This window comes from Acomys russatus, chromosome 3, assembly GCF_903995435.1.
Source record: "Acomys russatus chromosome 3, mAcoRus1.1, whole genome shotgun sequence".
Taxonomy (NCBI): Eukaryota; Metazoa; Chordata; class Mammalia; order Rodentia; family Muridae; genus Acomys; species Acomys russatus.
Window position 1 is genome coordinate 75,463,935 of NC_067139.1, and position 121,896 is coordinate 75,585,830.

Here is a 121,896-nt window from a genome sequence, read left to right on the forward strand (position 1 = left end):
CAACAGTCCAGTGGCTTACTACGACAGACAGCGTCACAGAAAACAGCCTTGCATTTGCTCTTGCACACTTCTCTAGATAGTTTCTTACAAGTTCCGTCAAGTGGAGCAGGGTGACCTGGACTTGACTCTCCATCATGCACTGTTGCATAGTGCCGATGTCCTCCACAGGTCCTTAAATCTTTTCTGTTAATTTGTGTTTCATTAAATGCATAACTGGGCTGAATTCTCCCCAGGTGTTACTGACCACTGGTACCTCTCCTGCCGTGACTAACTTATGTCCCGTGACCCTTTTAGTTTTGATTTCTCATCTCCTGACTCTTTAGCTCTTTAGGTAGCAGGACATTAACTCTTCATCTGTCATATACATGACAAATATTTTCCTCGCTGTTTTCCAGCTTTTTGTGTTTGAATTAATTTTATGATTTTTTGTAGTATATGAAAACACTTAAAATTTTTAAACAAATATAATCAAATATGACAATATTTTATGATTTTTGTCATTGCCTAGTATTCCTATAAAATTTCTCCCACATTAATGAAAAATTGATCATCTTTATTTTCTTATAGCTTTTAAATAGTTATCTATATAACTATGTGTATGCTACATGTAGCTATTTTATTGTGTGTATTTTATTTCTTTATTTACATGTGTGAAGAATTAAACATAAAATAGCATCTTTCAGGCTTTGTTTCATGAACGTTCTTAGAGGAAAATATAAAATGAGGCTTTGGACTATGAGCCTTCAGATTGAGTACATTTGGATAGGCTTGCATTTTATAATGCATATTTTAAGAATTAATAAAAACAATTAATGATATTTTAAGGAATAAGTAATTCTAAATAACTTTAACTCAAGGTACTATATATTTTCAGACCATGGAACATAACTTTGAAACTCAAGAAACAAACTCAAATGTTTATTGCACGTCTGCTATTTTTATAAAGATACAGAATTTAAAAGTTCTAAAGACAAGAGACACCATATCTACAAAAGCTTGCGACAAGCTAGGCCCGATGGACACATCCTTGTTCCCACAGTGCAGGAGGCAAAGGCAGGTGGGTCTCCGCGCGAGTTCAAGGCGAGAGTGGTCTACATCCCAAATTCTAGGCCAGTCGGGGCTCCACAGTCTGACCCTGTCTTAAAAAACAAAAACAAAAAACAAAAAAAAAAAATCAAGCTTGCAACCATTACTCCTAAAAGAACTGTGCTAGAGACAAAATGACAGCTCCCACTAGACATGGGTAAAATCATGAGTGTTCGTCCTCAGTGTAGATGACGGCAAAGAATCATGGGAAGCACAGGCTGGCAGCCGTGGCAGGTAGCTGTGACAGCCATGGCTGGAAGCTGAGGCACACTGAACCTGGACACGCCCAGCTTGGGCTGATAGCACAACAGCTGAAATGAGGCAACAGCAGATGCAGAATTAAGGCCAGATGAAACCAGAACAGAGGAGGAAAATCTTGAGAAGAGATTAGTAGCCTAAGAGTTTAGACTGCTGTATCAAAATACCACAGAGAGGGCGGCTTAGGCAGCAAGCACTGATTTCTCACAGTTGTAGACGCTGCAAAGTATGTTGCCAAAAATGTTAAGGTGTTCCCTTGAAGAGGGCTCTGGCTGCTCCTGGCTTGCAGGTGGCAGCTACCCCACTGTGTGTTCAGATGGCCTCTTCTGTGTGCTCCTGTCTCTTCTTGTGGTGGCACTAAAGCCACCTTCAGGACCCCCACCATGACTTCATCTAACCCCGTGACTTCGTGAACGCCTGTTCCCTCCCACCTGTGCACTAGAGTTCGACATGTGAACGTGGGTGAGAGGCACAAGCACTGGGTGTTTGGCCAGAGGAGTTTGCAGAGAGGCACAGCTTGAGCCCTGCCTAGGGTGTGGCTGGCTTTGGAAAATACTAGAGGAGTCAGAGGGAGAGAGAGGGAGAGAGAGAGAGAGAGAGAGGGGGGTGATGCATTGGGCAGGAAAGAGCCTTGAATAGATTCAGAAATATCCTGGGTGGGTTTGTTTTTGCAGAATAATTCTGATATATGTTATTAAAAATTAATTGGCAATTTCCTGGATGAAAAGCTTGGAACAGAGGGTCAAGTCACTTGCTTGGGGACCTATCATGAGTCAGACACTGCACATGAAATACAGCTGGAAGTGAAGGCCGAGGAAAGGAAAAAAAATTCTATAAACTACACTCAAGGCAAATGGTTTTAAAATGCAAAGAGCTTAAAATATATAGGTCTAACCCCAAAACCCTCATGGCGTCACACAGAACTGCACTTTGTGCATTGAGAGAGCAGAAGAAACCGGGGAAGAGGCTGAAAGAATGACGATGGCGAGCGCTTTCTGAATTGGGGCTGAGGTTCATGCGCAGATCTCTGCTCTGAGGGCAGGAGAGCACGCTAATAATGATGGTTAAAGCCATAATACCTTCTCTGGCAGAGGAACAGAAACCAAAATGTTCATGGGGAAAAAAATTGTTTGGGACAATTTTCATTTCAAGAAATGAAAATTCCAGGCGGGCGTGGTGGTGCACACGCCTTTAACCCCAGTACTCGGGAGGCAGAGGCAGGCAGATCATTGTGAGTTCGAGGCCAGCCTGGTCTACAAAGTGAGTCCAGGATGGCCAAGGCTACACAGAGAAACCCTGTCTCGAAAAAACAAAAAAACAAAACAAAAAAACCAACCAACAAACAAAAAGAAATGAAAATTCCTCTTGCCTCTTGTTCTTCCATATAAACACCGAATCCAGTCGGCCCCCTTCACCTTTGATTGCCCGATCTTTCATCCTTCCCGTCTCTTACACCACACGTTCATTACAAACCCGAGACTAAAGGGAATTCCATACTTTACCATCCCCAATATTGTCAGTCCAGACAGTAGCTCTATCTCTACCTTCCTCAGCGATTCCCTGTATTAACTATTTCTAACCAAAATGCTTTCCTCCTTAATGGAGAAAGGGGCTGTTTTGGTTTTAAGGGCTTGGTCCATCTTGGTGGTGGTGGGGTGACACAGCGGAGCAGTTCAGGTCACTTCACACAAGGCCTGGGAACAGGGAAAGACACTGTCAGTAGTCAGCGTCTCCATCCAAGCTTCCAGCCATCTGCAGTCAGACTGGGCTGCTCCTCTCAGTTAATACTTTCTGGAAATACCCTTGAAGACTCATCAGAGGCGTGACCATCCCTTGGGTAAGCTCAACCCAGTTGTGTTGACAATGAAGACTAGCAGCATGTTTCCCAAGGGGTTTCATTCTTTTTCCTCAACTTCCCTTCCAAAAAATACGTGCTGGGATGGCACGTTCTGCTGGTTTTTCTTATACAGCCCGTAAGGAGCACACGGCAGGGTTCGAGCCATCTGACTTCACCCGGGAACGTCTGCATTTTCCTCTGTAAGCTATTTGTGACTTCACTCTCATGACTTTAGTTCACAAAATTAAGATTCCATGGAGCGCACAGACGGCCCTGTTGCCCTGCAGTTAAGGAGCTGGGGTGAGCATAGTCTAACAGGTAGCTCAGGTTGCAGAGAGAAAGAATGAAGGAGGAAATGGCAGCAGAAAGAGAATTCCTGGGGTGCCTGACTGCTTCCCAAGCCTGACTCTAATTTCCTTTCCATACTGAGCTGTATGTCTGCCTGTAAAGTTCCTGACACAGCTGAATTCCTGTAGTAATTTCCCATCAGAGTCTTTAGAGCAGTGAGTGGTTCTCAGCCCTACCAGGGCTGTGACCTTTAGTACGGTTCCTCATGTTGTGGTGAGCACCCCTCCCCAACTATAAAGTTATTTTTTTCTTTGCTACTTCATGGCTGTAATTTTGCTACTCTTATAAATCATAATGTAAATATGTGATATGCCAATGTAAATATGTTTAATCCCAAGAACCTGCATGAAGGTGGAAGGAGAAAACTGACTCTACAAAGCAGCCCTGTAGGCTGAACAGACACACTGTGGCACGCGGGCCGTGTGCATGGGGCACATTAAGTTCCGTACTCACAGACGTGTCTCCCTCGTTCCTAACCCCACCACCTCCACCTGAAGAGTCAGTTGCTTGAGCTATTTCAGATGACTTCCTTGTTTGTGTCTCTTCTTTCCCCACACACAAGCCAACCTCCCTGACCTCCACTCCAGTTCAAGATTTGCTCCCAGACGTTACTGAAGAGCAGAATGAGGCGAGGCCCTAGAGGGGCTGCTGTGCTCTCCAAGATGCGGTGAGGCTGACACTGAGGCTCAGCTGCCCTGTCCAGAGCACTTCGTCTCTTTGCACTAGTGTGCGCTCTCACTTGATCTTAGCCCACGGACTGAGACTGTGGCCGTCTTCCCTTCACCGTAGCTTGTTTTACAACGAGTGGGGAGCTGTGCTGGGGATCAGTTCACGCTAGGCACACACTCCGCCTCCGAGAGACACCCTCAAACCCACCCGGCTTCTAATGAAACACACGAGGAGTCAGACAGCTTGGGTTGAACCCCCGACTCCTCCACTTAGCCTTCTCATCTTCAAAGGGGCCATGACGCATATGAAGACTTGAAAAGCAGTCATCAGCCCATAGCAGTGTGTCAGTAAATGTTGACCTGGACCTGCGTCGAGGCTCTAAATTCAAAAAGATCATTCTGGGGACCTAGGGTGACATCTTAGAGACAATAATAACAACTCATTGTTTGGAAAAGAGAGGCTCAGGATAAACCCTGGACAAGGCGGCTGAGCTGCAGTGTCAGCCTCATCCAGTCTTTCAGAGTACAGGGAGGAAGGACAGCAAAGTAGGTAAGAGACTAAGAAATGAAGATGGTTTCTGCTCATTAGAAAGTAAGCCTGTTCCCTCCCTCCGTCTCCAACACGCTTCCTTCCTGCTGCTGCCCAACCACGTCCTGGAATGCCCTTTCTGTTTCCCCTCCGCACACTCTGTCTACCCAGGGAGCCTCCTGCAGCGCTCACCCAGTTCACTTTCCCCGACCACATACATCCAGCTGCCTCACTACTCACTGAGCTGCTTAACCTCAACACTGCTGGAGACTTTCACTTAGTGCTCTGAGGTGTTTGGTGTACTTCCTGCTTGTCCCTTCTAATCAGTGGACCCCAGATGCCCTGGCCCTGTGTTAAGAGTACTTCAATAGTTCCACTTCCTGTCTGCAACCATTCCTCAGAAAAGTAATCAAATGCTGGGCACTCATAGAACACCTGTTGTGGAAACTTCTAAGATGCCTTTGCAAGAGTCAAGTCTTAATCTTTAACTTTCTGTTTGCATGTGGCATTCTAGGGAGAACCATTGTTTGAGACTGTTTCCTGGCTTTCTGTTTAGTAAGCATGATTTCAGTTATTTCACGCAGACCAAAAAAAACCAAAAAGCAATCATTTGCTTCTGGAAAACATTCTTTATAACATTATTATTGGCAACTCGCGCTGACATATTTTCCCTGAACTTTGATCACAGATTCCCACTCTCCAAGTCCCCTTTGGAGCCAACTTTATTCTCATGCGACTTCCAAGACTGGCCACTGAATCTTCTTGTGAAGTGGAAACAGTCACATGTACATTTCCCACTTGTGATTGGCTGATAATGTGGTCTATTTTCTGTCTTACTATCAAATGTTTGATATAAGCACTGAGAGACAAATGCCATTTTTCACAAGGCAGCATAAGGACCTTCAGGCCAGAGTCACCCCAGAATTCACAGCATGTGGCTCTCAGAACTCCACCCATGCCAAGAGCACTTTGGTGCCCTGAGATCTTTGAAACACCCATCATAGAGTTTCTTAATGTTGATGAACTCTCATAGTGCAATTTTGTAAAATTATCCAGATTTTTATATGAATTTGAATTCTGTCTTTGCAACTATGTTTCAAGCATAAGTAAAAAAAAAATACAACACTTTTATATTTCTTTGTGTGTTTTATAACACTTATTCCCGGTACTTTAAAGCCATAACTCAGCAAATGTAATTGACTAATGATCAAGCCAACAGATTTTTAAATAACATCCATCAAGCATTAAAAATATTTGTTTGCTCTGGAATTCTGCATTCAGAGGATGTTATCACCTTTTACTGTATTTTACTTTTAAATAAATATGCTGTAGTTGACCAGAAGAATGCTAGACTAAAAGGGGTAGTTCAGAGAACCCTAAAAGGTATTACTTTTCTACTGATTAAAGGTGGGTCCCATCCTGGATGTCTTTCCTCCTTGAACTAATGCTAGGTAGACATTCCATAGAGAGCCCTTACCGAAAAGGTGTAGGCTCCTGTCTTAGTTATTTTTCTTGTTGTTACAAATACCTGGCAAATCTCTAATTGACACCTACTCACAAAGGAAACTTAAGGCCAGGCTCCACACCCAAGAGTAGCTGGCCAACACAAAATGAACTTACTGCTATATTTGGATTCTCTCTCTCTCTCTCTCTCTCTCTCTCTCTCTCTCTCTCCTCTCTCTCCTCTCGCTCTCCTCTCCTCTCTCTCTCCTCCTCCTCATCTCTCGGTCTCTCTCTCTCTCTCTCTCTCTCTCTCTCTCTGTGTGTGTGTGTGTGTGTGTGTGTGTGTGTGTGTGTGTGCTCTTTCTTTGTTTTTTAATTTGCCTGTCTGTGTTCTAAAGAGAGAGAGAGAAAGAAGGTGTGGAGTCAGATGGATGGGGAAATATGGGGAGGATCTAGGAGGACATGAGGGAGGGAAACTGTGATCAGAATATACTATATGGGGGAAAAACTGACAAAAGCAATATAAGGGAAGGAGGGCTCGTTTTGGCTCACAGTTTAAGGAGATACAGTCTGTTGTAAGGAAGGCACAGCAGTTGGGGTGGGAGGCTGCTGGTCATGTTGTATCATCAGCCAGGAAGCAGAGAGAGATCTGCTGGCTCCCCACCTTACCCTACCCCATCCCACCCTGTCTTATTCAGTCTGTTACATCAGCCTATGGGACAGTGCCAGCCGTACTCAGGGTCAGTCTTCCCTCCGTGATCAAGCGTCTTTGAAAATGCCGTCAGAGACATTCCCAGAGGCTTGTCTGGTAGGGGCTTCCAAATCCAGTCAGGTTGATGGTGAAGATCACCACAGCAGCTTACATATGTGACAGCTCTTCCACATTGTGTCTGCTAGCATCTCTCTCTCTTAATAACATGCACAGTTGTTATAAAACTTGTGGCCCCAGAGGAAAGCCCACAGACACAATCCGGATTAGAATTAGTTAAATGTATTGGTACTGCCAGCAAAACAACCATCTCTGGGCCACACTTGAGACTACCTTGAGAAGGAGGCCGAGGGAAGGAGTTTTAAAGATGAAAAAACTCAAGAAGACCTTTAATATCTGTGCAAGCAAGCCTGTTTTGTCTGTCAAGATTAGGTAGTTAAGGTAACCTCAAAATGGTCCTTGAATGTCTGCATAAGCTGAAGTCAAAAGGCAGTTAATGCCATCATACAAGCAAACGGTGTCACAGATGTACATTTCTGGGTGAGGTCATTGAGTTAGGGTTACTGGGACTAGAGTCCAATAACTTTCAGGGACTAGACTCAGAGACTAATGCCTCATGGGTACCAAGGTGGACGCCTAGCATGAAATGGAGTTTCTTTAGCCATCACACAGTAATTTCTGAGACAGCACACATATGGCAGCTGGTCCTCTCAATACTCCCCGACCCAGATCTTAGGGTTCCCTAGGTATCTCCATTTCCCCAGCGACTGATGACCAGTGCTATCCACTGCACGTCCTAACATGCCTGCCAACTGGCTCCATCTTCTCTGCCTTCCCCCTCTTCTATCCTTTCTCTTCTGTGCTCTGCAACAGTCTTTCCTCAAGAAACACCACCAGGAGAGCATGTTCCAAGGTCCTCCGTGTGCTAGCCCCGGGGAAAGCATGTTCTGAGACCCTCTGTGTGCTGACCCTGAGGAGAGTGTGTTCTGAGATGCTCCGTGTGCTGACCCTGAGGAGAGTGTGTTCTGAGATGCTCCGCGTGCTAACCCGGGGAAAGCGTGATCTGAGATGCTCCACGTGCTGACCTGGGGCACCACTGGAGCTCTGCTCTCTCTTCCTTCCTATCAGTTCCACAGATGCTTCCTGGAGCCCCTGCTCTCATCCCCTTTGCTTCCTTCTCTTCCTGCCCAACCCATACTAGGAAGCCCCGTGCTCCATCCTTCTGCCATTTTCACCAGAGCGTGTGGGAACGTCAGGCCAGTGTTAAGTGAGGGGCTGGGAGTGAGAGGAAGGTAGGAGGAACTTTTATTTCTGAGATTGTAAGAAAATAAATATTTGGACTATCCACTTGGTGGCCAAAGCAGACAGAAAGAAAACAGAAGGGAGTGAACTGGTTTCTCCCATGCTTCAGCACGTTGTCACACCTCGGACATAGTGAGGGACACTGTGAGGATGAGCCTAAAAAATGAACAGCTCTTGGCTAGAAGAGACATTTGCTGTGTGAGAGCACAATTGATTTCTAAACCTCCTTCTTCCTCTCTAACTGATCTCCCACATCGCTGTCTTGGCTGCTCTTCTATTGCTCTGAAGATACCATGACGTAGGTGGTTTAGAGACGAAAGAGTTTATTGGGGACTTGGAGCTACAGAGGGAGAGTCCATAACCACTGTGGAGGGGAGCACTGGGGCAGGCAGGCAGGCAGGCAGGCAGGTAGGGAGCAGGCATGGCAGGCAGGCAGCAGGCAGACAAGCAGGCAGCAGGCATGGCAGGTAGCAGGCAGGCAGCAGGCAGGCAGGCAGGCAGGCAGGCAGGTAGGCAGGCAGGCAGCAGGCAGGCAGGCAGGCAGGCAGGCAGGCAGCAGGCAGGCAGGCAGGCAGGCAGGTAGGGAGCAGGCATGGCAGGCAGGCAGCAGGCAGACAAGCAGGCAGCAGGCATGGCAGGTAGCAGGCAGGCAGCAGGCAGGCAGGCAGGCAGGCAGGTAGGCAGGCAGGCAGCAGGCAGGCAGGCAGGCAGGCAGGCAGCAGGCAGGCAGGCAGGCAGGCAGGCAGCAGGCAGGCAGGCAGGCAGGCAGGCAGGTAGGGAGCAGGCATGGCAGGCAGGTAGCAGGCAGACAAGCAGGCAGCAGGCATGGCAGGTAGCAGGCAGGCAGCAGGCAGGCAGGCAGCAGGCATGGCAGGCAGGCAGCAGGCAGGCAGGCAGGCAGGGAGCAGGCATGGCAGGCAGGCAGCAGGCAGACAGGCAGGCAGCAGGCAGGCAGGCAGCAGGCATGGCAGGCAGCAGGCAGGCAGGCAGCAGGCATGGCAGGCAGGCAGCAGGCAGGCAGGCAGCAGGCATGGCAGGCAGCAGGCAGGCAGGCAGGCAGCAGGCATGGCAGGCAGGCAGCAGGCAGACAGGCAGGCAGCAGGCATGGCAGGCAGCAGGCAGGCAGGCAGGCAGGCAGGCAGGCATGGCAGGCAGCAGGCATGGCAGGCAGGCAGACAGGCAGGCAGCAGGCATGGCAGGCAGCAGGCAGACAGGCAGGCAGCAGGCATGGCAGGCAGCAGCAGGCAGGCAGGCAGGCGGCAGCAGGCATGGCAGGCAGGCAGCAGGCAGGCAGGCAGCAGGCACGGCAGGCAGGCAGCAGGCAGGCAGGCAGCAGACAGGCAGGCAGCAGGCATGGCAGGCAGGCAGCAGGCAGGCAGCAGGCAGGCAGGCAGCAGGCATAGCAGGCAGCAGGCAGGCAGGCAGCAGGCAGACAGGCAGGCAGGCGGCAGGCATGGCAGGCAGGCAGGCAGGCAGCAGGCATGGCAGGCAGCAGGCATGGCAGGCAGGCAGCAGGCAGGCAGGCAGCAGATATGGCAGGCAGGCAGCAGGCATGGCAGGCAGGCAGCAGGCATGGCAGGCAGGCAGCAGGCAGACAGGCAGGCAGCAGGCAGGCAGGCAGCAGGCAGACAGGCAGGCAGCAGGCAGACAGGCAGGCAGCAGGCAGGCAGGCAGCAGGCATGGCAGGCAGGCAGCAGACATGGCAGGCAGCACGCAGGCAAGCAGTAGGCAGGCAGCAGGCATGGCAGGCAGGCAGCAGGCAGGCAGACAGGAAGACATGGCAACACTGGGGCAGTAGCTGAGAGCTCACATGTTGAGACAACAACCACAAGAGAGGTGACCAGGCTTTTGAAACCTCAGAACCAGCTACCAGTGACTCATCTCTTCCAACAAGGTCACATCTCCTACTCCTTTCAAAAAGTTGTGCCAACTGGGGACCAAATGTTCAAATACATGAGCCTACGGGGGGGGGGGGCCTTCTCTTTCAAACCCCCACAAGTTCGTGGAGTCTTAGAGTTACAATTCATACCTCTATACACGGGAGGCAAAACCTACACCTAGTGGAACACGTGTGTGTGTGTGTGTGTGTGTGTGTGTGTGTGTGTGTGTGTGTGTGTGTGTGTGTGTATGCCAGGAATGCATCTCAACAGGTGTGGTCCAGATTTACCTCCTCAACAACTTGCCCATAGGGATCCACACCCGCCTTCCTCCTTCATACCAGCCCAGGGCCAGGGCAAAGAGTCTTAAACCCACTTCACTACAAGGCCACACCAGAGGCACTCAACATGTCAGATTTTATTTTGGCTCACCATTTGGAGGGCCTAGTCTGTGATTGGTTGGCCCTGCTTACTTTTACCTGTGGCCAGGGAGCAGAGGCCTGCCAATCACCTTAAAAGCGAGGGAACAAGGAGGGGCTAATGCTCTAATGACCTCCCATGAGGCTCCTCCTCTTAAAGGGTCCATCACCTCCCACTAGCGACGCCTTGAAGCCAAGCCTTTAACCCCTAAGTCTTTGTAGGGCGAGGGGAGGAATCACACCACAGCACATGGGAAGTGCCCAGCCTTCTGTAGGGGACTGAAAATAACATCACAGGTTCAGCTCAGCTGCCAGGACACAGGTTAAATTTCAAGCTAAAGTTGTTTCTGAGTAGAGGTTCTTCCCCCAAATTGCCCTTCCGGTTGCTATTTTCTCAGTCACCAAATCTTTTCATCAGTTCTCCCAGCAAGTGCTTCTTGGCCCGCAGAGTGAGGTTGCCTGCCCCTCAGTATCCCAGGCTTCCTCCTTTCTACGTGCAATGCCCCCACCTGGCAATGTTCTATTACAGCGCTGCTTCTCGCACTGGACCAGAGAGAGCTGGATGACTAACGAAACCGGCCACCGTGTTTATCTGCCGCAATGACGTTAACCCTTTTTATGTTTAAGCTTGGGCAAATGTGTAAGAAATGCCATTGCTTTCCCCCCCCCCCCTTTTACCATTTCGTTTTTTACTTTGAACTCCGCCCCACAGTGCATTGCAGCTTCCTGTGGGAGGTCCCTATGTTTTGGAGTTACTGGTGCGGGGGTGGGGGTGGGGGTGACCTCTGGAATGGTGGTAAAGCGGGGTGAAGCTTTCTCTGGTCTAAGCCCCACCAGTTCTCTGAGCACTTCTAGGAGTAGCCCCTCCTCGTACCCCAAAGCTAGGAGAGGCCGCCCCCTCCATCTTCCAATTTAGGACGCCCCACACAACTTCTTATGTACTCATAACGTAGAAGGGGAAGTCGTTTGCCAGCAACTTCTGCTTTCTGCCCCTCTGAAGCAAGGGCAGAGTGTGGCACTCTGCTTAAATGAGAGAAGAAGAAGTGAGGGTTTTTTTTTCGGGGGCGGGGTCATAAATTGTTATCTCCGAAAATTTTACAGCCATTTATTATGCACCCACTCTGTCCCGCCAAAGTGCTCACACCCTCTTCCTGAACAGCCTGTATTGCAGATGGGATTAAGTTGAGGACCCTGATAAGGGATAAGACTGAATCATGTGGGTGAACTAGGTTCTTAAGAGAGACAGCGGGGGGGGGGGGGGTTGGGCAAGGGGAGGCAAAGAGTCATCAAGATAGAAGACCACAGAAGACCACAGAAGGGAGGTGCCACTTGGCTCATTTTGAAGAGAACGGAGAGGCCACAGGGTATGGGCTGGGGGCAAGGAAGCTCCAGAGCGTCCAGGGAGAACACGGGTCTGGGACTTGAGGTTAGCCCAGTGGGTCTGAATTTGGAACTCTGTCCTCCAGAACTGTTAAGAAAATACATCTGTGTCGTTTTAGCCACAAGTTTGTGGTAACTGACCATAGGTAACTGTTAACTAAAGGTCATGTGCACATTAATAATAATAGGTCACACCCTGTAGGAAGATTTTTCTATTTTTCTTTTATAGAAATGTTTGTACAATTGAATTCCCTGCCTCTTGTACGTAGAAACTGAAAAGTAGTTGTTAGCGTGCTGGGCCTAAAATAAATGTGGTGTGTTTAACCAGAAAGGAATTTGGAGGCTGGTGTTTTGGCTTCTAAGTGTATTTTCCCTTCAGCCTCCAAGCAATTTCTAGAACTTTCCTTGTACACTGCGTCCCGGGTATGGACGATGCCTGCCAGTGAGAGGAATGCTTCTCAACGCTGAGCTTCTGTACACTTAGGGAGACCCTTAATTAGTTATAAGACCCGGGAAAATTCTCTTTAAATATCAGCATCACAACCTGTCCGAGCGCAGGGCATAGCGTTTATAGCACAGATGGTGGAGCAGAACTAACGCGCCATTCTGCAACAGCAAGTCCCACCAGAAAGAAAGACGTGGCCGACAGGAAGACAGTAGGAACGCCTGGGTTCATGGCAGCTCTCACCTGCGGTGGGGACGAAACGTGCTTTTTGCTTCAGGAATTAATCACAAAGAGCTGGCTTAATCAAGTCCACAACCTAAGTCAGTACTGCAAGTGAAATAATCTCCACTAGGGATAGATACAGATAATTACATTTCCTTATATCAAAAAAGAAAATCTGTAGCCTGGTAAAATGTATGTGGAAACCACATATCTGTTATCCAAGACTTGCATTCTTCCATACAGTTCAAAGAAGAAATTTCTACTTCACAGGATTCAAAGTGCTGGGTTGTTTTTGTTTTTTTATAAACAAAAAGAAACTGTCATTGTATAGTATAACTTTCTCTCCTAAGCCAATGTAAAATTAGATTTTACAGAAGAATTCTTGGGGTTTTTTAAAATTACATTTAATGTGTTTGTGAGTGTGTGTGTGTGTACATGTGCCAAATGAAAGCTCAAGGACAACCTGGTGAAATGGCTCCTGCCTTCCACCACGTGGGACCCAGGAATCAAACTCAAGTCAAAAGAAGCTTCCCCACTTAGCCACCTCAGCAGCCCCAATTCTGTCTTAAATATCATTAATCTTCACCCCTTCATCAAACACAAGCCTTTGATTAAATCCTTATGTTCCGTTACATAAGTTCTTAAAGATATATTTATTATTTTATGCTTATTTGTGTGTTCCTGTGTGCGTATGTACACCACATGTGTGCAGGTGCCTGTGGGTGGGGGTGCAAAAGAGACCGTTGGATCTCCTAAAACTGGAGTTACACGTGGTTGCGAGCCACCCTCTGTGGGTGCTGGGAACTGAACTCAGGTCCTCTGGAAGAGCAACAGGGGCTCCTGACCACTGTGCCATCTGTACAGCACTTTTGGGATAACTTTTGATACAGGAAAAAACGTGGCTTTAATTCACAGAAACAGAGACCTGCAGTGATTGATAAGTCCCAGGCCTTGGCCTGGTCTCCTGGCTCCATGTAGCTGATCTTAGGATTACAAAAAAATCCATACTCTTTCTAATATGGCGTTTTTTTCTCTGACCATTCTAAAACCACAAAGGGGCAGAAGACTCTGCAGGCTACTGCTTCTCAACTTGAATGTGTTTATTTGTTTTGGTTTTTTAGAGACAGGGTTTCTCTGTGTAACCCTGGCTGTGTCCACATGTTCGAAGCGCAGCTGGCCCACTCTCTCATCCACAGAAATGAACAACTGTGGGTTGAAAATAATTTTAAAAATTTGGGCGTACATCAAACACGTACAAACTTTTGTTCCTGTCTTTAGTCCCTAGATAATATTGTATAACAACTACTTACTTTGCATTATACATGGTAAGGAATCTAGAGATGACTTAAAGTATGTGACAAGATTACTTAGGATATGTGGGGGGGGGGGGGGGAGTGTGCTTGCTGGTTTATACAAGGGACCTGAGATCTGAATCTGTGGCTGTCTTGGAACCAGCAACCAAAAGACAGCTTCGGTGTGCATATGCTGTTCATATTTTAAAAACACATTTGAGATGATTTTTTTTAAAGGACTTATTAAGTTTGGACCTTAAATGCCCCCCAAAAGCCAGTGCATTTAAGGCTCAGTCCTTGGCTTCCAGCGCTGGTAGCAGGCGGCACACACGCTAAGAGGCAGGACCTTACCGCAGCATGCCGCTGCGGACTGTGTTAGGACCCGTGGTCCTCTCTCCTCACTCCCTCTGCTGTGTGGCTGCTGGGAGATGAGCAGCTTGCTGCTGCCACGGTTGTTCTGCCTTTCCTCAAGCCTAAAAGCAACTGGGCTTAACGATGCCAGCTGAATCCTCTCTTTTGGCTACTCTCTGTATGACAGAAAGCTAACAAACTGCTAAGATTTAAGTTCACGGAGCCTGAGGTCGCTGTTAGTGAGGGTGGATCGCCACAGGCACATGAGCACGTGTGGTTTTGCTGTAGCCCAGAGCTTCTTAAGCCTCACAAGACACTAGAATCCCTGAACATGTTTTTAAAATCTGCCGGTGCCTGCTCGCTCCCCACTTCCACGCACATTAGAGAGCTTAACTGGGTTAGGGAGGGGTACCACGTATTTCTCAGAAACGCGGGGACTCTGAGAGGCAGCGGCCAAGGGGAAGCACTGCAGGCCAGCCCCCCAGAGGAGGAAAGCACTCCAGGTATGCCGCTGCCTTCGGGTAGCGCTCCAGGTGTTACCCATTACCCAGTGCTTCTGTGCAATCACGTGGAAAGCTGAGTTAAATTATACAACTCACATAAATGCCACTCTACAGCCTTGTAACTCAGTGGGGCCCCTCAGCAAGGGAGAGGATGCAGGGGACCCACCATCCTTTCTTTGGTCCATGTAAGGAAAGTTGGGAGATTATCAAGTTTAGGAGCACAGTGTGGTAGGGAGAGTACCTACTTTAAGAAGGCTCTGTCCATTTCGTCTCAGAAGCTTCAGCTTTTTACCAGCTAAACCTTGTAAAGCTGGCAGAGGCCCAGGGAGGTGGCAAACATCTCTGGAACTGAAATGTCAGCCAAGACATCCCTCTGTAGGGAGCAAGCCTTTTCAGTGTATCACACTGGCTACAAAGCTGGCCTGTAACAGTTAGACCATAGGACCTTGGGCAGCATTCCTGATGGATTCCTATACTGTTAAAATTGGTAGTGGTGCTGATGATGGGGCTATGAATGTTTAAATGAGCTCATGTCTGTAAGAGTGCTATATACAGCGGGATGGGCCTTGCTTCCCTGATTTATTTATTTGTTTGTTTGTTTGTTTGTTTGTGTACATGCTTGGGCAGCAGGGCCCATCCACCACTGAGAAGTGTATTGCGATTGAACCCATGAAGACTGTATCTTAGCTAAAGCAAGGCTTGAAGGATATGGGTACTCACTTAGACAATAATGCCGTGTGAGGTATGGGTGGGGCAAGGCCAGACTGATCATAACCTCAGAAGTGCAAGCCGAGGCTGGCTTGTGGTATGGCTCTCAGGCAGGTGGGGTAACATCTACACTGAGGCTGTGCACAGTGGAGACCGTTTTGCATTTTTAAATAACAGGATGACACACTCACTTTTCCGCTTTAAAGAAGAGTGCAGGGCCTAAGGAGATGGCTCCATGGTGTAAACGACTTGCTGTGCAAGCAGGAGGGGCTGAGGTTGTGTGCCCAGCACCCACGTAAAAGCTGAGCAGAGTGTTATGTATTCACAGCACGTGGGAGGCAAAGGCAGGAGCAGCACTGAGGCTTACTGGCCAGGCAGTGTAACCAACACAGCAAGCTCCAGGTTCAGTGAAAGACACTGTCTCAAAAGATAAGAAGGAGAGCAATACAGGGTAGGCACCTGAAGTTCATCTCAGGCCTCCATGCACTCGTGCACACACACACACACACACACACACACACACAACACACATGCGTGCACACACACACACATACACGCGCACACACACACACACTAAAAATTTTTAAAGAAAAGTAGAGTACAGAGGTCAAACAGGGTTTGTAAGTATCCCACCTCTTCTTGAGTTCCAGGACTTCTCTGCTCCCTCTGCAAGCAAAAACCACCACAGAATTTACATCTGCCATTTGCGGTTTTCCTGACGTGAAGAATTCAAGCCACCCATGTTTCCATCTCTGCTCCTAAGAGGACGACAGTTGACAAGACGCTAGGTCTTTGTCTTCTGACAACTCCCAGCTTGCCCTTCGGTGATGTCCCTTTTTAAACCTTATAACAGATAATTCTACCATCTCTGTCAGTTTGGAGATTTTACATTCTAGGCCTCCAGCAGGTCACAGCAGGAGAGAGGTGACTGGGGATCATGTCACAGACCTCCCTGGAACGGCACAGGTCCTGTTGATTACTGAGGGAGTTTCTTGTAACAGAAGGGAACTGTTGGCCTACCCAATGTGTCTTGTAAGCTTGGAGTCGAGGTGTAAGGCAGAGGGTGAGAACTTCTGCAGGTTGCAATTGTGCTTTCATAATGTCCCACGTGTTAAGGCTAAAACTACGTCACACTTGGTAACCTGACTCTGAGCTTCTACCTAATAAAAGCATGGAATACTCTTGGGAAAAACATATTCCTTCTACCTGATGAATGGGAATTACTCAGGAAGTAGAGTGGACATGCTAATCAATCATCTCGATGTGCAAAAGCTCAACCAATGCTAACCAAGTACTTCCTGGATGCTAGGCCCTGTGTTTCACTCACCAAGTCCCCACTTTTACCCTCATAACCCTATAGAGTAGGTAATATCATAAACATAATTTTTCAGATAAAAACACTGTATGGTCAAACTGCTTGTAAAACAAAACAAAACAAACAAACAAACAAAAAAACCCACAGGACTTCAAAGCCAGGATTCAAACACAGGATCTAAAATGCATGCATCTGTGACAATATGCAGTCATTGTCCTGGCTCAAGGCCTAGTGGTGAAGAACTTTGGATCATAACACAAGGCTCATCTGCAGGAAACAGAAGACAGCCATGTTCGGGGAGAGTCAGGAGGGAGGAAGGTGGGAGTCAAAGGTTCCTGGAAAGAGCCCTATTTAAAAATGTGACCAAAAGCTACAGGGTTTCACAAAAGAGAGAGAGAGAGAGAGAGAGAGAGAGAGAGAGAGAGAGAGAGAGAGAGAGAAGCCATTGAAGGCAGAGGAAACGGTGAACAGAGGGAAACAGCAGATGTTTTTGTCAGTTCTCACCACCAGAATTCTATAAAAAAAAAAGTGTGGTCAGTGAGTGGACAGAGGCGGCAGAAAGGAGCCTTGGGAAGCCATCGGCTGATGGAGGAGGAGACGGGAGAGAAGGCTACGTGGCGTCACTAAGGAAGAATTTTGTTACTGTTTAAGACTAACTCAGCCTGGGTTTGGGGTCCCTGGCTCCATATCTGACACACGATAAACGCTCAAGTTGCTGTCTTAGTTAGGTTCCTATTGCTGTGATAAAACACCATAACCAAAAGCAACACGGGAACGAAAGGTTTTATCTCACTTATACTTTAAAACCACAGCCCATTAGCCAAGGGATCCAGGGCTGGAACCCAGCGGGGGGAGCCAAGGCAGAGGCCCAGGAGGAGGGAATGTTCTCAGCTTAGTTCCTCTCTTATCACATCTAGCTGTGTCAATTGACAAAGCAGCAACCAGGCCAGTCACATTTGCTAACTTAATAAAGGAAAAAAAAATGTCTAAGAGAACCAAAGATGGGCGAGGAAGTAGAGCAGATATAAATGATTCAATAAAACCATAAATAAATAACTCTGAGGTTTTCACATGGGTCAACGGTAGAACCATGAACTCAAATAGAGAAGCCAAGAAAAGCAGCTGGTTTGGAGGCTTGACAGGAAGAGGTGAGTCACCTGAGGTCAGTGCGATGCTCCTGGCGCTCTGATGAACCAGGGTCAGGGAGGCAGAGGCAGGCAGCCCGCTGGAGTTCACTGGCTGTCCAGCCTACACGAATCAGTGACCTTTAAGGCTCAATGAGAGATCCTAACTAAAAACTAAGGTGGGGAACTTGGAACTGGAGAAACAGCCCAGGGGTTAAGAGCCCTGGCTGCTGCTCTTCTCGGGACCCAGGTTTGATTCACAGCACTTCGGTGGTGCTCACAGCTGTTGGGAACTCCAGCCCAGTGTGGTGTAGCAGTTTCCTCTGAGATTAAAACATTCCATCTAGAAAGGAAGCACCACCAGACAGGAAGTTAACAACTCAATACAGCTTCAGGAAGTCCCTGAGACTGAGGAGCTTCACTGGGCCCCTCCCTTCTGAGAGAAAACTGCAAAGACCACTGAGAGTCGTTCTCAAGCAAGGCAAAGCTGCAGAGAGGGCTCCGAGGCCACACAAGCTGCAGAGAGGGCTCCGAGGCCACACGAGCTGCAGAGAGGGCTCCGAGGCCACACGAGCAGCCTGGAAGAAGCAGAAACATCTGAGAAGGCAGAGGTTCACACCAACTGAGACACCTAGAAAGGATGCTTTCCAACCCGCTGAGCTGCCTGCAGGCTGCGCAATATGCTCCAGGCTCTCGGCTGTCATGAGCTGTCACCCACACTGAGGTGGGCTTTGGTAATATAGCTGTCTTTGAGTCAGTGACCCTTTCCCCATATTCCAGTAAATAACATCAATAAAACTCATTGCTTCACCAAGCTGGATTTTGGTGGTACATGCTTTGGCCTGTCATGGACTCCCTATCTTGGGGGTTAGAAGGTTGTGTTTCATCCCTCCAGGAATCATTTGTCACACAACACCCGGGGAACCTGACACCCTCTTCTGGCCTCACTGGACACCAGGCATATATGTGGTAAGCAGACTTACATACAAAACAAACACCCATACACATAAAAATAAATTCATAGTAAGTAAGTAAACAGGGTGGAGAATACTTGAGAAAGGCACTAACATTGGCCTCTAGACTCCACAAATGCACACACATGCGCATGCGTACATACATGAACACACATGCGCATACACACAAGCACATACATATGCTGCAGGAATATTTCTGGAACAAGCACCCTGACACATGCAAGAGTGGGAAGGAGGCGATATCACCAGTGGACTGAAGCCAGGATAGCTCCCAAAAGGCTTTGAAGTGGGATCTAGTTTGTATCCTTATTTTATATAAGGCTACAAGGTGGAGTGGACAGGCAAGCAAGAACTCACCGGAAGCCTACGTGGTGTCAGCAGGTTGTTAAGGGCAACAGCCCATTTTTCCGGCTATTTCTCCAGGTCATTCCGTTCCAGGTAGCAAGTGAAGCCATGCTTGGCTAACAGGGGTATGAGCATTAAGTAAATCAATAAATCAATATTGAATAACTGGTAACTTTTCTATCTTATTCTACACTTCAAATATTACACACGCACACATGCGCGCATGCACACACACACACATACATACAGATACACACACACACACATACACACACACACACACACACACACACACACACACTTGAGTTGGGACCAAGAGATGGCTCCTCTTGAAGAGGACCCAAGGAACATAATTGTAAAATAAATAACATTTTTTAAAAGGTGAGTCAATCTTCACTGTTCTCTTTTCAACTTCCACTAGCACTTTCTTTTTGTGCACCCGTCAGCCTAGTGCAAACTGGCACCGTTCTTCACCTGGAAAACCGCTGTGGGTCCCCACAGGTCCCTATGTCTCCCTGCTTCTGTCTCTGTCCCACACTGGAACTGTTCTCCGCGCTGTGACGAGACTGTTCTTACTCAGCAAACCAGGTCTTGCCACATTAGCCCTTGGCGCCCTTGATGGCTTTCCATGCAACTTACTACAAAATCCAAATGCATTTTCAACGACGCGTTGGCCTCTGTACACTCGCGCAAGTGGCCAGCCTCACCTCCCGCCTTTGTCTCTAAATCACTGACCTGTCAGTTATGCCGAGTTTCTCCCACAACCTCAACCTCCCAGATTCTTTATATTTCTTTATGTTTCCCTGCCTTGTGCTCACAGCTCCCTTTAGCAGATGCACCTTCTCACCTTTTGCCCACCTAGTCATTCTTCAGTTCCCCAGGTCTCCTTCCTGAAATCGTACCACAGACTTGCAGGTTTTTAATTGTTTAAAAAGAAGGGGTTAATCTTGGCCCATGATTAAGGGCCATGCTGGTGATGACTTGCTGGGAATGGGCTGAGACGCAACAGGGTCTCTAGGGCGAGAGACTGGGAGCAAGCTTGTGTATGTACACGGATATTGTACAGTGTCTTCATCGTCATGAAAAGCCATCAGGGTTGAATCATGGAGGCTCCACTCTGACGGCCTCATCTAACTCCAGTCACGCCCCACAGGAGGAGACGGTAAAAACATTTAAGGTCTTCTTTATTAGAATTGTTAAGTATAAAACACATTATTACCACCACCACCATCACCATCATCTCTAAGTGCCACAGTTGGATTAAGTTCTTACCCTCTTAATATCTCATGATGAGGCAATGCCATAAATACGTTGTTTTATTCATTAACTAGATGAAATGGTTAGTCTCCTTGTCATTGTCTAAGATGGCTAAGCTATTTGAATAATAAATTTTAATTTAATAAATAGTCAATAACTAGTTGATTTTGTATTTTATAATCTCCTTCATTACTTCATTGATCACACTTTCCTACACATTAAATCAACTACATTTAAAAAATAAAATGGTAAGTAACAACACATTGGATATTGTTGTTTTTTTTTAAACCCCAGACCACTTTGTACTAGTTAACTTCATTTGACCTTTGGTTTAGACGTCTGACAAAACCACACGACGCACAGTCCGAGAAAGGAGCACACCAAACTAGCCAACAGCATCATGTACTTTCCTCAGAAGCCATAAAACCGAAACAAGAAGAAGATTATGGGCTAGATAAGGTTTTTAGAATTCTCCGATGAGAAATAAAACAAGATATAAACCACTTAAATTACACATAGCAGATGATCAAGGCTCAGATAGACATTTGGAGATGGGCAATAAGTGATTAAAACAGTGGCAGGCACATGATACAATAGTGTTCATAAGTTTAGTAGCAAGGAAAGGTATATTTAGGTCATTCTAGCAGAAGAGAGTCTGCCTTTTTGAAAACTCTGAGAAATAAGGAATCAGCCATTCTTCCTCAGTCTTCTGGTAAAGTAGCATATACCCAAGCCCCGAGAAAGGGCAAACAAGAGATACTGGATTTGTGAGTTTCAAGAAAATTTTGAATTTAAACAGTGAAGGCTTCAATATTCTGTGTATTTAGAAAACGTCATGAGAGCTGAATCATGACATTTGGTTCCGTGCGGGTTACCAGCTGGCTGGAAAAGCAAGGCGAGAGCCGTAAAAACCAAGCAAAATACAAGGTAAAAGAACCATCAGGGCAGTGCGTGGCTGACAGAAATGTGTCTGCTGGCCATGGTACCACACACTTGCAGTCCCTGCACTCAGGAGCTTGAAGTCAACGTGGGGTACACAGTGAGACACGAGTGCCTGACTCAAAACCCACTTTCTTCAGGGAGCAAGATGACCTCAAACACTGGTTCTGAATCTTGATAAACTGTACTACTTTTATGGTGCTGCAAAACCTCTGAGAGCCAGTCTCTCCTCTGTTAGAAGCCGAAGTTTTCCTCACAGGTTCATGAGGAGACAACCCCTACAGGGTGCCTGCGTTGGGGAGACACAGGGTGAGTAATGTCACTGCTGTGAGCCTATGGCCCCAGCTGTCTGGGAGGGTGAGGCAGGAGGACAATCTGAGCCTAGGATTGTGAGACTAGCCTGGGGAAACATGGTAAGATCCTGTCTCTTAAAAAAAAGAAAGAAAGAAAGAAGAAAAGCCAGGCATGGTGGTGCACACCTGTAATCCCAGCACTCAGGAGGTAGAGGTAGGCAGATCTCTGTGAGTTCGAGGCCAGCCTGGTCTACAAAGTGAGTCCAGGACACAGAGAAACCCTGTCTCAAAAAACTAAAGTTAATAATAATAAATAATAATTATTAAAAATAAATATGTAAATATTAAGATTATTTTAGTCTGTTGTAAGTTTAGGTGAATGATTGTAAGAATAAAGAAAGATGGAAGATGGCCTTAGTTGGAAAGTATTAAAATCAGTGCATTTGTCTCCCCTGTTCTTAGTTTGTTAGGAATGGTAACCAGGACCTTCACCTCCTAACCTGTAGCTACGTGTGTGAGTACATTCCATCCACGTTGGCCAGGCTGGTCCCCAGGTTGGCAATGCCTTCTGGGATTGCTATAGTCCAGAACATGGTATCTAGCTGAATGGTCAAATGTCAAAAAAAATAAGACCATTGTGAAGCGAGAACTTTTCGGCACCTTCTTCAGTGAGATGGACAGTGGCGAGCATGTGCCCAGGGCAGTGTTTACAGAGCTAAGAATCGTGGTCATTGATGCAGCTCCCACTGACACATAGCACCAGCTCATCTCCACAGGGAAGCAAGATGCTGCTGGTGACTATGCCCCAGGCACCACACCACTGTGATGACTACGTCCCAGGCACCACACCACTGCAATGACTACGCCCCAGGCATCACACCACTGCGATGACTACGCCCCAGGCATCACACCACTGCAATGACTACGCCCCAGGCACCACACCACTGCGATGACTACGCCCCAGGCATCACACCACTGCGATGACTACGCCCCAGGCACCACACCACTGCGATGACTACGCCCCAGGCACCACACCACTGGCAAGGACCAGCTGCTCCAGTGGTCATCATAGAGATAACATCGTTGATGAGATCGTCTGGGTTGAGTTCATAAGGTGAACGGCCAGTGCTGAGGTCTGCAGGCTTCTCGGGTCTCCAGAGCTCTGGTAGAGGAACTGCCTCTGGGTCCACCTCTCTACTTGTGAAATGTCTCCCTCTTGATTCCATCAAGAAAGTCCAAGCTGAAGTTCCCTGTTTGCCCAGATCCACAGTCATGTATGAGTCCTACAACTCCACCCTCACCACCCACACCATCCTGGAGTGCTGTGTCTATGTCCTGATGGTGGACAATGCATCTCCAACATTCGTCATAGACTCCTGGATATTGAATGTCCAACCTACACTAACCTTAACTGCTCTTCTGACTAGATTACATCTTTTGCCACCACTTCTCCCTGAATGCTGGTCTCACAAAATTCCAGGCCATCCTGTCGCCCTGTCCCCCACATCCACTTCCTTCTGAGCACACGTGCCCGTCATCTGTTTAAAAAGCTGACCGTGCACAGCGCCCTGCAAGAAAGGTCACCAGTACTCACTCTGAGACAGCCAGCCAGATGATGAACTAACTGTATTCCTCACTATGGTGAACACATAGCTCCCTGCCTCTTGTGCCAAGATGGTGTGGATCCCAAAGATGCTGATATTACCATCACCACCATCAAGACCAAACACTTCATCCACGTTGTGTATTGATGCTAACTGCCAGCCTTCTATTGTGGTACCCAGCAGAGAGGTGGCCAACATACAGTGAACTGCGCGCATGCAGAACCAACACCACAGCCATTGCTGAGGCCTGGGCTTGCCTAGACCACAGAGTTGACCTGATATAGGGCAAGCGTGCCTTTGTTCACACGTATGTGGGGGAAGGGACAGAGAAAGGGAAGTTCCCTGAGGTGCGCGAGGACGCAGCTGCCCTCGAGAAGGACTGTGAGAACCAGGAAGAACGGCACACGGGTTCTGCTGAGGGGGAGGAGAGGAAGAAGGCCGTCCTCATTGTGTACCTCTTCAGCCCTGCAGGCCACACTTCCGGAACTTGAGGTGCCTGTCAGCTGCCAGGCATTAATGGTTTGTGATCGGGGTTGTCTTCACTCAGGAGTGGTCCTGCCTGCCTTTTCCACCTGCACCTGTAATACATTTCCGTGGTGTCTCAAAGTAAACACTTGAGAAAGCAAAATATAACTGAACTTCACTCGTGTAACCACGGCTCAGCTGCACCTACTGCTATGAAGAACACCACACCATCAGCAACACAGTTGAGTGAAATCACACTGTAAAATTTCGGGGGGCAGTTTATGGTTTTGAGGTGGCATTTTCTGGAGTTACAGAGCTCTTTTCTTCCAAGATAGTTCTGTTTCAACCAGATGTTTCCATAGGCAGGAGATCCTATCTGTGATTGTATGGGTTTTGTTTTGTTTTGTTTTTTTGAAAACACAGTTATCTAACAAAAAGATTATTTTGTGAAATATACCAAGCATCATACGCATTGTCTGACTTTTAGCGAACACGATGTAGTGACACAGAGAAAGCATACTGAAGAATCTATGCCATTTCATCCGAGAACCTCGCCTTTCTCATGGTGTCGGCTGCTTCCTGCTCTCTGCTGACTCTGCGTCCATATCTGGCCCCCATCTTCCATCGGTATTTCAGACTCACATGTTCAAGTGGTGACCAGTCAGCTCTCTGAAACAGCAAGTCCAGAACTTCCCTCGCCGGCCCCCCTGCTGCCCAAGGAGCTCAGTGTTTACGTGAGCAGCACTTTCTCCCTTCTCCCTGAATGTCATCCATCTTCCCAGTTCTCAGCTTTTCACTTCCTACATTTTCTGAACCTCTGTAGTTCCTCTGTGCTGGCATCACCACTATCCTACCTCGGGATCTCATTTGTGACTGAAGAGCTGCTGGACTGGTCTGATCTGGCTTCCTGTCAGAGGCTCCACACTGTACCAGAGGCATCTATCTACAAATCAAGCTGACCTCCTGTAACCTCTCCCCAGCGTCACCCTGCACTTAATCATTCCTTTATTGTCAAGGGAAGAAACCCAAGGCTTAGCACAGCATACAAGACACCTTTCGGAGGGACTCCTATCCATCCTTTCTAGTCCAGCCATTCATTAGTTTTGTCGCTCCTTCCACTGATTTTTACTGTCTAGCACAGAGTAGAGACACTATTTTAGACACTGGGAGAGGTATAGGAAAAAGCAGGAGAGGCTTTCACCCTTCCTAACCACATAAGACACATCAGAAAGGATAAACAAAAAGGAAAGTCTGTGATGTCAGGTAGTGAGAGGCAACGTGAGAAACAAAGGAGCGAGACAGAGGATGGCGGTGGATGGAAATCACTGATTTGGGTGGACTAATCAGAGAAGCCCTCTGAGAGAGAAAGTCTCGGGCAAATTTTAACCAAGTTAAGCCGTGAACAGTTTAAAGGATGCATTGGGAAATGTCTCTGGCGAAAGAGCAGCGCCTGTCTCTGAGTTGGGAAGCCCGAGACTAACAAGAGCTGATTTGTATGCAAAGAGACTTACTTAGGACCACAACAGACCAGTCAATGTGGGGAGCTGAGAGCAACAGTGTGCGTGTGCACAGTTCACTGTGAGACTCGAAATTCAGAGCAGAGGAACCAGCTGTAAATCCCAGCAGATCTACCTGCTCTGGGCTTTAATGGGGCCACTTCAGCCGAGAGTCCCTGTCCACAGCTGAAAAGCCGGTCTCCAGGCAGGCTTGCTCTCATTTGCAGTCTTTCTGTTTTCCATCTCTCCACCTTCGGAGAGCACCCTCTAGCATGAGTGACACCTCTGCTTGGTAGGATGTAGGGGTCACTGATCCCTGGAAGCAAGCACGGACTAACCAGAAGCTTGATTTTTTTTTTTTAATCTTTAAACAGTTTGAAACCCAAAAATATATCTTAAATATGCTCGGTCTTGAATTTTACAAACTTTTTCATGGTATTTTCATAAATAAAATGATAAAAAGCTAACCTTACTTAGTACTTAGTCAGAGTAGCAATTGATTGAACTATATATCGAAGAAGTATTAATGACTGATTTTGAAAAACCTTGGCCCTGTCTGTGGCAGTGTTTTTGTTTGTTTGTTTGTTTGGATTTTTAAAAAAAATATGGATGAAAATGCTATACAAACAAATTACATTAATTGATTAATACAAACAACAAAAATTCACAGCCTGACATGCTAGTGTATTATACAGAAATGATGAAAACAATAATTGAGAGAAACATTAACTATCAGGTTCTAACGACAGGAAAATTCCAGGCTTTAAAACATTTCTACTTCAATAGACCTGAGTGTGCATTAGCTACAGTACAAAACGAATTGGGACAAAGGCGTGGTTGCTTTGGGGCCACCTCAGCCTTTGTTAGAATGAACAGGGGCAGAAAACTAGAGGAGGGGCTGTAGTAAACTACAGAGCTTCGGCTACGGGATGCTTTCTATGCTGCAGAAGGTGGTAGGGGGCAGGACCACACCCAGGAGTGAGCCGACAGTGGGAGGGGCTCTGTAATACCTTGTGAGGAAAGGCTTAGTTTTCCTATCCTCTCAGGCTGCCCTACCTAAGGGCAACAAACAAGCCGAACTTCAGAGGATAGGGCTCACACCAGGAAGGAAAGCGCACTAAAGTGGGCTCTGGCATGGAGGACAGAAGATGAGACGGCTGGGAGATGACTCCGGAGGTAACAGGCTTGCCATGCAAGCGCGAACATTTGAGATCAGGTACTCAGCACCCTGTAAAACGGCGGTTCTGAGCCCTCCTGAGGCTGCGGCCCTCTAACCCAGCTCCTCATGCTGTGGTGACCCCAATCATGAAATTATTTCCGTTGCTATTTCGGTAACTAATTTTGCTACTGTTATGAGTCATAATGCAAATATCTGATCTTCAGGATATCAGATACCCCGTGAAAAGGTCGGTTGAACCCTGAACCCTCCAAAGGGTCACGACCCACAGGTTGAGAACCAGTGCGATAAAAAGCTAGGTATAGGTAGTGAGTATTTGTAATCCTGGCGTGGGTTAAGGCGGGGCCAGGCAGAGACAGAAGAGCCCCCTGAAGCTCACTGCTGAGCTCCAAGTTCAGTAAGAGATCCTGTCTCAAAAATAAGATGAAGACACCCTAACCCTAACCCTACCTCAACCCAAAATTTACCCCGCCTACAAGATGCGCAGGCATAACTATAGAGCAGAAATTGAGGGAATGTACAGCCAGTGCCTGGCCCAACTTAAGACTCACTCCATGGGAAAGAGCCAACTCTTGACACTATCAATGATATTTTGCTCTGCTGACAGACAGGAGCCTAGCATAGCTGTTGTACCCTGAGAGGCTCCACCCAGCGGCAGATGGAAATGAATATGCTGAGACTCACAGCCAAACACTGGGCGGAGCATAGGGAGTCTTGTGGGCAGGTGTGTGTTGCGGGGGGGGGGGGGGGGGGGGGGGGGGGGGGGAATAGAAGGACCTGGAGGTGACAGGAGCTCCACACGAAGAACAACAGAGCCAACAGGGCCCAGAGGGACTTGTGGAGACTGAAGTGCCAACCAAGGACCATGAATAGACTGCTAGGCCCCCTACACAGATGCAGCCGATGAGCAGCTCAGGCTTCATGTGGGTCCCTGGTAAGGGGAGTGGCGGCTGCCTATGGTGTGCAACTGGCAGTCGGTCTCGGGCTAGTTGTCACATTCTTCCCATGTTTTTTTGTCAGAAAAAAAACCAACAAAACAAAATCCTGAGCTATGGTTATGGGATTTCTTCTTTGGGACTTACATCCATGACTTTGCAAATTCTTTCTTTTCTTTCTTTTTCTGAGACAGGGTTTCCCTGTGTAGCCTTGGCTGTCCTAGACTCACTTTGTAGACCAGGCTGGCCTCGAACTCACAGCGATCCACCTACCTCTGCCTCCCGAGTACTGGGATCAAAGGCGTGCACCACTACGCCCGGCCAACTTTCCAAATTCTTATTTGCCAGAAATCAAACACCATTTTCAGCCCTAAGCAAATTTTTAAAAATGACACTTTTTGTTTATTCTTTGGCCATTTTATAGATACATACAACGTGTTCTGATCACACCCACTTCCATGTCTAAAAAGTTAGAGTTGGGAGAAGTGAAGTTAAAATAATTTCTGTTCACCCACTGCCCATTGTTTAAGGACTGTGTTTTCAGAAACCCACAACTAGTCAACAAGCAGAGAATACCTTTGGAATGCTTGGACCTAAACGGGATGTGTTTATTACACCCCTGCCCTTGAGGAGGCTCGGGGATCTGTGTGGAAGAGGGGGCTGGAAAGAGGGAAAGAGCCAGAGTTGGATCCCTTTAAAGAAGCAGTGTTCTCCAGAAACAGGAGTGCAAGGTGTACATGTGAACTCACGGAGATGATCGCAGCATACATCAGACCTGCAAAGGCTCCGTGCAGACAAAATACCAGCATGGCAAGCAGCGGTCATGGGCACAAAGACCTGCCCCTAGCCAGGAAGACACTGACTAGTGATAGCTGCTGGGAAATGGGGAAGCCAGTGTTCTTCTCGGGGGCGACAACAGGTCTATTATCCTCACTTAGGACAGTCTCCATGTGCAAGAGTTGTCAGCATAAACAGAACTTCACGACTTTTTATTTTTAATTTTTATTTATTTTTGGTTTTTTGAGACAGGGTTTTTCTGGTGCAGACCTTGTACTCACAGAGATCGGCCTGCCTCTGCCTCCCAAATGCTGGGATTATAGGCGTGCACCACTGAGCCCAGCGTAAGTAAATCTCTTAAAAATTATTTTGATGAATGACTGTGGAGTGCTGGTCCCTAATTAAACGTGTCACCCCATCCATGGCTCAGAGACTTCAGGGGGGGAGGGAAAGGGGAAGGAACATGAGGCTATAGGCTGGGGAGAAGTTCTGTGGAACAGCGCCATGTCATTTTATCCAGATTCTCTGTATTTACCTGCACAAGACCAACACAAGGTGGGACCTTCATCGGTTCACTGTCTCATGAGGCCCCGCCCCTCAGCAGTGGACCATGATGACTTAGTGGTGGGAGGGGTGATGCCAGCTTCTCTAGTGGTACAGCAAGTGCTAAGCTGCTCATATTCCAGTAAATAACCCCCGAGTCAGACTGCTGCAAGCAACACACACTCAGTAGGTAAAAAAAAACAAACAAAAACAAAAACAAACAAAACCCCCAGCCATTAGAGTAACAGGGAACTGGCTAGATTAAAAAAGAAAGGTTAAGGGAGGTAGGGTGAAAGCTCATCACATGAAAGCTTATCATGAACTGTGTATGGACTTTGTCAGAGGCCTTTTCAAGTTACAGGATTCAAGGCAGGCCTCGTGTGTTCTCACTCTTGCAGACTGCTGACCGTTGCTCCCAAGCACACAAGTGCTCTTGAAGCTTCCCTCATGTGTGTGCTCCGACCCACCCCTCTGGTTCCCATGAAGCTCCGTGTCTCTGATTCAGACGTTCTCCTTGCAATCCAGTCTCCAGGAGAAAAGCACTTCTGTGTTTTACAAGCACGAACTCAACCACTCACAATAGCCGTTTTCTTATGGAGACACATGGCAATTTTCTTTCTCAAAATATATGCAAAGTCCATAAAATATTGGTGTTCTCCCAAATGTCCAATTTCAACTTTTATAAGCAAGTTGAGATTTCTTCCTCCCCTCCCTCCCTCCTCATTTGCACACAGGGCCTTGCCCACCCCAGGCAAGCGCTTTACCACTGGGCCCTAACTCCCACCTGAGGACAAGTGTTTTACAAACACACTTCAGTGTGACCACCTGCGTCAAGTGTCAGCTGCCACAATTGACTTCTCCATGACGAGAGAAAGGCTGCACCGTCCAACGCTGATGTGAAATACACTCCTTTCCTTAAAAATTCACATGGACATGCACACACACACACACACATGCAAGTGCATGCACTCTTGCAATACACACACAGGCACATGCATATACATGCATGCTCACATGCACACACACATACACATGCATACACCCACATACAACACACGCACTCACGCATACATATGCACACTCACATACATGCACATATGCGTGCTCATACAAGTTTCATGCTTCCAAGGCTATCATTGAGCTCTTGTAGGTAGGGTGACTTTGACCTTGACTGTCTGAACTTCCTCTCTGTACCTCTCATGTTCTGGGGTGAAAGGCGTGAACCCTCATGCCCAGTCCCTATAGGTTCTGGAGATCCAACCTAAGGATTTGTATATAGTTGGCAAGCACCCTTCTGACTGTCCTCTGCCTACAATGCTCACTGCACAGCAGAAGTCATGGACCAAACAGTGCTCATGCGCAGTAATTTCTTGCTGCTTCTTTCTTGTCAGACTTACTAACAAGCATGGATTGTCAAAAGGGATTGAGTTCAGTATTGGTGGGAAAGAATTTCAGAGTTATTTCTAGTAATTCCCTTGCTCCCTTAGTGGACAAGCGTGAGATTTTTTTTTAAATATGTGTAACAGATTTTATTCTGTTAACACTTGCTCTAAGGCTAACTTCGTAAGATAGAAGCTTTCTGTCCCCAGTGGTAGCACAGGACATTCAAGAGGTCAAGGTCCCTTCGGTGCCATTGGTCTGTCCTCCCACAGCCTACAGATTTTGTCAATTGAAGAAAATAATGACGTGTATGTTCCTGTGTGTGTGCGTGCACGTGTGTGCATGCCTGTGCGCGAGTGTGTCCATGTGTGCATGTCTGTGTGCATCAATGCTAGAGATTAAACCCTGAATTTTGTATGTGTTAGTTCTCTACCAGTGAATGAAACTCTCATTTCAACAGTCCTTTAAAATATTTTTAGCCTTTATTTTTGTTCTGAGTGCATGGATGTTTTGCCTGCACGGATGTCTGTTTACCACATGCATGCAGTACCTGTGAAGGCCAGAAGAGGGCGGTGGACCTTGAGTTCAATTATTTGGCTGAACTACCTGGTTCAGGCACCCTCTTCTAGGATTTCAGGCACCCTACAACCACACCCACAACCACACCCAGTCTGTTAGGTATGTGTTGGGAATCTGAAACCAGACCCTCCTTTTTGTGTGATGTTCATTATTCCAACCAAGCTATCTCCTTAAACCAGAAAATCCATTTTTTTCTAATTATTAGGATGCTCATTTTTTCAAAATTGAAAACATTTTTTTCATTCAGTATAGTCTGGTTGGTTTCCCCTCCCTCACCTCATCCTACATCCTCCCTTTCTGCCCACCACCCAACTCTGCACTTGGTTTTTCTCTCTCTTTAGGGGGAAAAACAGTTTTAAAAAGAAAAGAAAGAGCACCCACACCCACACCCATAAAAACACAATATAGAAATCATAATATAAAAGCAAAAGACCAGTAAGGTTTAAAAGAAAACAAGTGCTCAAACAAAGCGATATGAGACAACGAATCTAAAACAAAAGCAAAAACCATTGCATTCATTTTGTGTTAGCTATCTGTTGCTGGGCATATGGCCTGCCCTTTGTATACCCAGTGAGCCTCCTTTGCAAGTGGTTGTCAGTTGGAGATAGCTTCTGGTTAGGGATGGGAGCTCGGGTCAGCTATATCCTGTCAGCATTGGGCCCCCACCAAACTCCTGTGCAGGTTGTGTGCAGGCTGTGTGCGTGCTGCCACAGTCTCTGTGAGTTCACATGTGCATCGGTCTTGTGTGTGGAAGATGGTTTCTGTGAGTTCACATGGGCATCAGTCTTGTGTGTGTGGAAGATGGTTTCCTTGGCATATCTATCCATCCCCTCTGGCTTTTACAGTCTTCCCCGCTCCTCTTCCTTAGCTCCCTGAGCTCTGCGGGGAGGGGTTTGTGATGCCCACACCCCGTTCAGGACTGAGTGCTCTGCTGTCTCTCACTCCCTGCACACTGTGCAGTTGTGGGCCTCTGTATTTGTTGCCATGTACTGCAGGAGGAAGCTTCTCTGCGGATGCCTGAGGGTTCTCAAACGGCTCCAAGATAACTGCACAATTGTAGTCCCATCCACCCACTGAGAGATCGCTGTTGGCGCAGTAGCCATTGTTTGTTAACGTCTGTGCCAATCTGCAGTAACAGATGTTCTTTGTTGCCCAGCAGTTGTTTGCAGAGTGCTGCTTTTATGCCTTGCAGCCATCTGATAGCTAAAGAGATCCGACGGAACAGAGAGAGTCCAATGAAACATGAGCTCAGAATAGCTTTTTAGTTTAAAGACTTGCTTCTGGTTCTCTCACTCCCTCTACCTCCCTCCCTCCCTCCCTCCCTCTTGCCCTTCCTTATCCCTCTCTGTGTGTGTTTGTGTGTAGGCAAGCACATATGGTGTGATTAATTTTCATTTTGAATCAGTCTTCTGTGGAAAACTTTAGTTCACATTTAACGGTGGTATGAGGTTCAGCAGTGCTGATAATCATTTCGGTTTTGACTCAGGGTTTCCAGTCCCTAGCCGTAATAAAGGAAAAGAGAATAAATTTCTCACCTGTCGAAATGCATGCATACAAAAAAAAAAAAATCTCACAAGAGTTGTGATATGGAGGCCCGTGTTCTGTGATGTCACAGGAGTTGTGATGTGGAGGCCCGTGTTCTGTGATGTCACCTGGGACCATGCTGATATCTGTGTGTAGAAACACGTGATCCATGCCGCTGCTGACTGCTGTGGGCAAAGAAGCTGCCTCTGCATTGGTATCGATGACGACAGACTCATAATCGAGAATAAGAGGCATTAACGGAGTCTGTAGCAGCCTCTTCCCCACCCCACCCCAAACCCCAGTCTAGACAGGAAGCTATTGAAGAGAGTCCTTTAGAATTGTGATAAAGACGCTGAAGGGTAGCTCTTGACGGTTGACGGCCTCTGGCGGGGGCGTGGGGAAGGACTCAGCTCTCTTTAACGGCTGGCCGCCAAGGAGTTTGACCATGATCCAATGAGGATATGGACAACACAAACTGGACATGGTGGGGTTTTTCTCCTCTTTTTGGGGGGAGGGCACAAGGGCACAAGGGTGGGCCAGAGAGGAATGGGAAGCAAGTGTGAGTGAGGTGCACTGCATGAACTTCCCAAATAATGCATAAAAATGCTGTGTCGGAAGGAAAAAAATTACAAACAAGAGCATGTATTTATTTATTTTTGCATTTGAGAAATCCAAATTATAAAGATTCTTTGACTTTTTTTTTCCTAAACCAAAGTTTGCTTTTTAGGTTGTTTGGCCTTGACTAGTTATAAAGCCTCACAATATAACAAGCACCACATTTAGTTGCTGGATCCCACGTAACAGTGACTCTTGGTCATCTCAGCTAGCATGTTACTGTAGACACACGAGAAATGTAGCGAAAGGAGACACTCTGGGCCTTGTTGGAATAAAGAAAGAACAGAGCGGGAAGTCAAGAAAAGAAGCCGGGGATGCATACTTGACAATGCTGGTGTAATCTGCCTACCAGAAGCTTCTATTCCTCAACAGTGTCGCCTCAGGCAGCCTGTGGCTCTGCTTTTCCCCAGGAGACGGGGTCTCTGGAAACCTTCCTTAGCAACAGTACGAATTACTGTGTCTCCATAGTGACTGATGTATCATGAACCTCATCACTGTATCATTGACCACACCAAATTACACCTGCGTTTTTCTTGCCAGCTCTTTCTACTGGACAGTAAAGTCAAGTTCAGTACTCTGGTCATCTCTGTACTTTCATCCTCTGAATCTTGGCCCTGGGTGAATGCCTGTGCATGTGTATGCATGTGTGTGTGTGTGTGTGTGTGTGTGTGTGTGTGTGTGTGTGTGTGTTGTTTGCATCCTACTAGCTCCTTGATTTTCTTTTTAAAAATAATTATTTTTTGAGTTGTGTATGGTGGCACACTCTAATCCTAGCACTTGGGCAGCCGAAACAAATGGATCTCTGTGAATTCAAGACCAATCTGGTCAGCATAGTGAGCTCTCGACCAGCCAGGGTTACAGAATGAGGGTCTCTGTCAACTGACACATCTTAGCACCCAAAGAAAATTTCCTGGAAAGGAGAATTAGTACCATCTTTTCTGTGGGATGGAGCTTTTGTGAGGATCCTGCATGGACTACTGGGGTATAGATGGTGTCCCTGATCCAGCAAGAGGGGCCAACATAAGCTTAGGATTTATGAAGGTTGGCTTGGCAGCACATTCGCAGGGCCTCTGTGAGACTTGGGCTGTACAGTGCCTGAGACCACAGCTGACACACCTAACGTGGAGTGACCCATGTTGGATCTCACGCAGTCACTCTTTCTTAAAGAGCAGTTTTCCAAATTATGTTTTGTTTTGAAACATGCTAACACTGAACCTGCAATCTTTCTGCCTCTGTTTAACAGACTTATGATAATATCTACTGTAGAACTTCTCTTGTGACAAACCAAATTCACCAAAGTCAGGCCTCCTTCACTCTGTGTATGGGCCTTGTTTGACTTCAAGTCTAAGGCATTATTCACTTAAAAACAAAAAAGTCTTTCAGCTATAATGACAATCCGGGATGTTTGATTTTCACCATTTGGGAACTTTTATTATGACCACAGGCATTAGCGAAGCCACCACAAGCTGAACTTAGCATGGCGAGGCCGTGGTATGCTCCAACTCTTGTCTGAACACTGCTGTGAACATGTCCTAAAGGGTGTGATTGACAAGTTAGTCGTGACAGGGCATGTCTGTAGTCCCAGCACTTAGAAAGAGGAGCTAGAAACAAGAGGATCAGAAGTTCAAACTCACCCTTGGCTATGTATCAAGTTCGAAACTAACCTGTTCTGCATGAAACCCTGTCTCTGTAAAACAAACATTTTAAAAATATTGGTCTTGGCCCTTGTGACTAGGGTAAGGTGAAATGACACCAGACGCCTGTGAGGATGCAGCAACAGAACACTTAGTTCCTCGCTAGTGGGACTTTAAACTGGAAAGCCAATGTGGAAATCGGTCAGTGTGGAGGTTCTTTAGGAAGCTGAGAACAGATCCAGATCAAGATGCAGCCATACCACTCCTGGCCACATACCCAAAAGACTCCACATCCTACCACAGAGATAACTGCTCCCCATGTTCACTGCTGCTCTATTCATAATAGCCAGAAACTGGAAACAGCTTAGCCGTCCATCAACTGATTAACTGATAATGAAGATGTAGTACATTTACCCAGTGGGATATTATTCAGCCCTTAGAAAAAGTAGAATTATGAAATTTGCAGGTAAATGAATGGATCTAGAAAAAATCATATCCTGAGGTAACCCAGACCGCAAAAGATAAATATTGCATGTTTTCTCTGGTATGTGGATGCTTTTAAGCTTTTGATATGTGTGCTATAATTCAAATAGCCACCGAGGCCAGGCACTTAGTAAGGTCTACTGGAGAGGAGAGGGTCTCTCAAGGAAAGAGAAAGAATACAGTGCTGTGGAGAGACGAATGGGGGCAGTGTCGCAGGCAAGCTCCTGGAATAAAGACTCACTGGGGCTCAAAATATTATTTACAAATACCTAGACCACAGAGTAGGCTCTTCTCTGCTATCTCATAATGTAAAATAACCTATTTATTCTAATCTATGTTCTGCCACGTGGCTGTTTACCTCTGTTCAGGTGCCATGCTCTGTCCTCCTCACATCTTGCCGGGTGACGTCTGTTCTAGTTGCCCTTCTGAATGAGAACTGAGCAGCCTCCTTGTTATCTGGGTTATTTGGGGTCTTTTGTAGCCACATTTGTAGGAACCAGGCCCAACTGGGCTGCCTGCCTGTCTTGCTGTTTCATGTCCTGTTTCTAGCAGCTTCCATGTCTGTGTTTATCTTGGTTAGCTAGTCATATTTACTGCTCTGAGAACGCGCCCCCTCCCTTCCTCAAGACTTTTCCTCCTGTGTGCAATCACCTCTTGAGGGGTTTCACCTGGGAGGAGGATTCCTGTTTTGCTGCCTATAAGAAGGCTCTTTGGAACTCTGGGGAGAACGAAGGAATAATAAACTGTTGCCGCGGCTGCTGCGGCGGTTGCTGCTCTCTTAGCACGAAGGATCCGCTGTGTTATTGTGTGTGTGTGCGTGTGCGTGTGCGTGTGTGCATGAGTTAAATCCACAGTCCCTCGCCCTCGACTCGGTACCGCGGTGGCACGGGTGTCACACACACTAACTTCACCAAATGATGCTTCACAGCTACTCTGTGAACAGTCGTGTCATTCCCAACATACAGTTTGGAAAGTTTGGAGGGTAATCATAGGGGAGGGGGGTAAGGGGGAAACGGGAGGGAGGGAGGAATGGGAGGATACAAGGGAGGGGATAACCATTGAGATGTAACATGAATAAATTAATAAAATAAAATGTAAAAAAAAAAGTGTGCCTTAAGTTCACACCTGTAAAAATAAGATTGAAGTACAGTAGCCTGTCTCTAGACTTCACACTTCTAGTCACCCCCAATGGAGTAAAACCAGACAGAAATCCCAGTCTGGTTGCAGTAGTGACTGAAGCAAAAACAACTGCTACAAAAGGTAAATAATAAAAGACGGCCCAGCACTGCCTGACTTAGCTCATGAAAATAAGCACACTGTGTGGGACTGGAGTCTGTATGATTTAATCTCATGTCTCAGTGATGTTAAATACAAGCTCAGGTTTGAGGGGAACCGTGTAGTTTTGGCTAATGCAGAGTCACAAAAAAAGTTAAGTCCTCCAGGTCCTGAGGAAGAGCAACGTAGCCTGTGCGTGAAGACAAGGCGTGAAATCAGAGTATTGATGGCGTAGCAGAAGCCACAGGCCTGGAACCAGACCAATGACCCGCTGCAATGCGCACTTGCAAGATGTGTGACTGTAGCTCCCATAGAGAGATGTTTGTTTGTTTTGGGGAGGTTTCAAGGGCAGAGAGCAGATATGGAGGGACAGGGAGATGAGTGTGATTCGGGAACACGATGTGAAATTTACAAACAATAAAAAGGGTTTTTTAAATAAAAATAAAAACTGGGGAGGAGGGAGTTATTTACTCCTGACTTACTCATCTGTGCTGTGCCACTTTCCATGTCTAGAAAAAAACATTACACACACAACACAAAAACCACACTAAGATCACGTCTGTCCTCCTTCCAACTGTCCTGTGAGGTGCTGTCAGTAGGAGATGGTCTGACCATGAAGTGGCGTTTCCTCTTTAGAAAAATGCTGGGTGATATTTTCTGCATCAACCGCCACCATATATATCCATCCTTCTTGCCATTGTGATTAAACCCCTCGCCCAACTGTCCCCACTCACTGCAGTTGGTGGGCACGCCCCTTGACTGGCTCTCAGCATTCTTGGGCCCAACTGTCCGCACTCACTGCAGTTGGTGGGCACACCCCTTGACTGGCTCTCAGCATCCTTGGGCCCAACTGTCCGCACTCACTGCAGTTGGTGGGCACACCCCTTGACTGGCACTCAGCATCCTTGGGCCCAACTGTCCGTACTCACTGCAGTTGGTGGGCACGCCCCTTGACTGGCACTCAGCATCCTTGGGCCCAACTGTCCACACTCACTGCAGTTGGTGGGCACACCCCTTGACTGGCACTCAGCATTCCTGGGTTCTCAGGCTCAAAAGATTTAGAAAACTCTCTTTACCCAGGAGGCCCGAGTTGGGCTGTCAGCATCATCTGTGCGGCTTCTTGGCCGTCAAAGAACCTTGGCAATGGAGTCGGTGGTGAAGCCCAACAGAGCTGCTTTACGGACAGCACACCTGTTACTGCGGGATGCTTGGCTGCTTTCTTAGCTTTTGAGGAGTGAGTTTGCTTCACAGTGCTACCATGAGGACTAAAGCAACGTATGGCAAAGGGCTTCTGGGGAGACTGTATATAACCCAAGGCAACAAGAGTGGGTTCAGAGTAAAGAAAGCGTACTGCCAATCCTTTCTTCAGCAGCCATCATACAGAGGCTTAGAAATAGGTTGATGTTGATGGTCTAAAATGTTCACCATACACCAGAGATGAACTACAAGAAGGGGTCTTAAACCAACAGACAAGATGTTGCTGTTATGCCTTAAAGTAAAGAGACCTAAAAATAAAGGTAGCCCTCCCTCCATGACGTCGCTTTGGGACTCTGCTTCCTTCTTCTGGGAAGCACTGGCACACTTGGAGACAATGGTGTGCAAACACCATCTGTCCTTCTCGCGCTGTAGCTGTTTCCTGGAGCTGCAACTGTGGTGCTTAGGAGCCTTGCCGGGTTCCCATTTTTGGATATTTTATAACGGCAGCAGAAAAGATGGTATTCTAATAGCCTGGAAAAATTACTGCAGGAAATGACTTCTGCCCTAGAGAGTATCTGATTCATTATAGTTTCCAAGATAAAGCATTCGCTATAACTTTTAAGTCTCCAGAGGACTTCATCTACTTAAGCTAATGCAGGCAGAGGGGCGAGTGGAAAGACTATCATTCTAATGTGGTTGGAATTGCAATTGGGGGCTTGGGTGGGGCGGGGGGACCTTGGGCTTGAAACGCAGTCCATCACAGTTGCTTCGTTTTTCTCTTCCGTGAAACTAGAAGTATCTGAAGTTAACTTTTCTGGTCTTATGGTAGGACACAGAGCCGCTGGTAAGAGTATAACCCTGATTTATAACCTTTGATCCAGAGCCCAACTCATTAATCCAACAGCACTTTGCTGTGTTTGGCTCCTGTTCCTCTCCAAATCCCCTCCCTTCAGTATACAGCGACTGCCTGTTGCTGCAGGCCTCGGGTTCTTAACGGCCTCCATGCCACTACCTATGGGAGTTCCTTCAGTAACTTGTGCTTCAAATTTCAGCTCAACTATCTTTACCTCTGCAAAGATTTCCATCCTGCAGGCTGACTTAGCTGCCTCCTAGCAGCCGCCACCATTCTAGGTACCTCTTCATGCTAGCACTTAACAGCCTACAAGGGAAGAGTGACTTCTGTGTTACTCTTCCTCACACACAGTAGGCCCTGTAGGTAATGGCTGAATCCTGACTTCATTCTATGTTCGCAGCACTTAGCTCAGGGTCCAGCAATTAGTGTATGCCACAGACTGGCTGAAAGAACAAATGTAAATGAACTCATGGTGTAATCTAAAAATAAACGTCAAAGAAGTGATTATTGTTCTTGTAAGTCTCTCTCTCTCTCTCTCTCTCTCTCTCTCTCTCTCTCTCTCTCTCTCTCTCTCTCTCTCTCTGTGTGTGTGTGTGTGTGTGTGGTGTGTGTGTGCATGTATATGGTATTTTTCTATCTTTTTAAGTGGGAACCCCCATTCCTCTGGTAAACAGGAAGGCAATACAGGGAGCTGCCTTATTCTCTTCAGATTCCCTTGACTTGTCCCTAGGCATTGAGCAAACGCAAGCCGAGTATCCGCCCTGGCTCTGCTTTCTGCTGCTGTGATAAGCACCATAACCAAACCAGACTTGGAGAGTAAAGACTTGGATTATTTCTTCTTACAGCTTACAGTCCATCATCAAGGGAAACTGAGGCAGGATCCTGTGGCCAGAACTGAAGCAGAGACCATGGAGGAGCACTGCTTAGCAGCTGGCTTCCTCTGGCTTGCTCAGCTACCTTCCTCATACAGCCCAGGATTACCCATTCAGGAGTGGCACTGCCCACTGGGACAGGTTCTCCTGTGTAAATTATCCACTAAGAAAACATCCTCATGAAGCCAGGGGAGCAGGTAGGGTAACTGTAGATCTTCACCTTGCTCTTTGCTCCTCCAAATGCAGTCTCCTAGCCTCACTGCAGCCATGGAACAGGTCACCTGCCATGGCCTCTCCTCCCTCTGCGCTGCTATCACTAAGGGATCACACAGTTCTTCTGCAGCCTTCCTTCCCTGCACTTCCCTTATCCTGGCGCCATCTCCGGCAAGCATTCCCTGGGAACCACTGGCTGCACAGGCCAGGGGAGCAGGTAAGCCATGCTCGGGTCTTTACCTTTCCTTCCCCCAGTGTCATCCCCAGACCTGCAGCAGACCACCTGCTGTGCCCCACCCCTCATTCTCTGTCCCCATTCCCAGGGGACAAGGTGGATTCTGGAGGCACACCCTCCTGCTTTTCTTCCCTCCTGTGGACCCTCTCGGCAGCCTCTTCTACTCCCAGCTCCCAAGCACCTAGAAACACATTCTACCCAGAATCCACAGGGGTCACGCCCGGAAGCATCTCGGAAGCATCCCCTACCAGGCAGCCCACAGACAACAACTCTCCTAAGGACCAGAGAGGCCAACAGAAACCAAAGGCCCACCCAACAAAGACAAGACCAGACATCAGCACCTAGAACCACAGCCTAGATGCCAGCATAAAAAACATAGTCCAAACAGCCAGGACAGTATGACTCCACGAGAGCCCACCGAGCCTTCGACAGCAGGCCCTGAGAAACGCACTGCATCTGAAGCACAGGACAAGGACTTTAAAGCAGCCTTGGTGAATATGACGGAGGCACCTAAAGACAAAATGAATAAAGCCATGATGGAAACATATGAAAACACAAACAAACAATGGAAGGAGATAAAGAAAACAGTTCAAGACCTAAAAGCTCCATAGAAGGCACTACCAAAAAACCTTCAACCTGATAGGCTGGCCACACCCAAGAAAGCACAAGGAATAAATCCTCTCAGGCCAGCAAATCGAAAGACCCCTCCCACACACCACAACAACAAATGACGGGAATCCACAAACACTGCTCACTGATAACTCTCAAACATCAACGGTCTCGGTTCTCCAATAAAAAGACACAGACCAGATGTGAAAACATGATCCATCCTTCTGCTGCACCCAAAAAACACACCTCAACATTAAGGATAGGCATCACCTCAGGGGCTGGCTGCACTCACAAACACACCTTAACATCAAGGATAGATGTCACCTCAGGTAAAAGGAAAGGAAACATATTCCAAGCAAGAGAATGTAATCACTTTAATATTTGTCAAAATGGATTTCAAAACAAAACAGTTGTTTCTTGGAAAAATAAGTAAGATTAAAAAACCCTTTGTCAAATTAGCAAAAAAAAGAATAGGAAAGATCAAAATTAATAAAGTTAGACATAAAAAGTAGGACATTACAAGAAACGCCAAGGAGTCATAGGGATATACTTTAAAACCTATAGTCCAAAAAAAAAAAAAAAAAAAAAAAAAAACTATAGTCCACCAAATTGGAAAATATAAAAGAAGCGGATACATTTCTCAATAAATAGCGCTTACTAAAGTTAAATCAAGACCAGAAAGAAATTTAAACAGACCTATCACCCCTCGTGAAATAGAAGAAGTCATTAAAAGTCTCCCAGCTCCCCCCACCAAAAAAGGGCCAGATGGTTTTAGCACCAATTTCCACAAGACTTGTGAAGAAGAATTAATATCAACATTCCTCAAATCATTCCACAAAATAGAAACAGAAGGCGCACCACCTAGTTCTTTTGAGAAGGCCACAGATACACTGATTACTCAGCCACAGAAAGACCAAGCCAAGAAAGACAATTATAGGCATTTCCATTATGAACACTGTTTCAAAAATCCTCAATAAAATAACTGCAAACCAAATCTATGAATACATCCAAAAGATCATCCACCATCTGGGCTTCATCCCAGAGACACAGGGATGGTTCAATATATGAAAATAAATATATGTATACCACTATATAAACAAACTAAAAGGAAAAAAACATACAACTATCTCATTAAATGAAGAAAGGGCCTTTGACAAAATCTAAACCCCTTCAAGGTAAAAGATAAACCCCTTCAAGTCCTGGAGGGACTAGGGATGCAAAGGCCGCGCCTTGGCATAATAAAGGCAAGTCCACAGCTAACAGCCACTCCAACAATTCCAAACTCCAAACAATTCCACTAAAATCAGGAACAAGGCAAAGTTGTGCGTATTCTCCATACCTATTCAATATTGTATTAGAAATCTTAGCAAGAGCAATAAGACAAGAAGGAGATGAGAAGACAGGAAGGGAAAGAGTCAACGTTCCTTTGTTTGCAAATGATATGATAGCATACATAAGTGAGTCTAAAAATTACACCAAGAAACTCCTACTTCAGCAAAGTATCAGGATACAAAATTAACACACAAAAAAATCAGTAGCTCTCTTATAAAAAATGACAAACAGACTCAGAAAGAAACCTGGAAAACAATTCCCTTCACAGTAGCCTAAAAAACTACAAAATATCCGGAAGTAACTATAAGAAAGTAAATGAAAGATTTGTATGATAAAAACGTTAAGACAACCAGGCGTGGTGGAGCACGCCTTTGATCCCAGCACTCGGGAGGCAGGGGTAGGTAGATCTCTGTGAGTTTGAGGCCAGCCTGGTCTACAAAGTGATTCTAGGACACCCAAGGCTACATGGAGAAACCCCGTCTCGAAAAACAAAAGCAAAACAAAACAAAAAATCTCCAGACATTAAAGACAGAAACTGAATATGATATCAAAAAAAAAATGGAAAGATCTCCCATGCTCATGGATTGGTAGGCCACCCTACCAAAAGCAATTACAGATTCAAATGCAACCCCCACCAAAATTCCAACACAATTTTTCACAAAATTTGAAAGAGAAATTTTCAGCTCCATATGGAAAAGACAAAAAAAACCTAAGATAGCTAAAAACAGTCCCAAATGATAAAAGAACCGTTGGAGTTATCACCACCGCCAATCTCATATTGTACCACAGAGCTATAGAAATAATAATAGGATGCTACTGGCACAAAACCAGGATGTTGGTCAGCAGGATCAAACTGAAGACCCAGAAGTAACTACACACCTACAAACACCTGATCGTTCATACAGAAGCCAGAAATATGCAACAGGGGAAAAAAAAGACAGCATCTTTAACAAAGCATGTTGGCCAAGAAAGTGGTGCTGGCTGGATGGACGGCTACAGGCAGAGGCATGCAACTAGACCCACACTTGCCATGCTGCACAGAACAGCTCCAAGGCTGGACGGCTACAGGCAGAGGCACGCAACTAGACCCACACTTACCGTGCTGCACAGAACAGCTCCAAGCTGGACGGCTACAGGCAGAGGCACGCAACTAGACCCACACTTGCCATGCTGCACAGAACAGCTCCAAGGCTGGACGGCTACAGGCAGAGGCACGCAACTAGACCCACACTTGCCGTGCTGCACAGAACAGCTCCAAGGCTGGATGGCTACAGGCAGAAGCATGCAACTAGACCCACACTTGCCGTGCTGCACAGAACAGCTCCAAATGGATCAAAGACCTCAACACAAGGCCAGGTAGACCTGATAGAAGTGGGGATAACGCTGAACTCACTCGCACAGGAAAGACTGCGAGAACCGAACACCACTAGCACAGAACCTAAGATCAACAATTAATAAACGTGTGACCTCATGACACTTGAAAGCTTTGGCATGACAAAAGATCATCATTTAGACAAAGTGGCGGTCCTCAGAACGGGAAAAAGTTTTACCAACTACATATCTGATACACAGCTGGTATCTAAACTATATAAAGAACTCAAAAAAAAAAAAAAAACTGTGCATCAAGAAAACAAATAACCCAATTTTAAAATGGAACACAGATCTAAACAGAATCCTCAAAAGAGGAAACTCAAATGGCTGAGGAGCACTTAAAGAAATGATCAGCATCTTACTCATCAAGGAATGCAAATCAAAACTGCTTTGAGATTCTAACACTAGTCAGGACGGCCAAGACCAGTCAGTCAATGACAGCGCATACTGGCAGGGATGTGCATTAAGAGGGCCACTTTCCCATTGCTGGTGGCAGTGCAAACATGTACAGCCACTATGCAAATCAGTGCGGTGTTTCCTCAGGAAGACGGGAAGCTGTCTACTTCAAGCTCCAGCTACCACACTCTTCGGCATACACCCAAAGGATGTTTCATCCTGTTACAGACGCTTGCTCAAGCATGTTCACTGCTGCTCTATTCATAATAACCTGAAATTGGAAACAGCCTAGATGATTGTCAATGGATGACTAGGTAAGGAAATGTGGTACATTTACACAATGAAATATTACTGTGCTGTTTTTAAAAGAATCACGAAGTTCTCAGGTACATGGGTGGAACTATGAAAAAAAAAAAAAAGTCATCGTGGGTAAGGTTATCCAGATCCAGAAAGACAAATACGGCATGTGTTCACTTATCTGTGAATGTCAGCTGGTAAGTGGAAGACAAGCGAGCTTCAATGCACAGAACCACACAGAGGTTAGCTATGGAGAAAGTACCTAGCAGGGAGGGGTGCTCTCCCCGGGAAGGGCAGATAGAGTAAGTGGTTATTCGTTCCTGACAGACAGGGAGGTTGGGGGATGGAACCGGAGGACCAAGTGTGGAGGAGGAAACAAGGGAACAGTGGAGAGAATGTGGGATGGGACACACGAAAACTGACGACAGCAGGCGCTTCCTAAGTTATACACATATATGATGGTGACCTAAATGAAACCACCAAATAGCGTGGGAGGCAGAGCCTCTCTCACCCAATGAGGCCTCAGAACTGGAAATGGGCTACATCTAATGAGTCACTGGCCAAGGGGATCCATGGAACCTCTGAACAACTTAGGTCTGCTGCAAAAGTGTAGATTGTGTTTCACCAGCTGGCAGCACAGCCTTGTTGATAAAAAAAAAAAAAAAAATAACAACTACGAAACTCAGTGAACACAGAGAAGCCCAGCTGGTGCCTACCTAGAGCCTTTACCCCAGCTGGCTGGTGTCCTTGGTACCAGAAGGTACTGTGCACGCTACCAAAAGAGAAATGTGAACACCTATCCAGGTACCAACCCTTCCATCTGTAATAGTGTCTGTCCTGCCTCCAAGATGTGCTAGTGCAATTGTGACACAAAGCTTGTGGGAGTAACTGTATCTGGTTTGATTTAAGGTCTATTCTATAAGATGGAACCCATACCCAATGACACTTGGGTGACCAAGAGAGCAGACAGACCAGGAACCTAGGAGAAAGCCAAGTACTACTGTTCTACAAAAGGGATGTAGCAATAAAATGATTTCTTTTGTTTTTGGAGACAGGGTTTCTCTGTGTAGCCTTGGCTGTCCTACACTCACTTCATAGACTAGGCTGACGTGGAACTCACAGACATCCGCCTGCCTCCCTGAGTGCTGGAATTACAGGCGTGAGCCACTGTGCTCAGCTAATAAAATGACTCCTAATGATATCCTGCTATACTCGTAAATCAGTGCCTTGCTCGGCCATCACCAGAGAAGCTTCCTCCTGCAGCAGATGGGAACAGATACAGAGACCCACAACCGGACGATGTGCACCGTGCGAGAGACCTTGGAGCACTCAGCCCTAAACAGGATGTCTCCATCAAATCCCCTCACGCAGGGCTCTGCAGGAGAGGAGGCAGACAGAGTTGAAGTGCCAGAGGGGAGGGAGGACACCCAAGACAGCAGGCCTTCTAACCTCAGTGGGGCCGACACACATAGGAACTCACAGAGACGGGCTGGCATGCACAGGGCACCACATGGGGTCCTAGAGGTAGGAGAAGTAGACACATCCCTCTATCCATAACTCAGAAGCTTTCTCCAACTGACAACCATTTGCATATTAAAAAATTAATTTTTCCCCAAGGGAGTCTCCCTCGGGAAATAGACTACTCTTAAGTGCTGGCCACATGCCACCACCAGATGGCCAACAGAAAACAAACTCAGTGGCTTCTTTGGAGGTTCCTTGTCTCATAATGTCATGTCAAGACTTTTCTTTTAATCTTTATTTTTTATATTTATCTATTTATTTACTCTATGTATGTATTTAGAGCATGTACTATGGCATCTAGTTTTGGGTTTCCATGAGATTCCTCGGTGTGTGAACAAGTGGGCCTCCGACTCTACATCGGTTTCTTGGGCTCTTTTCCTTCTGTTTGTTTGTTTTGTCTTATTCCAAATTGTTTGTTTCATCTTATTATATTTTATTATCATTACCTATATATCTGTTTATTTTCTAACAAGGGACAGTGACGGGGTGCATCTAGAGGGGAGGGCCTGAAGGGAGGAGTAGAAGAAGACATAACCATAATCAGAATATATTGTATGAAAAAGAAATCTATTTTCAATATATTTTTTCCCAGACATGCCCACAAGCTAGTCTGATGAAGAGAAAGCCTCAATTGAGATTCCTTCTTCCTGTGTTTCAGGCTGACAAAAAAACAACCAGCGCAATCACTCACCCCTGCCAGCTGTGGCACACAAACACATCACTTTTTTTTTTAAACAAAATAAAAATATATTAAGATAAAACAAAAACCATCACACCCAAGTTGCACAAGGCAAACCAGCAGAAGGAAAAGACCCACTCATTCATACACTCACAAATCCCATGAAAACACTAAACCGAAAGCTGTAATATATAAGCTGAGGACCTGGTGCAGACAGCGTAGCCCTGTGCTGGCTGCTCGGTCTCTGTGAGCTCGTGTGAGCTCTGCTCGGTTTATTTAGAGGGCCTTGCTCTCCCGGTGTCCTCCATCCCCTTAGACTCTGTCTCCTCTTCGATGGGATTCTCTGAGCTCTGAGGGGAGAAACACATCACTTTAAAATACCTTTCTTTTTTAAATTTGTTTGCCCCTAAAACCTCATTTTATTATCATAATTTATAAAATACAGTCCAACTTTAAAATTCCTACAGTTTCTAAAACATTCCAAGGATTTGAAAGTCTAAGGTCCCTTTAAAAACCCGAAGTCTCTTAACTGTAGCCCCTTAGAAATACAAAGAAGTTGCATACTTCCATAGCCCAAGAGGGAAGAATCGACACAGCTATGATCAGGTCACAGCAAAACATGGCTAGTGTTTGTTTGCTGATTCTTCTCCCTGAACTCAAAATCTGCTCTCTGCTAGGCTGGTTAGGTCTCTCGGATGACATTTGGGTTTCTCAATTCTGTTCGCAAAATATAAAGCAGTTCCTTTTCAATCACATTTTTATTATATATATATATATATAAAATGATATGTCCCAACAGCTTCCCCTTGCAAGACTGTAAAGAGCTCTAGAAAGAATGATCCCAGCCTCTTCTGTAGCTAATAGGGACGTACTAACCGCTCCCCTTTGTAGAGATCCTGCCATGCAGGACTAGGATGCTTCTAGAGTCCTGCCTGTAGCTTTGGGAATTGGTTTTAACACATCAGGACCTTCAGCACAACCAAGCCGACGTGGGGAGCTCGCTGCACCAAGAACTGGTTAGCTCATTACATTGTATTCCCAAGAAAGGATGAAGCTTAAATGTGAAGAAGATTGATTCTCCAAAGGAAGCCTTCACAATTTTACAAGACACCCACACAGGAAACAGAAAATCCAGAGGAAATGGGTTCTTTATTTGATTAAAAGGCTGATGTGAAGTTTTGCCTATTTGAAGCCAGGAGGGTGGTCTGGAATATTTCACTGGATCCAGATTCTGCGATCTCTCTGTTTTTTAATGGTTAAGTCTAGGTAAAGACTTGACCATAGGTCAAGTGTAGGATTCTGCTAACATATCTCAGTGGTTTTTAAATAAGGTTTACTTTAAGAAAATGAGAAGTATTAGACAGTTAATCAACTCTAAAATAGGATGATGCCTGAATTATCCACTTACGCAATACCTTAGTAGCAGGCCATATTAGTATTATGTTCAGGTATTACACACACACATACATTTTTTTCAAAGAAACATCATGGGCAGGAAAGATTTTTATGCGCTGCTATTCCACTAAGTAGACATAAGGAAGAGACATTTCTCTTCCAGTTGCCTTTCTGTTGCTATGATAAAAAACAAACAAAAACATCTGGACTAAAAGAAACATAGGGGAGAAAAAAAATTTATTAGGCTTACACTACAGGTGACAGCCCATGACTGAGGGAGCTCAAGGCAGGCACTCAAGCAAGGACCCACAAAGGAACAGTGCCCGTTAGCTCACTCTCGGGCTGTTGTTTCTGGTCCTCCTCACAGAGCCTTAGATCACATGCCTAGAGAATCGTAGCCCTCTTACTCAACTAACAATAAAGACAATTTGTCACAGACGTCTCCGATCCCTCAGCTGCAGCCTTCCTTCTCAGAGGACTTCAAGCTGTACTAACCGCGAGAATTAAGGCTAATTAAGAGAGCCTCCAAGCATTGGCAGCAAGAAGCGATGTGATGTCAAGATTTTACTCCAGTCTTTGGCTTACACAGTCAGACCCTTAACACTTCCCCGTGAAGTACTGTTTTGTTTTCTTGATTAGTTACATTGTAGTGAGAAAGCACACTGTATAGCTACATTAATCTTTTAACAATATCTGAGACTTGCTTTATAGGCCAATATATGTCAACTTTCATAAATGTTCTTAATGTCTTGAAAGGAATGTCTGTTCTATCATAGCAAAGCTCCGTGTATCAACAGCATTGTTTAAATCCTTAGTAACTTTTTTTTCTGTGCTGGCTATATTAATTAGATACTGAAAATAGAATGATAATAAAATTGATTAGCTCTACCGAGTTCTACTTCATATATTTTTATAATGTTACTAGGTAATTTAAAAGTTTATCGCTATCTTGGGACTGGAGAGATGACTGGGGGTTAATAGCATTTGTTGCTCTTGCAGACGACCTGAATTCGGTTCCCAGCGTCCACATGGCACATTTCAACCACCTGTAACTCCAGTCCTAAGGGATCTGGGAGCCTCTTCTGGCCTGAGGGCACGGTGCATGCATGCAGTACACAAACACGCATCCAAGAAAAGCACCTGTGTGTATGGCAGCGTGCATGTGTGAGCACGTGTGTCTGCGCGCGCACACCCACCCATCCACCCACACACACACATAAAGTTCAATACTGTCTTAACTTACTGGTGGGTGGACATCATCATGAAGAACTCTGCTTAATATTTTTTATTTAATGTCCATCTCATCTAACATTACGGCTTTCTCCAGCCTTTTCTTTATGTAGAAAATTTGCATCCTATACCTTTTCCTATTCTTTTAAAGTGTTTACACTTATTTTTATGTGCATTGGAGTTTTGCCTGCATATATGTTTACGTACCACACATGTACTGGTGCTTGCAGAGGCCAGAAGACGGCACTGGCCAGGCCTGGGGTTATAGACAGCTCTAAACTGTCGTGTGGGTACTGAAAGCCAAACCTGGGCTCTCTGAAAGAGGAGCCACCTCTCAAGCTACACTTGCCCCTTTTTGTACCTTTACCCTTTCTGCACACTTGTTTAACATGTCCTGGATGGCTTTATGTCAACTTGGAACAAGCTATAGTCTGGGGGAAGAGAGGCACTCAGACAGGGAGGGAGAAGCCTCCAAAAGATCGGCCTGAACGGCAAGTCTGCAGTGCATTTTCTTAATTAAGTGATTGACAAAGGAGGACCCAGTGCATTGTGGGTGATGCCATCCCTGGGCAGGTGGTCCTAAAGTATGTAAGAGAACAGCTGAGCAAGCCATGGGAATACACCAAAAGCGGTGTTCCTCCATGATCTTTCTGTCAGTTCCTGCCTGGAGGTCTTGCTCTAACTTACCTTCATGATGGACTACAACTCTAAGTTAAAATAAACTCTTATTTTCCTAGTTGCTTCGGTCACAGTACTTTATCACAGCAGGAGAAACCCGGAGTAGGACTATCACACTAAACGTGGAAAGCCTGCAAGCACTCACTGAACATCTGGAATGAAAACAAGGGAACGAGGGTGCCCAGTCTCTGCTCTTCACAGCATCACGCTCAATGTGCCGGCTAGAGCGGTAAGACAAAAGAAAGAAAACCGATACCAACAGGAAAAGAATAAAATTATCCCTATTTGTCAATAATATGATCACTTACAAAGAAAAAAATCCTCAAGACTCAACCTGAAAACTTAAGATACATTTCAGCAAAGTAGCACAATGCAGAACCAACACAAAATCAGCAGGCTTTCTATATACCAACCTCAAACACGCTGAGAAAGAAATTGCGGGGGAAAGGTCCCACCCAAAACGTCTATAGATTCCGTCTATGTAACAGTCTATTCTAATTACATTCTTCATGAAACCACGTAAACGTTCTCAAAATTCATATGGCAATACAAAGCAATCTTTTGCCTAGTAACTTTAGGATCTGAAGTCATTACTGAATCGTTTCTCTATTAGTTTTTTCCCTAACTCTTAATCACAGTAAGCCCAATTTTTTGCTCATGTTGTCGCTCAATTCTGCCTACACACATCATTCTGAGACCTACTACGACAGTGCCTTTCCTTAGGAACAACGTGACTTGCTTCAGGACCTACTGGAACTATTTTAGAGTGAATTTAGTCACTTGAGGGTCGATTTTGTTTGCAAATCTCAGAGGCTGGCTGTTAATTCCAGGCTCCCAGAGATGCCACCGGCGCCACCTCCTCTGCAGTCACTGGCACTGCAGATGGAGAACACGTTTTTCCTCCTCCCCCTCCTCTTCCTCGTTGTCTTCTGGGACCCAAACTTGCTCCGAGTTAGCAATTAAAAGGCTAGGCTCCCCGCCCCGCCCCACCCCGCAACTTCAACAATACTGTCCGAAGACATTCCAACTTTCCACCCTGGGTAGAGCCAAGCCTTTGAGTTTTGCCTCCACGGCTGAGGGAAGGTACACTGACAACTTGTCTTCTGTGTACTTCCCAGGCACATGGAGCCAGACTCCGCCCCACTGCGCCCCACTGCCTTGGGAACCCCACTGCAGGGTGCCACAGGAATGGGGATTCTGAAGGTACCAGTAGCCCCCAGGATTCAAAATTCCCCTCAGGCCAAGCAGTGGTAGTGCATGCCAGCGCTCAGGAAGGAGAGGCAAGAGGATCTCTGTGAGTTCGAGGCCAGCCTGGTCTAAAAGTGAGTCTAGGGACAGCCAGGGCTAAACAAAGAAACCCTGTCTTGAAAAAAAAATTCCCCAAGACTAAAATTTCTCTTTCCTCTTCTTCAGGCCACCAGATCCAGGGTGACTAGAGAATCTCGAATCCATGTTTCCGTTTTATATTTGGGTGTTTTTTTTTAAAATGGTTTTTCCCTTAAAACTATAAGGTTGCTCAAATAACCACATGCTTGACAATTTAAAAGGGAAAACTATCAAAGATTTTGTTATTTCTCAGTCAGTCCTTCCTACCTAAACTGTGCTCCCTGTAACAGCTACAGAGAAGTTACAAAATAAAATAGTGAAATTCTCCAGCTTAACAACACATTCAAGGGGTTTTCTGTTGTTGAGTTTAGCTTTTGCATTTTTGTTAAAATGGTGAGAACAAAATTACTTCAGTGAGTGAAGTTATATATAAACCGTGAGGTTTAACCACATGAACAAACGCTCTTATGGAAAGGCCCCGCAGAGCTATAGCTACTTCCCTGCGTTTCGCTGTCACTTAGATTTTGACCAGGAAATTTTTGGTCTCTTGTCAGCTGCTCCATCTTTTAAAGAAAAAATTTTTGTTGCTTTTTTTTTTTTTTTTAATTTAAATTACCTACCATTTAAAATTGTCTTCAGTCTCACCATGTCTCAGTCACTGTTCTGTTGTTGTGAAGAGACACTATGACTAAGGCCGACTTAGAAAACAAAACATTTAATTAGGGCATCAGTTCTCAACCCCTTTGGGGGCTGTATGTCAGACATCACACACAGCAGATATTTACAATTCGTAACAGTAGCAAAATAACAGTTAAGAAGTAGCAATGAAATAATTTTATAGGGGGGCAGGGGGGCTCACCACATCCTAAGGAGCTGTGTTAAAGGGTCGCAGCATCAGGAGGGCTGAGGACCGCTGCATTATGGGTTGTTTACAGTTTTAAGAGGGTTAAACCACGAGCAACAGCGCAGGACGCAGAGGGACGTGGTGCTGTGGCCATAGCTGGGAGCTTCATATTCTCATCCACAGGCAGCAGGCAGGGACAGCCAGACAGGGAGAGGCACACCGGGCATGGGTTTTGAAACCTCAAAGCTCACTCCAAGTGATAGATACTTCCTCCACCAAGGCCACACCTAGTCTTTCCCACACAATCTACGAACTGACGACTAAGCAGACAAGCAAATGAGCCAATCTGAGGCGTTCTCACTCAAACCACCACAGACTCACAGCCCCCGAGGCCTGACTGCCTCCCACGCCTTCCTTAATAAACTCCCCCGTATCACCTCCATGTCCCTCTGTCCTCTCTTCTTTCATAGGGGTCGTCACCTGTAAACTTACTTATCTCCTATATAACATCCACGGAATGTTAAGCATACATAAAGGGGCTGTTTTATTCACACTACCCAACAGCTCCAAGCGGGCAATAAACACTCGGTATCCGATAGGTCAATGAAGGACATCTCTCCACTTCGCCCCAGATTCACATACCCAACTCTGAGAACTTGCTATCTGCGGTTGTGATCAGCAGAGTCAGTGTTAAGGTGGACACAGCAGAACTCAGGGTTTGCAGTCTACCTCATCTTCTCTATTCTACACGACTCCAGTCCGCGGAGTCACTCAGTTACTACTATCAGAAACTCGAGTCACGTGATTTCATCCTTTACCTCAAAATGTGCATCCAAGCAGCAACTAGGTGTTCAGACTAAACTGGTAAAAACATACCTCAACTCCATCCTCTTTCCAGCCCTATGACCCAGTCCTTAACAGCAATCACAGCATTGTAATTTTTTTTTATGTATTTTTTGATATACTTACAATGAGTTCAAATGCCTAGCTATCCATGCTTCCAAAGTGCTGCACATTCTGGTTTTTTTTTTTTGATTGTTTGTTTGTTTTGTTTTTGCCTCCTCGTTGCTCCCAGTCTTCCCTCTTTACTGACCCCCCACCCCCCCCACAAGTCTTCCAGCTCTTCGTCCTTCCATCTAGAATGCTCATTCTTCTTCAGGGAGCCTGACCATCTCACCCTTCCGTCCTACATGCGTACGTCACTCTGTTAGCGAGGACTGGCTGTCTGGCCACAGCCGTTCTGTATCCACCCTCTTCACGCACACACCACTGTGTTACACAACTTCTGAAGTTCCTGGGAGGGATTTTAGCGATGGTGGATCTCTGTGCAGTGAGACACCAAGCCCACGAGATTTCCTGCCTCTCGGTGGTTAAAGAATTTTGTTTTTATGCCTCTTAGGAAAGTCTGGACCATCAGGGCCGAAGGCTTGCCAGATCTCACCCAGGGACTAATGACTTCAGCTCTGTAGTCTGTGGAGGGGAGCATTTCCTGTTCATAACCCAGGCATTAAATTAATAGCTCCTGCTTGCGTGCCACTGGGGAGGACTCTCCTGCCCCGATCTTTCTCATGAGTGCTCTCTGAAAGCTGCAGAAAGGAGCCCACATGAACGTGAGCGAATGTCACGTCAGGACTCTTCTCAACTGACACCCTTTTATTATACTTACTCTCTTTATTCACGCTGCTGGGAAGAGAACTCTGGACCTCAAGAATGCTAAGGAAACCAGGACAAACAGTCGGGAGAAACGTCTAAAAGGGCTGGGCTGGAAACGGGAGGAGGACGGCAGGGAGTGAAGAGAGTGGTTACTGTTCTCAGTTGGCCAGCCATTTTACAAACTACAGTAGTGCTTGTGTGAGGCGAGCTGCCCAATACAATACTCACGCACCACCCGTGGCAAACAAGCACTCAAAACATGGCTCTCCACGGTGAGGAACGGCATTAACTATATTCTAAGGACTTGATATTTGTATTATGTTGTCTGGGGTTTATTTACTGGTGAAATACATTTTAAGTCAACTTTGTCTTCTGATTTTATGGTTTTTAAGTGTAGCTACTAAGAAACTTCACATATGGTGTTTGTATCACAATCCCTTCGGATGGCACTTGTCTAGAGACAATGTAACAGCATTAGCCCTTAAGAGAATCAACCTTGAGTTTCCTGAGCCCCAGAGAGACGCCAGCCCGTAAGGTCCGCTCACAGCTCCCTGTCACCGCGAAGAGAAGGCTCCTCGGCTTCTCTGGGCCAGTTACTCTTGCTCCAGCGCTTTATTCTGAGCGTCTCAACCGGCTCTCTCCTGCTTGTTGGTTTGTCTCCCAGCCGCCGCTCAGCACTCTCCTGCACCTCTGTCTCTTTCTGACACTCCAGAACTTTCTTTGCGGGAGTTTCAGACATAGAAGCATCCATCATACTTAGGAAGTCAAAGGCTGGAAGAGGAGGTTTCCACTCCTGAGCAGGTAAGACGGCTGGAAGAAGAGACAAGCAAGAGTTTTAACGATTAATAGAGATGAAATAAATAAGTCACTGTATGAACATAGCCAGAAAGTGTTTTGGTTTTTTTTGAAATGCATATTTGTAGAAAGGCCTTATCAGCCATCTTCACTTGCATTAGTGTTTGTGGGTGTGTAAGGAGAGTGTGTGCACCTTCCCAGCATGCAACCAGAGGCCAGAGGAGAAGTGAGTCATCTTTACTGCTCTCCACCTTGGGTTTTGAGGCAGAAGTAAAGGGGAGTGGGGGTGTGTAGAAGAGAAGACGGGGGTAATCTCCCTTCCTCTCTCTCTGTTATGTGTGTGGGGGGGAGCCCTCAGAAACTAGAAGAGGGATTGGGTTCCCTGGAACTTGAGGTACCAGCAGTTGTGAGCCACCCAGTGTAGGCACTGGGAGTTGAACCCAGGCCCTCTACAAGAGCAGCAAGTGCTCTTAACCACTGCACCATCTCTGACACTCCTAAATGACTGCTTTTTATAAGTGACTTATTTTTTGCTCAATTTTGAAAATTACATTTTTTCAGACAGTTTCAAGGTTTTTCTGTGTAGCCCTGGCTGTCCTGGAACTCTCTTTGTAGACCAGGCTGGCCTCGAACTCACAGGAGATCTGCCTGCCTCTGCCTCCCAAGTGCTGGGATTAAAAGTGTGTGCCACCACATCTGTTAAGCTTTTTTTTTTTTAATGTGTGTGCGTGGGTGTTCTGGCTAGTTTTGCCTTAGCTTGACACCGGCTAAAGTCATCCTAGAGGAGGAAGCCTCAATTAAAAGAATACCACCATTAGATCAGGCTGTAGGCAGGCCTGCGGGGCATTTTCTTAATTAGCGATCTCCTCTCCATGGCCTCAGCATCAGCCCTAGACCCAGGTTTCTGCCGAGCTTAACTTCCTGTCCTGACTTCCTTCAGTGATGGGCTATGATGTGATGTGTAAGCCAAGCCCTTTCCCTCCCCAGGCTATTGGTCATGGTGAGCTAGCGCCACAGATCTGCTCATTCATGCCTCCTCAGCGATGCGATTCCAGGTGACTGCTACCATACCCGGCTTTTGTTTGTTCGTTCTGATGTGAATGCTAAAGATCAAACTGAGTCCCTCATGCTGGCACAACAAGCACCGTCCCAGGCGAGCCATCTCCCTGGCTCCAGAAAGTAACTACGTCTATGAATCATTACAGAAAAAGGTATTTTGGAATATATTTAACACTGTTACTCATATTAGCAATGTCTTAATCTTGAAGCATTTCTGGTTTTAGGTCAACTTCCTTTCCACACACTTTATGAAAACATATGAAAACAAATCCTTTTTTTTTTTTTTTTTTTTTTTTTTTTTTTTTTTTTTTTTGGTTTTCGAGACAGGGTTTCTCTGTGTAGCCTTGGCTGTCCTGGACTAGCTTTGTAGACCAGGCTGGCCTTGAACTCACAGTGATCCACCTGCCTCTGCCTCCCGAGTGCTGGGATTAAAGGTGTGCGCCACCACCACTGGCAACAAATCCATTTTTAAAGTTAATTATAGACAAGTAATAATTTTAAAGTGCAATCCCAGCACCGAGAAGGAGTGTGGGCACAGAGGTTCCTCCCCAGTCAAGAGGCTGTTTGTAACTGATTCCTCCTGGGACGGGGAGTCCTCTCCAGTAGAGTGGCACTGCACAGCAAGCTCACACCAGGCAGCAGTTGTTCAAAATGAACTCCATGGTTTTTGTTCAAGTTTTGTTTTGATATCTTTTGTTTTACTAGGTTCTTTTTACCCACTTTGTTGTATAGCTTGTTGGTTGGCTGGTTGGATTTGTCTTTTTTCTTCTTTTAGAGAGAGAGAAATAACATGAACTTAGATGGACAGACAGCCGGAAGGATCTGGGAGAAGCTGACGAAAAAAGTATGATCAAAATATACTGTGTGAAAATATTTTAAATGATAAGATACTCGTCATTAGAAGAGTAAAACTGATTAAAGCTGATAACAGATGAGATAAATTGGCTATCCAAAAGGTCTACAAAAAAATTTAGTTGTCCTAATTAAAGTATTTTTTGAGAAATAAACTGTATAAATATATGAAGTAAGCTTTTAAAAACAAGTTGTGATGGGAGAATTTCTATGGTGTTACATGCAAAACTAACAAGTGCTCTGAAAATACAAACTTGGGCATCTCTCATACATCAAATACTCACCTTTATAAGTTTCAGAAGTACAAATGAAGCTTATTAGAGTAAAAAAACTCAAACAAAAATTCTGCACTGCTCAACTAGACCAGTTTAGAACCTGGTACATCAGCTGAGGCATTAAATTATGCTACTCACAAAATTCAGGCTTCAAACCCGTTTTCTGCTAAGTTAGCAGACGACAGTGACCCACAGATGAAGTGCTCATCTGAAGGTGGTGCATGGGGGAGGGGTGAGAGTGACTGTCCAGTTTGTTACATTCACCTAAAGTATCTTTGAGGGAAAATCTAGTTTAAGGGAAGGGAAAAATTTCTGAAGCATAACCACTGCCTTTTGGAGCTTGACATTTCAATGTTGCTAGTTATTTGCTGAGGGAAATATGGCAGGCAGAGGCAGGCAGATCGTTGTGAGTTCGAGGCCAGCCTGGTGTACAAGGTGAGTCCAGGACAGCCAGGGCTACACAGAGAGACCCTGTCTTGGGGGGGGGGGGGCGGGGGGAACAGAAGCACAAACACAGAAATGATGGAAGCCCTCAGTGAGGGAGGTGGTGAGGGCATTAAAAGCTGTACAGAAGAGGCGCCAGAGACATGGAGGAGTACTGTGTTTCTTTCAGAATTACTGGCAACAGTTGTGGTACAGAATCAAGGACACCTCGGGGTGCCCTTGCCAGGAAGAATCTTAACACCTTCAAGTTTACATGCTACAAAGATCAAAGATCCTAAACATATCGCCCTACTTGATTGTTAGTCTTAAGTATCAGGGAAGAAGCTGCACAACTCCCTGTACAGCAGAGGAGAAAGCCAGCACTAAGCAAGAAAGACAGGTCAGGAGCTCAGGACTATGTTTTGAGCATCCATGTTTTCTAAAGCTATTTGAGATGCAGCCCGTCTACTTGGAAGAGCACGTAGGACTTGCCCCTGAGAGCCAAGTGGTAGCGTTCAGCTGACCCTGTAAGAGGTGACAGGAGAGCCAGCATCCAGAGAGCTCAAGAGCTGCAGGTGAAAGGGCACACCCTCACACGCAAGAAAGGACCGAGCCCTCCTTTCACATTGTGACTTGACACTAAATAGTAAAGGTGAGCATTTTCTGAGTCTCTAGGAAAATGCTGCAGCCAGTGACCTATCTCAGAAATTAAAACAATAATATTGTCTAGCTATCATTCTGTAGAGATACAGGGTAGGCAAAACAATTTAGAAAGTGAAGAATGGAGTCAGAGGAATTAAACGTCTCACTTTAAAGAAACCTGCTCCGAAGCCGCAGTAACTGAGTGGTATGGTATGGCTGCAAACAGGACACACAGCAATGCGCAGCACACTGTGAGCACAGCCAACCTGCGCGCGTCTACCTGCTAAGCCATCTCTGCAGCCCCAATGGCAGATTTTAAATGATCTCACGCCAAAGAAATGGTAAGTATGTGAGGTAACAAATGTTAACTAGCTTGATTCAATCATCCCCTAATACATGCATATATTAAACCATCATGCACATAATAAAATATTTCCACTTGTCAATCTTTAAAAATTGTCTCTGGAGCTGGAGAGAATGCTCAGTAGTCAGAGTCCCCCGAACCAACGTCAAAGTTGACCTGGTCCCAACACTCACAGGGCAGAGAAAAGAGGTTCTAGGGCAAGATGGCTAGACTAGTCAGGATTAGTCAGCTCAGGGTTCAGGGAGAGACCCTACCTCAGGAAATGAAGTGTAGAGCAGTTAAGGAAGACAGGCCTCACAAGCACAAGCGTTCATACACATTTGAACATGCACATGCGCGCACACACACACACACGCACATACACGCGCACACGTGCACACACACACCATACACATACACACAACACTCACACACAAACACATGCATGCACACACACATGTAGAACTGAGATTCTACAGTAAAGAGATCTAGGTTGGAAATTACAGCTCTTCAATAGCTGGTTAATTGTGACTTTAAAGTGGTTACTGAACACTTCTATGGGTACAGGTCAGGGGAAGTAAATAATAATGAATCAGAACATTCACACCTAGTAGCATCCAGTGATGCTAGTCACTGTTATTATTACCCTTCATCCAGGGTTATTTCTAGGAGTAACCCCTACACAACATCAGCTTCCAGTGAGAATTAGAGCAGTGGGTAATAAGACTCCCTTCTGTTAGCTGCTACTACAGAAGAGTGTGTGCCGATGGAGACACCCTCGGTCTGAAATACACACTGTCACAGTAATCAGAATCAGGGTTTTATATAATAATGTACTAGTCATAAATTACTCACAATCTACAGAATTATATGTTTTCTTACATCTATAGAAAGACGACAAACTATCACGTATAGGAAAAGCTGTATACGGACTGTCCGGTGACACCTGCAACTGAAAGCCGTACAAAGATGCCACAACAGATTTCCACTTTGGCAGGTCAATGTTCCCAATGTAACAATTTCTTAAACTAGAATATATTACAAGACCCACATCTCTGAAGATACTGGCAACGCACACAAGCAACGTGGACTCAGCAAACACATCAGTATTCAAAAGAAAGAGCCTGAGCAGGTGAGGCAATGGTCCCCACTCAGGGCCTGAGCAGGTGAGGCAATGGTCCCCACTCAGGGCCTGAGCAGGGGAGGCAATGGTCCCCACTCAGGGCCTGAGCAGGGGAGGCAGTGGCCCCCACTCAGGGCCTGAGCAGGGGAGGCAGTGGTCCCCACTCAGGGCCTAGCAGGTGAGGCAGTGGCCCCCACTCAGGGCCTAGCAGGTGAGGCAATGGTCCCCACTCAGGGCCTGAGCAGGGGAGGCAGTGGTCCCCACTCAGGGCCTAGCAGGGAGGCAGTGGCCCCCACTCAAGGCTTGAGGACTCACTGTTCCACAGGAAATGCGATGCGCACACTAATACTCACAGCAAATATGAACATTACAGCTTCCCCCATTCGCCTCTGTTGCAGGATATTTGGTCTCAGTGTGATCCATGAGATTGTCAACTGTAAAAATCTGCTGGTGATCCCACTGTGAGCCCTCAGATTGAACTATAAATCCCTGTTTCTTGTGGTCGAGCCCTAACACACCTTCAATCCAAGAACTGTTTATTGTAAACAGGTTATTAAGGTGTGGTTCAGCCAGCCTTGCACACACCTTTAATCCAGGAGCTGTCTGTACACTGGATTTAATAACCTTTAATAAGCTTTTAGCTCTTTGGCTCTTAGCTCTCTCGTTCTTGAGCTCCTCAGCTCCTTGGCTGTTGAGCTAACAAGACTTTGGCCTTTGGTTTTTTGGCCTTTTCTTCCTGGACAGTCAGCTGAGCTAGTGAGACTTTTAGGCCTTTTCCATGGAGAAGCAAGCTGAGTAGGAAAGTCAACTGGGCGCTTTCTCTCTCTGAGCTAACAGGTTTTTTGTTTTTTTGTTTTTGTTTACCATAGCAGCTGAACCTGAGTCTTTATTGGTAAAATAGAACGATCTGGGATTTTCAATTAAAACAACACACATCTTTATTGGTTACAATTAACATTTAAAACCTATACAACTCTAGGACCCTTCTATTAAGGTCAAAGTCTGGCATTTCCGAACAGCCACTGGGCGCAGTATAAGCAGAGTTCCCTCTCCACCTGACCCGAAGAACCCCAGAACCTCTAGAGAGCACCACACAGCCCTCACGGAGATTACAGCCCACCCCTTTCCTTATAAGAAACCAGTTCAGCAAGCACCTGGGGATTCCTAGAGATAACCACTCTATGCTAATAAGATGTCTTGGTGTCTTGGTGCTCAACCAATGAGCTTTGACCGGTCCTGGAGTTCCTCCCCCTCCGATAGGATAATTAAGAACTACTTTCCCTCTTATGGTAGAGCTGTTTTGCTACCTGTAGATCAAGTATCCCTGGCACCCCCAGTCCCAGTGAATCAAACACATTCACCCTCAAAACTCCTTGCACTGTCCAAGTTTTATAATGTTCCTCATTCACAAAATAAATCCTTTCACTTCACTCCTCCACCATGACCACCGTCTCCCGGTACAAGCAGTGGTGGGCTGCTATGGAAGCCGCGGTTTTTGTCCACCCAGACAAACCCAGGCTCCTGCCTCTACCCCTCTGTTTTGGAGCTCCAAGCGAGGCTCCTCCCCTACCAACTGCTCAGGAAGCAGCCCTGACTCGCTCAGGCTGGGGCCCTCACAGCCCTCACCTGGCTCACCCTGAACTTTTCACCCTTTTCCACCCGGGGCTTGCACTTCTGGTTTCGGGCTTGCTGAGTGCCCGAGCTTCCCATAAGAGACCTGACAAAACCCAGCCTCCACTGGACACAGAACGGCACGCAACAAAATGCATTGTTCCATGTACCAAAGGAAACAGAAAACTTACTGATGGGATTTTCTAGTCCCGCTTCTAGTTTTTGAAGCCACAAGACAAGGCTTTGTTCCGTCACAGACTGGGCTGAAGGAAACGCATATATTTGGCCACCTGAATGCAGGTTCACCAACAGCAGCTGTGGAAGTGGCGGCAGAGAGCCAAAGTACGCCTTCAAGACTCCCCTCCCCACGGGAGTGTTCTTTCTGCAAGAAGGGACGATTGGATATGCTGTTATTCCTTCTATGACAACAAAAAAGAAAATAATCATTTACAGAGCAAGTATTAGCCTGCCAGAAAGCTTATGAAAAGACTTCTCCAAAACCAAGAGGTCTACAATTATAATAAAATTCTTTTAAGATTTCTTTGTGATATAGGGCAGTTTATCATGGGAGGGGAAAAAAGGCAGCCAGTGACTTCCCAGGAAAGTCACCATAAGCCCAACGCCTTATCAACACAGGCCTGACACAATCAGTAAGTTCTCATTAAAGTTTAGCTAAGCACCTCATTGCCTATGGGCTCCAAACTGGCCTGTTCCATAAATATAACAGGATGCTTCCTTTTACAATGGTTTCTTTCCCATGACTCTGCCTTTCCTTGGGGAGGGGGTTAATTACACATTAAAGATCTAAAAGAATAACCACATTCCTACATGAACGATGCCCAGCTTCCCAGTGCAGCGCATTTCACATTACCTGAAACACTGCTTTAGAGACCTACAACAGTAGTTACCTAGGTAACTGTTGCCTTGAGAGTGAGATGTAATGTTAGTAAGACTGCACAACAAAAATGTACACTGCCACATTTTTGCTGCTTTTCAATTAAGTTTTTTAAAAAAGGCAAGTCTTTCACCAAGTCTTAACAAGGTTCATGTGTGCACATGTGAACTGTGCTCACAGCCATCTGATGAAGCACACCAGTCCTTCATCTAAACACGCTGAAAATACCGCTAACAGGTGCACTGACTGACACCTCTAACACTGTTTGGGGACTTTGCCCACACAGAGGAACTGACTAAAGTTTGTAAATATCACAACGCTTACTTTCTTATCTGCCACTGTTTTCAATGGTCATCAACTAGTTTTGAAAATCAGAATAATATTACCTGCAATTATATTAGAATAAAAGTCAAATCTAAACAAGGTCATCTTGGAACTTGTCTGAGGAGTTAGTTATGGAAATATCATGATGGTGTATTTGGTCCCGTGTTAATCCCAAAGGCTATAGAATTTCATTACCTAATGAAAATGTGGTCTTCCTACTTGCTTTATGTAGCCCAGGGTGGCCTTGAACTCATGACTGTTGCGTTTATAGGCGTGCACCACATCATAGGTGTCCCCCAGCCTTTATCTCTTACAGCAAAACCAAACCATGCAACATATACCTACAGATTTAACCAGCAAGGGGTAAAGGAGTCCAGCAGCTTCTGCCTCACCAGCGCCAGGGCTGTGTTCCTATACTGAGGGTTTAGGCTGCCATCACTGAACAAGATAAGCAATGGTCTCTGAAGTCTTAAATACACGGGAAGATTTTCCACAGTGATTTCTGGCTGTTTAAAACAAAAACCAAAAAACCGATAATTCCTGAAACAAAAAAACGTGGGCAATAAACGATGCTCAAATCACTCATACAATTTTAGTTTATAAAATGCAACTCACACATTTTCATTCAGAGATTTGACTACAGTTAAGTAAAATTTAAAATGGATTCTTATTTAATCCTACCTCACAGTAATGAGTTATAGTCAAAATAAAATGGCTAACAGACTTTAAGATAACATTAGCTGGCTGATGCTCTATAAAAATTCAGATCAGCTAATACACATGATAGACAAAACTCTTTCATACTTCCCTCTAGTAAATTTTTGTGTTAAAACATATGCTAGACACTGACATTATAACCTTTTCCCCACTATTTATGACTAGTATACTTTTTCCAAATGTGATTTTTTTTGGATGACTTAAATAATTATAGATGTGTTAAGCAAACCCAAAAGCCAATCTTGCCTCTTCTGAATTTAAAGCAACTGAAAGGAATTTAGTGAGGAGAGAGAAATCTAATTTTCTACCATTCTATTTTACAAGAGTATCCTGCTGCAGACTCAGCACAATGGTACAGCGCCCCCTGGAGGCAACTGTGAGCTAGGACCATCGTCTCCTACCAGATGGGGAACGTTGGGGAAGGAGCTTAACTGAATGCTCTGCCTAGCTAGCGGGCTCCACTTCATCGGGTCACTAGAAACCCCCACCAACAACCTGACTCTTTTAGGTGACACGACGACCTTTGCACAGTGCTATTTCATCTTGAAACATCCAGCTGGAAAGCCCTTTGTAGTCATCAAATTGCCTTCCCTCTGCCACTCATTACTTTTCTTCCACTTCTTTCTCTTCAAACTCAAAACCATCATCTTAGATTTTCCTACATCACAAGCTAAATCCTAGGTCTAGTTCTTCAAATTTCCCAGCCTGGCTTTCTGTCCTACCTGCTGTCTATCTCTACATGTGTGACATTCCCCTCCTAAATGAGGACAGATCTCACGGAGCCCCAGAAATACACGATGAAGCTGACTTCAGCTGGACTCACTCACTATGAGCTAAGACACTTGAAATGCTATGGTGCTTCCTAAAGAACTCTCCTGCCCTCCGAGACCAGGCATTCAGACTGCAGTGATCCCCGAACACTTTCCACGTTTGACAGCCAGGAAGCCAAAAAGACAAGGGGAGTCAAAAAGACTCATGATTTGAGAAAGAGTCACTAAAAATTACAGTAACTACACCCTGGAAAACCTTAACTCAACAATTTGATTAACTATAACCTGTTAGTTTAGCACGAGGGTTGGGGGAGGCAACAAAGAGACTTGTTTGAAAGATGACACTTATTTGAGTTCATAATGAATTAGTATTTGGGTCACAGTCCATTCACTCAATATTTGTAGCTGACAATAATACCCTGTCATGACTTTAGAAACACAGACAGACAAATGTGCAGAGTTCTAACTACTGAAACCAAGTAGCCCAGGTTACATCTGTTTTGCCTGGCACTCCATTAAGTGGGCCTTAGAAAGGGGGTCAGAAGGTGGCTTTTTTAAAGCTGTATAAACTGGGATAGCAACATGACTCAACAGCTAGGAACACTAGCTGCTCTTCCAGGGGACCTAGGTTCAGTTCCCAGCGCCTCCATGGCAGCTCACAGCTGTCTGTAGCTCCAGTTCCAGAGGATCCAACACCCTCACATAGACATACATGCAGGCACATGAAATAAAATATTTTTTAAAAACTGTATAAATTGTAGCAGTCGCTAGTACTCGCTGAACATTTGCTATAGACCAGATACTCTCTACAAAGTGCACTCCTGTCATTTAGTCCCAACAGTGACTCTTCACCTTACACACGGGAAACTCTAAAGCAGCAAGGGCACCGTAGAGCTAGTAACCAGGAAGTGCGGCCCTTGTAGACCATCTGCATTGTGACCAGCTTCACCTTACATCAGGCACTTCCCCAGGAAGCCAGTAAACTTTTAGCAGCAAATCAGAAAAGCTGTGTGTACAATCAATGAACAACAAAACCAAACCAAGCAAGTATTCAGCCACAAAACAAGACACCCCAGAGCCTCCAAAAGCTGAAACGTTACACGCTAATACATGATCACTAATCAATTGGAATTTTATTGCAGATAGCTACTTATCACACGCAATATACTCACAAACGCTTCCAGTGGTGCATTTGCTAGCACCTGAGCTATGTCTTGCACCAGGGTGGCGTCTAGTGGGATACTCTCTATTCTACCTTCTTTGGGCCTGGCCAGCAGCAGGGCTGGGAGAGTTGTAGCATATTTATTTGACCTGTGGAGAAAGATACAATTAAAATTCAAACCAAGGCACAGCAAGTCACCAAAAACATGAACATTTCAGCCTAGCACCTCCCAGCCGAGGCAGCACATGGAAGCCTCCCTGCCGCTAGTGGGACGGTTTGTGGTGCAAACCCTGCTATGAGAACTGAGCAAAGGTGGTCATGTGTTTAAGGCCAGCCCAGGCTATATACTGAGGCACTGTCTCAAACAACAGCAAAATATAAACATTTTTAAAGCCCTACTGCTAAGGAGAAATTTCTCTCAATTTCCAGACAAACATAAGTGTACGGTTATCTGAGAAAGTTCAAGAGTCGTGACAATCTCCACTAAAAGAAATCGGCAATGATCTAAAGGTGTCTTCTCTACGACTCTCTCTTAAGAGAATGTCTAAATGTCTACACAGGGCCTGGAACACACTGCTCGGCTCTCCACCTTCCTGGACTGCTCACAGGCATCCTGAGTAAGGCAGGGCACTGACTGCAGGCCTACAATACTCCAGGCAGCGTAGCGAGTGCCTTGCCGATATTCAGTTAACCATCAGGACACTTCCAAACCTAGTGCCTGTCGTTCCGTCTCACAGCTGAATGGGGTTCAGAGAGCAAACAGTGGCATACACTTGAACCCCAGTGAGGAACTCCAGACAAGGTGTGAAGAATCCACTTTTGCTACTCAATCTGATAAACCCCTAATCCTCTAAATCAAGTGAAAAATGTTTTGTGTGGCACTGCCAGTAAAGGTACGTGGTGTGTGTAACAACTTGGCTCATTCTAGAAGAAAGTACAGACACACACTACCATGAAAACTTTTAAGAGTACACTCTTCAGATCACCCGGAGGAGATGCCAAATTGACAAGCTAGCTGCCTATAAATTAAACACTCTGAAAACAACATTGGCCCAGCTCTTACTATCTTAAATGAAAGTTAGCAGCAGAAAACAGTAGGTAACTTACACATTATCAGATAGGTAAGTCACCTATTTCCTGGTTCAGCAATACTTCCTTTTTTAAAAAAAAATTACTAATTTTATAAAAGCATCTTAACTTTCCCCATCAAGAAGTGTTCAAAGCGAAATATTTGAGCTCAAAACAAAAGAATTAGTTAACACTATAGCCAGAAAAATTGAAAGCACAAACTATTGGGGCTTAACAAGTCTACACACACACGCACGCACGCACACACACACACACCCCAGCTCTTCTTGGTGAATGTGATGTGTGTTGATAAAAATCTCCAAATGTGTAGTACAGTCCTTTATTCTACAGCAACTAAACTATACTAGTGACCCACAGCAATGCCAAGTTTTGATTTTTTTTTTCAACATATTCTTTCATGGCAAAAAAAACAAAACAAAACAGCACTGAAGTGGTGAAATTCTCAACACTATAAAAATTCAAAAGCAAACACAGAGCACAAGTAACAGGATCCAAAGACAAAAACTCTTAAAGGAGCAAAAATAAGTATGGGGCCAAGATCACTCCTGTGGGCACTTCAAAGGGAATAAAAAAATACTTAAAGAATCAATCGGCACGGCACTTCCTGACGCATTCCTGGAAGAAAAGTTAAAACCTAGAATACTGGGGTGGACGGGTACACATGGGAGTGGGGAGGCAGGAAGGTGGGGGCAGGCTGAGCATGCATGGAGTTCCATACACTGGTCACCTTGCATGTTGACTGAAAATTAACTTATGGTTCTGCTAAATCCCTGTATCAGTTGTGGAAAGACGAGCCACACGTTTTATTCCATCTCCTCATCCGCCCCAGAGTTAGAAGAACAGTAAACTTACAGTATCCAAACGTCATCTTCAGAATAAACTCCCGTGATGACTGAGCCTCTCAGCTTCCTTCCCGCTTCCCTGAAGTGTTCTTTGGCTGCAGAGACACAGACGAGAGAAGCTTCTGAAACTCTAACGTCATGTGTGCTAGGCAGATTTTATAGATGGCAGAACTTCATTGCCTTTAAATTACAAAGATTAATACTTAAGTGGTGACACATTACAGCTCAAATAACCCTGTTTTGTGGCACTGTTGCCAAAGAGATGGCCATTGACACAACTGTGCGGTTTCCTAAACAAATCTTCTCTAAATGTCATTTTTAAGATTTATAGCACTCAGGGGCTGGGGAGATGGTTCAGCGGTTAAGAGCACTGGCTGCTCTTCAAAAAGACTGGGGTTCAGTTCCCAGCACCCACAAGGTAACTAAAAACTGCCTATGGCTCCAGTTCTGGGAGGCTCTGACACCTCACAGAGATATAAACACAGGCAAAACACCAATGCACATAAAATAAAAATAAATGTTTAAAAAGCGTTGCACTCTAATCACACAGAATGACCAAATAAGTACTTGATTTTTTTTTTTTTTTTAGTGTATTGCTAAAACAAGGAAAACTGACACAGCTGTCTTCTTACATACACCCTGCAGAGAGGTGTAAGTGCATGGGATACAATATGAGCCTTAAAATTACACAAGTATTTTTAAAAACTTATTGCATAAAGACAGAAAACAAGAAACTCCAGTCCTCCAGCCCTGTCAGATACAGCTATGAGGTGCCTGTGCCATTTCTCGTTTTTCTTCAAAGTTACTGTTAGACTCTAATTTTTGTATTAGTCCTCTTCATTAATATGCATGATTTAAAAAAGCTAGTGTCTTGGTGGATTTCTGAATGTGTTTTCCCAAACAGTATATATTACATCATGTTAATACCTTATAACCAAGAAGTAAGTTTGAATTTAATCACTACAAACTAATGAAGAAAAAAAAAACAAAAAAACAGAAGTCTGTAAACTTATGGGTAAATGCTGAATGCCTGCCACATAAAAGCCATATGCTTGGTTCACTGCCACGCACAAACATCACAACAGCTCAACAGAGAGGAAACTCTGACGGGCTAGGGAAGATGACTCAGCCAATAAACAGCTTGCTACAAGGTATAAAGACCAGAGTTCAGAGTCCCAGAAAAGCCAGGTGGAGTGGATGATGCCCACAGCCCCAGCACTTAGTACTGGAAAGTAGAGAGGAGAGACCCTTGTGCCTAGGCAACTAGGTGATTTAAGGTGACTCCTTCTATTGAAGGAAACCCTTGTGGTTACATTCACAGGGTGAGTATCACCAAGTGCATCTTCAGGTAAACTAAAGGTTCTGCTTAAAACAAAAAACAAAAGTACTTTCCACAAAACCAAGCGATTTGTTGGCTGTAAATAAAACCGACTAAGGTAGCACTCACAGCTCGATTATCACAGGTCATTTTAGTGATAAGCCAGTAACTTTCAGATGTGTTTTAGTCCACAATACTTAAAGTGGGAAGGACTCCTAAGAAAGCACCAACTCCGCTGAGTGCACGGCTTCATCTCTGAGATAAATGAAGGCTGCACCCTGGCCAGTCTGTCTCAGTTATTTTCCTGTCTGCTAAGTAACCATGAAAAAGACTAATGATCTCATATAATTTCCTCACACAGAAGCTTTTTGACTCATGGATCTGACTTCTTGGAAGCCCCTCCATGAACCTCCATGTTAATAAATCGTAAGAGCCTCGGAGGAGGGCAGCGTGAGTCTGCAGCCCACAGACATAGAACCCTGTGCTCTCCGTCAGGCTGTGGGTTTTCCTCGGAGCATTCAAAACTAGGCACGTTCTTGACTTCCTTGGTGAAAGCTGCACGTGAAAGCAGACGATAAGGCGACCTCAAATACGAGGAAGACACTATCTATAAAAGAAGTACACAAAAGTGGGTACAAATGGTGACTTAGCGTGCCCACAGTCCCAGCTACCTGGGAAGCTGCAGTGGGAGACAGTCTGAGCCATGGAGAAAATGTCTTCCTTCTGTAAATCACAGGAGGGAGTTTTCATATTTTTTAATACAGAATCAATGTAAGAAAGTATTTGACCGCACTCCAATAATGATAAAATTTACATGTAGTCATCTCTCAACACGTGTAAAAAGCTATTAACTTGTGAGCAAAAGGGCGACTCCTGCTCTCCTAACACTTACATTGTATGTCTTCAAACCATTACAATAAGTTGCTATGAATGATTAAAAAAAAAAAAAAACAATGTCTGATACAAAGTAGGTGTTTTATAAATGTCAGTCGTTATCTTTTTTTAGTAGGATACTAATTTGAATTTTTTTTAAAAAAAGAGTCACTACAGACTTTCATCAATACACACTCTCATTCAACAGTGAAAAGTGTTAATTATTTTCAAATAAATGTCTGCCTTTCCCAAACCAAAACTAAGCACACCTAGAAGATGTAAAAGGAATTTAGAACTCCCGACACACGGCTGAGAATAGCCTAGCTAAGAGAGACACAGCACAACTATAGCGCGTCACTTTGACCCCCCAACTGCCTTCACCTAGTTTAGCACACTTCTTACTTCTGTTGAACAATGACTGCTGTGCGTTCCTGGACCATTCGGGTACAAACATGGTCACACACAGCTTCTTACATTGATCCCCCATGATTTACAAGCAGAGCGCCTTCTCAAGAGGAGACGGCACCCTAACTTGACTGCTGTAGCCTGCTACACGGAGATGGTGAGAGGGTGAGGACGCCCTCTTCCTGTCTGCAGCTGTTACCCCGCTGTTTTATGAGCAACTGCAGTGTTTCCTGGACTTTCCCATAATTACTCCCTCCTGTTTGACTACACCACCTCTCATCCTTGTGTTAATGGCTTTACTGTGTTTGTGCTTCTAGTTATCTGAAGACTCCAAATTTTCTGGGAAGGAAGCTCTGTGAGTGAGAGCTCCAGGAAGCCAGGCAATCAAGAGACCACAAAGACCACAAAGTCCATAGCAGGCACCAAACACTGACCACTCCCCTCATAGTTTTTCATAAAATGACACACATGGAAAAGCTAGCCTTTCTAGGGTTTTTGTCCTCTAAAACAGTCACTCAAGGCCACACATTCATATTGTTATTATTTATTTTTGGTAGGTCATTTGGCTTTTAAATATCTTGAAAACAACACGATGAAGTGGCCTGTTACACATGGGAGTAATAGAATTACACATGATCAGAGTGTTACACTTTATGTTATGTATATTTTAGTATAATTTTTAAAAAGAGAAGATACAACAAGATAACGTAAATTAGATTCTATACAGTAGAACAAAAGAGTACAGGCAGATATTGACTGATTAGGGTAAGATCATTTTATATCTAACAGCAATGGAATGTTCAAAATTAATAGATTTGAAAACATATTTTTAAATTATTACTGTCACCACTTGGCTAAATCAACTGGTAGAATACGAGGTTCTTAAAATCATTACTGTCCTAGCTGGGTTCTACTGTCACCTTGACACAATCTGAGATGATGGTAACGAGTAACTGTCTGCACCAGGTTGGTCTGTGAGGGGCTGTACTGACTGGGAATTGACGTGGCCGGCCCCAGGCCAGTGTGAGTGGCACCATCGCTTCATAAATAGGCTAGAAAACTGGCTGAGCGTGAGCCGGAGAGACAGCCAGAGGCTGAGCCAGAAAGCATTGCACTTCGTGGCCATGAGTTAGTTCTCTGACTGGAGGTAATGCTGCAGGGAACAGCAAGCAGTCCGGTGCTCAGGCTCCTGCCTTGACCTCCCTCCGTGACGTACTGTGACCTGGGAGTCTGAGCTGAAATAAACCCTTTGCTCTCTTATGTCGCTTTGGGTTGGATTACTTCATCACAGCACCAGAACGAAACTACAACTATCACTAAACCAAGGTTTAAAAAAAAAAAAAAAGAGGGAAAATAACTGGAAATTAAGAGCAAGCCTTAATATCATTAGTCTTTAACTACCTCAAGCGATACACTAAACAAACACTAAGACCCCATTTTGAAATGAGTAGCAAATATAATGTGCAATTACATAATTAACATAATTTACAGAAAACACAGTTACTTCACTAAAAATCTATTCCCATTAAACTAGTTCAAAATCCACACAGACTCAAGAACTTTCTTCATATAGAGAAGGAAAAGAGTATAAAATATTATTTGTAGACATACTATTGTGTCTACAAGCACATTCATATGCTTATAAACATAATTCATCCAATCAAACTATGCAGCCATAACATTTATGAACAATACTTAATTAGGTGAGGAAAATGTACTTACATAAATAAAATAAAAACATATTAACGCTGATACACTGTTTTAGACCAAATACATTGAAATAAAAATATAAATATGCAATAGGTAAATGGAAAAAATGACATCACATTTTACAGCATATCTATGATGGTTTTTCTACTTGACTTGATTTATAAAAGCTTAAAGCCAGGCACAGTGACACAGACTTGTAATCCCAGCACTTGGGAGGCAGAGGCAGGCGGATCGCTGTGAGTTTTGAGGCCAGTCTGGTCTACAAAGTGAGTCCAGGACAGCCAAGACTATAGAAAGAGACCCTGTCTTGAAAATCAAAAACAAAAAGCAAAAGCCTAAGGCAGTGGTTCTCAACCTGTGGGGTGTGACTCCCTTGGGAGGTCAAATAACTCTGTCACAGGGGCCACCTAAGACCATTAGAAATATCAGATATTTACATTACCGATTTACAACAGCGGCAAAATTACAGTTATGGAGTAGCAAGCAACGAAGTCACTTTATAGTGGGGCTCACCACAACATGAGGCGCTGCACTAAAGCGTCACAGCATGAGGAAGGCTGAGAGCCACCGGTCTACGCAGACACACTTCTGGGTATGAAGCTGTGAGAACAAGTGTCTCTCTGAACCTAGTCCTCTTTCTTACAACTTGTCTTGGGCTCTTTTCCTTTTGTTGGTTTTTTGTTCTATCTTTTATTTTATTTTATTATTATTTCTCAGATGCTGGTTTCTTTTCTAATGGGAGACAGGAAAGGGTGGATCCACATAGGAGGGGAGGTGAAAAGGAACCAGCACTGGTTAGGAGTGGAGGAAAGGGTACCCATAATCAGGGTCCATTGTATGAAAAAAAATACTCTCAATGCAAGAAAAAAATAAGATGAAAATTAAACAAAAACAAAGGTGTGGGGGGGGCAAAGGCCCCCCTCCCCCCGAGAGCTGACAATCATGTCTGCTTCCTGGCCTGGCGACATGTGCTTAGCGGCCTCACTCCCTCACCTCCGCCCCTTCCCTGTCGTGCGGGCTATATTCCCACGTTGAGTAAAAATAAGTCCGCTCCTTTAAGCTGCTTTGTGTCAGGTCACAGCAGTAAGAAAAGTAGTATCAGTTCTTCGAGTGATTATGTCATAGGTTTTTCTTCAATTTTCTCTATATATTTAAAAGTCTCTATAAGTAGATATTCTTTTAAGTAACTCCTAAGCAATGAGTGTTTGACCGTGTGACTTAAAGGCTCAGTTTGGGCTAAGGAGATGGCTGAGTGTGTAAAGCACTTGGTGCACAAGCATGAGGAGGCCGAGTTCAGTTCCCAGAACCCACATGAAAAAGAATAAATGCTGAGCACAGCAGTGTAATCCCCGCACCGCGAGGTGGAGGCCGATTCCCAGGGCGCGTTCACCAACCAGTCCAGCCAATTCATGAGCTTTGGGTGTAGTAAGAGTCTCTGCCTCAACAAATAAGGTAGACAGCTCAGAAGACGACACCCATTGTCAGCCTCTGGCCTCTGCAGATGCACTCATGGGCAACTGTTAACACACACACACACATACTCTCACACACACGCACACTCGCACACCCAAAGCAAGCATGAAAAAAAAAGAAACGTGAGTGTTCAACTCTGCTTACCTGATGTCATGGCTGGACTGAAGAGCCCCAGGACTGACACACTAGCAGAGCTGAACAGGTCTTTATATAACTCCCCACGTAAGTACTTTTCTGCTTCTTGGATGGATGCTATGTTCACTGGACAGGAGATCCTGTTTCTGCATAAATATACAGCTGTGCTCAAAATTAACTTTAAAGATATTTTACAGTTTATAGCAAACAATAGATTACAAAGACAACTGAACAAAATTATTATTTTCAAAATCTGTCTCATGAAATCAAAGTGGCAGAACATACACAAAGTCTCATTATCACTATTCACTCCGTGGTCTCAGCCCCAGCATCCTTGAGCCCACTGAAAGCAAGTCAGCACAGTGCGGAGTTAGAGCTACGGGCCTCGGACTTGGGAACCTTGGAGGGAAGCTGAGTACTTACGTCTGGATAAACCTGAGAAGATCCTTCGTTCCCAGCATCCCAGCGTACGGCACTGGGCTCTCACCTTCCTTGTACAGTTTCACCACGGGAAACGCAGTGACATTTTGCTTTGCACATACATTAGGCCAATCTGCACAATTTATTCTAGCAAGGAGGATAGTGGATGTGCCTGGATGAAAGGAAAATGCACATTTTATCAGCATGCAGACTGCTCCTTGCTTCGTTTCGCTGTCCTCAATTTCCACTCATGTGGAGTGTATGGTGCCCAGCGTGACCTGCTCCTGCAGCGCTCGCTATGTGAGGCCTCCCGGGTGTGCTTTCCTGTCTCTGGACCCTTCTGCGGGCTCCTCTATTACTGGAGTCGGGGCCTTCTTAGGCCTGAGTTTAAACTGCTTTTCCTCTTGCTCTACCACCTCAGCCTCAACTACTGACAATCTAGTGCAGCCTAAATTTGTATCTCCGGCCTCAACTACTGACAATCTAGTGCAGCCTAAATTTGTATCTCCGGCCTCAACTTCTCCTTGAACTTCCAGACCCAGCTCTCCCTAGTGGCGTCTCTGTCACCCTGAGAATGAACACATCCTAAAACTCCACACATCTGAAAGTAAAAGCCGTTCCCGTTCCGTGTAGTGAAGGCGGCCACTCCGTGCGGCTAGGAGAAAACACCGCAGTGCTCTTCTCATCTCTCTGTTCCTCAGTCTCCCAAGCTGACCCCGTCAACATCTTTTTAATTTTACCACTCAAATTCTACATGTTTCCCGATTATTTCATATTTGTTCTTTATCGCAATCTTTCTGGATAACCACAGTAGGCTTCTAACTGACTTCCCAGATTCAGTTACCTCTAAAATACTGCTAAAGATACTATTTTCAAACTTGAATCTGTCCTGTTGGCAGCAAACTCCTCCTCACCCCTTCCCGTCTGTTTGCTGCCAGCCCATCCCCACAGCAAGCTCTGTAAATGTGGGTGTCAACACGACACTACTCCTCGGGCGCCTCGCCTGGTGCCCCACCCGCACCACGTCCCTTTGCTACATGCTACGGCAGAACTACATTACTTCTTTCCTCGTCACGTTTTGCGTCTGTGATCATTTCCATGATCTGACTAAGGTCTGTCCCTATGAAGAGGACTCCCTGGGAGAAGGGACTGGCCTGTATTGGTCCTCATCAAGGCGTCCATCTAGGGCCTCGGCGATCACCTCCATCTAAACACTACAATCTCTTTTCAGCCCAGGAAAATGCTTAGGATATAAAGCATACGTTACTTGTTCAACAATGAAACATGCAAAGTTCTCTGAAATATATAGTTCATTAGGTGAAGACAGATTTTTTTTTTTAAAATCAACTAACAAGCACCACATAATTAAACTAAGAAAAAAAGAAGTTCATCATAATAAAAAGTAAGAGTTAATATGTTGGATTAAGAAATATCTGTATAAATTTATGACATCATCCATGTATAACAAAACTATTATGATTCAAATTATAAAATGTATTATTGTTCTATTTTATAATGAAAGTTTTAAATTTTATTTATTTTTGTATGTGGTGTTCTGTCTGTGTGCCATGTGCCTGGTGCCCATGGAGTCCAGAAGACGTCATCAGATTTCCTGGGACTCGAGTTACAGACAGTTGTGAGCTGCCACACAGGTGCTTGGAGTCACACGTGGAGCCTCTGAAGAGCAGCCATCACTGCTATTAAAAGACCCGAATAACGGAAATCAGCCTTATGCTTTAAAGGACTCTAGCTCCCAGAAGCAATAACCCTGCTTCAGATTTAATGTTGCCCTGCGTTAACGGTGCAAGCAGCGCTGAGTCACCACCACAGCCCAGTACCTCACAACACTGTCGCTTCCTTTCAGACAGATTAAAGGTGGTTACACTAAAGTATGTTACTGCCTGAACACTAACTAATAAATAAAGGTGCATCCTCACTCCTTCTAAACGCGACCTGGTGGCCGTCTGTTTGCAGTTCTCCATCCCTTAATCATGCTAAATCCAGAGCTTCAAAACTGCCGCCAAGACGTGGAGCCCAGTGAGCACTATTACAGGCTTCTCCTCCACAGCAGCTGTCTCCAACAGGTGAGGCCCTCCTAAGCTGTCCTCTTAAACGCAAAACTTGATTTTTTTCTTTTAAATGACAAAGAGCACTGATACGTTTACATAAAGTTATAAGACCCCTTATACTGAAGGAATTACGTTTTTAAAAAAGCGGATTCACTGTTAATTTGTATTTCAGTCAGCAGTCTAATACGCTGACATGCCTAGCGGATTCACTGTTAATTTGTATTTCAGTCAGCAGTCTAATACGCTGACATGCCTAGCGGATTCACTGTTAATTTGTATTTCAGTCAGCAGTCTAATACGCTGCCTAGAGGACCACATCCCGTATATTCCACTAACACATTAACTTCAAATAGAATTTCTAATCTGAAGGGGGGGTCGTCTTAGCTAGCACTATATAAGTACAAAAATCTGACATTTGCTGCCACCTTGTGGTTGAGAGAAAATATTCATAATCTTGGACTTAAAAAAAATTTTTCCCCAAGAGGCCAACATCTAAGACAGAATATAGCATTAATGTCCAAAGCACTACAATATCTTTATAACTTAACACTCTATAGTACATGCTGAGCACCCTCTGGGTAATGCACACGCTTGGAAAGAGAAATGTCAGGTACGTGACTGTAGCTAACTCACAGGCTGTTGAGGAAAACAGTTGGTTGGACAGTTGAGGACTTAAAAGAAGTATAGAAAACTGGTTAAAGGGACATTTGGGGAAGAGATATGTGGCTAGATCGCACCTCTCTGTGGAGAGGCAGCCTCTCTCCCGGCCACGCCTGTGGACCCATGGCTGCAGAGAGGGAGACTGTGCATGGGCTCAACAACATGGACCTCCACTCACCAAGGCTGGCCTGGCTACAGCTGCTGCCGAGCGCCACATCTGCCAACAGCGGAGACCACACTAGGGCCCCTGTATGTGGCAGAACTCCCCTGGGTGACCAGCTAGCAACCTGGCGGCAGACTGACTACACTGGGCCATGATGGAAAGGGCAGCATCGCTCTTAACCAAGCAGGTGTTGTGGCTATGGGTCTGCCCCTCCTGCAAGTAATGCTTCTGAGAAAACCGTCAGCCGCCATCACGAGTCCACCCATGGACTCACAGAGGGCTTTATCCACCATATTTCATCCTTAGATTCACAGAAGGCCTTCTCCACATCGTGATGTCCGGCACAGTACTGCTTTGATCCAGGAAGTTCATTTCGCAGGAAAAGAAGTGCAGTAGTGAGCTCATGTGCACAGAACTCACTGGTCTCGCCATGTTCCCCGTTATTCTGAAGTGGCTTGGTAGACACTTTTAAAGACAGTTATGGTGTCAACTAGTGTGACACGAGCCTGGAGGGCTAGAGCAGAGTCGTCCAGAAAGTTGTATACGCTCTGAGCCAGCACCCAATACACGGTACCCTGACTCCCACAGCCAGGAATCCCTTGCTTCCCGTTCCCGTGACTTTGCTCTGCTGGCCTAGAAGTTCTGGTTCCAGATGGAAACTGCTTCTGCCAGGAGGCATAACCAACATTCCACAGACACAGAGGTCAAGGCTTCCGTGGCCACTTGGGACCCCTCCTTCCCTAAAGTCAGCACACTAAGAAAGCAATTAGTGCATTATGAGGAGTAACCGACGCAGGCTGTCTGAAGGAAACCAGCCTGCTTCTCCACGGTGAAGTACAGGAACCCTTCCGGTGTCTCCTGGCATTACCATGTCCTGTGATTAATATCACTGAGAAACTACAGCCTAATCCAGACAGGGTAAGAAACCCAGGATAAGACCTAGACATTTCAGGAATAAAGGCGTGGCTTTCCCCTCTAGGTAAAGAACAAAGACCTGCTGGGTACTTGCTCCAGTGGAAGAAACACAAAAGAGGAGGACGAGGTGGGGGTTACGAACACCAGGTAAGGCCATGTGACCAGCTACAGAAGTGAGGATTCTGTTGTGAATGTTTCTGTCTTGTTAAGAATGTGCTTGCACCTGTTCTGTTTGCCCTCTGAGTGAGAACTAAGCATCCTGCCCCTCGGGTCCTCCTCGTTACTAGCTTTTCTAGCTCTGTGGATGGTAGTGTGTTTATCCTACATGATATGGCTAATATGCACCTATGAGTGAGTGTATCCAATGTGTGTCTTTCTGGGTCTGGGTTACCTCACTCGGGATGATCATTTCTAGTTCCATCATTTGCCGGGAAATTTCATGACTTCCTTGTTTTTAATAGCTGAGTAGTATTCCATTGTGTAAATGTACCACAGCTTTTTTTTTTTTTTTTTTTTTATCAATTCTTTGGTTGAGGGACATCTAGGTTGTTTTCAGGTTCTGGCTATTACGAATAAAGCTGCTGTGAACATAGTTGAGCAAATGTCCTTTTCTGTATGGTGGAGCATCTTTTGGGTGTATGCCCAAGAGTGATATAGTGGGTCTTGCAGTCGCACTGTCCCCATTTTTCTGAGATAGCACCAGATTGATTTCCAAAGTGGCTGAACAAGTTTGCACTCCCACCAGCAGTGGAGGAGTGTTCCCCTTTCTCCACATGCTCGTCAACATGTGCTGTGACGAGTTTTTGACCTTAGCCATTCTGACGGGTGTGAGATGGGAATCTCCACCTTGTCTTGATTTGCATTTCCCTGATTACATTGAGCATTTCTGTGTTTCCCAACCATTCAATACTGTTAAGAATTCTCTGTTTAGCTCTGTACCCTATTTTTAAATTGGGTTATTGTGTTTGGTGCTGTTTAATTTATTGAGTTCTTTATATATTTTGGGTATTAGCATTTGTCAGATGTAGGGTTGGTGAGGATCTTTTCCCAGTCTGTATGCTGTTGTTTTGTTCTGTTAACTGTTTCCTTTGCCTAACAGAAACTTTTCAGTTTCATGAGGTCCCATTTATTAATTGTTGATCTTAAAGTTCGGGCTGTTGGTGCTCTGTTCAGGAAGTTGTCTCCTGTGCCAATGAGTTCAGGGCTCTTCCCCCACTTTCTCTTCTAACAGATTTAGTGTGTCTGATTTTATGTTGAGGTCTTTTAATCCATCTGGAGTTTAGTTCTGTGCAGGACAGAGGAAGCAGCTGAAGAGAGGGGAAAGGAAGTGAGCCTACGATAGCTGTCCTCCGAAAGACTCCACCCAGCAGGGGACTGAAGCACACAGTCAAACTCTGAGCAGGGCACAGGGAGTCTGATGGAAGAGTTGGGGGACAGAAAGACTGGAGGGGACAGGAGATTCACAAGGAGACCAACACAGCCAACAGATCTGGGCCCAGAGGGGGCCTGCAGAAACCAAGCAAAGACCATGCACGGAGGGGACATCAGTCTCCATGTGGGAGCCCTAATATGGGGAGCCTGGCGTGGACTCTGGGGCCCACTTGTTGATCACTTCCCCTCGGTGGGGTGACCTCGCCAGGCCGCAGAGGAAGAGGATGCAGGCAGTCCTCATTAAACTTGGTAAGCTGGGGTCAGGTGATAGAGGACCAGGGGAGGGGAGAAGAGGGAAGAAGAGTGGGGCAGGGAGAGGCTACAACTGGGATGTAACGTGAGTAAGATTTTTTTAATTAATTAAAAAAAAGAACGTCCGTGTGCATATAAACACAAACACACATTAAGCAGGTATTTGTGTTTTCTTTCCTCTATTTCTGCATCATGAACTATAACCCTGATCGTGGTAATGTCAGTAATTATGCATTGTAAATCTACATTGTCAACTACATGTTACAAGTCTACAGTATCATAGTTACGGGGCACTACAAGACTAGGCCTTCCTCGTGGGATTTTTTTTCCGACCTAGTATCAGAGGAAAGAGTGTATTGGTGGTTGTGGGACAGTCACATTACAACAGACAGAATTATGACGTGTTGCTGCTTGCACTAGGAAATTAAACATGACATGGATGTATGGACGGGTGCCAGGTTGGCAAGGGGTGGACTTGTGTGGTTATTACTGGTTGTCAGCTTAACTGGACGTGAGGTTAACAAAAGGGCAAGCTACTGGGCACACCTGCAAAGGATTTCCTCAGTCAAGTTACGTGATGTAAAAAACATCCACCCTGAATGTGAGGAGCACCTTACCATGGCAGCCACAGAAGGAAGTCCTAGGGGGAAGTTTTCCTTCACTTCCCTGCTGCCATGTCTCACTGCTGAGTAGACGCACCCACTCAGCTGCTGCCTCTACTGCTGGTATCAGAGACTCACTTCCTTAGGCTTCCATGACAGACTGAGGACTGGTGGCCCTGCAGGGCTCCTCAGACCCTCAGCACCGTGACAGACCGAGGACTGGTGGCCCTGCAGGGCTCCTCAGACCCTCAGCACCATGACAGACTGAGGACTGGTGGCCCTGTAGGTCTCCTCAGACCCTCAGCACCATGACAGACTGAGGACTGGTGGCCCTGTAGGTCTCCTCAGACCCTCAGCACCATGACAGACTGAGGACTGGTGGCCCTGCAGGGCTCCTCAGACCCTCAGCACCGTGACAGACCGAGGACTGGTGGCCCTGCAGGGCTCCTCAGACCCTCAGCACCGTGACAGACCGAGGACTGGTGGCCCTGCAGGGCTCCTCAGACCCTCAGCACCATGACAGACTGAGGACTGGTGGCCCTGCAGGACTCCTCAGACCCTCAGCACCACTGGAACTGCAGAGGCACCCAGCCCGTGGACTAGGTAGCTCCTGGGCTCTCAGGCTCTCCATGTGCAAACAGCCACTCAGATTACCCAACCATATCATGTAAGCCAATCTAATAAATCCCCTTTTAATCTATTCATTGTACTAGTTCTGTTCCTCTAGAGATCCCTGATACAACAGAAACATTAAGTATAAAATGCTCCAAAATCTGAATGTTGCTGGGTGTTCACATAACACCACAAGTAGAAAATTCACAGACTAATGTGACAAAGTATAACCAGAAAAATACTGGCTACCATTACCTTGATGCTATGTTTACAGGATGTATGTGAACCATAAATGAATTTAATATCTAGATCTTGGTCTCATTCCCAAGATATCTCATTATATGATCTTTATATAAAATTAAAGTAAATTACATTATTAAATTTAATTTATTTCCAAATTAAATAAAAATAAAATACTTCTGTTCCTCAGTTTTTCAGGTCTGGAGTATTTAACCTGTATAGAGGTCAATACAGATGCAAAATTAAATAAAATCCAAAATCCTTACTTTTTCACATATGGAATATTTAACCTGTATCAGGGTCAACACATATGTAACACACAATTGTTATTGATATTATGGTGCTTGTTGGTATTTTTTATCAACTTGACACAAATGTAGGCATATCTGAGAAGAGGGGATTGTAACTGAGAAAATACCTTCATAAAACTGGCCTGTAGGGAAGTTGGTGGAGTACTGTCTTAATGACTGATGTAGGAGGCACAGACCACTGTGGGTGGTGTTATCAGCATGGGCAGGCAGTCCTGGGTTGGATATGAAAACTGCCTGAGAAGGCTAAGGAGAGCAAGCCAGGAAGCAGCATTCCTCCCCGACCCTAATCCAGTCCCGCCTCCAAACTCCCGCCCTGAGTTCCTTCCATGAAGGGCTGCAGGCTGTAGGGAGAAGCAAACTCTCTTGTCCCTACAGTGTTCTTGGCCATGGAGGTTTGTCATAGCTACAGAAAGATAAGAGCTAATTCGCTGCCTCCCACCAGCCCCAAAGGCCAGGCAGGGAGGCAGGTGGGCGTCCTTCAGACCTTCACTCTAGTTCAAGTCCCCAGCTCTGTAGCAGACCCCCTCCCACGGCCTTCCCTTCCTGTCTGCCCCATGCCTGGAGGATCCCACACATCTCCTCCCTCACCACACCATCCCTCTGTGTCAGCCAGCAGCACCCCAGGTACTCCTTGGGGACCTGCCCTGCCATGCTGACCAGGGGAGTAGGTAGGCAATTTTCAGACCTTCACTCTCCCTCTTCTCAAGTCCAGCAGCCTGATCTGATGCCCAGTGCTACAGCAGGCGACTCGCTGTGGCCTCCCCTCACTCTCTGCTACCAATCCCAGAGGGCTAAGCTTACACTGGTAGAACATGCTGCTTTCCCCCCTCTGTGGTCTCCATCAAGCCCGCTTCAAGCCTATCTCCATGCTAAAGTGTCAGCTCCCAACACCAAAACACCCATCTTCCATCTGGAACACACAGCGGCCACACCTGGCAGGATCTCAGAAGCGACACACAGCGACCACATTCTCCTAAGAACCAGAGAAGGAACCAGAAACCAAGGAACAGAGCACCAGACCTGATATCAGGACCTAGAATTACAAATATCTCACACTCAGATGCCTAGACATCGGCATAAACACACAATCAGTAACAGCCAAGGCAAATATCACCACTAGAGCCAACAAAGGCAATTGCAGACCAATTTTCATTATGAACACATGCAAAACTTCCCAAAAATATACTTGCAAACCAAATCCAAGAACACATTAAAAGATTATCCGCCATGAACAACTAGGCCTCATCCCAGAGATGCCAGGATGGCTCAGCTATGTAAATCGATAAATGTAACGCAGCATACGAACAAACTGAAAGGTCACTTCCATCAGACACAGAAAAGGCCTTCGACAAAATCCTCACACCTCCAGGATAAATGTCTTGACGGTACTGGGAATGTAGGGGACACACCTCAACACAATAAAGATGACTTACACCAAGTCCATAGCCAACATCAACTTAAATGAAGAATAACTCAAAGCATTTCCACTAAAATCAGGAACAAATCAAAACTGTCCACTTTCTCCATACGTACTCTATACATGACAGTACTAGAAGTTCTTAACTAGACGAGCAAGACAGCTGAGAGAGACCGACAGGATAGAAATGCTAAGGGAAGAAGCCAAAATATCCTTCTTTGTAGGTGATATCATACTAAGCCTACCTACGTACACAGCAGATCCTAACGATTCCACCAGAAAACTCCTACAACTGATAACACTTTCTGCAAAGTAAAATACAAAATTATCTCACATAAAATCAGTAGCCTTCCTATATACATATGGCAAAACAGCCTCAGAAAGAAATCAGGGGAACAACCCTGCTCACAACAGCCTCAAGAAATGTAAGGTATCTTGGGGTAACTTTAGCCAAGCAAGTGAAAGACTTGTATGAATAAAATCTTTAAGAGACTGAAGAAAGAAACTAAAAAGACAGCAGAAGAAGAGAAGATCTCCCACGCTCACAATCTGTAGGACTATATAGTAAAATGGCCGTCCTACCAAAAGCAATCTACTGATTCAATGCAATTCCCATCAAGATTTCAACACAATTCTTCACAGAACTTGAAAGGAAAAATTTCAGCCTCATGTGGAAACACTCAGGGTAGACAAAACATAAACTCAGGATATATAAAACAGTCCTGAATGATTAAAAAAAACAAAGCCTGCTGGAAGTGCCACCACCATCCCTCTGGATTCACTCGTTCAACCCCAGCATTACCATCTGAAATTTTATGTGGGCTTTTTTTTCTTTGAATCTTTAATTTTAGACAAAGTTTCATATTTGGATCAAAAAACAAGCAATCACATCACAAGGCAATACCTTTCAACTTAACTGCCACATCAATATAAGACTGCAGGAACGCCATGGACACCGCATGCCCTGCAAGAAAATCAGAAAACTCAGCAGGCATCAGGACGCTAGGACTATAGAGCATCCGTGCTTACGTCTCACACACACACACACACACACACACACACTTGCAGAGACTTATGGGAGGCACCAAAGCTAGGGTTTCCAAACAACAGGTGTCACCCGACAGAGTACGCAATGCTCATGTTCTGTCATTCCAAATGCATCTAATATTTTCATTCATGCTGCATACAGCGAAACGGCTATTACTTGAAGATAAGAGATTTCCTATACTCCTAAAAAATGTATATCTGGGAAATGATATGTCTAAAATAATTACTAGAAAAACAAATAAATCATTAATTTTAAAAACTAATGCTAGTTTTGAAAACTAATTAGCTGAATTTATAGCTTAATCATTAACCTTCGATTTGTAAATTATATATCTAGAAACACAGAAAAATCAGTTTAACTCCTTAGAGCCAGAAGTAACTGCCTCAGCATATGCAGTCTACTTGCAGCATGAGACTCATACAATTTTACAACGTATATAATATATAGAAAGCAAACATAGAACCCATCTTCTTTAAGGTTCCCCGTGTGTCACACAGCGTCCCTTCAGAGACCATACTTACACACAGCATAGAAGAGCACTATGCTGTCAGAGGTCGTGACTGTTGCGTTAAATGTCTCCTCTGTTAACTCCACTGTCAACTCCAGAGGCAACGGTCTCTTCCTATCTCTGTAAACAGTTCCTGCCACTTCATCATCTTGGACTTCTAAAATGGTTTAAAAGAAGTTCACTTACATAATTAATATTTAAAATGTCATGTGCTATTATAGGAAAAGTGGTACTTTATACAAATCTCTGAGTCTACACTGTCTAAACAGTTATATATGATATTTTAAAAGGTTCTCAGTTGCCTGGATTTGTATCTTAATGACTCTGAGATGCTTTCTGATCCAGAAAACAGAGGTTGGTCAATTCCTGGAGCAATTATTTAATTTTATTCTACAAAAAAATGAGAATATGGCAATATTTAATTAAAATGAAAATGTTTATATTCACTATATTAATTTAGAATCCCAAAGGAGTCTACCACATTTCACTGTATGATAAACACTAGGATAAGTGGTTAAAAAATAAACTTATCCTTGGCCACATGGCACTTCTGACAATGGAAAAGCAGGGCAAAAAAACTCACTAAGGAATAAAGATATAATTACAAATTCTGATCAGTTTGAAGGTGAAAGACACAGTGAGGTATCCCACCAGGGAGGTTTAGGAGATCTGAGGTCTACCAGGCAAAGGGTATGAAGAATGCTGTGCACAAGTGAACAACGCTGCAGAGGCTCTGCGACACAGGAGTGCTGCACACACGGGCTGTGCACAAGTGAACAACGCTGCAGAGGCTCTGCGACACAGGAGTGCTGCACACACGGGCTGTGCACAAGTGAACAACGCTGCAGAGGCTCTGCGACACAGGAGTGCTGCACACACGGGCACTGAGAGAAGACTAGTGACATGGAATGGTAAAGACTGCACGACAAGAGAAAACTCTAGCACAGCGGCTCTCAACCTTCCTAATGCTGAGACCCTTTAATACAGTTCCTCATGTTATGGTGACCCCCAACCATAAAATTATTTGCTACTTCATAACTGTAATTTTGCTACTGTTATGATTTTAATGTAAATAATTGATATTCAGGGTGTACATTCACTGTTACAAATTGATCCAAAAGGGTCATTATCCACAATATGAGAACCACTGCTCTAGACCACATAGTATTTGAATTTTAAGAAGAAAATTGAGCCAGTAATTTTGAATTTTATGCTAAACACATAAAGTTAAGTTATAAACACATTCTAAATACATGAAAAAAGCTGGTTTCAACAGACTACAAAACCCTAAAAGTGTAAATGTGCACTGGATTTCCTTTAAGAGCTGCCCTACTCCCAGGACACCAAGAAGTTAAAGCCTCAGTAGCAAAATTACTAATGGCCCTCTTCCTCACGTACTATACACAACTTACACATCTGTCTTTTTCTACGTGTTGCCTTTTTATGGAACCCAGGCCCCTCCGTTCTAACTCACAGTTGGCCACTTCCTTTGGGAGGCACTTGTCTCTTAAGTTCCACTGTGACTCGTTCTTTTCTAAAACCCTTTCCTACCTCTCTGTAAATGGAAATGATTCAAAGTGGGGAAGGGATTACACATATAGGCATGATATTATACAACACCAAAGGCCAATACAGATGACAATACCATATGAGGTTAAGATGGAGGAAAGCGTATCTGCCACCCCCCCCCCCCACACACACACAAATACAAGCTGGAAGAGGCTGGGGCAGGGCAGCAGGTGCCAAGGAAAGCAGCTCCCCCAGACAGCACACTAGGGCATGCAGAAAGACGCAAGGCTGGACACAATTTACTAACAGGAAAACTTGGAACAAGCACTGGTCACTAATGAGAGGAACCTCACTAAACTGAGGCAGGAGCAGGTGCCCCAATTCTGACAAGTGGGACAGATGAGCAAAGCAGGGACCACACAGGGAGCAAGAGGGAACTCAGGTCAGGTGATTTAAAGATGGGGAGGAAACACAAGAGATCCGAACCCCTACACACCAGAGGAGAGCAAGCACTCAGCTCAAACCAGCCAGCACTTGCTGGCAGCAGTTAAAGTTTTTATTAAGAGAAGCTGCCTGATACTGATGGTGATGATGGGTGCACCTCAACGGGGGGGGGGGGGGGATGGCTGAGGGGGAGGGTAGGGGAAGGGGAAAGGGGAGGGGGGCTCCGCCTTGCAGATACTGGTGGTGATATACACAGAATATTCAAATCCTCACTAGTGGGACACAAAAACAAGAAAGACATAATTCCCGATTCAGAGAGTTAGTGCAGGCAAGCACAGCAATTACAAAGTATGATTAATGTCATGAAAAAAATATTTGAAACAATGACAGCAAATAAGTCTCATGTCAGGGTGCTTAAGTTCTGGGGCCAGGCTGGACCACTGCACCAATGGTGTGACCTCCAGCAACTCACAACTGTGGAAACAGATTCTTCATCTATGGACTGAAGGTGAAGCTAGCTTTCACAGAGGGAAAAAAAAAAAAAGCCATGTCAGCCACAAGAGTAAAAGCCAAAGTGACTGATAAAGATGCAAATATTACTGAAATACACTAGTAATACCGCTAACAATCAGACTCATTTACCACTACAAAGGCACTAATGTATTTTGTTTTTTGTTTTTTCAAGACAGGGTCTCTCTGTGCAGCCTTGGCTGTGCTGGACTCACTTTGTAGACCAGGCTGGCCTCGAACTCAAAGCGATCCACCTGCCTCTGCCTCCCGAGTGTTGGGATTAAAGGCGTGCACCACTGCGCCCGGATACACACAAATGTTCATTATAATTTCACTTCCTAGTATGAACAATAAAAACGAAATACACCATGGCTCTGTGTGGACGCTACATGCAACAAGCTCAGTGGGTGAGAAGAAGTGACTGCGGGAGACAAAGGCAAAACCGTGGGAAGCCGAGGTCTGACAGGAAGCAATAGAGCTAGGTACTAAAACGCAAACGAAAGCAGCCTTCCGTCTGCTCACCAGCCAACTCAATGAAGCCTGACTCCAAGTCACACGCCCCAGATTCCTCCACAGACTCCTGAACAGGTTTATGTCACTCAAGAAGCTCACTCCGTGCTTGGGGTCGGGGTAGGGTCTCCTTACCCAGATCTGGGTCTTCCACATCTCCGTCTTCATCTTCCTGTATCTGTTCAGTGTACATATTATTTTTCACATGGGAAACTATTAAATCAACATCATTTAACACCACGTATTCCACAGGCGCTTCCTGGAAATGTTATTTAATTTTTTAAGTTAGCGTACAAAGTGACAGGATTCATTATGACATTGCCAAATATGTCCGCATATTCTGTGTGTGTTTGCCCCCACTGCCCTCTGGAAGCATCCATGGTCCACCGTCCCCTGCCAGACAGTTCTCCCCAGTTCCTTAGTCCCATGTATCCCTTCACCCTCTCCTCCACTCCCTTTCCCTTTAAGAACCCTTCCTCCTCTCTCTAGCTTCCTGACTCTTACACACACACACACACACACACACACACCTAAATTCTCCATATGAGAGAAAGCGTGCAGTATCTATCTTCCCAAGTCTGTCTTATTTCACTTAACATAATGACTCCTAGTAGTTCTATCCGTTTCCCCACAGTTGTCAGGACTTCATTTTTCTTTACAGCTGCAAATGTCTACTGTACACATGTACCACACTGCTCATCGGTTCATCTGTTGGGGGACATAGGCGTGGGTGTGCACGGTTCATCTGTTGGGGGACATAGGCGTGGGTGTGCACGGTTCATCTGTTGGGGGACATAGGCGTGGGTGTGCACGGTTCATCTGTTGGGGGACATAGGCGTGGGTGTGCACGGTTCATCTGTTGGGGGACATAGGCGTGGGTGTGCACGGTTCATCTGTTGGGGACATAGGCGTGGGTGTGCACGGTTCATCTGTTGGGGGACATAGGCGTGGGTGTGCACGGTTCATCTGTTGGGGGACATAGGCGTGGGTGTGCACGGTTCATCTGTTGGGGGACATAGGCGTGGGTGTGCACGGTTCATCTGTTGGTGGACATAGGCCTGGGTGTGCAATATCCCTGTGGCTGCTGACTTAGGATAGATGGTCAAGAATGGTTTAGACAGATCATATGCTAGTTTCATTTTTAGGTATTTTTAAAGATTTATTCTTAAATTGTGTGTGTGTGTGTGTGTGTGTGTGTGTGTGTGTGTGTGTGTGTGTGTGCATGCATGCGTGCGTGTGTAGGGATGTGCACACGAGTGCAGGTGCCCACAGAGGCCAGACCAGAGCATCAGAGCCCCTGGAGCTGGGGTTACAAGTGTGGGTACTGAGAACAGCACTTCAGTCCTGTGTAAAAGCAGTAAGCACTCTTAACCAATTGGCTCTTCTTCTAGCCCCTGTGATCCCTTTGTATATTATGTATCTATGAGCGTCTCCATATGAGGTGTGTGTGCACATGCACGCATTCATGTGTGTGAGTGACGTTTGTGCTGGGTAGTTTTATGCCAACTTGACACAAAGTATAGTCATGTGAGAGGAAGGAAGCTCAACTGGGAAAATGCCTCAAGAAGATCCAACTTGAAGCAGGCAAGGCTGTAGGGCACTTTTTTTTTCTAATTAGTGACTGATGGGGGCCCAGCCCATTGTAGGTGGTGGCACCCCTGGGCTGGTGGTCCCGAGTTCTATAAGGAAGCAGGCTGAGCAAGCCAAGGGGAGCAAGCCAGTAAGCAGTCCTCCACGGCCTCCGCATCAGCTCCTGCCTGCAGGTTCCTCTAATGATGAACTGACATGGAAGTGAGAGTCATATAACCCTTTCCTCCCGAGCTGCTTCTGGCCATGGCGGTTCCTAACAGCGTTGGGAACTCTAACTAAGACAAGGCCCATGCCTTTGAACGAGGGCCTGGGTATGGCACAGCACGTGCATGGAGGTCAGAAAACAGCCTTCTGTGGCCTCCCTCTCCACTCTGGTGTCATACTAGGTCTCTGTTATCTGACCAAGCTGGCTAGCCTTCAACCTTCTAGAGGGTTCTCACCAGAGGGACACTGAGGTCATGACACTCACGACTCAGGGCAGCTTTTCACAGGTTCTAAAGACCCAGATTCAGAGCATCCTATCTGTCCAGCCAGCGTCACGCCTGCTGATCCCTCTCCGCAGCCCTACCTATGCTAGACTTTGTTTCTTTGTTTGTTTGTTTGTTTTTTGAGGGTATTCCATACTGATTTCCATCATGGCCACTCCAGTACACACTCCTGCCAGCAGTGTGTAATGGCTTCTCTTTCCCAACATCCTTGCCAATACTTGTTGTCATGTGTCATCTTGACGGCTAATATGTAACAAAGCATTTTAATCTAAAATATTTTACTTTCCTGGAACTAAAATAAAACCAAACCTCTACACTTCAGCTTTAAAATTAAACAACAACAACAAAAAAGGAAATAAATGCTACAATTACTACAAAGAGAAAAATACACAAAGTGAACTGCAGCTAAAGACAGCTGCCTTACTAAAAAAGAGATCAAAAAAAGGGGGGGGGGGATTGAAATCCTCACTTGCTTTTTGTTACAACTACTATCTGAAAATTCTTACAAAAATTACAGGTTCTATTCTCTCAAGACAAAAGAGGAAGAGGAATTGAATACACATAATTTTACTGCAAATATAACCTATCAAAATTGGCTACTTTTACATCCTACCAAATAACAGAACCAGTACTTCCTTTAAGAGAATTCCTCCATGAAATTCAGTTTCCTGTCTAACCATAAACATAAGACTGTTCTTTAATGCCAGGTATCTTAAGAAAGGCTCTCCCTACCAAGCCTGAAGACCTGAGCTCCATTATGGAAACCCACACAGTATGGAGGACACCAACGTCTACACGCTCTCCTCTAACCTCCACATGTGTGTCACGGCACTTGTGTGGTTCCCCCAACACACACACCATGACATATACCAGTAACCCTAGCATTCATCGTATGCAGGAGGATGAGTGAAGGGTCAGTCTGGACTACTTAGTAGAGACTCTGTTCCAAAAAATAAAAATAAAATGAATCTCATTTTCTTTGGCAAATTTTTCTTCCAGAAATTTTGTTAAATGAAGGAATCAGTGATATTCAAAACGATTATAATAGCAGGCATTATATAGCAAGGATAAATAATTACATGTAATTTTAAAGATAAGTAAGATATGCTTCAGAAAAAATATATACCTGAGAATATGGGAAAAGAGACTGGCACATTAGAATATAAAAACAGCAATTATCCATTTAAAGATTGCTACTGTAAAGACCTTTCCCATAATGAACACGCGCTACCGTAGTCCACATGCGCTACTTTAGCTAAAGGAGGCAGAACTGTACTGCAGAGTGTAAATGACTAACCTTCTCCGCTCTTCTGAAGGCTACATTGGCATGCTGAGGAATGTTCACATCCACAGAGTCCCTTTTCAAAAATGGAAATAAATGATTTATTGACAAATTTGAAGAAGCCAACCAAAACATCAATCTAAAACAGAACTGTGTGTTCTTATTCTAAAAAAGCAGAGATTACGCATAGGAGGCTACAATTCAGTGAGCTCGAGAATGCTCGCGTGTAAGTACCAGCTGGACTTTCTAGTCCTCGGTTTAGTTTTAATCAAGGTAGCAAACAGTGTACAGTCTCCAGCTCGGCAGTCAGTCCTGAGATACTAGGATCTGTCAGCTCTAATGGTCTTCTGTGACTGCATTACCAAGCTAAAAATAAGAAAAACTAAACTGAAGGCATCCCTAATCCTCCTTGAGAGATACCTCAGTAAGAGCAGAATTCCTGCTTCTCCCAGAAGGCGCCATGCCAGCCACTCTGCGGTTCTTCTATCGGCTTCGTAGGTGGCGCGTCGGCTGATAATAAAAACCAGTGGTAATCCTAGCTGTAGATGAACGGCTGAAACGCGCTGCGGGTCCTCAGCTACTTCCGTCTCCATTTAGAAAAAAAAGGCAAAACATCCTCACACTGTGGTAATCACCCAACGTGTGTGAGTGCCCACCCCCTCTATCACACACACACACACACACACACACACACACACACAAAGCCAAAACCTAACTTCAAAAAACCTATAGGACACTAGCCAAAGTGAGACACAACAGTCCTATGGTTGTAATAGCTACCAATTTTTTAAACAATGACTAAAACATTCACAGAAGAGGACCTGCCCTCCCCGTGCCTGGCCTCTGCTCTCTGAGCACTCGCCCAGTACCTGCCCTCATTATAACTATCACACAGAATTATCACTTACCTGTCATGTTTAGGTATTTTGATGCAATAAATCAAGACATAAAACACTATTTTTAGAAAAACAATTTATACTCTACGTTTAACAAGAAATTACCTTCAAACACTGTGAAATGAAAGTATGTGTCCAAAGAAAAGAAAAAAAAGATTAAGATAGCCACCAATGTAAACACTTATCGTGAATCAAAACTTACTAAATTTCATGTGCGGATATATTACAGTAAAACAAAACACATACCAGTAGAGGTGCTTGCATTGTCTTAATAAACTTGTGAATATTCAGGGTAGTCAGAGCTTGTTCCATTAGTGTTTTTCTACAGTTCTCTGTCAACTCCAAGACCAGTTTACAGTGAAAAAAGTAGAGGTGTGCACGTCCTGTACCGTCAGGGCTGCAAATTGAAGACCAGGTTGAAACACTTAATGAAACTCCGTGTTAGCCTCTTACTATCCAAAAGGCCGGACTTCTGCTTAGCTCTCACGCACTGAACTACTGTTTTAGTAAAAACCTAAGAGTTAACTTTAAAAATAAAATCATCTTGGGCAAAGAAGACTGAAAATATTTAAGACAATCGGCCTTGATATCTGAACAAACTCCTCAAATTCATATACATTAACATATAGGTTAGGTTACAGGTTTCAATAAAAGACTCACAGATGAGTTATCTTTAAATACAGTTGTTTTTCTGGAGCTACGCTAAATGAAGCTTTGTAATACAAATTTTCTAAGTTCAATTTAAACCTAATTCTGTTTTTAATAAACTTTAGTGAGACTAGGGTTTAAGATAGAAGCCATGCAATAGCTGTGGGAGTTTGTAAGTGTATCTAAGAAATTAAAAAAAAAAAAACAAAACTGGGAAAATACAGCTTATAATTTAAGTTTTGGCATTATTTTGATATGAAAACTTAAATTCACAGCGAAGATAAGTTTTGCCAAACTTTAAACAGCGTCTTTTAAATCTCCATGTAGTGCTAATAGGGTTTTGTCAAATACTACAATACTTATTTTTAAAATAACATGTTTAACTGAGTACTCAGTGACTTCCAGTTTCATTGTGGTGTGACTTCTATTAGAGCCACAGTTAAAGGAACAATAACAAATATTTAATGACCACTGTTAAAGTTCGATGCTATTTCAAAACCAAGGCCCAGGCACCTCTGAGCTGGAACAGACCTCAGCGTCTCCTCTCTGAGGACCAGCTTTACGGTACCAGAAGGAACCACGTAAGCTTTCCGAGCAGGGGGCGACCAGCAATCCTACTCAGCTAAAATGCCTATGAATTACACCAAGGGCCAGCAGGACAGTAAACCCCGAGGGGGGCGCACATACCCCGACAACAACTGACTGCTCCCTGATTGGGCCTCAGGCCACGGTCACTACAGGACAATCTCCAGCTTCTAATTTCCTAAGCCAGCATACTCCCTAAAAACAATCTATCAGCATTTGTCCTTGTATCCACAGATAATAATTTTCATCCCTCAGCAAGCAAACTTCTCTTTGCAGCAGAGACCATGACAAAAAAACACAACCAATCAAAACGCAGAGATTTGGAGCCCAGTCTCAATCTACAAAACCACCCACACCTAACACTCCACTAATATTGGGAAGAGGGGACAGAAAGAGTCTAAGAGCCAAAGGATCAGGGAGATTGCGTCTTCTGCTAAGATCAGAAGCTACACACATAAAGTCTCATCAACTGCCCAAGTGTGAACAGAGTGACATCAGTCAATATGACAAACTAGATGAAGAACAGCCCAAGAGGCCTCAACCAACCCTACACAAAGAACTAAAGCCAAGCCAGGAGTGCTGGGAGTGGGAGAGGTGACCCTCCCCACAAAAGAGCACCACTACCAAATGGTCAACCCTGAAAACATACATACATGTAACATTATATGGACTCAACAGGGTGTATTTAGGAATACGTCTGCATATATCTGCATATGCATATGAATGCAATCACAGTGAAAAAAAAAAGAGGCTGTGACTCCAAAGAAGAAAGGAAGAGATATACGGGAGGTTCGGAGGGAGAACAGGAATGGAGAAATACTGTAAATTTTGTTTTGTTTTTTGAGACAGGGTTTCTGTTTAGCCGCAGTAGATCCACCTGCCTCTGCCTCTCAAGTGCTTGGATTAAAGGCATGAGCCACCACTGTTTGCTATGTTGTAATTATATGTAATCCCTAAAATAAACAAGATCTCTATGTTAAGCAATAAAGACAAACAAGGTTACTCAACTCCTTTGAAGACTTAAGCAGAAGCGTATGAGGGAAACAACTAAAGCAAAGTTTACAAACCATAATATACAAGATGCTATGGGGAACAAAGAAATAGTTCAGTCTGCCTCAAGCTGGGAAGAAGAAAGAGTGAGGGAAGATCACAGAGCTTATACAGAAGGGGGCTGGGGCATAAAATCCTTCCAGGAAGGAAGAATAAATGTGAACACCAAAGGAAAGCAATCCGTAGATAGCTAAGACTCAAAGCACGTGACTATCTCAGGGGTAACTCTGGACTGCTTGCTGGCCGCTGCTGAGAGCAAAGTGCTGAGCACGGGGCGTCCTGGTAAGGGTGTGCTTCATACCCAAGACTTTCAAGTAAAGCAAAGCTGGGAGGCTACTTTAAGCAGGGATCGCTTGACGCTCACAGGTTAAAAGAGTATGTCACAGAAAGCTAGCGAAGGCCAATGACGGGCTAAAAGCAGCATCGAGAGTCACACAGAGGCCTTCGCTGCATCATCAACACTTTCCCATCCCCAAAGCAACTCTGGTTTTCTTGTAATTGGCCTGAAACCTACAGCAGTGCAAGATCCACGGCCTTTAAGCAGCTGTTTGTGGGAAAGCAAATCTATGCTGTTCGCAGAGGTCAGCAGGAGGGCACACGAGAGACTCTGGCACGGCCACAAAAAGCCACGGCGTTTTGCCTTGCTTCCGATTAATTTTCTTGGAGAGAATTTTGAAGCTACACTTAGTTGTTAAATTCCACTGGTTACTTGCAATTTTAAGTACTAAAGGGAAAAAAATGTGTCCTAGATTGACCCCACCCTACCAAAAGCACTGGAAAGGGGGTTTCTGTCTATAAGTTATAAATTAGACAAAGAGAAATTTAAAATGTTCTGTTCAAAAACGACTTAAATGCATTTAGAATCATAATGACAATGCCACTTACCCTCAAAAGACTCTCTGGAGCCTAATTCCGAGCCTGTTATTTTACCCTCATGTGATCACTGCAGGGCTATTCCTAAGATCCCTCCTGTAGCATCAGGGCACTCGGTCACACAGCTTATCCACACTGACTTTGTCCATGCCAAACTAGCACAGCATCTACGCAGTGTCACAGACTGGCTCACCACACAGTAACAACGGCATTCCAGGTTCCCTATGGATTTACAGCCGTGCATAATTCCTTCGGAGAAACCTAAGTTGCGACAGTGATGAAAATGTTGACTAACCTTACCCAGATCTAGCCAATGGACAGGACATTCTCCACAGTTGAGTGGAGAGTGGGATATGACTTTCACACAAACTCTGGTGCCTCATATTTGACCACGTCCCCTGGATGGGGAGACCTGGAGACACTCAGAGGAAGGACAGCAGGCTACCAAGAAGAGACTTGATACCCTATGAGCATATATAGGGAGAGGAGGTCCCCCTCAGTCACAGTCATAGGGGAGGGGAATAAGGGGAAATGGGAGGGAGGGAAGAATGGGAGGATACAAGGGATGGGATAACAATTGAGATGTAATATGAATAAATTAATAAAAGTTAAAATTACCAAAAAAAAAAAAGAAAGAAAGCTAGTCCTCAGGAAGGAGGCATTAAAGTCAGTTCTATCTCTTGGGAAAAAAGAAAAAGAAAAGAAAATGAATGTTGACTAAGCAACATGAAATATGCCAACAACAGAAAATCCAAACGTTGACCTGGGCCTCTCATACATACCCCATATTTTCTAGAAGGGCAGCTTCTGTAGTTAAGGCAAACTGATATGAGGTCCCATATACAAAAGCGGCCTCCATGACTGCTCTGTGCTCTGAAGAAGAGACAGGAAAGCAGAGTTAGTATGTGACTTCATGTAACACTTATTCTAAATGTTATCCTAATCCTTTTATTGCCTATGAAATTTAAGGAAAGATGGTTTAGTGGTTTAAGAAGCTTACTGTTCTTCCAGAGGACCTGAGCCCACGTCCCAGGACCTACACAAGGCAGCTTGAAACTCCAACTCTGAGGGAAGCAACTCCCTCTTCTAGCCTCTTCGTGCATTCACACAAAGGTGGCATGCTCTCATACAGATATATACGCCTTAAATAAAATAAACCTTAGAACATTTACAGTATATTTTATCAAGTTTATAAGGTACTTAGATAGAAAATCAGTTATCCCTGAATATCTTTGTAACATGCAAATGTGTAATTGTTTCTTCTTATTAGTGGAAAAGTGTGCATGAATTCACAAGTTTCGTGTTATATTTTATATATTTTTTACCAATTTTATACCCTTACAATACTACTAAATACTCCAGGAATCATGCTATTTATTCAGATTCATTTCATACTATCCTAGGCTCATCTTTCTCACTCAAATGGCAATAATAATAATAATAATAATAATAATAATAATAATGATGATGATGATGATGATGATGATGATGATAATAATAATAATGATAATAACAACAACAAGAAGTAGTAATAGTAGCAGCTGCCACCGCCGCAGGATGAAGTGGAGCACGCCTGTAATCCCAGCACTCGGGGAGGCAGAGGCAGGTGGATCTCTGTGAGTCCAAAGCCAGCTGTCTACAAAGAGAGTCTAGGACAGCCAAGGCTACACAAAAAACCAATAATCATAATCATAATCATAATCGCAGCAATCATTTGAGTGGTACTGAAATGATACTAAGAGACAGGCATAATTCCTACACTGCTTGGTCCCGGTGCAGTGAGGAAATAAAAAAAGAACAGACAAACAGACACACACACACACAGATAGACAAGACAGAAACAGAGACAGACACACACACACACACACACACACACACGAAGGCAGGCTGGGATCAGGTGAGCTGTGTTCGCTCTGGTGAAGTGCACCTACTACCTAACCAACCCATGGTGGAGACGGGCGGTCAGCTAGTCTCTGCAGGGGTAGGAGAGCAGTCTCAGGCTGCAGTCCTCTGGGAGGAGGAAGCTTCAAGTGCTCGCTAGCTTTCACACGCACTGCTCAGCCTGGTAAACACGCGTACGTGGACCAGAGGAAGGCTTTAGGAGCATCACCTGGAGGAAGGTTTCCCACTCCTATCGTCTGAGACCTCGGGTCCTGGACATGGCTGTCAGTGTCACGCAATGCACACTCACTCAGGACTTCATCTGGTCTTTACAGATGCACTCAAGGCTCCCTGAGCTCTCTACAGGTTTCTCCATATGGAGACTGGCGGTTAAGGAACTTGTGCAAGTCACACTCTCAGCTACTGAGTTCCGGAACACCACATCACTGTGCTGCTCATGGACAGGAGGCACAAAGTAGAGAAGCTTTGTGCCACAGGAAGCACTTCCGTGTAATCACACCACAAGCACAGGCCACAGGAAGCACTTCCGTGTAATCACACCACAAGCACAGGCCACAGGAAGCACTTCCGTGTAAGCACACCACAAGCACAGGCCACAGGAAGCACTTCCCTGTAAGCACACCACAAGCACAGGCTACAGGAAGCACTTCCCTGTAATCACACCACAAGCACAGGCCACAGGAAGCACTTCCGTGTAATCACACAAGCACAGGACACAGGAAGCACTTCCGTGTAATCACACCACAAGTACAGGCCACAGGAAGCACTTCCGTGTAATCACACCACAAGTACAGGCCACAGGAAGCACTTCCGTGTAATCACACCACAAGCACAGGCCACAGGAAGCACTTCCGTGTAATCACACCACAAGCACAGGCTACAGGAAGCACTTCCCTGTAAGCACACCACAAGCACAGGCCACAGGAAGCACTTCCGTGTAATCACACAAGCACAGGACACAGGAAGCACTTCCGTGTAATCACACAAGCACAGGCACAGCAGAGACCAAGCAAGCTGGTAATACCTGGTGTTCCAATGGCTTCCACATACGAGAATATCATATTCGCCTTTCCTTTCAGAGAATTTTCTATGCTGTAAAGGTCTTCCAGGGTGGTGACGTATTTCACTTCGTTAAAAAGCAGAGCACTAAAATAAACACAGACACAACTGGTGAAAAGTTTGTTATGGACTTAGCTGCACATGTAAAATCTCTAAAGAATGTAACCTCTCTTTTTAAGTGTAACTTCTCTGAACAAACTGTGAGTAATGAGAACACAATCTTTCTAACAGCGCTTGAAGTAAAATTGGTTTCTAGGCTGTTGTCCTTTGAAAACACAACAGTGCCTCAAAGTGGGCAAGGTTGGACACAGGCAGAGTTGACAGCCAAACTCTGCCAAGACAGGGCAAGCAAGTCCTCAATAGCTCCTGCCTCACAAATATGTCTGCCAGATGTAATGGGCCAGAAGGCTGAAGACGATGCTCCAGCGTTACAGAGAGTTTAGGTAACTGTCTGGGCAGCGAACTGTCGCTTCTTCATCTTGGAAGCTGCTAACTTGCACTTCCTGTTTACTCAGATAATTAATTTTATTCCTTCTCAAAGTCTCTAATAGGGTTGAAGACCAGCTAACTTAGTTTTACAATTAAGCTTAGCTGTTTAGGGGTTAAGTTGTTTTTAGGTCTAGATAGGTGTTTTTAAGTTGATAAGAGATGAGATATGATAGATACTGATTTTCATTCAGAATTTTAGGTTCACCAAGATAGGAAAGATGTTTTCTCCCAAGGTTGCCAAATACAAATAGGCAAAACACTGTGAATGTAACATTTATATAACTCCTGATTGTTCTGTGGTCCTTCTTGCTGTATGTCATTTATTGTGTATATGTGTAATAATATAAATGTGTATGTAAAAGTAAAAAAAAAAAAAGAAAAAAATTTTAATTCTTTATGCAACTCTGAAAAAAAAAGAAAAGAAAACACAACAGTAACACTTGTAAGAAACTCCCATCACAATCACCTCTGCAGACTCTAGCTGCACTCACTCACACCCTACTCTGAGCTAAGCCCGTACAGGTCCCTCATGCTTGGAGACAGGTGAGCCACCCATATATGACCTAGACACTATCTACATTTCCAGCTTCACTGTGTCCCCCCCACCCCCTCCCCCACCCACACCTGTGCACAGTCTGACACACTCCAGGCACACCTCAGAGCGGCTTGCTCCATCTGATACACCTGCTCCTGTTGCTCCTGACCTACACTTTGCTTATTCCGTCTCCTTGCTAACTCCTCGCTCTCACTGACATTACCTCTTTAGGGCAAGGTCACTGGTGCGGTATCCAAGAGAGTACAGAACATCATAGGTAACCAAACAGCTATTGAGATAACAAAGGAAAGAGCAAGACCTGCTTTATTCTGAGAAATGGATATTCAAATCGCTAGAGAGCCAAGTGTGACAGGCACGCACGCAAGCACACCCCAGTGGTGGCAAGAGGATTGTTGAGTGTGAGGTCACCCTGAACCACAAAGAAAGAAAAAGGTAAAAAAAAAATTGTAAAGCTTACTCATAACACATTTACTGAATTAAGGCACCAGGGACAAACTCAAAGCAGATGTGTCATGTCTAAAACAGTGACCTTTCTGCTCTGCAATAATTAACCGAGCACATTTCTTCTGTCTTATGAAGACAGGGTCTCACTCTGTAGTTGAGGCTGGTCCAGACCTACCGTGCTATGAAGTCCAAGGGGGCCTTCAGTTTACAGCAATGTTCCTGCCTCTTACTGACTCCCAAATACAGACTCAAGCATGAGCCAACGTATCCAGCTTCCTAACAAACACTATTCCTTCATCCAAGTGAGCCTTGTATTTGGTTGTCTATTTCTATATAGTTGTCCCCATAAATAAGAGTTTTCATTTAATCTCTATGTATATAATATATTTGTTATTAAGCTAATTAAAGGTTTTGGAAAGTTTTTCCAGGCCCACATACTTAAGTAGGTAAAGGTTGATTCAGATACTTGCAATAAGTTATTCAAATACAGCTTAAACTCACAGAAAAAAAAAAATCTTTCCCTTAAACAGCTATTTCTCAATGTTTGGGATTGAGAACCTCTTATAAACTTAAGTATTACTGATGTCCAATTTGTTTACATGTGTTATCCTACCAATAGCTGTCAAGACAGAAAAGGGACATTTTTAAATCTCTATTTTTAGAAAATAGGAACATCACTACACATTAGCATAACTTTTTATTTTAAAAAGTTTTCAGAGAAACAGTGGCACTGATTTACATTTTTACAAATCTCTTTAATATGAAACCAGGTCTGAATCTACATCCAATGTGCTGTGGTGCTTGATCTATAGTCCCTGGGGTAGCCTCTTATTTTGTATTTTCAGGGTATTTTCTGAGCAGTACTCACCATCTTAGGTTGTTTTGCATGCTTCATCCTCAACAACATCACTGAAGTACTGTGGCACTACACAGGAAGTAGGGTGGCACTACACAGGAAGTAGGGTGGCACTACACAGGAAGTACTGTGGCACTACACAGGAAGTACGGTGGCACTACACAGGGAGTAGAGTGGCACTACACAGGAAGTAGGGTGGCACTACACAGGAAGTACTGTGGCACTACACAGGAAGTAGGGTGGCACTACACAGGAAGTACTGTGGCACTACACAGGAAGTAGGGTGGCACTACACAGGGAGTAGGGTGGCACTACACAGGAAGTAGGGTGGCACTACACAGGAAGTAGGGTGGCACTACACAGGAAGTACTGTGGCACTACACAGGAAGTAGGGTGGCACTACACAGGGAGCAGGGTGGTACTACACAGGAAGTAGGGTGGCACTACACAGGAAGTACTGTGGCACTACACAGGAAGTAGGGTGGCACTACACAGGAAGTACTGTGGCACTACACAGGAAGTAGGGTGGCACTACACAGGGAGTAGGGTGGCACTACACAGGAAGTAGGGTGGCACTACACAGGAAGTAGGGTGGCACTACACAGGAAGTAGGGTGGCACTACACAGGAAGTACTGTGGCACTACACAGGAAGTAGGGTGGCACTACACAGGAAGTAGGGTGGCACTACACAGGAAGTAGGGTGGCACTACACAGGAAGTAGGGTGGCACTACACAGGAAGTAGCTCCAAGTAGGGTGGCTCCAGATCGCTTTGCCAGTTCCTGCTAGAGCAGAGATTCAAACCCACGTCTCCTGACAGTAACGAATGGGCATTCTGATGTCATCACCCATTATCTGGGGGGCTGGGGAAGAAAGGGTCTTGCTAGTTAGCCTAGGCTGGCCTCAAACTTGCAGGGATCCTCCTGCCTCAGTGTCAAGTGCTTAGATTACAAGCATTCACGACCACACCCAGCAATCATTGACCACCTTTACAACTGGGAAACCAAACAGGGAAAAGAATGACAGCTAAGGATGGGCTGGGGCAACCCAGACCTACATCTTTAGGCTAACATCCCAGAACTACCCCTGAAATACTCTGAAACCAGCTGAGTATCATTCAGTGTGCCTAAAAGGATCCCGTGTAAACCCTAGCTCAGAAACAATAGTCGTGGTAAACACAGGCCATGTTTCCACCGAAATGCTGACAGTACCACCTGCTTCCCCAACACTCTGCTACAAGCCTTAGCTAAATGACCTAGAGCCAGCGATATGAAGGCCCACGGACAGTGCAGAATTACTTTGAGCGGTGGTGGCAGTGATACTTCAAAGGCAACCACATATACAGTGTTGCTGAGCACCCCGATGCAGCCAGTGCAAACTTGCATCCAGCATGCAGCAGCAATGCAGGAGTCCTCCCCACATTAGCGGAGCTATAGCCCTGGACTGTATGACCTTTCAGTCTAGTTCTCTGGCCCTTCTAGAGAAATTGAGATATCCTATATCCACTGTTAATCGGTCGGTTCTTAGTTCAAACCCTGGTTTCAGGGTTTGAACTAAGAACCGTATGTAACGCACTCACTCTGTCTTGTGTAATTTTCATGGCGAATATCAGAGACAGGAGCGATCATTAACCCCATTTTAAAGACAAGGCTGTGGGGTTTAGAGAGGTTACACTGCCTAATGTCCCAAAGCTCATTAAGCAGTCATTATCCACGAGATAATAATAACCAAAACTAATGACATTCATAATCTAATGATCTCTGATTTTTCCCAATGGCTTCCTGACTTTATTATATTCCTTAATAGGCTGATTTCCAGATTACGAGCATGTCTAGGGAGCTCAAGGACCCACTGATTTGCCTGTCTGTGCTCCTTCACTTTAGTTCCAAAGAGAAAAGACAGAAATGGGTTAAGGGGAAAGTCTCTCAGGGTCTTCTCGCTCTCGTGATGCAGTGAGCTGGCCTGGGGGATTCTTTCTGCCCTCAGAAGCCTTCCCTTCCCTTGGTGATGCTCTTCCACAGGCTCTCCTACCAGAATTAACCATGGAGGTAAGACAGATGACCAGGACTGGTAAAACAAAAGAGCCAAGAGCCTGCTTTTCCCTTTTGTTACAGTGTAGCTCACTCATTCCTTTTTTAAAAATTATACTTCTGTCAGAATTCAAATTCTTTAAAAAAAAAAAAAAAAAACCAGCAGTGAAACAGCATATGCTAATTTATCATCCAAACCTCCCACAACAGGGAATAGGAAATAGATGATTATTTTTATGTGTGTGCAGTTTTCTTTGCCCATACTTTTTTGGGAAGTTGTTTTTTGTTTGTTTTTGAGATATGATTTAATAGGTAGCCCAAGAAAGCTTGGCCTTTACTATGTAGTCCACACTAGCTCAAAACAGCTCTCTGGTCTTCCGTTTCCAGCACACAGGGCGCAGAGACAGCAGAGCACAACACTTCTAAGAGATTACTGTCATCCAAACCACACGGCTGTGACTACCAGATCCACACAGAAAGTGATAGGTTGAAAACAAAATGCCACCAGTGAAACACAAAGCACAGACATGAGCCCCACTTATTCTCTCGTGCCTGCATGGTCTCCTGCCAGCTCTCTCCCTAGAAAACAATTAGGGCCCATGGTGAATGATTTCTTCTTCTTCCATATGCGGTAATTAAAGTGTGAGCTTCCCAAGCACGTGCCCATCATTGCACTGTGTGCTGAGCACCCACGAGATTTCAAACAGCACATTACACTCTCAGGTCACAGTTTGAAGATCTAACATTAACAACAAGTACCAGCTCCATGACACACATTCACATCCAAGACAAGCAACCTTTTATTCTAAATGTCCAATAAAAGCTCCCTCATCAGCTTTGGTATTTTTTTTTTCAGTAAATGTTTTAATGACACTTAAACATAAATTCAAAAACCCATATAACTGGTGTTACAAAGTATCTAATTTATAGATAATTAAGGTGAACATTATTCTAGATTTATATTTTTTTTTCAGATTTTATAACTTTATTCTTTCCCAGCTACATTTTTTATATTTTGAGAAAAAGTAATTTATCAAAAGTCTTGATAGTCTATTGACAAAGGAGCAGAGTTGAAGAAGAACTGTGAATCATTGCTTTTTGATCAAAACATTCTACATAACAAATAAAAATGCTTTGAAAAATAAGTAACAGCATGGATTACACATTTTTGAAGCAAATAAATACAAATATTCTTAAACACAATCTTTTGGCTCATGAGCAAGTGTTTTGAAAACAGTCTAAGAATAATCTATAAACATTTCCCGTCCTTAATTATAAGGATAAGCGGAACATCCTGACTAAAAATAACTGACAAGTTGGCTGAAATCAATATAATTCAGGGTGCCCATTAATCAGTTTTGCACACTACTAGAGTAGAAATGTAAACACCAACCCAGCTATACACTCTTCCACTTACAATAGTGAGCTCCCTACAAGACACACTGGTGCTACGGGTGGCACACAAGGTGGGAGTGACCAGCCTCTCTAAGAGCTGGAGCCCATGCCTGACACTGTTCAGGTAGCCGAGAACCTAAGACTAGAGAGGCCGGGAACCCAAAGGAAAACCAAGTACTGTTCTGCTAAAATGACTCCTAACACTAATCTGCCATATCCACAGATCAGTATCTTGCTCAGCCATCATCAGAGAAGCTTCCACCTACACGAGACAGGAACAAATATGGAGAACCAAAAGTGAACAGTGCTCAGAGACGGAGACCTCGGAACACCCAGTTCTTATTGGATGTCTCAATCAAATACCTCCCCTCAGACCTGAGGGGACTCTGAGGACGAGGTGGCCACCAAGGAAACAAGGTCTTCTAAACACAACAGAACGGACACACGTAAGAACTCACAGATACAGTAGAAGGTAGAAGGTCTACACAGAGCCAAGTCAGATGGGGTCTCTCTACACAGCTACTATCCATAGCCAAGAAGCTATCTCCAGTTGACAACTGCTAACTAGTATTTCTAATAGTCTCTCATGGGTACACAAACCACACTTAAGGGCAGGCCCCATGTCCAGCAGTGTATGGCCAAATCAAAATGAACTCAAGGTATTTGAAAAGATGTTTTGTCTCACAAAGCTTTGTCTGGCACTTTTTTTTTTTTTTTAAACATTAAATGTTGTCTTAGTCACTGTTTTATTGCTGTAAAGAGACACCATGATGGAGGCAACTCTTATAGAAGAAAGAATTTGACTGGGGCTTGCTTAGTATGAGAGGCTTAGCCCACTGCCATCATGCTGGGGAGCATGGCAGCATGCAGTGAGGTGGCAGAGGATGCAGCTGAGAGCTACGTCCTGATCCATAGGCAGAGAGATGGGGGAGGGAGGGAGGGAAGGCAGGAAGAAGGGGAAGAGGAGAAAGAGAGACAGGGACAGACACTGGTCTCATGTAGGCTTTTGAATCCTCAATGTCCACTCTTAGTGACTCACTTCCTCCAACAAGGCCACACCTCCTAACCCTTCTCTAATCCTTTCTAATAGCGCCACCCGCTGGTGACTAAACATTCAAATATATAAACCCATAGGAGCCATTTTTGCTCAAACCACCACACGGGTGCTCTGCGTGTATACAGCGGCTCTGATTTTGTGTTTTCCTGGGGTTTGTGTCTGTCTCTCTGCACATGTGTGTGTGTGCTTCTCAAGCTTTTTCTTTGTGTGTGTGTGTGTGTGTGTGTGTGTGTGTGTCTTAATTTTTTTCCTTTTTCTGTTTGTTTTTATCTATCCTTATTTATTTTTTATTTGCTTGTGTACTTTCTAAAGACAGAAAGAAGGTGTGGAGTTGTATGGGTGGAGAGTTGGGTAGGATATGGAAGATGAAAAAGGAGAAACTGATCGGAATAAATTGTATTAAAAACCTATTTTCAATTTTTAAAATTTTTGTAAATAGAAAAAGATCAATAAATTGTGGGTTGCCTATTTTCTATGCAGTAAAGTTCTAGGTTAGAAGAACACTATGACTGTGTGTCATATATCTACATGTCACATATGTCATATGTACATATGTCTCTTATGAATGTATCAGCCTAATAAGATGCTGGAAGAATGTGATTCCACACATATTTTATCCTATGGTATATACATCTAAACCTTGTAAATATATCAAGCATCAATAAAAGCATCTTTAAACAAAGAACAGGAAGAATACTGCTGCTCAATATGGCAGGACATAATTAGCATTAATAAGCCATGCTACTTTATTAATGGGTATAACATAATCCATTTTTTGGCCGTTTTTAAAACAGAAATTCCTTTAGGGTCAAAAACCAAAACTAAGAAAAGGTCAGTGGCCTCCTGCGGGGGGACAGATGTTTCAGGTCAGTGAAAAAGCTCTTCGCATGCTACAATGACTGACTCCATTATGCATTTGCTCAAATCCACAGACAACACGACATGGAGAATGACTCCTTTGTGGCTGTGGACGCTGGGTGAACATGATATGTCAGCAGGGCCGGGTGTACCTCAGCGTTTGCCTATAATGGGCCCTGGGTCAGACCCCCAAACCCACCAAGAGAAGAAAGTGTCTCTGCACCCTGACTCCCCATAACAAATAACGCGTCGCGCTGCTGGGAAACAGGAAACTTATGCACGTGTTGGAAGCAAGTGACACATGAGAGATCGTCCTGCTTCCCTTGTCTCTGTGCTATGAAACTAAAAATGCTCTTCAAAAGAAGAAATATCATTTTAAAACAAACAAAAATACCACTAATGGAGTACAGATACTTTAACAAATGGAAAAACAGCATATTCTAGGATGAAAAGATTCATTCTTAAGATGTCAACCGTCCCTAACATACCATAAATTTAATACTGGCAGAATTTAGATAGGGTTATGGAGGGGGAGAAATTGTACAATCTAATTTTAAATAGCATATGAAAACAAAATAAGCATGCAATTCTAAAAACAAAAATATGCTAAGGCCTAAACCTTTCAGATATATTATAAACTCAATAAATTAAAGCAGTGGTACTAGCAGAGACAAACCAGTGAGACATGGCTTGGAAATGGAGCTCAATGCCTACAAGGGTTTTGTGTAAACCACTGACACCTTAAATAATGAACAAAAATCCATTATTTCAGTTGTGTTGAGACATCTAAGTAGCCACCTGGGTCATACATGCCTCATACCATTTACTGTATCAAATTCCAAACAGTTTAATCTCAAATACTTTATATTCAATACTATATGTTTACACATCTTTACAGTATATAATTTTAAACATATTTATAACATAATTTTAAATATAAGTACTCTTAAATACAAAACAGAAACAATAATAGAAGAATTCCTCACAAACATAACAAACAGACCGTGGCAAAGCAGCAAAGGGAGCTCACTAAAGGAAGGGGAATGTCTTTACCAGAAGGTGCCGAAAAACTGCCCGACCATGTGCAGAATATGGCCCAGGCCAGCCCTGCACCTCATATACTCTGTCTGTGGTGGCGCTGCCTGTGACCCCAGAATAGGCTAACACAGAAGTAGAGAAAAAAGGATTAGCAGTTCAAGGTCACCCTTGGGCCAGCCTGGGATGCAGAACACCCACCTCCAAAAGGATCAAACCTTGGGGACCCTGGATTGGTAACTCATTTTAAAATGCAGTATCAAATATACAATCCATTAAAAAATATTATTAGTTTCAACTTCATTATCGTTTTGAAAAATATCTGCATTCTGAAAAAAAAAACTATTTTTAAAAAAAATAGTGGAAAAGCCACAAACTGGAAATATCTAACAAAACATGTATCTGATTAAAAAATGCCTCAATCTAAACATAAAACAATCCAATTTAAAGGTGGGTAAAATGTTTGGACAGCACACCCGGTAAGACAGCCACTCCGCCTCTGAGAAGACGTCCACAGGGAGATGCCACTACGCACAGCACTGCTGGCAAGGCCACAGGGGAACAGAAGCCCTCTCGCTGCAAACAGCATGGCCACTCGAGATGTCAGCTGGGCTGTTTCTTACAAATTTAACATTACGATAGACACGTGTTATGCTTATGTACTTACAAAGGGATGAACACATATCCACACCAAAAGCCTACGCACCAATGTTTATAGCAGCTTTATTCATAGTGATCATAACTTGAAAGTAACCAGTGTGCTCAGCAGGTGAAGGGGTAAAGGGAACGCGCCATCAAGCCGTGAAGGCATGTGATCACTCACATAAGTAGAAGTGGAAGGCTCTAATATGGAAAAGCTGCATGCCGTGTGATTTCGCCACGTGGCACTGTGCAATGAGCAAAGTTACAGGGTCGATAGAAGTATCAGATGTAAACCTGGTGCAATGGAAACTCCATGAGTAGCCGGAGCAAAGACTCCTAGGAACCGCGGAGACAGAGGCTGAAGCAGCCATCTTCTGTAACCAGGCAAGGCCTCAAGTGGAGGGTTTGGGACACCAGCCCAGCCACAGAACCTTCAACCTACAGTTTGTCCTGCCTGCACAGTGTGCTGGGACCAGAGCGCAGTCATAAAAGAGACCAGATAGACATCATCCAGCAAGTGATGGGAGCTGATGGCAAAGTACCACGGCCAAACACCAGGCAGAACTTAGGGAATTCTGCAGTGGAAGGAAGGGAGGGAGGGAGGGAGGGAGGGAGGACGCACAAGAGGGTCAGGGACACCACAAGATCATGGCGGTGCGTCAGTTGACCGTGGCTCACGGAGGCTGACAGAGGTCAGGGTGCCTGTAGAGGTCTGCACAGGGTCCCCCGTGTGTATGTTGTGGCAGGCAGCGGGAGCAGTGCGGGGCCTGTAGAGGTCTGCACAGGGTCCCCCGTGTGTATGTTGTGGCGGGCAGCGGGAGCAATGCGGGGCCTGTTCCTCCTACTGCGCCGCCTTGTCCAGCCTTGGTGTGATGGCATGTGCCTGCTCTTATTGTAGCTTGTTGGGTGTTTGGTTGATGTCCCTGAGAGGGGAGGCGGAAGTGGGGGTGTGGATCTGGGAGAGAAGGAAGGTGGGGTAAAGATCGGGGAACCTGCAGCCGAGATAACACATGAGAGAATAAAACTTAGTGTCAGCCGTGAAGAGGGACAGAGTTGCTGGAGCCATGAAACTGCTATGCATGGCGCTGCAACGGTGGAGGCACTCTGCACACCACGGAGTGAAGAGCCAGCTATGTTTAGTTGATACTGGTTCTCCGACCACATCAGGGTCACACAGGGTGTTATTAGGAAGGCCACGTGTGGAGAACGGAGACACGGAAAGTCTCTGCACTATCAGTTCAATATAGCTTCCTTATGGCTTTATGTGGAGGAATGCTGAATGGATGTAACAACTGTCAATAAAGCGCTGTTTAGCCAATCATCTGAGCAGGACAGGGAGTGGAGGGCGGGACCTCCTGGAGGAGAGAAAGGAGGATTGTCAGTTGGGAGGAGAGAGACAGTTGACTGCTGTGTAGGAGTCACAGTAGGGGAGAATGGCTGGAGAAGCATCTTAGCGACAGATGTTTGGGGTACAAGTATTATATATCAGTTTAGAGTAGTTTGTTTACCATAGTTTAGGAGAAGATTTGTATTAGTTTAGATTCTGCCCAGCGTTGTACTGGCAGCCTTGAAGTACACTTCAGGCTCCGTGTCTTTTATTAGCAATCTTAGGCTGAACCGATACATTTTTAATGTAACAGCTTTAAACACATTGTCAACTGGGAACCTCAGAGCAATGGCGTAAGGAAGACCACTGTCCAACATACAGCCCAAAGCCAAGAAGGAAAAGAAAAATTTGGCCACACATTCTTTAGAAGACCACAGCAGTGATTTTCAAGAGAAATTCTGGAATTCTGCTTCCTTTACATAAAATAAATGGCCTAGAAATCGAGCTTACGTGATCAGGAAATACTAGGCAATAGCTCAGTTCTGTTAAGATCACTATGCAAACGCAAAGCATGTGGCACAGGGATAGGCCACTTGCTGAGCACTGGGTATTTTAGACTGATGGTTTTAGCCCACAAAAACAGAATGGCGAATTGAATAGATGTATTCTTTTTCATGGCAATTTACAAGGTGCAGCCACGATATTTTGTTTAGTAACTTGGTATTTAAATGTCATTGTTGAAAAATGTTATGCAATATTGTATTCCAAAGTCTTTTTATTATATTCAAAGCAAAAATGAAGAAATTGCCTCTCTGGTTTTTTTGTTTGTTTGTTTTCATTTTTGAGACAGGGTTTCTCTATGTAGCCTTGGCTGTCCTGGAGTAACTTTGTAGACCAGGCTGGCCTCGAACTTACAATGATCAGCCTGCCTCTGCCTCCCGAGTGCTGGGATAAAAGGCATGCACCACCATGCGTGGCTGAAATTGCCTCTCTGGTTTCTACTTCTTGACTTTCTTTCCTCCATTTTCCCCTTTCAGTGCTTCTGCCCTAAATGTCCCCAGGATGACCTATGCCCACAATGCCTAGCTGTGCTTGTCAGGGACTTTAGTTCTTGCAGCTGCCTCAGAATGCTAAGGGAGTGTCACCATCTGTAAATGGCGAGCACTTCTTCCTTGTCCACTGCAGGTGGTGACCAGATTGATCTGGGCAGGATGAAACGGGCAGGAAGAAAAAGAAATCAAGCATTAAACTAAGTTTGTAGTTTTGCTGACTGACTGAATTAACTGTAGCTAAGCCCAGTTATTTTCATATTCTAAGCATTAAAAAGAAAACCACTTCTTTTTTCTACTTCCCTAGATTACACACTGGCCACAGAGCAGGTTCTCTATGTGCTGAAAGTGATCGGGTTTTCTGTTGGTTAATCAGGATAATAAGCAAAACTCAGTCATGATGGAGACTTAAATTAGGGCTGGACACTCAGTAGTAAAAGGTTGCTTATGTGGGGCTGGAGAGATGGCTCAGCGGTTAAGAGCACTGACTGCTCTTCCAGAGGACCCTGGTTCAATCCCCAGCATCACATGGTGGCCCACTACCATCTGTAACTCCAAGATCTGACAACTTCATATAGATATACATTCAGGCAAAAACACAAATGCACATAAAAATAAATTATTAAAAAAAAAAGTTGCTTAGGCAAGTCTGGCTCTGGGTTCAATCCCTACATGCTGGCAAGTGGGCAAGAGAATTAAGAAAATAATTTTATTCACCTACTCTGACATAAAGACAGACACTGACTCCACAATGTACGTGATTGTTTCTAACAATCAATAGCCAGATCCACATTGTGCAGACACAAGCAATCTTCTCCCAAAGGGTTCCTCAAGGCCTCTTCTATGGCCTGGGGAGGCAGAGGTAACAAGCAAGTGCAAGGAGTAGCTCAAAATGTACAAAAGAAAAAATTAACAGTAGCTTTTACCAAGGACTACTGACAACAACTTCTTAGCAAAAGCACCTAGAAGGTGCCTTAGCCAAAGTCTGGGCTAAGGAGGCCTAAAAAATGCAGGTGTACATATAAATAGTAGTATATGGCCCAACAGGCTATATTTAGGAATATTTATGTACGTATAAATACATATATGCATGCAATAACAATTAGTAAGAAATTGGGGTACCATGAATTTGAAGGAGATTGTGGGGGGGGGCTATGTGGGAGGAGGAAGGGCAAGGAAAGGGGAAAATGTTGTAATTAAATTATAATATCAAAAATAAGCAACTGAAAAAAACAAGGCACGCAGGCACTGAATACAGCTGTACATATTAAGCACAGCTAGTCTAAAGCAAGTTCTTTAACTGTGGCTACCTGAACATGAGGGTCATGAAAACTCTGCCAAGAATAAAAGGTTTCTGAAAGCTAACAAAAATTAATTCGAAACCAACACACAACAAACACAGATGCTTCTGGGAGTGCTCGCTCACTGCCTCACTGGGGATGCTTACCACCTCATCGGGGGTGCTCGCCGTCTCACTGGGGTGCTTCTGCCTCACTAGGGGTGCTCGCTGCCTCACTGGGGTGCTCCTGCCTCACTAGGGGTGCTCGCCGCCTCACTGGGGCACTCCTGCCTCACTAGGGGTGCTCGCCGCCTCACTGGGGTGCTCCTGCCTCACTGGGGTGCTCCTGCCTCACTGGGGTGCTCGCCGCCTCACTGGGGTGCTCCTGCCTCACTAGGGGTGCTCGCCACCTCACTGGGGTGCTCCTGCCTCACTAGGGGTGCTCGCCACCTCACTGGGGGTGCTCACCATTCCACTGGGGTGCTTACCGCCTCACTGGGGGTGCTCACCGCCTCACTGGGGGTGCTCACTGCCTCTAGGGGTGCCACCACCCCACTGGGGTGCTCACCTTTTCACTCTGCACTAAGACTGTGAGCACTCCAGGTGATGGCAATGCATGCTGCCTGAACCACCTAGGGCATACTCGAACTGTACATATCACATAGCTACAACCTGTAGTGTTTTTATTGAGCATATGAAGTTCTTACAGAAACATGGTTTAACGATAGAAAACAAAGATTTTTAATGTATTTTCACTGTCATTCTTCAGCATATATCAAATTAGCATATCTTTGGAAGATAATGTATGAAAACATTTAATTAAAAAAATATTGCTTGAATTGGATTGCCAAGTTTCACTTTTTAAAAATCCCTAAATAAAATTTAACTTGGGGTTAGGAAAACTTTTCTAGTAATCTCTGAAATGTCCCTAAACATCCTTCTGCCATTTTGTGCACTCAGCGCAAAAGACCGATGCCCCCCTGGAGCCGCCCTGTGAGCTCCCCGTGAGGAACCCTGCCCCCCTATGAGCTCCCCGTGAGGAACCCTGCCCCCCTGGAGCCGCCCGTGAGCTCCCCGTGAGGAACCCTGCTTCACATCTTACGCTCCAGCAGAACCACCCTCCCCACATCATTCCCAAGTGCACATCGTCACACCTCTGCCCGCTTTCCTCTTCCCCGGGAACATACTCTCAAAGTTTACCCATCGGCCTCGTCCTTCAGGAGGCCCATTCAGTAAATATCCGCTCTCGCTGGAGGTGACTTTTCCGTCCCTATCAGCTATCAGCCCTGGGGCGTACGCGCTTCTAGTATTACACTTACCACATAGTGACTTCTACACCTACCTCCTCCAGTGTGCTCTGCATCCTCAGTGCCTAACAGGAGTCTGGCATGTGAGCAAATCACATGTGGAATCTGTGCTCACCGCTACCACAACAGCCGAGCACCAGCAATGTCCTCGGCCAGCACTTCAGGTAAGCAGATCCTCGGCACCCACAGCCTCTCCTGACCTAGGGCCCCGCTGTCTCAAACACCTGGCCGCGAGGTTGTCTAGTGTGGACCCACTCTGAAATCAGGTGTCAAGCCTGGATTCATACTTTAAGGAAAGGCAAACTTAGTGCCCCCTATCCCTTAAACAATCAAGTCTTTTTCTTTCACCCCCCATTTCCAGGTTCAAGATACCTACTGCAGGGAGGGTACCCCAGCAGAACTGGAAATTTCCTGAGAACAGTAGCATGTCCTCTACTTTGCCTTTTTGTTGAACCGCATGTGACCCCTTCTTCACAAGGCCATCTTTCGAGAGGCGGCTTTGGGTACTATTCGATGTCCACAGCTGGAAATTCTATAGAATCAAAGTATACGGGGGCCTCTCTAGGGGACATAGAGAGATGGGAGCCAATGGGCCAGGGTTCTTTCTAAAGTGAGAAAAAAACTGAAATTGACCATGGTAATGGTTGTGTATATCAGTAAATAAACTAAAAACTCCAGAATTCTAGACTTTAAATAAATTGAACAGTGCATGAATTATATCTCAATAAACTACTTTCTAAAAAGAAAAAGGCCTTAGGGGGCCTGTCCTGGCTACGTCCACGTCAATCTAACACAAGCTAGTGTTATCTGAAAGGAAGAGATGTCAACTGAGAAAAGGACAATATGTGCAGTAAACTTCAAACCCCTACCCAGATCTAGCCAATGACAGGACATTCTCCACAGTTGAGTGGAGAGTGGGGTCTGACTTTCACACGAACTCTGGTGCCCCATATTTGACCACGTCCCCTGGATGGGGAGGCCTGGTGGCACTCAGATGAAGGATAGCAGGCTACCAAGAAGAGACTTGATACCCTATGAGCATATACAGGGGGAGGAGGTCCCCCTCAGTCACAGGCATAGGGGAGGGGTGTAGGGGGAAAGCAGGAGGGAGGGAGGAATGGGAGGATACAAGAAATGGGATAACAATTGAGATGTAATATGAATAAATTAATATTTTTAAAAAAGAGAGAGAAAAGGCCTAAGCTCCAGCTGTAGGGCATTGTCTTAAAGAGTGATCAGTGGGGAGCAAGCCACGAGGAGCAAGCCACGGGGAGCAAGCCATGGGGAGCAAGCCACGGGGAGCAAGCCATGGGGAGCAAGCCATGGGGAGCAAGCCAGGAAGCAAAACTCGTCCACCTGTGGCCTCTGATCAGCTCCAGCCTCCAGGTTCCACCCTGTTTCCATTCCTGTCCTGACTTCCTTTGATGATGAACTGCAATATGAAAAGTGCAAGCCAAGCCCTGTCCTCCTCAATTTGGTTTTTGGTCATGGTGTTTTGTCACAGCTAATAGTAACCCTAACAGGGCTCATGGCTGTCAGAAATTTCCAGAACCTTTCCTATTTCATATTTGAATACATTATTAGGACAGAGCAATTAAATGTCTCTTTGAACAGTGATATTCACAACTTAGCACCTATAAGTTTTCAATTTCCTATATCTTAAATTTCACCTAGTTTTTCAGGTAAGAAAGAAACAGGAAGTGGGAAGCCAAAGAGAAAAAAATGTTGGCAAGTGCCTTAAGGGGCAGTAGACCTATATAATTGAAATATATATATATATATATATATATATATTTTTTTTTTTTTTTTTTTTTTTCCAGAGCTGAGGACCGAACCCAGGGCCTTGTGCTTGCTAGGCAAGTGCTCTACCACTGAGCTAAATCCCCAACCCCTATATATATTTTTTTTAAAGTCAGCGGTAGACTACAGGAACAAAGCCCAGGTAAGCCTGAATCCCAAGCCTGGATGTTCCCCGGAGGGAACTGAGGTCATCCTCAGTAAACACTCCCGTGACTCTCTGTGCACTGACCAAGCAAGCACACAACTATAAACCCTGGAAAAATCAGGCTAGTGTGAGAAGGAAACAAAGCACATTAAAAATCCAAGGGAACATAGCAAAGCTGAGCATCTAAGTGCAACCACCCACCACCTGGCATGAGTGTCCCCTGAGATGCACATGACACCCACCTCCAAAGTGGTGGAATTCAGAGGTGGGACTCTGAGGGAAGATTAGATCATGAAAGTAGACCCATGATGGCTGAGATTAATAGCCTTGTAACAGACCCCTCCAGACCCTAACACAACTAACTCCACGATGGAAGTGCCAGTCAGGCCATAAAACTCAGCAGTGCACAGACAGCACCGCCTGCCAAAATGAAAAGAGAGACCTAATCCATCGAAGTCCACAGGTCTGGGAACGTCCCTAATGTACTGACCTTGCTTTCTGCCTTCTGTGGTTCGGCTTCTGGCTGACTGTTCTTGTTAACTGAAGTCTGTCAACCCAGAATGTGATTTTTGTGCTTTAAAGCTCACCCCAGAAAGGTTTGGTGCTACACCAGGATCCCAAACACCCAGTGTAGACACTGGCCAGCTAATACAGGATTTTCTAGCAGTCTTCTCTAGAGGATGGCCCGCAACAGCCTCACCAAAGCAAGCTCAGATATCTAGGCTCCTTCTGCTATGAGAGGACATGAGAGGGCACAGCCTTCCATGAGGAGCAGAACCTCACCTGACACCAAATCTGCCAATAGTCTAACACTGGACTCCCAGCCTCCAAAGCTGTGAAAAATAAAATTCCACGTTCCACGCCACCTCACCTGTGGATTTCACCTTAGCAACCCAGACAAACTAAGGCATCTATCAAGCACTCACTGAACTGACAAGCCAAAAGAATATACATATGGCCGTCGATCGGGTCCAGCTAAGAGAGCTACTTTCATACGAAGCACGTATCCCTGTGTTCCTTGTCCCTGAAAAAAAATTTGGATCTTCGATATGAGATGATAAACCAGTGATATGCATGAAATGTTGAAACTCTAAATATCTCCAAGGTGGTTCCCAAAAGTGAAGTCGCCGATCAACAGACAAATGAACAAACAGGCCCTGTACTCACAAGAGAGCGTGTGCAACAATGGCGTCCACATCAAACAGGGTGTCCGTGGGGAATTCTCTGAGCAGTATGTTGCCTCTGGAAAAAGTTTTAAGAACAAGTTATACAGGTATCTCCTTAAGCTACAAGCTGCTTGCCTATCTAGCACATTAAATTCCTTGATGCAATAGCCTGTGCCTTATCGGTGTACTCTATACACCTCCAGAGTGCTGGTAGATAACATATGCAAATATATACTGTGTATGCACTCAAAGAAGTATGGGAAAAATTTAGGACCTATACTTGGCAAAAAGTACTGGGAAACAAGCATCCCAACGAGACTTCCCACTAACCTGTCCATCGCACCCAGGTCTCCACATTGGCTTGGGAAAGAAAGAAAGAAAAGTCTCCTGAGCAAACAGGCTCTCTCTACTCCCCAGGCCACATCTCCAGGACTTGAAAGTGTATGGAACTCCTCAGAAGATAACTGACTCAAGGGCAGAGGAACCAGCAGAGCCCTCAGGAAGAAAAGGATTCCCAAAGTGGAGCTGGCAGAGCCACTCAGAACACTGCTCTGCACTTCTTACCAGATAATCTGAGCGGGAATTCACAGAAGCGCCTCAGGCAGTACTCAACTCCCTTGCTTTTGTAAAGAAGGAAATTAAATCTCAAAATGGCAAATCTACTCCTTAGACTTTCTACTAAACTTTGAAAGATCTCACTAAAGGCCACAGTGTTCCAGTTTAGTGATGCATTATGCATGTCCTCTTACGTAGTCTAAAACTGTTGCTTTGTGTTAGTGTGTCCCATTCCAAAGAGAATTTACCTGAATAAATACGCTTTCATCAAACCCTCTTCTTTCCCACAGTATCTTGATGCTTCTCCTTTGACACAATTAACCTTTAAGAAAATTACATTTAAGGTTTAAGGTGTGTATCACAGGGTCAAACAACGAGAATTAGACACTGCTGCCCATTTCCAGGTTAAATTCTGTGTCTGACTTTTTCTGACTTACGTTTTCACTGCTCACTCACACGCTTAAGGAAACCAGAAAGAAACAGTTCTCACAGCTAGAAGTGATTATTTAATTTTCTGCAAGTTTATATTTAACTCAATTTTGCAAAAACACCAGGAGGTAAAAAGTAAAACAGGAAGGAAATGCTTAAGGCAAGATAAACAACCATGAAAGAAAACCAAAAAGCAGAGGCTGAGGGTGGCGTGGATACTCAACAGAAAGACTGAAGTTAAGCTGGGTCCATGAAAGGGTCAGTGCCTGAGCACAGTGCGGCAGCTCTGCTGGTTTTCTAACCCGAGTCCATCAACCCCTTTACTTGCACTAACTGAACCTTGCTTTGAAAAAAACAGTGTCCTATTAGAAAGCTTTTTTAGCCTCACAGCAGCAGGTGAGGATGACCACAGGGGACACATGACTTTGGCAGATGTCACTGCATGGGAATTCAATGACAGGTTCTGAAAAGGAGCCTGACAGCTTATCTGTCAATAAGAACGTAGAATACCAGTGGCAACCACAAGCACAGGCACCTTCACACTGTTTGCTAAAACAGTGTAACAGAAAGAATAAGCCAGCGTCCACACCGAGCCCAGGCTGCTCACAACCCAGGTGCACGTGGGGGTAACATCTGAGACCTGTCAGGAGGCAGTGAGCCATGTACAGGCTGAGGACGTAGGCCTAGAGGGCAGCCATGAAGACCTGGAGGCTGATCACGAGTGCAGAAAGAAAACTATGAAGAGTGTGCACACACATCACCACATGGAAGAAAGCCACGAAGGAAGCATGCACACTTGCAGCTAGGGAGACGAATGGCCACCATGTAACTAACCAAAACAAAGGCTGGAGAGGAACTTGTTCTGCTCTGAATACTTGCCTTGGTGGAGTAGGGTTGTTGTTGTTGTTGTTGTTTTAATTTATTTATGCAGAATTTGGGGAAACAGAATGAAAGCTGTGGAACATCATTTTTTAAAAAAAGTATGAAAGGGGAACTGACAGGACAGACATAAGGAACCGAAAGCTAGAGTCAAGTCAACTATAATGAAGAGAGCTCTAGTGCACATAGGTTTTAATTTTAAACCCAAGCTATAGGACTGCTCGATGTTATGACAAGAGATCCACGCACTCGCTCGCCATAGTCTGGAGAATACCATTATCTCAATCACTGGAGATACAGTTAAGTCCAAATCAGAAACTTTGAAGTTACACTTTAAAAGTATAAACATTAAATAATTAATATGTGAAGCTAAATACAATGCATATAAACAGTAAATACAGAAGACAGCTGAGCATCTGAGATAGATAACGAAACCAGGTTCCTCTGAGGTGGTGACACTGGTGCCAAGAACTGAAGGGAAACATATATAAATATATAAATGTGTGGATGGAGTAAAAATTATCTGCAAGGGTCCTGTGGTAATGGCATCTGTGTGCTTCAGGAGCAGAGACAAGGCAAAAGACAGAAAGGGAGTCACAGACGAGGCAGTCTCCATGACGCTCAGGGTTTTGATGTATTGCAACTGCCTCTGTGTAACGGGACACATCTGACCACACACAGAAAGAGAAGTCTGTCGTGGGACGACAGTGAAAGGAGCAGGCCTTTCCAGGACGGCACTGTGGTCCCTCGGTGACATGATGACAAGCAGAGTAAGAGCGATGCGAGAGTAGCTGGGCTTGAAAAGGTTTAAAAATAAAAGCTAGTGACCGATGGACTGGTTAGGAGAGAAAGAAAATTCAAAGACCACTAAAGGGCTGTTTGTTTGTTTGTTTGTTTATTTTAAACCCAACTTTAAACACTGTGACAAAAACTTTATTCTGGTTATCGTTTGTATATCTTTTTCCTTAATTCACCTTAATGTTGTGTGAAGCCTTTTCTTCAAGACAGGGTTTCTCTGTGTAGCCTTGGCTGTTGTCCTGGAGTCACTTTGTAGACCAGGCTGGCCTCGAACTCACATCGATCCACCTGCCTCTGCCTCCCAAGTGCTGGGATTAAAGGCGTGCGCCACCACGCCCAGCTTTAGACTCATTTTTAAACGTTGAACTTGGTTACTTTCCCCAGGTTGAGAATATTTATCTTAACTGGAACATTCAGTCCACTCACATTTTAGCACCATGGTGGAGTGGCTATGGGCTAATGGTTGCCGAGAGAGCACTCAGGAGCAGCCCTTCTCTTCAGTGGTATAACTACCAGTAACATGGTTCACTAGATAACCCGGGTCATCATCACTCAAGCAACCCTAATTAAACTCAGTGGTCTTACACACTCCAAAAAGACATTTATATTTTGGTGTTTTTTTCACCTACCTGTCTGATCAACCCTAACATTTTGGGACACTCTCAAATGCTACTCTTCCTTAACACCACTGTGACTTGTAGCTCAACACGTAGGAAAAAGCCTTCATATCCCTTACATGGGACTGGATTGGTACATCCCTTATTATAATGAATACATTCTTCTACCTACTAACATGATCTGTGGATGTGATGTGATTCCCATATTTATGGTATATCCTTCCCAAAGAGGGTAGAACTCTGTCATCTAAACACACTCAACACAGGGCTCTGTCATCTAAACACACTCAACACAGGGCTCTGTCATCTAAACACACTCAACACAGGGCTCTGTCATCTAAACACACTCAACACAGGGCTCTGTCATCTAAACACACTCAACACAGGGCTCTGTCATCTAGACACTCAACACAGGGCTCTGTCATCTAAAGACACTCAACACAGGGCTCTGTCATCTAAAGACACTCAACACAGGGCTCTGTCATCTAAAGACACTCAACACAGGGCTCTGTCATCTAAAGACACTCAACACAGGGCTCTGTCATCTAAAGACATCTTCTCTTGGGATTTCTCAGTGCTCTTGACCATAAAACCAAAACGTCAGCTAATTACAGTGACAGCCTAAACACAGACCCTAATATTCTCTTACAGTTGCTAGATACACAGTTCTAGGCTCTTTTCTGTCTGTTACTAGAAAAACAGCATGGCCATGCTTTTCAGTATCGTGTGCATTTTCTATTTCATTTCTAAAGTTTATTTCTATTCTATGTCCATGAGTGTCTGTATCTATGTGTATGTGTAGCAGATGTGTGCCTGGTGACAGCAGAGGCCGGAAGAAGGCCTCAGAGTCCCTGGAACTGGTGTTACAAATTGTTGTGAGCTGCCATGCAGGTGTTGGGAACTAAACTCGGTCCTCTGCAAGGGCAACTGGAGCTACAAGCCACTAAGCATCACTAACCCATAACTTACACATTTTAGTTTGAATCTTTCCTAAAGTTCACAAGAGATAAGTGCTGATGTAACATTCTTTTCCTGCCTAGGAAGTGTGCCTGCTTACAAGACGGACAATAGCCATCTCCAGGAGAAGGGTGGAAGCCAAGCGAGGAATGAATAAATGTGTGCACAAAGCCAGTAGACACTAATGTGAAAGCGCTACAGCCATTTGGGCGACTTCTCATGTAAAGTCTTACATGTTACTTAATCCAATACATGTATAAATTGTCCATAGAACTCCATGGCAAATTTGAACATTTTTGGAAAAAGAAATGTTAATCTTCAAATTGACTTGCTTATTCTAAAAATGTCCCAAACTACAGCATAAACAATTATAGACAGAAAAGATGGGCAAAAAATTTTTAATTACCTTCATTTTGTTCCTTCCATATATACAAATAGAAATTTAATAAACAGCTGAATTGTGGCTGTCGTGAAATATTTATAAGACAAAGGAGAACAAAACCCCACCACCGGCTTGAAAATACCCTGGAACAACAGGCTGTGAAATGCAGTTATATTCTCACAGCTGAGGGATTTAACCAGCTTCTTTCCTCTCTATGCACTGCTGCACAATCATCTGATGATATCTTTCTGTGCTTCTACTTAAACTTAGGTAAGAAACCAAGAACACACACACACACACACACACACACGTTTTCCTTAGTTCTGAAAAAGGTCTGAAGCTAACATGTTTTCAGATCTGCAGTCACAGCATTGTAAATGTCTGTCACCAATATTTTATCACCGTAAGTACATGCTTATGTTACCTTTGCAACTGAAACCCCATAGTCCTGGAGAGGTCTAATGGCTTCTTCTAGTTCTTCGAGAAACACAGAATTACTTAGATAACCTAAAACAAGAAAGGCGGGATGAATAGTTGTGAATTCGCCCTTTTAAAAGATGAACATTTAAAATTAAAGGTAAAAATCTGAGCACAAAAATTTTATTATTCGGTAACTAGCCTTCAAAACAACTAAGTAAACATATTTCCCTGTTGCTTATTTTTATTTCTATTATCATAGTATGGTTTAATTTTATAAGTTACTTTAAACACTTTTTAAAGTATTTGTTTAAAATAAGTAAATAAATACATTTGTGTCATGCTGCTAGCAGGAGAGCCACTGGCCCAGCGCAGATGCCAAGAGGGAGGCTGTGCAGATGCAGGCAGGCCAGTGTGAGAACCAGAGCAGTAATGAGCCGGCTGGAGGCTGTGTGGGCGGCTCAGCGCTGCAGCCGGAGAAGATCTGTGTCCACCACAATGAGTCATCCGGTCAGAAGCATGTGCCCAGCGCTGCCCTGGTGGACTTGGAGCCAGGCACCATGGACAATGAGAGGTCTAGGCCTCTGGGGCAGCTCTTCCAGCCTGACAACTTTATCTCCTGTGGGAACAACTGGGCCACGGACCACTGTGAAGGAGTGCACTGCAACTGCCTGCACGGCTTCCAGCTCATGCCCTCACTGGGTGGTGGCACAGGCTCAGGCAAGGGCATGCTGCTCGTCGGCAAGATCCGAGAGGAGTACCCCTACGATACATGAACACCTTCAATGTCATGCGGTCACCCAAGGCCTCAGACACCGTGGTGGAGCCCTGCAGTGCCACACGGTTGGTGCACTAGCTGGTGGAGAACATGGTGAGACCTAATGATTTGACAATGACCAGGAAGTCCTCTACCGCATCTGCTTTCACAGGCTCCACCCACCCATGGGGACCTTAACCTGGGATCTGCAAACATGAGCAGTGTCACGTCCTCCCCTCACCCTGGACAGCCCCACGCCACCCTGTGCTAGCTGGCCATTAATACAGCGCCTTTCCCACACCTGCACTTCTTCAAGCCTGGCTTCACCCACCTCACAGCACAGCGCAGTCAGGACCTGACAGTATCTCAGCTCACACAGCAGAAGTTCAAAGCCAAGAACATGACGGCCACCTGTAACCCAGGCCACGGCTGCTACCTGACTGTCACCACCATCTTCTGGGGCCCCACGTCCATGAAGGAGGTGGACAGGCAGACGCTGGCCATCCAGAACAAGAATGGCGGCTACTTTATGGAGTGGATTCCCAACAACGTGAAGGTGGCCATGTATGACATCCTGTCACAGGGCCTAAAAGATGGCCCCCACCTTCGTTGGCAACAGTTCTGCCATCCAGGAGCTACTCAACTGCATCTGTGAGCAGTTCTCGGCAGCAAGGCCTTTGTGCACTGGTTCATAGGTGAGGGCATGGATGATAAGGAGTTTAGTGAGGCTGAGAGTGGCATGAATGACTGGTGCCAAAGTTCAAGAACACCACAGTCAACAAAGGTGCAGAGGCTACTGAAGCTGAGGGAAGCCTTACGATGCTGCAGGACACACTTGCTCTTTTCCCAGCCCTGATCGTGTGGCAATGGTGCTCTGGTCTAAGTACTTAGACTCCACTCAAATCAAACACACCATGCTGTTCCCCAGCTTATCTGTACCAGAGCTCTTTCCTTTAACAGAGAGCTGGACAGTCCACCAGACCAGAGTAACACTGAAAGCAAAGTAGGGAGCCATGAAGGGCTAAAGCAAGCAACCACAGTCTGTTAAGTGCACAACCATCAGACTTAGCAGGGGAGTTAGAATCCTTGGCGATAAAAACTAAAGCTGCTACAGGGTTACCCTAGTACAATATGCAATATGGAACTTTGTGACATTCCATTCATAATAAAATGCTAAGCCTATTTTTTTTAATGTTTAAATCTAATGTGGTATTATTCCTCCAAATTTAATACCATACACACAGTATACTTACACACACACACACACACACATACAAACTTTCAAATTGACTGAAAATACCAAATCACAAATATAATTAAAGAATGACAAACGGGCGTGGTGGCACACACCTTTAATCCCAGCACTGAGGAGGCAGAGACAGGTGGATCTCTGTGAGTTAGAGGCTAGCCTGGTCTACAATGAGAGTCCAGACCTGTCTTTTGAGACCCTGTCTCCAAAAAAAAAAAAAGAAAGAAAGAAAAGACAAGACAAAAATGAGTAGAGATGTGAATTCATTTTGGTAATTCCAATACAACTGTACTGTTACTGGCATGAGGACTTGAATGAAACATCACAACTATGTTCAACAGTCATGTTAATTAACTCATGTTAATTAATGACATAGCTAACTCAGAATATAAAATGTTAAGCTAAATCACCGCTAAAACTACGTATCCAGTTTTTATAAAGCTGCCAAAACAGCTACATGGTAAAGGAAAGAATAAGAAAGCATATTCCAGCATATTCCAGCAACGACTGCACAAGTTTCCAATGACATGTCGTACACCCTGAACTAGTGTTTTCTATGAAGCAAGCATGTGCATCAGCCCATCTAATCCCCACACTAAATTTAGAAGGCAATCACCACGGCATCACAGCAGATGCGGCAGGAAACAGAGGAAAGCACGGATGCTCTGGATTCAGGTCACAGACGCAGCGTTACAGCACACACAGTTACAGGCAACACGAAGCTCCCACTGAGTGCACTGACTACTACGGTGAAATAAGTATCACAAGAGTCACATAAGGAAGAGATACTTACCAACCTGACAAAAATAAGCTAGTGAGGCTTTTCCCGGCTGCAGGGTGCTGAAATACTGCTGAGGGCTCAGTTCGGGGAGAGAGTCTTCAGTTGACTCATAAAGACTGCACATCAAAACCAACGCAACCCCAGCTCTAACCGCGCTGAAGCCAAAAGACATGATGAGCTGCAGCTGGGCATGTGTGCCAGCCAGGAGGCCTGTCTGTCTTCCTCACGGCTGCGTCCTACTGCCTGGAGCAACACCTGGCATGGAGAGGCAGACCAACAAAGTTCTGTAAGATGAATTTGTTAAATAAAGCAAGTTAAATAAAGTCCGCTATGGGTTGACTACCTATTAAATCTCCCACAGGAGATCTACTCATATTATTCAAAAACATTCATTTGAACGATGACCGGTTAAACCACTACATTACTTGATTTTGCTAAAACTTTATTTCCTTCTAGTGAGAAAAAAAAAATCTGAGGGAATGACGAGTAAGAACACGAGTTGATAACGCGTTTGTTTCACTTTGTATTTTCACAGCGCTGGGGACTGTGTAGTTTAAGGAAGTACCGTATCACAAAGATAATTACATTCTCAGGCCTCGCAGAGGGCTGGGTGTGTGGTGGTGGTGGTGATCATTGTGTGTTTTCTGTTTGGTGTTTTGAGACAAGGTTCTAGTTTGAAGGCCCAGATCCCATCAAATTCATAACAACAGTCATTCAATAGTAAACTAGGCTTAATTTTTGGTTTTGGTTTTGGTTCTTTGAGACAGTGTTTCTCTGTGTAGCCTTGGCTGTGCAGGATCTAGCTTTAAATTAATTAAAAATATTATCTAATTTTACATTTATTTTATTTCCTGTGTTAGATAATAAACTCAACACTTTGTACAAGCTAGGCAAGTGCTCTGTCACTCATCTTTCCTCCCAGCCATCTTCTGATTTTTTTAATCCACAGGTATCACTCAGCTGTCCAAGCCGGCCTTGAACTTACAATCTTCATGCCCC

General features: G+C 44.9%; 1 protein-coding gene and 1 pseudogene across 1 annotated transcript; one reads left to right on the top strand and one right to left on the bottom strand.

Annotated features, from left to right (window-relative positions):
- Positions 1-53,353: 53,353 nt before the first annotated feature.
- On the bottom strand, positions 53,354-121,177 carry Txndc16 (thioredoxin domain containing 16). Its single transcript, XM_051142927.1, has 19 exons — positions 120,910-121,177; positions 118,118-118,200; positions 113,880-113,953; positions 113,078-113,152; positions 95,608-95,729; positions 93,464-93,554; positions 89,772-89,922; positions 89,050-89,216; positions 88,645-88,705; positions 85,405-85,528; positions 82,310-82,453; positions 81,645-81,704; positions 72,072-72,240; positions 71,658-71,794; positions 65,745-65,829; positions 63,814-63,952; positions 61,500-61,660; positions 60,127-60,317; positions 53,354-53,622 (listed from the first exon to the last, which is right to left on the bottom strand). The coding sequence occupies exons 1-19, from the start codon at positions 121,067-121,069 to the stop codon at positions 53,354-53,356; spliced, it is 2,463 nt and encodes an 820-aa protein (XP_050998884.1). The 5' UTR covers positions 121,070-121,177.
- On the top strand, positions 118,551-119,723 carry LOC127186894 (tubulin beta-5 chain-like; annotated as a pseudogene).
- Positions 121,178-121,896: the final 719 nt, after the last annotated feature.

What these genes read in the sequence shown, in the direction of transcription:
- Txndc16 (XM_051142927.1), bottom strand. Translation starts at nt 121,069, where the DNA reads ATGTCTTTTGGCTTCAGCGCGGTTAGAGCTGGGGTTGCGTTGGTTTTG. An exon ending in TGTGGCAGTTAAGTTGAAAG is followed by an intron (nt 72,241 to 81,644) that starts GTATTGCCTTGT and finishes CCTTTCATCCAG; the next exon opens with GCACATCCACTATCCTCCTT. An exon ending in GAAGATGACGTTTGGATACT is followed by an intron (nt 63,953 to 65,744) that starts GTAAGTTTACTG and finishes CTTTCTCCACAG; the next exon opens with GTCAAATAAATATGCTACAA.